We start from the raw sequence: 144,179 nt of genomic DNA on the forward strand, positions 1-144,179 counted from the left end.
TTACCGTCTGATCTAAAAAGTTCAGGAGGTTCTAGGTTGAACGGAATTAGAGCTGTTTCAATCAAGGCTCTTCATGATAAATCTGTCATTTCAAGACGACAATACAAGTACATCTTCCATTCATGTCTGCGAATGAATTACAAACTGAGAACATGTGGGGATTTATGTTGCAGCAGTCAAAACGATACCGCTGGCTTAGATAAATTCTTTTGGAAGGTTAAATTTGAATGCTACCATTGAATAGGAAAGAGAATAAATGCTATCAGTATATTGCAGGCTAGATAAGATAGTGTCATTTACCTTTGTTTATTGACCATTCTCACCCAACCCTTACTGAAATTATACATAATATTTTTGCATGTTTTTTAAAAAAATAAGATTTTAATAAAGTTCTTTATTATGTAATAATAAATAACTATTTTTAATTTTTTTTATATTGTATTAGAATAAATCCTCCAAATAACTTAATACTTTTAAAAATTATCAATTAATTATAAAATATAGAAAATATAAGTATATAATTAAAAACACTATATTTAAAAAAACACACACGCATAACATATATTAATGCTAAAAATAATCATCGTGTAGGATGAGATTATCCATCAAGCTAATTTAATAAGCTTGTGAATAGCTACGAGTCTTTGCTTCAAGAAGAAGCCTTCGCAAGGTTCATCCGTAAGTTTACGAATGTGAGTGCCAATCAGAGTTGTTAAAGTAGTGAGCTATCTTTTTTGGTACTTTTTTTGTAATTATTTAATTTTTTAGCCCGCTACTTAGCTACTTTCAAAAAATATAATGCAGGTAAGTATAGACATGAAAATTTAAACATAATATCAAAATTAATTATAATTTTTATGATTTATTATTTAATTTTGAAATTGAAATATATTTTCAATTTGTAATTTATATTTTCATTTGTATTATAAACCTAAATCACGTGTTAATAATTTAAAATGTCATCGTCTATGACTATCCAAATCGTTGAAAGTGATTCAGGCAATGATATTAATGAAATGAAAGATATCAGGGAAGACAAATTTTTCATTCCCTAGATTTGAAATTTTTTTTAAAATAAATATAAGAACGAAAAATGACTTCAAAAATATTTGTTTAAAATGTAAAAAAAATATTTTCCCAAATCAATCCAATTATAACCTAAAGAAACACCTAACGGTAAATTGTCATTTTTACATTCTAATAGTATTTATTTTATAAGACTGTTTATGCCAATAGTTTTAAGGAAATGGAGAAACATTAAATAATTTTGGTATAGGCAACTCTACAAAGACTAATTCAATTCAAACCAAATTAATTAATAATACAAATGCCAATATTTCAGAAATTGGCTGATACTTATTGTTGATTTTATAATTGATACAATTCAGCCAATGTCCTTGGTTGATAATCCATCATTTACCTTGATGATTAAAAATCTATCAACTGGTACAACATTTTTATGTCGCCAGACACTAATGAATAAAATAGAAGATAACTTTAAAGTGATGAAAGATGCTCTAATAGTAGAGTTATCAGAGATATCATATATATGATATGTACCAAGGTAGATAGTTAGACAATAACACAAGGTAAACACTTATAAAATGCAACAAATTACCATAAATATTTATTTTTATTAGATAAATTTTTTTTATAATCAAAATTAACTATATTTTAATATTTATAAATGTTGATTTTTATATATTTACTATACAATAACATTATAAGCAAAAAATAAAACAAATTTGTTTCTAAATTTTTTTTATAAAAAGTAGCTTAAAAAGTAGCTAAAGCTACATTAAAAAAATAGTAGCTAATAGCGCGCTAATATTTTTGATAAATAGAGATAGCGGTAGCGCGCTAGCAGCGATTAACAACTCTGGTGCCAATTTCCTTGAAAGGATATAGCGTGATTCCCAAAGATTTTTAAGGTAGTAAAAATTATGAGAATGAATATATATTCTTGTGTAATTTCAGAATATTTTGCAATCTTTAATTTCTCCCTTTTCTCATAAATGTTAAGGGTTTGATTGGAAGGAGCCAAATGATTAATGAACGAGTAATCCCAAACTTGAAATTGACTTCGCTACCAAGGAATTTGAGAAATAATATCAGGACGTTTCTCATTAGATCTGAAAAGACCAGAAGGTTTAAGAATAGATGGAATTTGAGATGATTTATCTTAAAGCTCTAAGTAAATCGAATTACATTAATTATGTCTAACAATTCGACCTTTACAAAGACGACAATGGAGATGACAATTATAGGCCCATCTCAGTCCTATTGCCTATTTGTTTCTGAAATTAGGGGATCAGCGATAATGTGATTTCCACTTGATAATATCACCATCATAGGAAGGGTCAGGTATTATCAAATGCGAATTTATAATATTTTTTTGTTAACAGGCAAATAGATATGAAAGCTGTTATGGCAAGATCAGAAGGAGATCTTGTACCTAGTCCATCCTTCTTGGTGGGTAAAGTGGGTTAAAGCTATTTCATTTAGTTTAAGGTTTAAAATATTTTCAATTTAAGAATTTGATCCCATTTCATAAACACCCAGAGGAAAATGGGAATTGAGATCCCTTAATTTTACCTGCACTTCTAGGTTTTTTTAAAAAAAAAAAATATTTGTTAAAATTACATGAACTTCGCCCATTATCGATTTATATTCATTCTGAAATCTTGCTAAATCTCGAAATTAACCTTAAAAATACTCAAATCTGTCATCATCACACAATTACTTGAATGCAAATTTCTATACCATCAATTTATTGATCTAGGCTATCGGTCACTCTTGGCATTTAGGTTTTCCTATTATCATCAGTCGCATAAGCTATAGATCACCCAATCGTTGACTTTCTCAGGTTTAAAGGATAGCTATCTTTCTTAATCTCCATGGACTTAGCTCTAACACCAAACTAGACTGGGATGATAATAATACCTTGAAATCATAATTTGCTTGTCTGTACACTTTCATTGTTCGTTGTAGATAATTTTTTAGCTCCATTCTAAAAACGGAAGATACACCAATAAATACAGCAATCTGATTACCCTTTTGTCCAGGTAGTTTTGACACTTGGCTCACTCGGCCCTTAAATCCTAAAAGTATTCAAAACTATAAGGTGGAAATTACGTTTAATTACAGTCACGATTTTAAACATCCTGTCCCCTCTTACAACTTTATTAAAAAAAGTAGTTTTTTATATTAGTTTATAATCATAATTTATATTTAAATTGAATACATAAATAATAAAAATTTTATAATAAAATATTTCTAATATTAGCATGCTTACCTACTATATAAAATTGATAAAATGACAGTTATATCTTACAGTAACTTTAACTACACTAATGACTTTAAATAAAATTTTCTAATATGAGATGCTTTAAAAACAAGCAAACCATCGAATTATATAATATGTACATAATATAAAGTTATGATCAATAAAACTCTTTTTGCATATATTGAATTATTTTTTTAAATATATATTTACATTATTTCAATACAATCAATAATTAAGCAAAGGGAAGAAAAATATGCATTCAGAACATTTTTTAAAATATAATTTAATAAACACAAAAAAATCGAATTATAAAACTTTAAACATTTTATCATTCATAAAATATCATATCATACCAATAAGCAAAAAGTAGCATAATACTTTCATAGTATAGCGCAATATTTTCTTAACGTTCTATTACTATCCAGATCGGGTACGTATGTCGTAGCACCAGGATCATAATTGGGATTATTAGGATCGCGTTGTTCCACAATAGCTTGAGCCACTCTATCATGAGCGGATAAAACTTTCCCTTGATTAATATTCTGCACTCCCTTTGCAGCGTAAATTTTACGAGCTAGCCCGGCTGCTACATCTGTTTCTTGGTTAATGTGGGCATTATTGATTTTATAGTTGTTATTATCGAGACTCATAATCAATCTTTAGTAGGTTTTATTGTTTGTTATAAATAATTTTGATCGAATTGATAAATCCAAAATAAAGATCACATTTAAAAAAGGAAAAATAATATTAGTTAGTAATAATAATATATGTTTGATGATTATATTACACGTCAATCAACGTTTAGAAGGAAAGAATAATTTACTTCTTTTTTTCCTTTAAATTTTGGTTGAACATAAAAATGTTTATTTTTTGATTGCGATCATCATGTCTGCGTTAAGTGAGATTTTATTTTCAGGGCTGTTTTCTTGGTACGTTTTCAGCAATCTTTAAAAATTTTCGAAAACAAAGTAATCTTAAATGGTGGCTATATTTTCCAGTGGGGAGTGGTGGGGGTGAACAGTTATTATTAATCTAAAAGGTGATTCGAGCTCGACATGAATAAAATAGACGAAATATATTGCAGCTTTGAAACGCGGGTTTTGATAGTCTTCCCTGCCCTAACAGAGGACATTTCCTATTTTCCCCTTACTCGTAAAAAACTGCAACACAAAGTGATCGCTATTCCTCATATTACTTTTTCCTTGAAAATATATATTTCAACACAAAGAATTTATCATCATCGCGAGAGAAATTTTCTGCAAATCACTATCGTTTGAAACTTTCTATTTTCTTTGAATTAATCGTATCAACCCGTTACATATTTTTTATTATTGATTTTGCTTTATTCACCAAATAAAGAGATATATAACTTATTTTATCTTAATATTTGTCTTAATCTGGGGATTAATATTACCACATGATATATTTATTTATCGTTGGAATTGAAGTTCTCCATGTGCAAAATTCTTGAAACTATAAAAAACTATTTTTAAGTTTAGATGCAAAAATGAGAAACACAAATTAATCAATTAAAGTTAAAAAAAAAATTAGAAGTTCCTAATTATTGCATAAAAAATTTTACTCAAAAAATTTATATGAGCCACGTAGAGATCGAATTTTTATTTGAGATCAAAAGATAAAAGAAATATTTGTGGTATAAGAGATCTTAAAACGAAGTTGATATAGTGACAAGCGACTAGGTAGAACAAGTGGTCTGCAATCGTTAATCGTTGACAAATTATCGCCATTGATTATCAAAACTTTAGTATAAGATACAATTGATGATCTAAAAAACAAAAATTCGTGAAAATGGCAGATCAAGTATCGCACATCTTTAATCGAGATAAAGCAATGATCATTAGTTACAAAAGAACGTTAGAAACAAGCAAAAGACCAAATTAATTTATCAGGAGAATTTAAGACGTAGTATAGATAATCGTTGACTAGCAATCGTGTATCGTTTAAAAGCATGCGTTAATCAAGTTGTCAGTGCTAAGAGATCATAGACAAGAAACAGAAATATTGGTGTTTCGCAGGATGTGAGATCTAATCTAAGTGTAAGGGTGTTGTAATATGTAAATTACTTTGAAATAAAATAGAGGAAAAAGAAGTAATATTCAAATCGAAGTAATATTCAAATCGATTGTTAAACAGAAAAACGTAACGAATTATTAGATTTTTTGAATAAAGACGATGTAAATGAAAAGAAAGTATATATAATCGGGAATATTTTACTTAAATAAAGAAAAAGGATTATGATTTTACGAACTTAATTTTTAATCTTTTAATTTTAATTTCTTATTTTAATTATGATTATGTAATTAGTATTTATATTAATTAATAAAGTATTAGTACTTAATTTTTTATACTATTTATTTTATTCTCTAAATTCTCTCAACTACTACATTTGTTGGCCGAAACATTATGATTCAGTCTACTTAAAATACTAAAATTTTACAATCGGCACCACTGTCACAATTGAGAGTTTTGATATTGGGAATCAGAACCTAATCAAATAGAAATAAAAATTTATATACTAAAATCTGATTATTAATCTTTATTAAATAAATAACTATAATCAAATAAAAAGTGACAAACATAATCAAAATAAAAGAAAAATAAAATTAATATAAGAAAAATAAAAGTAAAAAAGTAAAAATTAAAATCTAAGTTAAACAAAAAATAAACATTTTTCACATCATAATTTCTCCATTATATATCCTTTTTCTTTAATCAACATTTACATAGTCTCAATTTGCATCGAGATTTATTTCTTTTTTCTTGAGTAGATTTGAATATCTTTCGGCTTCGTAATTTTGTTTAAAAGTAATTTGCCTATCTTTCGTTTTTCTTAATCTATAAATTTGAATATTATCACAATTACAACACCCTTCCACTTAGATTAGTCCCACCATTCTGCGAATGATCTACCGATTTTGACTTTACTGATCTTGTATCTCCATCAAATCTAAGTTATTGTCTAGTATTCTTTACTTCTAAGGACTGTTTGTATCCTATTACAATCTAAAATTCTTGAATCCTTCTGTTTCTTGTCAACCCTTGGCAACCGATTATTTCTAATCTCTATAGGCAATTGACGAACTCGATTCACGCCTGTTATTATGATTCACGATAAATTCTTCTAGTCTCTTTTAATTATATTTCGTTTTAATCCCTTTGGTAAATTATCCTAATCTTTGCTTCTTTCTAACGGTTTCTGGTAACTATAAACGATTGACGATAATTTGTCGGCGATTAACAATTGTTTCCACGAATTCCTATTTCTATGATCGTCGACTTTCGTATCTTAGACTTGGCTATATTGGTGAGCGACTAACAATTGCAGCACGAACGTCTTGACCATTTATTCTATCTAGTCTCTTGTTTTTTTAACGTCCTCTTATTATTGATTAGTTTTTGGCATCTTCTCATTGATCTTTGTCTTAAGGTTTCGGGTAATCGCATCTAATACCTCTACCTAAAATAATCTATTTAACCCTAACTTCTGAAATATTTCATATGTCCACTCCTTCTTAAGGTTATCGCCTCTAATCTAATTCTTCCTTACCTAATCAATTTCTTAACTTTGCAATATTTGCTCACTTTTTCCTCTAAATTAGATCTTAAAATAATAATATAGTCAAAATATGCTAAATAATTATATATTTATATTAAATTCTACAACCCCTTTACCCTCAATGAAGCTCAGACCCATTTCTTTATTGAGTCATTTGCGGTGGTAGTCCTTTAAATCTAAAATTTCTCTTGATAATCTTGAATCTAAAAAAATTCTAAATATTTTTCCAAAATATAAATATATCTTTTTTTTTAAAAAAAATTGCAACTTTATTTCCTCCTACTTTATTTGGGCGCTCAAGTCTTTTATTTATTTTCTTCTCTATATCGTTTACATCCTTTGATAAAAAAACTGCTGAAATATATAATCTCTTTTCGCACACACGTTGTTGACAAACTAATAAAGTCTAATCATTATATTTTTCATATAAACGTTTGTTGAACAACCTCTGAACTTTATCATCATGGTTTTCACACCCATGTTTTTGAACAACAAATGAAACCTAATCATTAAAGTTTTCGACACATGTTGTTGAAAAGAAAGGAACATATATTTCTAAAGCATGTTTTTCTTTCTGCTAATAATGTTGCAAAATTGATCAACTCTTATTAATGATTCAAAAAAAATAAAAATCCGATCTCTAATTGAGCTCGATTGGGGCATAAATTTTCTAATGATGAATCCGTTTCTCTTTATGAAGATTTTTGGTAATCTACAACCTAATATTATACTACATTCACATATCAAATCCTTGAGGCTGTTTTATCTCTCGCAGCCCTTAAAATAAAAGTTAAACAAATCTTCAATAAGAATTTAATTACAACAAAAATAAATTTATATTCTAATCATATTCGCCGAATTTTTAAATTATTATATCTTAGCAAACTATTAGTTTAATTTTGATCTTCGAATTTATGTTTCTTCTTCTTTGTCATAGTTATTTCTAGTGATCTATCTATAATAATTCTAATATCTAAAATATCTTAGTCTCTATTAGTTTCAAAATTCAAATGGTATAATTAGTATAATTAATAAACAATTACGAAAAAAAAAATCATAATAACAAAAGGACAATATTGAGGCATAATACTAAATAAACAAATAAAAGTGAAAGCAGCAGAAATTATTCAAAACCTCCTTCAACTAATCATCAGGAGAGATCGAATTAATAAAACAAACATAATTAGCCTTAAGAATGGTTATTGCGATCCTCTGCTTTAAGTAAAAACCTTCGCGAGGCTCCCCAGAATTTTTTCTGATTAGGCGGCCAACGTCTTTAAAAAAGTTTTTAGCCAAATCACTATATGTAGTTAAGGTGAATCAAATGATGAGTATGAATATGTAATTTGAGGAATAAGCGCTGTATTTGCTGATCTTAGAATTTTGAGCTCTGTTCAGAGCGTCCTTGTTAAAATTAGAAGGGGAGTTAGTGTCCATACAAGAGAAATCCCAATATTAAAAACTTTCCTTGAGACCATGGAATACGTGTGACCCCATCAGGACGCCTACTATCGGAAAATAAGCCAGAAGGCTCCATTGAGGTAGGAGAACCAGCTGACCTAAGTGTAAGAGATATAATTTGATTGCATTTCAAATGTCGAGTTTCCCGGATGGGATTACGATTGAAATGTAAAGGATGAAGCGCCATATTGTTATCAACAGTATGACATTTGTGCATTTATATGGTAATGAAAAGGGAATGTTGAACCTGATACATAAAAGCATAACCGAGCTCATGGTTGTCCAATTCAAGTTTGAGATTGGTAGATGGAATATCATCTAAAAATTCATATCTCCGATCTTTGACAAGTTCAATAAATGTGGATCTAGCCAATAATGAGAGACTCGAAATAAGGTAATCAACGGAGTTTTTCACAAGTCTTTTTTTTTATTTGACTTACATAGGCATAAATAATTAATATAAAATAAATTTAAAAAAATTACAATTAAAAAATATTATGAAAGATTAATGAAAAATGAATCAGACTTTTAATAAGATAGTAAGTTATCCTTTCTTGTTGCCTCGAGCTCTTGCTTTTGAATATTTTTTTACTCAAAACTTGGTGGTATAACACTAATTCTACATAATTATATTCTTAAAATGTCTCAAAACATATAAATAAATTTCGGATCTAAATTGAACCTAAGCTAATTCCTGAGCCGGCAGTCTTAAACCAGCTAACTCATATATCTCAATGAGCTGGCTTGAACCTGAGTCAATTTTTCGACTCAAAAACTGGCTGAGTTTAGGGCTAAGCCGGGCTCAGCGGTTTAACAATACTAATAGCAAATAAATAAATTTCGGCTCAAAAGTCGGCTTAAGCTAATTCCTGAGCCGGCTTGAACCAACAGCTTGAGGTAACTCCTGAACCTGCTTATTAATTTCATGTTATCAAAATTTCCACCAACTTAAGTCCAAAATCCCTGAAGCCGAAATCGGGTCCAGAACTATTTATACATGCTAAAAAAATAAATATCATAAATTATAATTTACTTATAAATAAAAAAAACTAAAAAAATTGAGCCTAGGAATTAAAAAATAAATAAAACTAATTTTATAATACAATAAAATATATTTTTCTTTTTGTTGATATTTTTTAAGAAAAAATATAAAGTAACGAGTAACGTTTTGCGTTACAGTTACTCAAAAAATAGAAACGCGTTACTGTTACTCGTTATCTCAAGAGGAAGGTAACGAATGGCGTTCCTTTTCTTCAACAAAAGTAACGTCGTTAGTAACGACGTTATTTTTTGGGCGTTACTTCACAGCACATATTTAGAATTTATTGATGTTTCATGTAAGATGAAAATTCTTCAAATTCTTTTCGTTCATTCTTTATTATGAAAAAGGGGTATTATAATTTTATATGCAAATAAAAACGATTTAAATCTTAAACTAATAAATTATATTTAGAAAATTGATTTAATATATATTTTTCAATTGATGTCATAGCATGAGTTTCAGAAAGTGTTAATTTATATTTATAATTGATAACACTCAAGTACCTTAATTATTGTTCTGCTTCCGCTGTCTTTAAATTATTATTTTTTCCTACCGGTTTAAATTTAAAAAAGCTAATTTATTTAAATTCTTAGTTGTACTTCTTATTATGATTTCCTTTCAATGATATATTCCCCCTTTCCAGTATCATTTATTATTCAGCAAATTTATATAAAAATATATTATTTAAATCATTTTCTTGAGCATTTATTTTATCTATCGTGTTATCGTTATAATATGATGGTCTTAAATTTGTATAAAATTATGGCATTTTCGTGGGCTTTGGCACATATTAAAATTAGTTCTTTGATGGAATACGAGGTATAGCCTAAAGGCGAGATTGGTTTAGAGGTCTGAAATAGGAGAAAATCTGAATTTTTGTCCCCATCGTTTTATTTATAACCCCCCTGCCTTTTAAAAAAAATTACGTGACTGCCTGTCATTCATCTAAAGGTTTTGTTTAACCCACCCACCCAATGTTTTAAAATTATTTTATGATGAGTTTAGCTTTCTATTTATTTTATTTAAATGTGTTTTAATCTTGATAAAATATGAAATATTATGAAATAAGAAAAATAAAGTTTAACGTCCAAAGATTTTAAAAAATTTAACGTGGGCACAAGCGGTCGGGCTAAAAACACGCCTATTGATTTGAATTTCTTTAGCCCTAGTAGGTCAAGCGGGAATTTTAATTTTAGGCCCCAAACAGCTTGGAAACCTATGTATGTTTCTTTTCCAGCGGTTGTTTCCACCATCGGTGTCATGTCGGTCAAAAGATCTGCGGTATGAGTGTTGCGGCTGTCTTTAACATGAAAAGGGTTCATTAAGTTCCACTTCCTTTAGAGTTTTGTTATCTATAATAATCGGTTTTTGAATTAGTTCCTGCTCTAATGAATCTGCAGGTTTTGTTATCTCAGTTGATGTATCCATGTTGTTATCGACTCTGGTTTTTCAATGTTTGAATTTTTTATCCATAATTTATTTACCTCCGAAATATTACATCCGACCGATCTGTTTAACTATTTTAGCTTGAATACACTCTGGATCATAGTTTTCTTATATCTTAAACCTTTTTGTATTTACTACATAATCTTTTCCCTTTTCCTTCTCATTTCAATGTGGTTTAAGTTTATTTAAGAGGCCTTGTGGTATAATTTGTGAATTTATACGAGGCATATCTGTATTCAAATATAAATTTATTTCTTACATGCGTTTTCAAGAAATTTTCAAGCGTTTGTACAAATCTCTCCGCCTTCCCATTTAATCTTGCGTGATATGGCGATCTTAGAATATGTCTGATAAGTAAGTCTTTACTAAATTCTCATCTTTTTCTTTTAAATAGTGGTTCGTTATCGGTCACTGATTATCCTTATTTTTAGTCATTTGCTATAACTATCTATTATTATTAACCATAATTTTCCTTGAAAAGGACTACTGATCAAAATTAGCAAGTAATGACCATCTAAAGAGCCTGGGAGACATGCCACTCATATTTTTTATGGGATCAATTATGATACTAGTGCTTTGTGATCAGTTATAATTGAAAATTTATCATCTATTAATAATAATTTAAATTTTTGTAAGTCTAAAAATTATTGATAATGCTTCCCCCCCCCCCCCCCCCCCCGACTATATATTTTTCAGCAGCCGATAACATTTATGGCCCGAACGCAATAGGTTTATTACATCTGCACTGATTCTATAATTTGAAGCGTCATAGCTAGTGTGATGGACTCAGAGACACCCAAGCCCTAAGGGCATTACGGGCCTGAAATTATTTTTTAAAAAAATATGGGCTGCAACCAAATATTTGAAATCTGCATTATTAGCTATAAAAGTCAAAAATAAATATAATATATTTTAAAAAATCCGTGGCGGGCCTGAAAATTTTTTAAAAAAAAGCCGCGGGCAGTACAAATTTTACTTTTGCAGGTCTCTAAATGTACCATTTTGAACTATATTATCCTAATATCAGTGCCTGCATGATAGTGTTTTTTTTAAAATTTTATCGCTTTCTAGTGCTCTAATTCCCACACTCTTTATTTTTATGCAATAACTTATATAGTAGTGTTATAGTTAAAAAATTTGGTATATATTTATGAATGTAATATCTTAACCCTAAAATAAACTTCCTCCTTTTTTAAGCGTCGGTGCTTTCATTTACATCTAAATAATTTGTAGTTGGCGATATTACTTCTTTATTATTTTATGCCTTAAAAATTCCATCTCTTCTGCAAAAAATTTACATTTGTCTAAATTATAGTGTTGTCTCATGTTCCTTTATGGGTTAGCTTGCTTAGTATTATGTCCAAATTAACTGGTGTTTCTGGTAGACTTTTTAGTCGTGAATCAATAGCACGTTGAAATAACGCTGGAGATGAAGCATTAGTCGAATACATAGATATAATACATTTGTGGTGTTGATAACTATGTATCTCTTAGAGTCTTTGTCCAATTCGATTTGATGGTGCATTGTATAAATTGAGAGTTGTAAAATGTTCCCTCTACCAATGCTTGCTCATATTTTATAGATTCTCCACAGAGGATATTGTTCAGTTAAAGCTTCATTGTTCATCGTTTTTCGGAAATCTTCACAGATTCTATTAAGGACTATAGGTGTAGCTATACGAGAAAGTTATTTTTCTTTACTTAAAGTTTTATCAATTTTAATTTTCTACGTTAACGGTTCTGGAGGTGCCTTGAGGAATTATTCTCTTGCATTTTCCTTAAAGTCATTTTTGCTTTAAAATTAACCATAATGTCGTAAAGTATTTCTATCCATTATATTATTGCCATTATTTGCAATAAGAAAATTTAAATTCATTTCTTTAATTCAAAATTATTTTTCTTAATACAATAATATTAATATTTGTATATGATATTAAAATAATATTTGTTTTTTGTATGACTATTTATGGTAGTATATCAAATATTTTCTTATTTAGTAATGATACGACAGCTTCAACATCTACCAAAAATATAATAGGCAAATTATAGTATACAATTTTTAATTCAAAATTGTTTATATAAGGTCTTACTCCTATTTCTTTGGTCGTATGGGAGTATATCAAAAGTTTTCTTATATCAGCTCCAGAATATACCAAATATATAATAGTCAAATTTAATATAATTTTTTTGCTTCAATTACTGGGTCCTACTGACCTGAAGATCCTATATATTTAATTTATTTCTTAAATCGATTGATCCTAATAAATGTTTGCAACATACCCGTAAAATTTGGAATGGGCAGAAATAAATATTTAAAAATTTTTAGACTCGCCCCAGGTATATTTTAAAAAAAAATAAAATACCGGTTCAGGCGTAGGGCCGGGCTTGCAGGTCTCTGTTAATTACTGTATCCTTTTGATTTTATTTTTTTATATTTATATTATTTCCCTAATCTTCATTTTTTTATTAAATTTTTTTGCCCATTTCTGCCTCTCAAAAACTTTTACCTGAATATAATAGGTTAATGATGCTTATACTACCAAGTGAATGTATGGAAATATTCTAAATACCAACCTAATTTGCTAAATACCGACCAAAATAGACCCTTATTATTTAATATATTATAACGAAATCACGTGGTCGAATCTGGCCTCCTATATATCATCCCCCCAAGGATAGAACCACCAAGTTAGATTAAGAAAAAAAACATGACCATTCCAAGGATTCGAACCCCTAACCATGGGATAAGTAAGCGAAGCTCTTGCCTACTAGGCCATAGAGGCTTTCCAAAAATCACTATAGTGCATATCCAAATGAAAAATAAACAAAATTCAAATTTGATAGGTAGTAGGTAGTACCTTAAGGTAATAAGCATCATTAACCAATATCGATTATTATAAAATCTTCTACCCGCCTGATATATTCATGTATTCTTTCATATATTTTGGCGACATATGCAACTTTTTAACACGTTTTTAATTTTTCTAATTTATTCATCTCCTCGATCATTATAATATTTATTATGTATGCCAGACACTTATGGATATAAAGATTTACTACATATCTCTGTACGCGATACTGATACCATGTTTTTGGCATTATCGTGTGTAATAGACATAATTTTATCCTGAATCTGGAAGGCCTCAAGAGAGATTAGAATATCTTCGGTAATTTTTAGTCCCTTATTTGGATACGGTATCTCTATTAGATCTAGGAGGTGACTATCATTTTCCAATCCTGATCTATATAATGAATGTTTATTGTTTAATAAGATAATGAACTTAGCCCTGACCATATATCACTAGTTAAAAAAATCTTGCTATTAACCTTTTTAAGTTTTTTTAATAAGTTTACTTTTAGAACTATATTATAAATCGTAAACATATTTAGCTAATGTTTACCGGCACCATAATTTTTCATTTTTGCGAATAAGAGGAAAATAAAATAGGGTTATCCATTTTGTTGACAGGAATATTATTTTTAATTATTTATTTTATTATTAGTTTATTTGATGCTCATTTCAAGAGGTAATAATTTTCGTATTTACTAATTATTTTGATATCACTACTTTATTTTGAGGTGACAAGTTTGAATGCGATTTATTGAAATGCTTTTTAAATTTAAATATAGAAATATTGTATATTAAATAAATCATAGTAGCTCTATGGAAACTGTAGACTAATATTATATTGATATGCTTTGCTAACTTACTTACATTATAACAAATAACAGTTATCTGCCAATATTGGATGTAAAATAATCATTTTTATTGTATAGCTAGCAAATGGAATTATTTAAATAACTTTAAGCATACTTATCACTTTAAATAAAATTTTCTAATATTATGAGTTGCTTTCAAGACAAGAAAACACGTTGAATTATATTATATATAATATAAATAAAGTTGTAATCATGTAATAAAACTCTTTTTGCATATATTAAATCATTAAATAAATATTTACATTATCTCAACACATCAACAGTTTATCAAAGAAAAAAAATATACCATGCAGAGCATTATTTTTTTAAAATATAATTTAATAAGCACTACGAATTAAAAACGTTTTAAACATCTAAATCTTACCAATAAAATGGACAGTCACTGTATGAGGCAATATGTCTTTAGCGTTCTATATTTAAGTAGATCACCTACGTATGTCTTAGTATCAGGATCATAATTGGGAGTACTAGGATTGGGTTGCTCCATAATAGCCTGAGCCACTCTATCGTGCGCAGATAAAACTTTTCCCTGATTAATATTCTGCACTCCTTTTGCAGCGTAAATCTTATGAGATAGCCAGGCTACATCCGTTTCTTGGTTACCGTGGGCACTATTGATTTTATAGTTGTTATTATCGAGACTCATAATCAATTCTTAGTATGTTTTATTGTTTGTTATATATAATTTTGATCGAATTGATAAAATAAAAATAAAGATCACATTTAAAAAGGGAAAATTATTCATAATATCATTCCCATAATATTAGTTTGATTATTGTATTACATGTCGTCAATTAACGTATAATAGGAAACAATATAATTCACTTCTTTTTTACATAATTACTATTGAATATTTTATTTTTTACTCCACGCAACAAAATTCTAAGAAACGGTATTTTAAAAAATTATTTCTTGATAAGTAATAGAATTATAACTAAGCTAAACTTATTACTCCTAAGAATATATATGCAAAAAAATTAAATACACAAATTATTATCCTTTGAAAAAAAATTGAACATGCCGGAAACCACTTTGAAAAGATGACAGGTGCCTCGAAGTGTCATATGAGAATATTATATTTCCGTATTTTTTTAAAATGATTAAATCAGCGGTTACAAGAACAGTTTCACGTAATATAAACTAAATTATTTGTTTATTCTTTATACGCATTTGTAGATAAGGTGAGGGTCTATCATCAAATATAATTTAAAATAATTCTTTATTATTAATCCGTGACGAAGCTTAATAACTAAATAGATATGATATCAGTGACCTCTACAACGGGGGGGGGGTCCGAAGCAACTGCTTCTATAAATTTCTATGGGGGTACTTTTTTTTTTTAAAATCTTTTATTTTTTATTTTAAAATTTCAAAAAAAATTTTTTAATTTTTTATTTTAAAAATTTTTATGGTCGATGTTTAGCAAATTAGTTTGTTATCCGATATTTCTTATCATAAAATTATTTTTCCACTTTCAAGATTTGGCGCAAAATTAAAATTTTATCAAAGGGAATAGTAAAAATTTAAATATTAAATCTTATATATAATCATTTATAATTTTTAGATCATTGTCAAAATATGCCCAAAAATATTAACCAAAAAAAATATAAATGCTTGATTAAAAATTGTACATATCATAATATAAGAGATGATAAATGGACAGATCATATTAGAAAAAGACATGGTGGGCTTAATTTTCACGATATAAAGAAAAGCTTTGAAATAGTGGCTTTTAAGAATATTTCTCAAAATTGGACAAATAGCAAAATAATTTTTTTTATTAAATAAGAAGTGAGAAAAAAATTAAGGGATTAAAATCTAAATTATATTCAAATCTGTTATCATATAATAACATAAATATTCTTATTGAAACCATGAAAAATATGGTTATAAAAAAAATTCAAAAGGAGATTGAATTCAACAGGTGCTATTCAATTATAGTTGATGGCACATATGATGTATCGAAATCAGAAGCAATAGCTTTGATAGTGAGATATGTTGAAAATAGCGAGACACCTAAGCCCGTTGAAAGGCTGATAGACATTTATTGTACGGGAAATACAACGTGCCTCGATATTAAAGAGAATATAATATCCAAGCCTGGCTCCATGAATCTACCCCTCGAATTCCTAGTGGGGCAAAGCTATGATGGCGCCTCAAACATGAGTGGAAGAATTAATGGAGTGCAGGCTTTGATTAGAGCGGAGTCGCCAAAGGCAGCTTTTATTTGGTGCTATTGTCATCGATTAAATTTAATAGTTGTTCAATTATGCCAATCAGTAAAAGAGCTGCCAAATGTCTTGGGAATATTAGACGAAATTTACGTATATTTTAATGGTGTTAAAAGATATGAAGTGCTCAAAACATGTCAGAGTGATTTACTGACAAAATCACATAGATTTTTACGCATCAAGAATACCACTCGGTAATATTATCTTAATTGTTTCGATATATAAAATTTATTTTATATTTATAGAAGCTGGCTAACATCATATAAGGCGATTGTAAATTTTTTCCTACTTTATGATACTTTGAGGGCAGCTTTGGCAAATTTAAAGGTTTCTGAAGATCCTGCCACTTCCACTATGGCTAGTGCTATAGTCTATAGAATAGAAAAATTTGATTTTATTTTATCACTATGGGTTTTGGATAAAATATTGTTGATAACTAGCTTGGCTTGTACAAAATTGCAAACCATTTCGAAGGATATAGGGTTTGCAATAAATCAAATTCAATTGGCAAAAGATTGCCTGATTAATATGAGAAGTATAATTTAAATTATTATCTTTTATTATTTTATAATCCTAAAATAGATAATAACACTGAATTTTTGGATGTCTTTTCAAAGGCCCAAGATTTTATGAAGAAGATAAATTTACCTTTTGATTTAGTTCAAGACTTCAAACATTACAATCCAAAAAGGAGAGGTGTATATATACTTTCATCATTAAATATAATATTTTATTTTAGCTTTAAAATCAGTGTGTTTTATGCTGCACTTGATTTAATTATTATGCAGTTTAGTGAAAGATTTAACGATGAATCGATAAAATTTTTGAGTCAAACATCATTTTTTACCCCAAAGGGAATGGCGGAAAAGGCAATTGTTAAAGATGATATCAAGGATATCTGTGAATTTTATCAATTAAATACAAGTCAAGTTTTTGAGGAAATGTTGATGTTTAGAAATATTTATAAAATGGCTAAAACGGGGGACGTAATTATTACTAGTGACCTAGAGGTTAAAGAAGATTTGTCAGATTCTGAGAATTGTAAATTTATTTAATTAAAATATTTTTACTAATACATTATTTAGCTTCTTCTGATGATGATAATAATTTTGAGATGAATGATTAAGACTGGAGAAACTATTCATTTATTTTACCTTATCGTCTGCTTATAAATTTTTCTGCTTTCCCAAATTTAACAATTTTATATAAATATTTATTAACTATTCTTACTATCATGTACTGCCGAAAGGGTCATGAGTAAAATTAAACTAATTAAAACAAGACTTCGTAGTGTCATGAAAGATCCATTTCTTAATAATTTAACCATTTTATCAATGGAAAATAATTTATTTAAACAATTAAATATTGATGAAATTATAAATTCTTTTGCTTTCTCTTCCCCTAATTTATCTAAATTATTAATTTAAAAATAATATTTTTAAAGCATATATTTTTTACATTATATTTATATTATAATAAATATTGATGCAATAAAAATTATTTTTGAAATTTATTGGTGTCAAAAAATAATTTACAATGGGGGGGGGGGGGTACTTTAGGGGGGTATTCTGCTTCTATCCCTCAAAAAGTGTAGGGGTCACTGTATGATATATGACCATTTCTTTTTTTATCATTATATCCGACAATCTTTAAAAGCTGGTCGATTTATAAATTCTGTATATTGAGATATATTTATCTTTAAATTTTATTTGTGATTCTTAAAATTGCCAATTACACGGATCGGATCCCACTATGAATCCAGCCTTAGTCGTAACCCTAAAGTCATAATTTGCAAAATAACACGATTACCACATTGCTAATTCTTTTTTTAAATATAATTCAACATATAAATTTAACACCATTTTTAGTGAAATTATCTGCAAACTCCTATCTTTTAAACCATTAATTTCAGTTTTTTGATAGCTCCCCTCCCCCCCCCCCCTAAATTAATTGTATTACATTAACCAACCCATTTTATATATTTTATCTTCTAGATTTCACTTTACTCCTGCATATCCTCTCTGTCTTGAGAGCCCGTTATACACAACAAAACATCCTGACCCCTTGCTTCTGCAGTCAATAGATCAACTTCTCTCTAGTCGATCCTCCCTCATCGGCACTACAAAAGGATTAGGATAAACCTCTAGTTTACTACTCCGTTGCATACCTTAAATTGAGGAGCTAGCCCTAGGACCATCTTCTACTCTTCTCCATTTTCCAGAGAGCGGGTACGAATTTCTTGAAGCTTTCCAATCGCGAAATCTTGAACAGCTCCTAAACGATGAGCTACGTCATACCATTGGTCTTAGACTCAATTGTCATATGGTGATACCATATCACTGTATCCTCTGTCAAATATCGGTCAACTCCAAAGACCCTCATTCTTTGCACTGCAAGCGCTTTAGAGGCAGATTCATTAGGCATTCAAAATGCAATCACACTATAGGACCTTGAAACCTGCGGGCATCCTGTCAACCCTCGAGCCTAGTGGCCTTTACAATTCCGATAAGCGACCTGATGGTTCGGCCATAATCTCTTCGAAGAGGGAGGAATTCCTAACCTGGGATTTCTCATGCATTGATTCTGTTGCCCCTTCCAATATAAATAGTGATGCTCTAATAACACCGAGACGAATAAACTCGCTAAATATTCGCCATCGCTACGTGTCAACTATACGTTCCTACCACTTATCGCTACGAACCCTAACATCGTTCGGCTCTCCTGCCCTGGTCCTTTAAAGAGCTGAAAAAACTGATCTCTGACAGCAAAAATTAATGACTTTATATAATTGTGATTTATTAATATTATATTTTTTTTCCAATAGTTGTGAAATTATAACTTATCTTGTAATTTATAATCATTTTTTACTTTATACTAAGCTTTTCACATTTTTATTATAATTATCAATATTGATTTTTAGTTTTATTTAATTTCCAACCTAATAAAATAAATGTAACAAATTACTTCTATGTTTTAAATATATATATTTTAAAAAAAAATTAATAGATATATTATTAAATTTTAAAGGAAAAAAAAAATAATGATCACAATATAAATATTTAAAAATTAATTTTGGTTCAAATTTTTTTAAAATTATTTATAGTAAATTTGACAATAAACAACGAATTATTTATGACTAAATTTTAAATTTCTCCCATTTTAAATAAATATATTTTATGTAAAATTCTATAATTTATTTCGCAATTGTCTTGGTAGTTATTTTATTTCGCACGAAAGAACAATTTTATAATGTTTTTTACGTCTGGGTCAAAAAAGATGTTGATATAAACTTCGAGGAAAGGATAAATATATCTTAAAGTTAATAACATTAAATGAAGACCTCTTTCAGAAGGTTTCACGAGTTTAACAGGGAATGTATTTTTAGTGATAAGGACATAAATGATGAAGGGTAAATTCGAGGCAATTAGACTCATATTTTGGGCTATGATTAATTTGTAATATTTATTATTTTTGTTGTACCTTTGCGATATTTCTACCTTCATATTATTACTTTTTAAATGAGATTGGATGAGAAGATTTATTGTACTGCTTGGTTTTTTACTGATATTATTGTGTTTGCTGTTTAATTTATTTATATAAAGGGAGTTGACGGATCTCTGATTAATTTCTAATAAATTATTAGATTTTTCGAGACATCTGGGCTCATTTTGAATTTGGCATTGTGTAGTACCAACACGATTGATGAAGGCAAAAATATTCAGAATCTTCTTCTGATTTTCATTATTTTTCACGGTTTGGGATGTGATCTTATTTTTCTTCATTTTCCAAATCGCGCCATACAATTCGAAATTACCTATAATAGTTAACAATATTGGCGTAACGTACATAAGAAAATTATCGTAAGAGTGCAGCCAGGACTTATTAACCCCTTTGGCATAGTAGACTGTGACATTGTAAGAGGATACGTTAGGGTTGTTTCTATCTTCTCTCATGAAAATTTCTTTATTTATTTTTAACAAATCGGCCTTATATATAAGAGGTAAGGAGAAGATGAAATTTATAAAAGTAAAGACGCAAGCCATTGCTAAAACATTGCGTTTTGTAGTCAATTTCTTGTAAACCAATGGTTTTCTGAGAGCAACAATTCTATCGGCAACAATTATGACGTTTATCCAATTAATGTTAAATCTAAAAAATTCTTCCAAAGGAAATGTTAACTTAGCTATGAAGAAGCCAATATAATAATTGGTTATCATATCTAGTTTTAAGTATGTTGCGACAGGCCAAAATAAGTGGCATATACATGATAGCATATCGCTCAAAATTAGGTAATATATGTAGATGTAAAAATGACTATGCCTTTTGAGTTTGAAAGCGCAAAAAAAGTAAATAAAATTACCAATTATACCCAGAACGATTGCGAATAAATTAACACTAATAAATAGTTTAGAATATATTGATGTTTGCATGTAAGATGAATATTCTTCAAATTCTTTTAATTCGTTCATTCTTTATAGCTATGAAATAGGATTATTATAATTTTATATGCAAATAAAAACGATTGAAATCTTAAACTAATAAGTATTATATATAGAAAATTGATATATATTTTTTTAATTAACATCACAGCATGAGTTTTAGAAAGAGTTAATTTATAATTTTAAGAAATAACACTCAATAACTTTAATTATTGTCTGTTCCCCTATCTCTAAATTATTTTTTTTACAAAAAAACCTACAGGTATAAATTTTAAAAAATTAATTTATTTACAGTTATATTTCTATTTTAATTTCTTTTCATTGATATATTCCCCTTTTCAAGTGTTATTTATTATAGAGCAATTTTTATAAAAATATAGTATTTTAAACTTTTCTGGAAAGAGTATTTATTTCATCAATCGTGTTATCGTTATAATATGATGGTCTTAAATTTTCATATAATTAAGGCATTTTCGTGGGCTTTGGCACATATTAAAATTAGATAGATTGATGGAATACGAAGTATAGCCTAAAGGCGAGATTGGTTTAGAGGTCTGTAATGGGCGAAAACCCGAATGCCTGTCCTCATTGCTTTATTTTTAACCCACGTGCCCGCACATGGTTTTTAAAAAGAAATTACCCGCTTGCCTGCCCATTCATCTAAATAATTTACTTAACCCGCCTGCCCAATGTTTAAAAATTATTTTAGTGGTAAGTTTGGTTCTCTCTTTATTTTATTTATATGTAAGTTTAGATGACAAATATGCAATATTATGAAATAAGAAAAATAACTCTTAATAAATATAAGTTCTTTCACTCATTTCGTGAGAAAGATAAATCTAATTTACCTGCCCACCCATTGTTTAAAAATATTTTCAACCTGCCCGTTCACCTATCCAAAAATTTTAAAAAATTTAACGCGGGCATAATTGGGTTTCGTCTAAGTCTAGTCTAGTGGGAATTTCAATTTTAGACCCCAAACCGGCCTGAAAGCTTATGGATATAGCTTTTTCAGCTATTGTCTCCACCATCGGTGTCACGTCAGTTAAAAGTTCTGCAGTCATGAATGTGGCAGCTGTCATTAACATGAAGTGTTTATTAAGCCCAACTTCTTTTTGAGTTGTTTTATCTATAATAATAGGGTTTCTAAATTGCTTTACCGAATCAGCAGGTTTTGTTATCTCAGATGAAGTATCCATGTTGTTATCGACTCTGGTTTTTAAATGTCTGATGTGTACTTAATTGAGCTAAAATCTCGGGCACATATTTTTCTTGTTCAAACCTTTTATGTATTTTCCACATAATAATTTTCTTTCTCCTTCTCATCACATTGTGGTTTAAGTTAATTTAAACAGGCCTTGTTGTTAAAATTTTAACATATGTGATGTTAAAAGTATTTTGTGAATGTATGCGGCTTCTTTTCCCACCTGATATTTCAACAGCCGATAACGTTTTTGACGCAAATGCAATAGGTTTATCCCCGTATGAGATAATATTGCACTGATTTTATAATTTGATCCGTTACTAGCGCTGGGCTTGTTTTAATAATATATTTATTTATTTATTATTGTCTAAAGCGCAATGACATATAATAATACCTAGACTGACGATTCATTCATTAAAATGCATTTTTAAGCGTCGTTAAAAGCAAATCAGCTGGACCCGCCATTTTGGTAACCTTTATAATAATTATTTTCATGTTAAAAACTAATATTAAATTGATAACTTACTTTCTTATATCTCGATGATCAGGCAATTCTTTAATAAAGTTTGCATCAGATATAATATAAAATTAGGCTCTCGTTTAAAATTTTAATATTTATTACAGTAACCAAGATGGCGTCTCTATCTGATTTGTATTGATGTACACTTTTAATGAATGAATCGTCAGTCTAGGTATTATTATATGTCATTGCTAAAGCGTTAATTTCATTTTGACTTTACATGTCAATTTAAATGTTTTTTATTTTAATGCGTCAATTTATAATATTAACGATTAATTTAATTGACCAAGTTATATGACCGTATTTATGTATTAATATAAAAAGATACCGTAAATTTTATATTATCGACGATACTTATTATGATTAAAAAATGATATTCAAACAAATAAAATCTTTGTCTTAAAAAACCTTAATTTTTAATGAATATAAAAGAGTTCTGATTAGATAAATAGTTAACAATAAAATATAAATTCTCAATCATTACTACCGCCTACCAGACTAAAATATACATTGTCAATCAATACTACCGCTAACCAATTATATTATCAATCACTACTACCGACTACTAGACTAATATAATCAGTTAATATCAGTGCCTACATTTTATAAAACTAATCAACTTTCCTATAATTAGAATAAAATAAGAAAAACTTACTCTAAATTCTTAAAAAGATCTTTTCTTCATAAAATAATCATAAACATTTTCATTTTTCAAAATATATTTTCACAATTTAAATTCATAATACTCGAAAAATGAAAATTTACAAAAAAAAATTATAAGTAAAAAAAAAATATAATAATTATTATTTATTATTTTTTATAATTTGTTTAATCTCCGACCAATCAACAATAGGCAATATTGTTGATTTACATCTACATTTAAATTTCATATTGTAACTTAAAACTATTGTTGTTAAACGGTTCGTTTTGAGCCGATTTTCGGCTAATTAAGTATTTTAGCCAGTCGAGATTTCGCTAATTGATGTATAGACCTGGGCCATCTATGAACAAAATCTTCAGGCTTGCATAATATTATTCTGCATAAAATATTGAGCTAGCCGTTTAAAAAATCGGCTCAAATCGAGCCGATTGACAACACTACTTAAAACTAGGACATATATGATTGTGTTTTTTAGAAACTTTATTGCATCCTCTATCTCTAATTCCCATTTCAACTCTTTATTTTTATGCAATACTTTATATAGTAGTGTGGCTATTGTTGAAAATTTTGGTATATATTTATTAAAGTAATTTGTTAACCCTAAAAATAGTTCCTCCTTTTTTTTTGGCGCCGGAGTTTACGTTATTACATCTAAATGATTTATAGTTCGCGATATACGTTCTTTATTAAATTTGTGCCTTAAAAATTATATCTCTTCAGCAAAAAATTTATATTTGTCAAAATTTAATTGTTAACACCTTATACAAATTGTTTTCATGCTCCTCATTAATTAACCTGTTTACCATTTTGTCATCCAAATTAACTGCTGTTCTTGGTAGACCTTTTAGTAGTGAATTGATAGCACGTTGATATCGCTGGAGATGAAGCATTTCTAAATGGTAGTCGATTATATCGATATAATCTATTTGGGATGTTGATACCCTCGTATCTCTTTGAGTCGTTGTCCGATTCGATTTGATTGTAGGCATTGGATAAAGTACAAAATCAGGCGCGTAACCGGGGGGAATGTAAAACCAATGCATGCTAATATTTTATAGATTCTTGGTTGGGAACTTTGCTCAGTTAAATATGTACTGTTAATCGTTTTTCGGATATACCGACAGATTCTAATAGTTCCATTCTTTTTTAAGATATGGACTAGGTGCGGCTATACGAGAAAAGGTTATATTTCAATTATTTTTAATTTTACTAATTTAAAGTTTCATCAATTTTAACTTTCTACGCTAATGGTATCGGACGTGTCTTGAAGGATTATTCTCTTGCATTTTCCTTTAAAGTTATTTTGCTTTAAAAATTAATGTTTATAATTTTGGCTAAATAACTGAACGAATTTCACCTTATGATTTGTCTTACCTACCATTTTATTTAATGTATTTACATCATGGATTACTTGTTATAAATTTTGGGATAATATCTTAAAGTATCTCTATCAATTATATTCTTTCCATTATTTGTAATAATAAAATCTAAATTCATTTGTTTAATTTTCAAAATTATATTTCTAAATACAATAAATAATATTAATATTTGTATGTATATGTTTTTTTTTTGTATATTTATATATGGGTGTAAATCAAATGTTTTCTTATTTAGTAATGATACCGCAGTTCCATGATACAGCAGCTCCAGTTTCTAACAAAAATATAAGAGACAATTATAATATAAATTTTTTGCTTCCATTACTGGCCCCTAGTGACTTGGAGATTCTTATATATTTAATTTATTTCCTACATAGATTGATTCTAATAAGTGTTTGCTACATAGCCGGCGTGAAATTCGGAATGGGTAAAAAAGAAATAAATATTTGAAATTTTTTTTTTTTTTACAAAAAAATTCAAATAAAAGGGGGAATTAAAATTGGAAATTATACATAAATTAAAGAAGTATTAAAAATATATGTAGAAGAAAAAAAATTCCCATTCTGCCATAAATTTTTGATTTCTGATCTGGCTAGTTTCCTAACATTTATCTCCGAATATTGATTTTCCAAAATTACTCAATTAAATGTTTCTATTTTCTTTTGTCTTTATTAATAATTATCAGAGACCTGCAGAGGTACCATTTGCACTAACCGGCCAGGATTATCTTTTAAGAAAAAAGTCCGGACTTTATATTTTTAGGCCCTTATTTTTATTAAAAATATTTTTTTAACTTTCATATGCAATAATGTCAATCTAAAATATTTGGTTTTAAAATATATGGCCCGGTTTATTCCTTATACCCATTTGGAGATAAGGTAGGGTCTATCATCAAAAATAATTTTAAAATCATAAATCCAAAGTGATTGAAATATAAATATATAGATAAGATATAGGACAGTTTTTAAGTATACGAGGATTTTGATAGTCCTCTCCCTAATAAATGGAATTTCTTTCTTTTTTTATCATTCTATCCGACACCATTTAACAGCTGATCTATTTAAAGAAAGTGTTTATGAGTTGGATCTTTCTTTAAATTATATTTGCAATTCTTAATCACTCAACTACATGCCAGATCGGATCCCACTATAAATCTAGGCTTACTCGTAACCGTCAAGTTATAATTTGCAATATAAATTGATCAGAATCACCATATTGCTAATTCTTTTTAAAAATATAATTATAAAATTTAATCACCATTTTTAGTAAAATTTTCTGACCTTTTATTTTCAGTTCTTTGATAGCTTTTTTTCCCACCTTTAAATTATTTGTATTACATTAGCCCGTTTTATATATTTTTTCTTATAGATTTCACTTTACTTCCTGTATATATTATAACTTATTGTATTATGATTTTTGTATTCTGGGGATTAATATTATACCCCATAGTATTTATTATAAGAATTGGAGTGCTCCATGTGCAAAGTTAAAACTAGGGAAAAAATATTCGTTTATATTCTAATATGAGAAAAACAGCTAGATCAAGTAAAGTAAAAAATGAAAGATTTATACCTAATAAGAGCATAAAAAATTTTACTCAAAAAATTTATATGAGCGGTTATAGATAGCATTAAAACATTCTATGAATATTTTTTGCTCAAAATGCTCTATTTCAATATTATCTTTTAGAATTTAAAAAATAAATGCAAAAGTAATCTATATAACTTCTACATATAATCAAATTATATAATATAATCACAAATTTTTTTTTCTTTAATTCGAATTTATTCATAGAAATAATAATTTAGCTTAATAAACAATTATGCCTATGTTTATTTAACGCACAACACATGATTAGTGTCGTTAAAAGGCTCGTTTTGAACCGATTTTTACAAACGGCTAACTCAATATTTTAGCCAGAAAAATATTGCCTAAGCCCCGAGATTTCGATAATAGATGTCCAAACCTTTGTTCCTTCTACAAACAAAATCTTCAGGGTTCGCATAATATTATTCTAGATGAAATATTGAGTTAGCCGTTTTTAAAAACCGGCTCAAAACGAGCCGTTTAACAACAACACTACACATGATTATATAATATAATAATATGCAGAACCCTACCACAAAAAATGGCTAACACGGCACTTGTCACAGATCAACACTTTGAGGTCATATGTAAAAACCCTAACATATTACGATTATATTTTAGAAAATGTTATATAATTAAAAAATTTTTTTTAGAAGGTTATATTTAAAAAACAAATACATTTATATATGAAGTATTTTAACCCATTAATTCTATACTTTTATTAATCTAAACTCGAATATTTTTTTAGATGGAATTTCAGAATTTCAGAAAGAAACTCCGCCAAAAATAAAAAAGTAAAAAAGTAAAAATATAACAATATTATATAATCAAAATTTTTAACTCATATCGCTCTTCTTCATAATAATAATACAATTGATATAATAATGAATAAAAATTTATAATAGTACTCTGTTATAATGATAAATATGTTTAGTAAAAACTAATTAGGTTAAATGAAAGATATATTTTTTTCTTAAATGTAAAAAAAAAAAGAAAGAAAGTAAAAAGTATAAATTAGATTATACAAATGGCTTTGGTGTCTAATAAAATATAGCGGTTCTCATAATTTACTATAAAGCCTAACTTTTAACTTTGTAGCAAAGCCCTAGGCTAACTGCTACCCAGTCCACGAGCTATGTATCAAGCCTTTGTTTAAACTAATAGTTAGGTAAAAACTAACATACTTACTGACTTTCTGCATGCTACAGTTTTAAGTATCAAGATTTTCCCAATTATAGTGGACGGATCAAAAAACAAAAATTTCCACGGGGCGGTTTGAACCAAATTTTGCCGACCAGAAAAAACAAATAAAACTATTATATCACACCTTAAGCGTGAAGGTTAGCCAAACTTTTGGAAGCATCAATTCTAAAACTTATACATTAATTAGTGCTTATTTGGTATATTTTAAGGCTTCAACCTATATGGAAGATAGTTTAAAGGAAAAACGCATTATTATCAAAATAAGAAAAAATTGTCAAGATTTGTATCATACTAGAACAAAAATGATGAACATATCTGGCATTCTCACACACTTAGAAATGAATTAAATTTAAATATGTATAGCATTATATAGTCCTATATTATCCTTAAAAATTATGGTTAATATTATTTAATTTCATTTATATTACTTAATTCATATTGCTTATTCACCATAAAAATGATGAATCATCGAAATATGCAATTTCCATTAAAATCTAATCGATATGCAATTTTTGATTAAAAATACGCAAAACAAATTGCCCCCCCCCCTCACCTTAATTGGTTACGGTAAAATTTAAAACGATCAATTTAGTTACTTTCAAACAGTCGATTGTTTAGTAAAAGTATAGAGTTCTGATACTAAGCGCGCTTTCATATTTGGGGATTGAAAAGGTCAAACGATTCCATAGAAATTATTCTTTGGAGAGTGTCCCATTTTTAACATTTTACTTTTGAAAATGTGAAAATTAAAAAAATTAAATGTTCATAAAGAATTGCTTACTCACATTTTTAAAATTATTTTCCACCCAAGAAGAAGAAATTTCTGATCTGATTTTATTAAGAATAGAAGTAGAAAATTTAGGAGTGGGTTTTTATCAATTAAAAAAAACCAAAGTGATTTTTCAACAAGATTGATTAAAAATATAAAATTCTATCCAATCATATTTTATGTAAGGCGGGGGGTGTGGGGGGGGGGTACAAACCTTTCCTTGCCTATGCCATTGAACAATTGTCTTTATAAAATGTATCATCCAACTTCAATTGCTGATATTGTTCTCTGCTAAGTATATTTTATATCATAATAAATGTAAAAAAATCATCCATTATCATAATATTTTCTTTTTCCAATTCGCTTAAATTTTTATTGCAAAAAAAACATTCTCTCATTCTTTACCCCTATATACTTTGGTATTAATATGCGATTCTTTTTGTTCTGTGAGCTTTATTTGGTTCCAATCTGTTTTTCACCTTATTATATGCCATGTTTTCCCATTCTAATTTATTTTTAACAAATATACAAGGATATCGAGTGTAGTTTCATCCAGTTTTAACTAGAATTTCACAAATCTACAATTTCCACACGTTTACATTAGTGTCTAATCTCTTATCAGGATATATACATATACTATTATTTTAAGGCTTAATTTTTTTATATTTGTAAATTCATAATTTTCTATCCAAAAATTTTTTTTTCTAAATGGAATATTTCACAAATCTAACAATTATTTTATTATTCATATATGCCAATACTGAACTTTCCGATTATAAATAGAATATATACCGACTTAATTTTCCTCATAAAATAATTTTTTTTTATAAATTTGTATCTCAACAAATTATAATCTATTTTAAAAAAGTAAATTAATTTTTCACCTGCATTAATTTTTTTTCATCTTCAAAGAATATATTTTAGGTATGGACTATTAAAATTCATCAACTAGACCGGCTCCTGTTTTAAATGGAAATTAATCCCCTATCTTTTATGATATAATTTGTACATTCGAAAATAAATAATAATAATAAGTACTTAATGAAGATAAAATTTTTATTATTATATGTCGCAGTGATTATCCTCGTTATTATAAACACTGTTATCGAGATAATTTGTTATTGTGAGCCGAAATGAGAGGTCTGCATAATACGAACAAACTAGAAGACCGAACTCACAGGTTGGGTTCAGAAATTGTAATAATTTTTTATGTAAGGTTGGATATGAATTTTTTTTATTCCTGGTGGGTCGAGTTGGTTTGTTATAATTTTAAATCTAATTCAGTGATATCAATAAATCATTTTGATCGTTATATTATTATAATGACTTTTTAATTTTATAAATGCTATTTTAATATTTATTCATTTTAGATAATTTATTATAAGGACGAAAAAAATTTTAGGGTAAATTTTTCTTATATTTTAATTTTAGGATAGGGGTTGGGGATATAGATTTATTTTAATCATGGGTTGAGCCGGGCCGGAAAAATATTTCCTTGATTACTGTTCTGGTTAAAGAATTAAGCCAAATCTGCTTAAAATTTAATATTGTTACGCCCCGCCCTCAAAAAAATATAGTAAAATGATTGAATCCCACATTTTTCTACTTGTTTTATTTAAACTAAAAAACCCAATAAAAATTTGTGAATTTGATGAAAAATACGCTAAAAAAAATTGATAATAATTTATTGTTTTTTATGATGTGAGCCCTATATTACAGAGCGATCGGATATAGTGAATTTTAACGAGATGGTTATATATTTTTTTATTTTCATCGTTTTATCATTAGTTATATACATTTCAAGGTGAATTTTCCAAAATTTACTCTAAAAAATGGCTCTCTAGTTATGGGTCGATTCTTAGATCAAATAAAGTTACCATAAATTAAAAGATGTATTTATAGTATTATATATAAATATTATTGCTTAAAAGGTTTTTCCTATTTAGAAAATAGATATAAGGTTCCAGAAAACAAATTTTATCATTTATATACAATGATTCTCAATTTTAAGGTGTTTTTTCGCATTAAAATTTATATTCCCTAGAGGAAAAGTTATTAACGGATTATAATACTGTATTTTTAGTCAAAGTTATAATTATATTTGTGGATTAATTTCAGGATTAAAAATTAGATGGATTACTTGACCTACTACTTAGAGATTTTAAAAAATAAATTAAAATGTTTTATTTTTGAAAAAAAAAATAAAATTAATAAGATAATATTTTGTCATAGTCACGAAATTAGATATTGTTCAACCGTTGATATTAGTTATAATAAATATTAATGATTTATAAATAAATTAATATATATGTTTATTTTTTTTCCATAAATTAATGACCTTTGTTGATAATAAATCCCATTAATAATAAACTATTCCGCTTTTCTGCCACATATATATATTATATACCATTTTAATATTAAATTATACTATATATATTACCCCATCAGCAGGTGACATTTATTTCAAAATTATAAGTTGAATATTTTATGGACTACCATAATAATACATGCTTTTAAAACTATAAGTGATATTTATACAGAAATTGCATATATATAGGTTATTAAATTATTTTTAAAATTAAAGTATTAATTTTGGTTATTTAAAATGTTTGATTATAAAGAGGATTAATGAATACATGACCCATTAAAATCTTAAAATGTTTCCTGCAAACTTTATCACTAAAAATAACACTCATCCAAATATATTAAAGAGGCGCAAATCGAATATTCTGATAAATAAAAGGTTTGTTGAGTCAGAAAAGTACCACCTTCACTCAAAAGATGCTAATAATAACATTAAAAACTATAATGATGAGAATATCTACGAATCGTATCATTTCGATAATTCGATCAAAAGAGTCAAATTAAGTGAACATAATTATAAAAATGAGATAAATCAAAAAATTATTCAAAATAACGTTAATAAGGAATCGGTAGATTCTATTACCTTATTGATTGATATCGAAAAAGAATACAACAATGCAAATAATCCTTCTTCCTCAAGTTGTAATAATCTTTGCGATGTTGGTTTAGAATCCCCTCTGATACCGAAATTCTTTAGCCAAAGATCGTATAATAATAATATTTTAAATAACCGGGATACAAAACAAGTATTCAGTGACTTAGATACAATTAATTTAACAGCGACCGTTACTAAACCGCACTTCTCTCGGCAACGTTTATCATCCCCTATGAAAGATATCACCAATCAAATCGTCAGCTCCCTTTCATTTAATTATTCTATACAGGAAAATGATGCGTCCAGTTTGCTTGACACTGGAATGGATTTATTTTCCCAAGAAAACCACCAAAAAAATGATGTTATTACAAATAGCATCAGCTGGAGCGCTACTCCCGAAAAAGAGAAATCGTTTAAAAATAATGATAGCAACGATACTTTTAGTGCCTATAGCAGTTACTCACCATTAGAATCAGAAAATTATGTTACATATCCTACTGATTACAACAAAAATCGTATAGCTAATACCTCTACCACAATTTTCAGAAAAAGAAGGCGAAATTTGAGGGAAAGGAACCGAGTAAAACTGATCAACAAAGCCTTCCTGGGATTGAAACAAAAATTGCCTCTTCCTTTGATCAATAACGTTTTAATGACCCAAAAGAATAAAAGGTCTACATTTCGGAGGTATGAATCCACCCATAAAATTAATGCCACAAATCAAACGAAAGGCGTATGCGATGACTTAGGGTTGAATTCTGCCTCCAAAATCTCTAAAGTTGAAACTTTGAGGATAGCTATAGACTACATTCAACATCTAAAACATTTATTGGCTTAATATCAATGTATATAATGACGTTACGTTATTTCGAATTCGTTTAATATGCTATGCCCACTTTTCTTATAAGGATCCCCATTCAAGTGTTATCAATAATATTATAAATATAATTGATATAAAGGAAATGTATAATAATATTTAACAATTAATTGACTTTCTAAATGTATTTTTTTTTGATAAATGTTAAAATAAACTATTATTTATTACAAAATAAATTGAGCCCAAAGTTAAGTTATTCATAAGTATAATAATGTCACTTTTATTCAGAGTTTGAAAAAAAAGCTTCAAAAAATTTATGAGCAAAATTTTTCGAAGAAAAGAGATTTTTGATTAAATTTTACCTAAAAATGCCAAAATATTTTAAAATACCTTTTACAAGGATATCCAAAATATCAAAAAATAGGATTCCAACTTTTGAAATTTTATAGAAAAAATATAAACTTATATTTAAAAAATATCATGTCAAAAAATTTACTTTTTGTCTTTATTTATTTATATTAAACTATTTAAAATTATGTCTGAATATTTCTAATTAAATTGTTCGTTCGGATTAAAAGGGATTCCATAGCTTCGTTAATAAAATGTTTGATTTTGTAGCCTTTGTTTTTTCAAAATTTAAAGTTTTAGGTAAAAATGTTATATTTTTTAAAAAAAATTTCAAAGATTTTTTATATTTTTTCCAAATTCTGCCTTTATTTGACTCATCATTATCATTATTTTATATCAAATGGTTGATTAATACCAAAAAATTAATATATGATATTTAAACTCCAATATTATAATTTCAAATTAGATCATATATATTCATATATTTAAAAGTAGGTAGCACGTTACCGTGGAGCTACATTTCAAAAAAAAAATGGTACACCATAGCAATACTGGCTTTAAAAAAATATTATATCAAAAATTCATACTATGTTAGTGCAGTATTCTGGGGAAGAGTTTTGGGGGTGATATCAATACCTCCGCCATAAAAATTCATTTTTTATTTTTAAAATTAATATCTGGATAAATTGAATTTCTATATAACTTAAACTGAATAAATTAAATACACACTTTAAAAAAATTTTTTTAAATAAGAATTTAGAAAATTTGTTGGTAAACTTTACCTGTACACCGCAGCTCCTGGCCTACTCGTTAGTAGTTTTTGACAACATCAATCTACCAACGTGAAACTTAAACTTTTATCTAATATAATTTATTATTTATAAATTACAATTTAAAAAAAATATCTTTATAATTTTGACATTATTATGAAAAGCAAACAGGATTAAAACATTTATAATGGATACTGGACTTCTTTAACATTAAAAAGTTCCTTAAAATCACACCGGTAAAAGAATGACTGTTCATATAGAAAAAAATTTTCATAATTTAAGAATGCATAAGCATGAAAATGATATTCATTTATTTTTAGAATAAGTTATATTTTTTCCGTTAATTATTTCTTTTTTTTTGGAATGTATCTAATATGTTGCATATATAATAAAGGAATGAATATTGTATAATTATTTAAATTTTGTGATTATTTTATTTGCGATTTTTAAAGCAAAATGGTTTTAGATGAAAAAATAGAGATGTGCCGTCTTTTTTTGAAGCATTTTTTTAGTCAATTTTGATACTAATTTGCGAGAATTGTATTAGTTAATTTTGATTCTCAATCATTTACAAATTTTCCTAAAAAAAATATACCATGTTTTCATAAAAATAGATATATTGGTAAAGCATGATGCATCTGGTACAAGATTGGAATTTTAAATAACGATTATTCAAAAATAACTAGACTAGACCATCTCGAGTTCTTATCTATATCATTATTTGTATCAAAAAATATATATATAATCGTTGATATCGAATAATTTATTTCCATTTAAAATTTTTTTTTTTTTTAAATATATTTTGTACGTTCATTTATAATTCATATGATTTTTACAGGTGTCACGAATTATTTCTTTTTTCGTAAAATAAATCTCGATTTTATATCATATACTAAAAAATAATTTTTCGTGTAGCCTATTTGCTCTGACTTTTAAATTGGGTAATTTTTATGAATAGTATATAAACGGATAAATTTTTTGAACTTCGATAAAAGTAAATATTTTTAAAAAAAATTTAAAAATAAAGGTCGTTTAAAAATATATTTTTAGAAATGTTATTTAATAAATTTTTGTATTTTATCGATATTTGTCAGAATTCATCTCACAATTATATAAATATTAATTATCGACAGGTCACGAGAACCTGATGCAAGGTCGTAAAATTGCACGATATAAAGAAACGGGGATTAAAAAATAAATTTAAAATTCGGTCTAAAACTATATTCTTTTTTTTATAAATCCTTTGCCGGAATCTAGCTGAATTTTATTTTCCTTAAAATAAATTAAGATTATTGGTAAATCAAATATAAAATGAATTCGTTTTCGTTCAACATTTAATAGCTAGCTCGTTTTTTCAAAATTGTGCCCAAAATATAGATATAATAGAATAAAAGTTTGCGACGCAGTGTAATAAAGGTATTTTTATTGGAATAAACGAATGATAAAATAAAATAAAGCTAGTAAGTTTATTAATGCACTCAAAGAACGTGATCGCGAAATGAAGCAACTTCTCCAATGAAAACGACGAAGATATAATGACATAAAAAATACTCCTTGCTTTCAAACTAATAATTGTGCAAAAAAAAAGAGAGGCATGGTGTGCCTTTTATGAAAAATTGCATTTTTAATGGCAGTTACTTTTACCTTAGAATATTTTTGATGTATTTTTTTACTATCATAATTTTAATAATTAAGAGCATATGACTGATCAAGGATTTATATTTTCCTTTGCATGAGAAAGATATCTTCACAATCTAGAACTGATGATATCTATTAATTTAAAAGGGGGATAAAATATTATGCAATAATTTTATCAAAATGTAATTAATTATGCATATGCGATTTACATTTTTAAATTAAAATTTTTCTATAACAAATAACATATTTTGTTTTAGTATTTCCATGATGACACAGTGATTTTTTAGAAAAGAAAAATTCTTAACCTCTTTCATTAAAAAAAGTTGATTCTATATTACTCTACAAATCTTATAAGGCAAAATCCTCGTGGATAAAAAATAAGAATATTTGAGAATTCTTATCTATATAAAAAAATCACAACTTTTTTTTATTCAATAAGTTTAATAACGATTATTTTATGCAGATGCGCAAATTAAGCTACTAAATTTATTTTAAAATAATTTTATAGATATTTCGCTTATTTTTAATGCAAAAATTATAAATTTAGTGTAGTAGATAATTATCTTTTTTAAAAATGTTCATTTTAAATAAGAATTTGTTCGGAACAAGGATAGAGATAGTGGTATTCACATTTTTTTCTGATGTTCGAATTGAAGGATAACAAAATATATAAAATGTTGTTTACGTATTATGCTCTTATAATAAGAATTTCTGTGCGAAAACGGCAAACCCTGTAAGATATATTTATTCAAATAAAGAAACAATTGCGCAGTTAAAATAATTTTTTAATTTTGCAAAATCTTCGCTCTGTAAATGTATTCTGGATTAACTATAAATCCCTTTTACATGTACTTAAAAATTTAACTGGATATAAGGACCATTTAAAACTTATTTGTGAGTGTTATCATATCCAGTTTTGGCTATAAATTATCCAATCATTCTTTTACGTTTTCAGTCAAGAACGATCAGCTAGCCAATAGTTAAAATCAAACGTATTTTAAAGATTATCCTGAGAAGTTTTTAATTTTTCCATAATTTTGAATGAAATTTATTCAATATTTTAAACAGAACATTATAAAAGTAGCTCAAAACATTAGGTTAATAAAAATTTTGGATTAGGATATTGAGAGGCAACAGGCGATTAATTTGTATAAATTTACTTTATAGCCTTATAAGTTGTTCTGAAGCCCCGAAATTTTAAAATATTTGGACTGGGCCTATATTTTTTTAAAAAAATTGGATCAAACCTAAAAATATTATAGAAAATGATATTTTCTCTTGTTTTATCAAAATAAATGATTATTATCTATGATAAGTATGAACCCATGTGCTTGGAAAATTTATAACTAAATTAAAATGGGCTGAATTCTTTTTCAAAAAAAAATCAATATATAGCTAAGCTAATTAGACCTCAAAAATTTGATTTTTCATAAAATTTTAATATGCCAGTCTGGGAATTAAAATTTTGATAAATTTTTATGAATTTTAAGCTAATATTTTGATTAATACTATTTGGAAATAAACTTATATGCATATTTCTATGTATTTTAAGAGCAGTCTAAATAAAATACTAAATCCATAAATAATAAAGCAAATTAATAAAACCTATTTATATACAATTATAAAGATATTTTATAAAATGGTTGTTGTCAAGATAGATAGACATGAAGTGGAATAGTACCATTGGGAAAAATAGATACCTAAGATGTGATAGCCAGAAAATTTGTACAAAACATGCTTTATGGGCTAAGCCAGGCAATTTTTATGGAACAACTTGTAAAATTCTTAACAGGGCAGACCTTGCAACGTTCAAGAACAAAGTAATTAGTGATTATAAAAATTTTGTGCTGATAATAGCAATAAATAAAATATAAGTTTTATATATTGCTATTCTCATACTAGCTATTCAAGTTAGCATATACCAGTGTTCGAAATCATAGAATTTATAGATATTATATAAATTAACAGAAAAAAAATCTTTAAAATACATTAAATTATATATATCTCAGAAATTTTTTTAGATAATGGAAATTTGCTTATCTTTAGATAATTCTAATAAGCTTTTACACAAAAAGGTTTGAGGGTTGTATATTTGGCCAGTCAAATATGATTCAGCCAATTAACCAGTCAAATAAATATTTTTTAAATTCAGTGATTTCATATCCAATATATCATTTTCTTTTGTCATCTTCATTCTATTTCTCTTTTCATATGAATATTAAGCAAAATAGGACAATTTCTTTCTGAATCCAAACCTGAAATTGTTAGTAAAATGCTATTTTTCTTAATGGGCCCCTTCCAACAACATGGGGCCAAAATATGATTGTTTCTTATGGAAGTTACTGCTTTAGCATATTTAGCTTTTAATTACTCCACTTTTACTTCTAAAATACTTAGCAACAGCTTGAAATATCTAATTCTTTTATATCACACACATGCACCATTAAACTCGCTAAGATACTCTTATTATTGGAGATCTAATTATGTATTTATAATGTTTTTTCTTTTAAACATGTTTATTTTTTCTACAGATTTTTTAGAGTATTCGACTGTCAATTGACTAACTTGCCAACTCTTGTTTGAACTACCTTTTTAAGAGCCCATATTAATTAGTCTTTATTCCTACAACAAAAGGTTAAACTTATTTTATACATAAATTTTATAAATGAATTTAAAAAGGATCATTTAAGATTCTAGGAAAATCAAATTTACAAAAAGACTTTTTAAATAATTAAGTTACCTTTATAAGATAATTCATAATTGGAATATTTTATTTGCATAAATTTAGGTTTGGATTAGATTATTTTACTTCTAACCAGTTTATATAAAACTGAGCATGATATAATTTACAATAATTTTATGGTAAAATTATTATAATTTAATTCTTATTATAAACAAATTTAAAAGGTGTCAATAAAAAAAAAGAATTTCAAATATTTTAAAAAACAATTATAGAATGCTCATATTTTATAAAAATAGCTATTTGTATAATTTAAACAAGTTTATATAAATTTCAGTTAGAGGTTTATAATAAAACATTTCATAAGAATAGAAAAGTAAAGGAATAATATATTTTATCTAAATTAATTAGACAATCATATTTTATTTTGAAAATGAAAGTGTATTATATAATATTATTTCATTATATTCGTAAACAATTATTTTTTCATTTCCACTGATTTTTTATTCCGTTTATTATTATTTTTTTTGGCATATTTCTGATTAAGAACAAACTTGGGTTCTCGCTAAATAAAATGTAAGCAAATGACATATAATATGTATATTACTCCTTTCATCGACATATATCTGATTCTTTTAGGCTTCTTTATCTTATTTCTGTGTTGTTTCTTAGCTTAAATGGAAATAAATAAGGAATATATAATATATATTTACATTGATTATGATTAGTATGATTTTTTGATTTTGCCATTTTTAAAATTTAAGGAAAGGATGGTAACGATCTTAAAAGTGTTAAACAGAAAGAATTGGAAATATCAGGAAATTATTTATATAAAATATTAAAGAATTATATTAAAATAATATTACGAAATAAATAAATAATTGATTTTGTTCTATAAGTCATCATTTACCGCCTTGGTCTTGTTGATTTCTACAATCCTTCCAGCTTTTGTTTGTATAGATGGTTTTACAGCTCATAGATATAGTTAATATATGTAATAAATGGAATTAGAAAATAAAATAGACTACATTTTTATATTGGATAATAATTATTAATTAAAATGATGAGTTGTTACCTCTCTCGGGGTTCTTATTTCTTTATGTTATATTTTTCTGTTTATTTTTATATATTTATCAGAGAACTGCAGAAGTACAATTTGCACGGCTCGGATTTGTTTTTTCAAAATATGGCCCGGCCTGGCTTTTTTTTTAAAAAAAAAAATTTTCAGGCCCGGTGCGGATTTTTTCAAAATATATTATATTTATTTTTGATTTCTATAGCTAATAATGGCAATTTCAAATATTTGGTTTTAAAATATACGGCCCGGCCCTAGATCTGGGCCAGGCTTAGGGCCGGGCTTGAAGGTCTCTGATATTAGTAATAGATTAATTCTTTTTCTGCTTGGTTAATTTTTTATTTTATTTTAAATTAACTTATCTCTTTTTATTTAAAATAGGTTTTTCTAATATTTGTGCAAAGCATTTATATATGGGAGGGGGGGGGGGGGATGGGGATAGGAGAATTTTGCATACAAATTTAATCCTTAGTTCCGATTATTCTTACTTCCGATTATTCTTACTTCCGATTATTCTTACTTCCGATTATTATGTATATATAATATTATTCCTTCCAAACAAACTTAATATTATTTCCTATTTTTTTAAAAAATGAATATTTTTTTTTAATATTAATATATAACTTAATAAAAACTTTTAAAAAATAAATAAATAATATTCCGAGAGAGGCAACAACCAAATGATGTTCAAAATATTATAATATATGTTCTAATTTATATATTTTGTATACGCTATATTCCGATGTTTATTTGTAAAAATACATACTATACTATTATTAAAATCATAATGATATAATTGATTTGTATTTTTTTTTTAACAATAAAGTCATTAATTAAAAATAAATGTAAAATATGGCAATAATACTACTAACTCAAAATTTTATTGAATATTGTAAATATCAGAAAAAAGATGCAAAAGTATAGTAGTTCCATATTTTATTATGTATTTGTGACAATTTATATTAAAACTTTATTTCGCATGTTGAAATCACAAAATTACAATCAAAATAAAAATGTGTATATTTATATTTAAAAAAAGACAAGTATATATAGTTTTAAAGTAATTGAAAACATTTGCATAATAACATTAAAATAAAAAAAATTTAAACAAATTTAATTTAATCGCCTGTAACTATTTACACATCTTAACATCTCTCTCTCTGAGTAATTCTTTGCTATTCCAGTTTCTCTCTGTCCTATTCATCATCATCATCTCAACGTCTAATCATATGTCTTTTTGTTCATCTCTTTATTCATTTTTTGTTCGTCTCTTTGTTCGTTATCATTATCATTTGATGAATTATAGTAGAATAATTATAATAAGAATCAAATCGAATGGTCCATAGAATGATAATTGATTTTATTTGTTAATGCGAATTTTTATTAATATTATTTTTATAGCGTTTTTTTTAAATATTTTTTTTTATTTCTATTTTTTTAATGTTTATTATATCGCTTGTTGTTTATAATTTGTTTTTCCAAATAATTTTTGTATTCCTTGACATTCATTACATAGTCTTTGGTCTTTGAAATGACTCGGTAAACGTTTTGCTCTTACAGGTCTTTCATCTCTTTCCCCTCCAAAATTTCTTATCGGTTCGTTCACCGTTACTGTATCGCATGATCTTTTTTTTATTTGGTCTATATGTCTTCTTATTATTTTATAACCAGTGTCTATTCTGTATAATAATTCACTCTCTTTTTCAATGACAATGCCTTTGTCCCATTTGTTTTCGATAAATGTTTTATTTTACTAAGCAAGCCCTCCACAAGAACGCTAGATGGTTAAGGTCTGTTAGATTCAATAAATATTTTTTAAATTAACATTAGTATTAAAAATATTTATGTGAATCATCATTTGAATAAAAAAGTTATTAATAGAACGAGCATTTTGTAAAAAAAATTTCCAAAAAAGTATCTATTTCATCCATACATTTATTTGAAGCATCTGCATGTGGTTGATCGTGCATATTTTCCAAATGGGCAATTTTCTTTTACCAACAGATTTTGTGGCAGATTAATATAAGGCCAATTTAGCTTAAATTTTGGGTGAATTTTTGCTGCCAATATGTTACTGTCATCATACAGTTAAAGAAATCTATATTAAGAAATGATAATTTATTATTAAATAAGTATTCATTCATATAAATCAATCTGCAAAACTTAGCCCTTTCAAATTTAGCAGTCAGGCCTGGCCCATCATCTATATCGTATTTGTGGGCATATCATAAATATTGATAAAATTTAATATTATATTTAGACTTTGAAGTTTGAAATACTAATCCTTGAAGAAGATATTTTGTTCTTACATAAATAGCATTTTGCACTGATCATTGTATAGTTACTTCCATCCGTTTCACATAAAGTAATATACTTACGTAAATTATGAAATGGTAAAAGATTCTCATTTTCATTTATATATGCTGTCACATCAATATTAGATGGATTTTCTTCTAAATCTATAATGGAGGACATTATTAAAACCTAGAATTTATTTATATTATATATAATATAATTAAATAAATAAAACTTGTAGACTCTTAATCTCGTTCTAGATAAAATTTAGGAAATTGTTGAAATATAAAATATGGTGGAATGGAAGTTGATAAAATATAATGTAGATAGATATTTTTTTAAAAATAATATTTTAATTTAATTTTCATAATTTTTATTTTATTTATTGCTTTTTAAGTAAAAAATTAATTTTTAAAAGGATGGGGATCGAATGTTAAAAAAAATGATCTCGATCATGATCCTCAATTTAAGTCAGCATCATAAATCTGGGGAAATTGACAAATTTAGGATCGAATACAAGATCGGCGATCTTTTGATTTGATCCTTTAACAACTCTGATTACTACATAATTTATTTCATATCAAAAAAGCTTCTTTGTAACAATCGATTCATTTGAAAAAAAAAACTTAAAACAAACTTCCAACGATAACATGTTAAATCCCGATGTGGTTGTTGTGTGGTTTAAAAAATATTTAATTCGGTTTTACTCTATTTCAATGAAATTAAAAGAAAAAAAAACAATAATTTGAGATGTTATTTTTGTTACTATAATCAAATTGCTTTATTGACGTATATTCTTTCTTTTTGAAAAAAAATTAAACAAATTCATATGATCTCAGCTTTCGCATAAATATTCCTTATTTTTGTTTTGTCAATCAAAATTATTTACAACAATGATCCACAACGAAGATTCATGATGAGTGTCGATAGTGACGAATATAAACTCAATAACACTGACGTTTGTCAAAAAAAAGATATAGTAGGAGTAGCTTGTAAAAGTTATGCTTCGCAAGGAGTTCAGAATATTGATCAGTGGAAAATGTTATCTGCCGACGCTATGGCTCAAGCTCTTAAGAAGAAAAAACCTCAGGAGGACAAAAGAGAGCCCTTAGTTGAACCTAAAGACAAAAGTGAGACCTCACCTGAGCCTAGCGACAACCGAGAGCTCTCACCTGAGGCAATAGACAAAAGGCAGCTCTTGCCTGAGCCTAAAGACAAAAGAGAACCTTCAGATGAGCCCAAGTTCACAAGGGAGCCATTAGCTAAACCTAAGAAAAAATGGAATAGTTACTGCACAGTATTGTGATATTGTATATTACAAATTGAATGTACTTATTATAAATTTTTATAAGTGTTTTTATCATATTTTTTAGTCACATAAAATTAATGTTAAATAAAAATGTTTGGATAATAATGGCATTTTTTTAAGATATGATTTTGTTTAATTATTGAATTATGTAAATGTTATAAATATAAATTTTTTTAAATAATCAAAAATAGTGTGTTATAATAAGAATTTTATTTAAGGCGACTAGTTTTGTTGAAGATACATGTGTAACAATAAATAAGCTAGTTTCCAGGTACAAGTTACATTTTCCCGAATTAACTAGAGAATCTAAACTTTAAAACACTCAACTGCTATTTCTGATTGACACCTCATCTAAATTAAGGTGAAATGATCTGAATTATCTAATTAGGGGCAAATTATTCACCTGTTATTCTTCGATGGGTTAAATGCTAGTATATATGTTGTATTGGGATCTCTCAATTTTATACCATTTACTGAGGGCCATTTAAAAATCTGTTTCAACCGAATCCTACACTATAAATTTCAGATAATTTTCGCCATAATCTTTTGTGTAAATTTAATTTGCATTTAAAAAAAATCCATATAAAACGTATAAATAGTATTTCAATAGTTCTAAGCAAAATTGTCTGAAATTCATAGCTAAGAGTACTTTGTACCTGTTGGAATACATTTCTAATCATGCCAGATTTTTCAGATTTAAAATACGTTGTCAATAAATGATTTAAAATGGAGAGACCCCCAATACCAATGAATTTATATCCATCTTATGCTTATAATTCTTTTCAATAGAAATATAATATTTTATTATAAAATATTATAAATATGTGAATTAATCTGCAATATTTGTCGAGGATTTCAGGATGTCTCCCTCGACAAATAATGCAGATAGAAATCCTGGAGTTCTTTGTACCAATGTCTACTTTGCAAAAGCTAATTCCGGCTTACTACTGCAATATGATACAATTTTTTATATTTTAACAGGATTTTTATGTAGTTTTACAATTTATATACATCATATAGATTATTATGCGATTAGAAATTGTTAATATTTTATTTAGAAGTCCTGATAAATTTAGGAAATCTTAGACTTTTTTCAAAAAACTTTAAGATTTATTTAAGAAAAATATATATATTTTATTTATCAATATAATCATTTCTTCATTTATATGAATATATTTTAATATGCTATAGTAAAATGTAGGAAGAATGTATATATTTTTTTTAATACATAAATAAAGGGAACAATAAATAAATAAATAGAAGAAGTTTAAATCGAGAAGGTACTCTAGGAAAAATAAAATATAATGTTGGAAGAAAAGCTTAGATAGTTAGAGCGAATAATGGCGGTAGCAAGCTTTTGTCGGACCCTCTCCCTAATTATCGATATAAATATCCTTTAAATTATGATCCTGTTATTAGCATATGAGAAAAAAGATTACAGAAAGGCGATTTCATTAAAAGTTTAAAAATAAAAGATATCGTTTATATTTGAATCATTTTTTTAACTGCATGTTCATATTTGCTTATATTTAAGCTTCAAATTTGGGGGCGGGGGAGGGGATGTTTGAGGGTCATAGCTTAACCCTAACCTTATTTTAATAATAATTATCATATCAAAAATAAATTTTTATAAAAGTATACTAACCCCTCAATTTTATACAAAAACACTTCAAAAAAATTTAAAACTAGATTTTTAAAATTTGGTTCAAAACTCTATGCGGAATGTATATCATAATGCGATTAGCTAAACTAGGTCCCATCCGTTATTGAAAAATTTTTTACAATTTTATTAATAATGATATAAAAATATTGTAGATCGTTAAATACGTATATATAATTCAAAAGATATATGAAATAAAAAAAAAAATATAAATATAATACATTGTAAATATGGATACTTTTTTAACAATAAAAACACTAATATGCTCTGCATTTTCATTTTTTTTTCTGATTGTTGTTCGATTTATGTTCCAAGTCTTGCAGGCAAGGCCCATATTTTATTTTATAATTATTACCTAATTCTTCTCCTTGTTTGTTCGTGATATTTAATTTTATAAAATAATTCCTTAAGACAAAGTTATTTTAGCTTACAAATGATATAAATTATGAAGATTTGATTTAAATAAGATAAATAAATATAAATCTCAGAGATTTGCAGGCCCAGCCCTAATCCCGGTTTGGGTCATGGGCCGGGCCGAATATTTTCAAAATAAATATTTTAATTTTCCATTATTAATATAATATATTTTTAAAAAAATCCGGGCCGGAAAATATTTTAAAAATGGGAAATATCAAGATATTACTATAAAAAATTTTAAAAAGGCTATAACACACTATAATAGTTAAATATAAATAAATAATAAAACTTTAAGATGAAATGATCCACAAGGTATTTTCAGAAACATTATTCATAATCGAATTATTCTTGACCCTTAATAATGCATTTAAAATAAGCAGACCAGGCAATTCATTTTTAGCTAAACCTTTAAAAAATAAATCATTAATATTATTATAAGTTAATATTTTTATACTGATGTTCCTGTGTTTCGGTCGCATTTTTCATATCACCATTTATTTTTAAATTTTTGAAGGTAGCATCCTCCCTAAATGGGATGCAAATATTATCATTGTTAAAAAAATTTATAATATAAATATTAAATATTATAAATCGCTCTGATGGTCTATCCTTATATCAGCTGCTTGATTAATTATTATTCTATCAATTTATGACAGAGAGATGTCTGTCTCCAATAAAAATATAATATGAAAAAAATAATGGTTTTAAATTCTAGAACATTTTAATATACACATCGGTTTATAAATAATAATAATCAATATTCTATAAATGCAGAGAATTAAATATCTACTGCCACTACAGGAGATATTCTAGTTAAATGACAGATTATAATGTGCCGTGAAATATTTATAAAAAGTTTAGTATGATTCTCTGGTTGTTATGATAAAATGTTATAATGTATAAATCATTAATATACCTCAACCGACAAACATCAAAATGGCGAAAGAACCCATATGTTAAAATCATTATTTAATACGTAGTCTTTATTCATTCTATCGTATACGCGAGTTTCATGGATAACGCATTTTTGATACCTTTATTCAAGGATGGTAAAGGGTTGATATTAAACAATCAAACAGATGTATAATGATAAAAATATGAGCACCATTTATTTTTTTTAACTATTTTTTATAGATAATAATTGGAGAATCAATTTCTGATACATATTCTACCCGAGAAAATATAATTCATATTAGTTTAGATAATAATGGCGACAATAACAAATGGCTATTAAATTTAAATTTTGAAGTAATAATATATATATATATATATATTGTAATAGTTTGGTTTATTTTAAATACAAAATATTGTATTCTATGAATAGTCATGAATAACTATCCTAAGGCTGAATTTATCGTTTGGCAGAGTTTTTTTTTAAAGCTAAAAAGATAGTCTCCGTCTCCTCCGAAGTGGAAAACCTAAAAATTTGTAAAGTATTCTCGGAGCTAGACAAATATTGGCCAAGAGTGAGTTAGCTAATCAAGAGCTAAGAGAATAATATTAAATCAAGAAAGGCATGAAGAATAGAGAAATATGTTAAGTTAAGTTCCTTAACAACAAGAATTCAACTCTACCCCTTTATATTTTTAATGAAAAAAATTCCGGCAATGTGTTATTTCTTTAAAATTAAAATTTGATCTTACCGGTGTTGTATTCCTGCATGTTTGTAATGACTATCTTATGAATTGTAGATAATCTTGCCATTAAAACCTTAAGATTTATAATTCATATAGGAAATTTATGGAAAAACGAATATAAATTATATTAGGTTCAAAATTTCGTGGTGAAATTGTCTGAAATGTATAGGGTAGGTATTTCAAACAAGATAGAATACATTTCCTGTAAAATCAAATTTTTAAATTTAAAAAAAAAATAGCGCTCAAAAAAATAATTTAAAGTGGGAAAAATAACACATCGCCGGAAAAAACATATTGAGGAGACTGGAGTAAGGTAAACCTTGGCAACTCGCTTTATCTCATTTTAAAATTAAATAGACTAGAATGTTTAAATTTTATCATAATATAACTTTTATTAGTATGCATCTACATGCTATAAAATTTGAAATAATTATTAAAATCTTATTTAAGAAATAAAATTTTGATGTCAAATTCAAATTTTTTTCAGAGTTTTCATTTTTAATAAATCATTAATATTTAAATTAAATTTTATAGCAAGGTTTTAGCCCTCTCTTATACCTTGATAAAGTTTTATGAATATTTATCTTGTTTGATTATTTCAATCATTAAGTAGCTGGGCTTTATTAAACCTTACACATCAACTATGACAGTTAATATGAAAAAATATATTTCAAAATCTTAGAAAGAAATTTTATGGCTGTGTATGATTGGTATTTAGGATATATACTAAGATATCCTAATATTTCCTTAAGATCCTATTTTTATATGTATAAAATGTTTATTAAATTAACCAAAATTAAGCTTCAATTTTTATATATAAGCTTCAATTTAAAAGTATCATGATATTTTGAACAATAAAATAATAAAATTATTCTACGTTCATTATTAAAAAAAAGCATTTTAATTCATTATGTCCTAAAAAACATATGGCTTAGGAAAGTGGTTTGCCTACTCCGTTATTGGAGCTTGTTAGGCAAAATTTCAACTTTTACAAAAAATAAAATTTTAAAAATATGATTATATTCTCAAAAGTATTTTCAAGGCATCTTTATAGAGTATTGATATTAGCCGAATTTGCAAAAAATCGGCTTGACTAGCGTCGTCTCCCCTACACTTAAAATATATTTTTTTTGAATTAAAATAATATAAAATAAAAATAATTTTTCAATTGTATTAATTATTATTTATTTTACTAGGGCATAAATGGTGTATATTTAAATAAATTGAAAATTACGCCTTTTCAATCTTATGAATTAAAGAATAGAGACTTAATTTATTTCTCTAAGCCCTTCCTTTACAGGTAAATTTTATCTCATTGTGATGCTGGTGACAACTTGCTTATTTTATTATTTTTTAAAATATAGATTTACCACTGATCCGTTCAAATTTGCATTAGCTTTAGAAGGATCCCTCGATGAATCTTCCCCTAAATTTGACATGGATGATTATATAAAAAATATAAAGTCTGATGAAATACAAGTACAAGAGCAAGCAAAATCGATGTCAACATCGTCAAAATCAGAGAAACATTTACTCAATGAATCAAATGCCGATGAAAATTTCCCGGTAACCAAAAAAATTAAGTTAATGAAAGATCCCCAAGTATCCATAAATGACTCCCAATCTGGTAAAAATTGTCAAGAATCTAGCACTGAAGACAGCAAATTCGATAAAATAACCATAATCCCTGACGATTGTTTGAAAAGATACATTAAATCTCATCCTATTCTGATACGTTCGGATCAAGCTCAAACAGTAATCAAAAGTCTGACCGATTCTGCCCAAAATATTCAACCTAAGTCAATTTTATTAGAAAAGCTTTCCTGCTGCGTCCAAGCTCGCCTTAAATTTTGTAATTAATTTTCAGAAATGCAGCTGAGGTATTTTAGTATTTTTTTAAATGATAGATTTTGAATGGAATAATCAAGTGTATATTCATTCTTTTGGTTTAAAAATGACATTCTTTTCAGACAGTTAGTAAAAATTCTAAAAAAGAAAAAGATTAAGGTCGAACTTGGACACATTTTTCATTTTTATAACTTAATCATTTGTCTTGAAGAATATAATTAGTTTTCATTTACCCAATTAAGCTCACCAGCCAATTTAGTCGGTCTATTGAAATCTGAACTATTGGCCAAGGATGAGCTGATAACTATCATGGCAAAGACATTTAATCTCAGAAAAGTTATATTATTTTTTGAAATAATAAATTATTTGATATTTTATAAGCAAACTGAATTGTATACTAAAGAATAGGATTAATTATATTTCAAATATACATTTTAACAGTTTAAGACTAAACAATCTACTTTTTAAAAGAACTTTAGGAATCGAGTTATAATGTCAAATTAAAATATATAACAAAAATTGAATGAATGACTACTATAATAGATATAGTATATTAATGCTATCGGCAAAGTGTTTAACAAGACAATCCATGTATTGCCCTGATTATTATTTTTAGTGTACAAATTTAAAATTACTTCAAAGCCAAGTTGCCTTAAATTTATAGGATAACTCGATTATTACCACATATACTAGAACACATTTCCGAGAAAATCGAATTTTAAAATTATAAAAAAACGCTCCCAACTAATTATTTTTGGCCATTTTTCAAATTTAAAATATTTAGGTTTAGCGCCCTTTTTTTATATTCAAAAAATCTGATATGGCCAGAAATGTTTTTCAACATGTGTAAAGGGAAATACTTACCCTATAAATTTCAGACAATTTTAGAGATATATTACACATATTGTCTGGTTACTCACATTACTGCTAACATAAATATGCCAATTTTAAAAATAAAATTGAACACGTATTAGGAAATAATGGAGAAGGAAAAGTTAGAATGGGAAATGAAAAATAAAAAGAACTACGAAATGCTTCTTGAAGCCAAGGAGATCCAAATTACCAATCTAACTACAAAATTGACGATGAATCAGAAGGATGAAATTGTGACGAAAGGAGAATTGGGTGGGATAACCGAGATGTTGCCCCAATCAAAGAATTTAGGTTTGAAAATTAAAGAACATTTTTTATAATTCATCGGGGAAATAAGGGAATTTCATTTTAGAAGGGATTATATTTTGAAGGAGCGCCATTCATTACCTTCTTCTAAAGATAAAGAATAAGGGTAACGCATTTGTTTTTTTTTAAGTTTAGGCGAAAAACGTTATACTCGTTACTTTATATTTTTTCTTAAAAAATATCAACAAAAAGAAAATATTTTATTGTACTATAAAATTACTTTATTTATTTTTTAATTCTCAATATAAATAATTTAAGTCGAGTTTTAATTCATATCAACTTCATTTTTATTTTGAATTCTCGTTGTTAAATTTACAGTTAAATTAATATTTAATCAAAATTCAAAGTAAATGTTAATAATTATATTATGATTCTATTTTTTATTTTAAGAATATTACGTCCATATTACATACTTCTTCAGCTTAAGAAGATTTAACCCTACCCTTGCCCCAATTTGAAACATATTTTACACCAATAAAGAAAATTAAGGGTACCAAGTCTATACTTTGTAAAGTAAATTATGTCAACGCAAATATTTCAGCCTCAATGTCCAACAGTTCAAACTTAAAAAAGCATTTGAAGGTAAAAAGATGAATATATCATTATTTTAAATATGACTTTAAGAATAGAATAATATTCTTTCATAATATTTTGAAAAGCATAATCATGAAATTAAAATATAAGCAATTAAATTATACTATAGTATAAAGTTGGGAACCTATTAATTTGTGTCTCACTCTCACGATAACTATCAAAATAAAGATAATTCTTTAAATATTTTTATCCCGAAAATTTTATTTATTAAATATAATACAACTCTCCTATCCTCTTCGCCAATTGAACGTGTGTTTAAAACGGCGAAAGCTGTGTTGAGCACTAAGAGCTCTTTCTTATTTGTCTGATCAAAATTTTGAAAATCAACTGTTGCTAAAAAAATAAATAAAAAATTGTTACATAAAGATGTTATATTACATTATATTATTTTTGTATAATTTTATTTATATTATAATAATATATATGAAAATATTTTTTTTTTATAAATAGATCTTATCTTATTGTATAGTTATTTTCTTATATATAATATATTGTTGGAAAAAAACAAATATTTTATATAATATTTAATCTTTTTAAGTAACAAATAGCCCGTTACTTTATTGATTAGTCGGTAACGCGCGTTTTTTTTGGAAAAGGTCGAGTAACGGTAACGCGTTCCTTTTTTCAGATGTAACGAGTAAAGGTAATGCGTTTCTTTCTCGTAACGTTAACAGCACTATTTATATGTGTATTTTTTTAAATTTTTTATTATCGCACTATTTTTTCTGGAACCTTGTTTGGTTGGCCATTTTGGTCATATACCAAACAGAGACCGATTTATGAGCAGCCATTCAACCAGGAGTAATATGGATCCGGGGCTGGTTCGGACCTAGTTTAAAAAATTGTTTTGATTAAGTTCCTGATATCCAAATTTCCTCTAAATAGAGTTTAAAATGCCTGAACCCGAATTTTTATGTCAGTCAAATCTCGTATCACTGGTATATTTATTAAGAACTCAAAGGTTCGTGGTCAGTTTGATAAAATCAGAATATTAAAATGGAAAAAAATGAGGGAAATATGTCTCTAAGGTCCCAGCTCCTACAGAGAATATTGATGTCTTTTCCCCCAATGTTCCCTTTTTTTGCCCGAAGGGTTTTTCTGGGGGTATTTTTACTAATTTTATATTTTCTGAGGTTATTTTTATTCTTTGAATATTTTTTTCCGATTTTTTTCCCCAAGTATTTATCATCCTATTACTGAAGAGAATCATTTTATCACTTCAATTTAATTCCGAAAGTCCTCAAATCTATTTTTGATCATTTTATATGAAATAAAAATGTCCAAATTAAATTGTATACTTTTTTTAAAAAATAATTGCTAAACATGTATTTATATATATTTTTTTACTAAACTAAACAAGAGAGCCAAAAAATGGAAGAGCTTGTAGGCAACAAGATTCAGCTCGAGATAGACCCGGAAGAAAGGGAAGAATATCTTAAAAATTTTGAAACATCGATGAATGCCGAGGCGGTAGTTCAAAAGGAGGAGATGCGCGAAAAAATTAGGAATGTGATTGAAAACGATTTTCAATGCGTAATCTGCAAAGAAACTATAATCATGGTAGAAATAAAATATATAAACATCAATTTTTTTATCTAACAAATAGGTTTTATGAAGGTGTAAAAATAATAATAAATATATATTTTGAAATTCTTTACCTTAAACTATATTTTCAATTATAATGGTAAAATATATTTTTTTTAAAAAAGGCAACAGCGATGAATTGTTCTCATACATTCTGCAATGTATGCCTAGATACCTGGCTTAGAACCAAAAAAGAATGCCCAGTGTGCAGAGAAGGTTTCTCTTACAAATGCAGTGTCCTGGTATTAGATAATTTCCTGGATAACTTGGGGGAAGATATGTTTGGGGAAGGATGGAAGGATAAAAGAAATTCACTCAAAATATTGCATGAACAGAAGGCAATGGATATCAATGACACCGGATCTGTCATGAGAGGTAAAAAAATTTTTTAATGGTTATAATATTCAATTTATAATATGTCAATTTGCTATAAAATATGAAATATATACTAACTCTACTCAAAATACGACGACCTTAATTTTTTGGGGCATCTTGGTTGAAATTTAAACAAAATATATAAATTCACAAATTTTTTCCCAAATTATATTTAATTCATATATACCATAGTCCGCATTCTTTATCTTTATCTCACCAATTAGAAAAGTTTTATAGTACATAGTGCAGTAATTTTATTACAAGGTTATGAACCACATTTAATCGGGTGGCCTTTCCCAATTGTTATTTTATTTTCCGAATCCTTTGAAATTACACTATTATGGGTAATTGAGACGAAGATAGTTAGCCGCTCTACACTGGTTCCTTGCTAAGTATTCTACATCTCCGATATAATCTGACATTGGAGCATTCTTACCATGTTTCATTTTTTTAAAGCCAACTTCCGCGTCAATAAAACTAGGCAGGCTTTCCACATTTACATTTAATAAGTCATTCATGTAGTTTTGCCATAATAATTTTATCTTACTTTCATCGATCTCTATATTTTTCATAAAAAAATAGACTCATGTTACTTATTTTTTTACCTGCTTAAAGGCCTTTAAAAATGTACCATCTGATATTCGAAGCTCACATTCTCCTGCCATTTTAGTCTTTTCATAATTATGCCTTTAATTGGTTTTGTCTTTTAGTTTAGTAGATTCGACCTATATATCATAGAAGCATTTTATTCTCCCTGTAGAACCCCTAATAACTTAGCCCTATTTCTCTCTAAATTGTAAACAATCATTAAAAGTATTATTTCTCATATTTACTTAATTTTTTACAATTGTTAGCTAATTCATAAAAACTTTTCTCTTCCCATGTAAACTATTGTAAAACTACGATTTGTATTGTTCGCCACCCTTCTTATTCTCCATATTTTTATACCAGATTTAAAATAAGATAGTGTGCGACTAATAATGCAGAGGCTTAATTTATGCTGGGAAATGCTACCCTCATCAGAAAATATTTTATTATTTTTGACACATTTCTAAGCCTACCAGAATGGAATCAACTGCACTTGACAAACCTTCCTAATTTTAAAAGTTATTAAGTGTTCTTTACTTTTCTTAGATATTGTATTGCATAGTATGAATTTTACCAAGTTTTAAATTCTAATATTCACATTTCCCCTCTTACGAAGGCTTAAGCGATATCCTATATGAATACATTGACACCTTTCAGCTATCTAATGCGTGACGCGTTAACTCCTTTTCTAAGAAAGTTTATTAGGTGGAATTACATTTACTTCGGAAAGCTGATATCAAAGGGTTTTCCTATTTCTACCTATTTGTGGAGATAGGTCATACTAAGATTAGAGATCTATAAATTTTGGCCTGGCCTTACCCTACCTAAACGGGCTCGGCCTATTTTAAAAATTAATTTCGGACTAAACTGGATTGGGCCTAATATTTTTTTTAAATAATTCTGGTCGGACACCGGTCTTAAATTTTTAAATATGATATTATTCAATTTTGTGAAATATAAAAATATTTTAAAATTATAGAGTCCAACTCCAGACTCCCTGATTCGACTCTTGCTAAAATAATTAATATAGTTCCATGCTATTCTTATCATTTTTTGTACCAGACCCGTTTTATCGTGCTTCCTTGGATACCAACATATATCAAGTTCAAGCTTGATTAAAATCTTATATTCCTGGTACCCTTTCGGAAAATTAAATTTTGAGCTATTTTTTCCCTTTCTTTTTAAATAATCTATTCAACGCCTGCTCTTTCCTCTTTATTTCTTGTCTTATTTCTTTTTACCACTCTATCAATATTATAATACATATAATAATTAGAAGCCTATCACCGTTTTTCTAAACAAAATATGAAAATAATGAAATATGAATTATACAAAATAGTTAATTCTTTTATAAAAGAGTAGAATAAAAAATATGAATATGTATGTTGAGGAAGGGGGGGGGGGTGTTAAACTAATCTTAAATTATAAAATCATAAAGAATGCCTTTTTAATTTTCTTGTAAGGGTTCATCATGCCGGACCATATTTTAGTATGGAATACTTACTCTGTGAATATTAGACAATATTGAGCCGTGAACTTTAAAACCAGGATAAATTTATGTAAATTTATATGTAAATTTTTTTGTAAAAATTAAAAAGAAATTAACTAACACACGTTATAAATGTTTATGCCATAACCTCTGTTTATAAAGCATAGCTATGAATTTTGTAAACCTCGACTACATATACAAAACCTTTCGCAAAATAAATATTTATATGTATTAGAAAGAGAAGTGTGCCTTAGATTAGCGAATTTTTAATTGTTCGATATTTTATAAAAATAATGATAGGTGGGTGGGGGGGGGCGTGGATTTTTTTAGAAAAAAAAATTTCTAACTTATTAAGTTCTTTGAATTTAAAAATTTAATAAAATTAATGAAATTTCAGGTAAATTTGCAAATTTTAGTAAAATTCAAGAAATTTTAGAAAAATAAACAAAATTCACCCATTCACTATTTTTATGAATCATATTCGTAACTTAAGATTTATTGTGTAGTAATTATTATATATGAATATGAAGATTTTATTTTATGACATATGATTCTCTTGCGCTGATTTATTTATATATTTTTTAGAGAGGAAATCGTCACTATTTCCTGAACCTTAACTGAATTTAAACCGTCTAAATAATTATCATCCTAACTTTAAGAGAAACTGTTGGTATATCGGTTTGAGCTTTTCGATATTTTTTTAAAAGATTATTTATCCTTCAATTTTGTTTGGTCAGTATGAGCAATCATTTAAGTATTTTATTCTCCTTATATATTTAATTTGACAGAAATAATGAATCCTGGAATACTTCACATTAATATTTATTACGAAGCGTATTTGACAAATATCCAAAATTGTATATTTAGACGCCATAATTTATTTTTATTAAAAATATATTTTACAATAAAAAGATTATTTCTATTATCATTATTTTCTGAATTAGAACACATTGCTCTTAAAATTACTAATGAATAGTCAAAACGTAGGTAATTTTTTATCACTTTGAGACCACCCATACGGTCATATGAGAGATATTCCAGGGAATAACCCATCGGAGAAAAGAAAATTGCCGAATATGACAAAATGGCCTGAAAAAAATATCATTTCATAAGAAAATGTCTTATTAAGTTCGATACCTTTGCATTTAAATAAAATACAAAAATAATATGGTCAGAACCGCTGTTAAAATGTTCACATTTTTTCCGAACCTATAAATCCCTTAAAAAAATTATATTATATATTTTTAAGAATACTATATTATTCGGTTATAATAATTAATATAGATTGATTATATTTTGTGACACTTGATACTCATGTGACTACTATATTTACTTATTAAAGAGGTAAACTAAAGAATCTAATCGAATAGTTAAACTAATTTTAACCTATAATTATTTAACCGAAAACAGAACTGTTTTAATAAATGTTATCCAAACTTGAGGCCCTATAAAAAAAGTCGGCTTATCAGTTTGCAAATTATAATATTTTTTAAAAGATTATTATAAATCAATTATGATTTGTCAGCTTGTGTCATCATTCTAACTATTTCTAAATTTAGCATTTTAAGGGTGCCAGCTTTTCTAGTCACCGTATAGTATTTTCAACATAAAAATTTTCTTTCCCCTTATACCTACAATTTTTACTGAATACAATCGTGAAAATAAATATGACGTCAATATTTTTTGGAAAATAATTATTATGTAAGATTTAATTTTTTTGGAGAAAGACACCAATATTTTTGTTATCTCAATAATTAAATTTCCCAGTTAAATAAGGATTTAATTGGCAATATTCTAAAATTTAAAGGAAACCAAGATTCTTTTTTTCAAGGTAATAAAATAGTATTTCTCAAATTAAATCTATATTTTACCATAATTTAAATTATACAAAATAAAAAATTATAAAATATGTTGTGGAAACCTTCGGCAAACATTCCCAATTTAAATGATTTAATTAGCTATCTGAACAAATAATTGTTAATTGCGCCATGTTGAAAAATTTGACTCCTACCGATACGCGTCTTAAACTCATTTTTCAATCCGTATCTCTAATCCTACTGATTATAAGCATAATAGGTAATGGGACAGGATTATATGTTGCCATGAAAGACAAACATTTATACATTACAGTGCAATTAAGCTGAGCATTTTATGCAGTTAATATCGTAAATGGCTTCTTTATGCTTCTCTATCCTATCTTGGATATCATGGCAGAATATCATATGACTAATTTTTGGTTAAGGAGACCTTGGAATGAATATCTGTCAAGTTATCATCTTCCTTTGGCTAAAACATTTGTCAATTTTTCTTTCATGATATACCTTTTGTTTGCTTTATCGCAGATGATTGCCACAGTGCATCCTCATTTATATAGGAAATATATTACTGTATTTAGAATGAGAATATTTTTGTGCGTAAGTTTTTTTTATATCATGCGGTGGTTCATACCTTCGGGATGGTGGTTTGATAATATTAAACTCAATTATATATGCGAGCCCGATAATTTTACAATCTATAATAGGCAATTTGCATTTTACTCCCCCGTCGCTAAAAAGCGCTGGATTATATATGGATTTTTTCGGGAGTTTTTCACAAAATTTTTGCCCGTTTGCACTATATTAATTTTTAACTATTATTCCCTCAAAGGTCAAAAGTCTTTATTAAATTGGAGAATGAAACACATGACTAAACAGGTTTATCTTCCTATCGCATCAAATGCATCCAGAGGGGTAGCAAATAACGGGATAAAAAATGATAATATTATTCAAAAAGAGGAACCATCAAAGGTTTCTGAAATTATGGAATCAGTAGCCGATTCTAGTAACATTAAAGGTAATAAGATGATTACTATAAACAGTCTAATCAATACACATTTGGTTTACAATCTAAACATGAAAGCAAATATGCAGAGCAAACCTACCAACAGTTTGGATAAGAGACGCAAGGAATACAACATAGGCCTTAGCATGCTATTTATCTTGTTGGTAGAATTTATAATTTTTTTGCTACCCGTTTCGATCTATATCATGACCGTAGACTTTTACGATCATTTTCTATCAACCATCGATTTTGATATCGCTTTCGCTACCTGCACACTCCTAGAGTATATGTACATAACTTTAACCTTCTACCTCAATGTAATTATAAATCCGAATTATAGAAAAAAAGTGTCTAAAGTTATCAAACTTTCTATATTGTATAAATATTCTCGTAAACTTATTGACAATGTGTTAAAAAACATCAAAAAATTTATCCCCAATAATAAGATTTTGCCATGAACTTACTCCTTATTTATACATCATATTACCATTATATCAAAATTGTTAAAATTATTATTATAGATAATACATTTAATGTTGTATTAATATGAAATTATTGTCTAATGTGATTGTTAATGTCTATAATTAAAATAAATAGCTTATGACATAATATTAATTGATTTAAAAAAAAAATAAGATTAACAAGTATCAATGATAAATAATACAGGATGGGGGTTACAGATATTTTTTAAAAAGCTATAAGATATTGTAAATAAAAAAAATAGTTATTAAATTCATCTTTCTAAAATCAAGGGATTATGTTAAAAATTACCTTTCCCAAAACATAGCTAGTTCACATTATTTTTATGACGATTTTAAAAAAGGAAATTATCAATGAAGTGAGGCTTTAATTTAGAAAATTAAATATATAAAATTACCTATACTTTGAATCTACTCTTTAATTAATAATTTACCATATACTATATATTTTTGCGCATATTTAAAATAATTTAATACGTTCTAATTCTACATTTTTATAAAGTATTATTAATTTATAGAATTTTTAAGAAACTGAATAAAATGGTCATCCTCAACATAAGAGAAGGAATATTTGCCAGGTCCTTATCTCATTTTATTTTTGAGTTAAGTGGGTTTCATCTAAAGGTATACGATGCTAATATATTTTTTTCCTTCATCTATTTATAAAATAAGGGTTTGAATAAAATTCTAAAAAGGCTTTCTTATGCTTTTTATCTAATTGAACATGAAGAGGGGATGGACGTAGTTAGAGTTACAGAGTTTCTGTAAAAAAAATTCCTATTAATAAAAAATCTTAGTAGAACTGGAATTTAGAACTTCTTCTAGTTCTACATCATTATCTTATTTAAACAATTACATATTTTTCACTTTGGTAAAATGATCGTTTTAAAAAATCAATTGGAATTAAACGGACAATATGTTAACTTTTTCTCTAACCCGGGCTACATTTAATATTTAAATAAATAAATTATGGATTTAATTTGACATTATATGATATTTAATTTTTTGGGGGAACCACATCAATATAATTGTCGTCAAAATAATTAAATTTTCTCTTTTGAATGAAAATTTGATTGGCAATATGTTAAAACTTAAAAGAAACTAAGATTTTTTTTCAAGGTAATAATTATTTCAAATTAGACTTATATTTTACCATAATTTTAATTATATAAAATAAATAATACCAAAAAAAACAATTAAACAATATGTTGTGGATTATTCCAACAAGCATGCCCAACCTGAATGATTTAATTAGCTATCAGAACAAATTTTATAATGCGTTGAAAAAGGAGAATAGCGTAATTAATTACGGCACCTGGAAAAATTTGACTCTACCTATGCGCGTTTTAAATTTATTGTTCAATACATTATAATCATAATAGGTAATAGGACAAGACTATATAATGCTTGCGATGAAAGACAAACCTTCATTTAATTCTGTACAATTGAGTCGAGCATTCTATGCAGTTAACATGGTAAATTGTTTCTTTATGTTTTTATATCCTATATTGGATACCGTGTCATCATGTGGCTACTTTTTGGTTATAGAGACCTATGAAGGAAATCTATCAAGTTATCATTTTCCTTTGGCCAAAACTTTGTCAATCTATATTTTATGATATGCCTTTTATTAACTTTATCGCAGATGGCAATCTTGCATTCACATTTATACAACCGTCATCACTGGTTTATTCCTCTTTTTACGTTAAAGTTAATAAATTTAATGAATTATATTTTTGATATTTAAGTCACAACCTTAATGAAACATCTAAAACTTCGTATTTATAAGTTGCAAAAGTATACTCTATTTATAAAGTAGTCTATTGTGAGATAAATTGAGAGACCAACTTCTTGGGGTCGATAGATAGGATAAATTAATATTTGAAAAAAGTTATCAAATTGGTCGTTGTTTAATAAATGGCTCAAGTATATCGTAATTAACCTGGGTTTTACTGATCTATTACTGATAAGCCAGCGGGTGATTTGATGTCAAAAATGACCGAATCTTAAATGAGTAAGTGATATCTGATATATAATACCTATCAACAACTGATGTATCTAATATTCCCTTACTATTATTAAAAATGAGGCCAAAGATTCACATTATTTACTAATAAGGTAGATAGATTTCTTATATTTGAATCTAAACTTTAAAATCGTTTTTTTAATTAAGGTATTCAACAATAAAAACTTCCGTTCTCCTTATAAATGTAATTTGGCCCAAGACAATCTTGAAAATAAATATGACATTCAACAGCATTTTTTTTGTAAAATTATTTATTATACGGAAATTTAATTTTTTGGAACGACACCAATATATTATTGTTATCTCAAAAAATTTTCCATTTTGAATGAGATTTTAATTTAAATATAAAATGTAAAGGAACTAAGATTTTTTTTTCAAGGGAATAACCGATTCAAATTAAATTAATATTTTATTTTACTATAATTTAATTATATATATAATACCAAAATACAATTAAACAATATATTATGGAAATTTCCAGCAAAAATGATTTAATTATCTAGAACAAATTTCACAATGACGAAAAAAAGAAAATATTATTAATTGTGTCATGGTGGGGAAATTTTTAACTCATATTGACATGCATCTAAATTATTTTTCAATATATATCCCCTATCTTGCTTATAATAAGCAAAATAGAAAATGGGACAGGAAATATATTGCGGATACACCTTTATACTTTAAAATGATACAATTGAATAGCATTCTATGTAACTAACAGTGTTAATTGCATCTTTTGCTCCTCTATACCTATCTTGGATATCGTGACAGTAATATTTAATCAGTATTCACATTTTTCGAATCTTTAATCTTAGAAACCCTAGGTGGCAGAATATCAATTAGGTACTTTTGATTGAATAGACCTTGGAAAGAATCCTTTATCCAAAACTTTTGCAAATGATTTTTTTATACCATTCACTTTATTGTAGATGATGAACACTATGCACCCACATTTATAATAGTCGCTATACTATGAGCAGAAATCTGCAAAGTGTGTTAATTTTATAAAAAATTTCGCCGATTTGGCCGGGCAATCCGTACATGAACAATTTTTTGATTTGGATGAAAATAAATTAAAATATGCCTATTTTTTTTCTATTGTAAAAACTGTCTAACCTAAAATACTGAATTTATATATGATATTAAATAGAGATAAGGCCTTAATAGACATTGGGAAAAAATATAGTTATAGATTAATTAAAAATTTGATGGCCGAAAATTTGTACAACAGGATTTAACAGACCAATAGTAATTTTTCGTAAAATTTTAACGGGTCGGGAAATTAGGAAAAGTAATTTTGGGATTTTAACCGGCGGTCTATGGAAACGAGCTGGGCTTTGCAGATCTCTAAGTGAGAATATTGTAATGCTTAAGCATATTTCTTGCCTCATGATGTAGTTTATGTCTTCGGGATATTTATCATATTAAGCTCAACTCGATTATATAGGCGAACTCGATAATTTCCGAATCTATATTTGGTAATTCGCTATTTACCCTATCACCAAAAAGTTCTTGATTATATATGGATAGAATGCCATAACTAAATCTTAAAGTTTGTGGAAGTTTTAAATGTATAAATTAATGTGATAATCGTTTTTAACTAAAACATGCTCCACACCTTTTAATTTTAAGATTATTTTGCTATTGTGAAGAATGATAAAGGTTTGTATGTTTTTTATATGCTAAAAGAATTGTAGGTAGAGAACGGAGAGCATGCGAGCCTTAAAAACAAACATCAATAAAATAAAAACTACTTGAATAAAATCTCATTTTATTCCATATTAATTTTTGCAAAAATAAATTTTGGGAAAGTAGGGCTACACCCTGGGAGAGATGAGCTTCCCATGAGGAGCTTTTGAGCTGCAAAAATATTATGTATATTATTGCAACTACTTTATTGATAAAAATGAACCATAAGGGAAAATAATCATAAAAAATCAGTGAAATTTGTTGACAATTTAAACAAATATAGGATCCATGTGCTCAAAATGAGCACTTACGTGAGACAAAGACCCACAAAATTTTAGAGGCATTTATTAGATAGTGGTATAATTTAGCTTCTTGTTCTTTCTTGAATATTTATCTTGATCAAAATCTTGTTTCATATCTTGATTTATATTTATTTTTTTACTGTTGCATAACCTACGTTTGTTTTCTTCATAAAGGCTAGCAAGAATGAATTTTTATTAAATATATTAATAATTTCACCATTTTTATTTTTTTTCTAATATAATTACTTATTCAAAAATTATGTGTCATTAGAAATGAAAGGTTTTCTTTTATTGAGATTTAGTAATATAATATTATATATAATATAATCTACACTTAATAATATAGCAGAAAGAAATGACGATGTAATAACTATAGACGATTTAGAGAACGATAGCTATATATTTAATCCCGAAATTGACAATGGCAGTCCTAGTACATCTCAATGGGCATCCAGTGACATGGAAGGTTTGAAAAATAAAAGTTTATTTTGGTTAGTTAAGTTGTGCAAAAAGATTAGAACAAACATTTTCAAAATTTATTTATTTAATAGAATGCCTCCTGAATGATAATATATAATGGTATCTAATCTAAGTCAATTGTATATCTTACCAATGTTAAAGTATTAATTCAATTAATTCGTTGCGCAAAAATGGATATATAAACTTGTTTACTTGTTCACTCAATAAATAGGAAAAATTACCTGTATGTCCCTTATTATGGTTTAGGCAGAAGGCGTTTCTAAGAAATTGGGAGGGATATATATCCCTCAATAATAAAACACACAATAAAATGATTCATTATTGGTTGTTAAATAATGTTTTTTTAATGTAGGGGAGATCAGGACTAGTTGGCATAAATGTCTTGTTAAATTGTCGGATTTTATTTTACAACAAATAATGATTAGAAGTTCAAATTTAGTTCTATAATAGAATTCTATAATATGGAATATTGAGGCATTAAATATTTTATATTCCTGAGCTATTTATTAAAAAAAATTTTCATAAAATATGTATTTGGGTCAAAAGGAAAAGATTTATACATAACGATATTAAAGATTGTATTAAAATATGGGAATTTTAAAAATAATAAAATTGACATTATTGGGAAAGTTTTAATCATCATATCATGTTTAAATATATTTTTAGAAGTGGTATTATTAAAGGGCTAAGAGAATCAGTACGATCAATTAAATTGTGTGATTTATAAATTATAATATATTTATTTAGATAATTTAGAATTAATATTTATTTGTTACTTATATTAAATTAATTATTATGATGATGCAATAGATTTAGGATTGAGTAAAAGTTATTTTTAATTTTGCACATTTTTTAAATAATTCAAATAAATTTCATATTTTATCATTTTTATATTAATTATTTATATATGTATATATGTGATATAAAATTATGTCAATAAAATATTGAGCGCGAATAAAAATATTAGCCATTTTCTAGGAGACCTAATAAATCACTTGATTATACGAGCCCCTGGTTTGAGGCTTGTTGGAAAAAAATCTAAAATATTTTAAAAAATTTATCAAAAAATTATATATAATGTTAGGTAGGTACAATAATTTGACTTGTCTTAGTACTTAGATTATTTTTTAAATATAATAAGACAATTGAAAAAGTTGATTTCCCTGGACTTTACATTAAAGTTGGGTTTGTAAAAGTCCATTTAATGAATTTTTATAAAACTAATTATGATAAATTGAACCACTCAATAGTATTTTTTATTGTAATCTATATGTTAGATATATGTATATATATGTTTTTGCAATAATATTAAAATAAATGTGCTTCTATGTACATGATTCTAATAAATTGCATGCAGAAGGGTTTGAAACTGTTATAAAATATTCAACCCGAACCCATTTTTTTTGCAACCTCAACTATAAACTCGATTTTTATCTCAAGCCCAAAAATTCGCTACTCTGTTAGCTTTTTGGGAAGAACCAGCCCTGTCTTACGACATAGAAAGTCCATGAAAATAAATATAATCATTTCAAAATTTAGATATACATCCTTTCTTTGCTACCAATTTCTCAGATTTCGGCACTCGAACTTCTATATCATCCACTCCATCGGTCACATCGCTTACATTCACCCCATCAGTCCCATCTATTGCAGCGGCTTCATCAATAATATCTACATCAATATCATCAATGACATCGAACATATCTATAGCATGGACTTCATCTATTCAATCTTCATCAATCCCAGTGTGTATAAGATTTAATCTATTTTCTTCGGATAGCGATAGTGATACTTAAATAACAATTTTTAAATCTTTTTTTTCAAAACTACAGCCAATTAAATCAACACCTTGAAAAATTTAACGTTATATTTTAATGTTCATATTATATTTATTATGTATAAAAATGTTAAATATTTTCGTATAATTTTAATGTTTTTTATTTATTATTTTACAAGAATTAGAAATTTTTTTCCCCCTTTTTATACAATTAAATAAATCTTTGAATTTTTAATTATTTAAGAACAGTGTTGCATACTTTGATAGAGTTAAGTCAATTAATATGCTATTAAAAAATGCAACGAATAACGGTACCACTTTAATATTATAATTAATTCTTCTACTGAAACAAATGTTATAAGGAAGTTAAATTGCTCAAATTTCAGTATAAAATTGGAAGCAATATATTTCTTAATCTTAATATTGTAATATAATTAAATATGAAATTTAATGATAAAAAAACCAAATAATTTAAAAATTTTATATATCATTCACATGGGGTTAGAGATTCAATAATTTTTATTTAGAAACTATAAAATATTTAATAAAGATTTTAGAGAATATAAAATAAAATAATAAAAATTATTACTTATCAAAATTGATAATAATTTTGTTCATTATAAAATATCATGTAAGCTTTATTCAATATATTAATATAACAACATTTTAATATCATTTAGAGTGCACATTCTTTAAGAATAATAGGGATTTCAATAAGTTGTATGTTATTTTGTTTTTGAAAAGTAACGGGAATAAGTTACTTTTTGCAAATAACGAGTAATAATAAGACATATAAAAATATTGGAAATTAAATAGGGCATCAGATTGTAGAGCAATATGATGACCTATAGATCTCACGTCGAACTTTTATTTTGGAAAACACATCAGAGGATCACTGGATACAATAGATTGTTTACAGTGGAGACTTTTTATGAACTCCAAGCTCTCAGGTCCCAAAGATTAATTAACAATATGTTTGATTTTTTTATTTATTAATTCATAATCCACGTTAGGACCCGAAATAAAAAACAGAGAAAAACGATTTAAACTGGATTTAACCAAAAAATCTTATGACTTTAAGAATTAATATTCTTTCCTTCCATTATTCAAAATTTGAAGAGACACCACTAATCATAGAGTTAGCTGTGGGCAGAGGTCATAAGCCTAGAGAAATGGTAATTATAAGGATGAGGACCATCGATACTGTGGACTTTTAATAAACATTAAAAGTATATGCATAAATGGAGAGGGGGGGGGTTGGAGAGATTACGTCTCTATTTTCCAGGAAGCAAGGTTAGGTTACTGAGGAGAGTAGAAGTAGAGAATAAAAAAATATTTTCTAGATCTGGGCCGTGGCTTAAAGATTACTTTATCTCAAAAAGACGTTGATTGAATACAAGTTGGTAAATAAATAATAATGTCGCATTCAACGATGTCATTTGTAGGACTAATCATTTCCAAAGTTATAAGAAGCTCTAAGTTAGAATTTAAAATTGCTTAGAGTCATTCACTTATAATCTAATTTAAAATGACGAACCTATACATGGGAAAATTGGGTGAGGAAGTTTGGATTTGTGCAGCTTAGGTTTTGTAGAATATTTGAATGTGTAAAATGTGGAGGAAGAGTAAATGAGAATTAAATTTCACAATTTATAGTAAACATCTTTTTATATAAATGCCTAAATTTATGATAATTTTAACTACATTCGAATTCGCTGAATACAATCTTTGTGATATTTCTAAATTTTAGATAAATTGTGCAAGAAATTAATATTTTGAACATTTTGAATTGCAAATCTTTACGTGCCATCTGGACAATCGTTGAGGATGCAAAATTCTGAGTAGTCGCGTTAAAAAAAGATCGAGTGAGAAGTACTTTCTGGAATATTGGGTATCTTATCATATTAACTATATTTGTGTTTGAATTTTTCAGTCCCATCAGGCTTATTAATCTCCTTTTATAAGGATCGAATCACAATCACAATTTTTTCAAAAACTATAGATCGAAATCAAAGATTAAATTTTTTTTTTTAAAAAAAAGGATCGCGATCACCATTCTTATATGGATTATATGTAAAGTAACGTCAAAAAGTAACATCGTTACTACCGTCGTTACTTTTTTTGAAGAAAACGTCATTCGTTACCTTTTTCTAGAAGTAACGAGTAACGTAACACGTTTCTTTTTTTGAGTAACCGTAACGCAAAACGTTACTTGTTATTTTGTATTTTTTCTTAAAAAATATCAACAAAAAGAAAAACATATTTTATGTATAAAAAATTATTTTTATTTATTTTTTAATTATTAATATAAATAATTTAAGCCGAGTTTTAATTCATTTCAACCACTTCTTTCATTTTTATTTTAATTTCTCGTTGTTAAATTTTCTGTCGAAATTAATATTCAATCAAAATTTTAAGTAAATGTTAATAATGATATTATTATTCTTATAATTTATTTTAAGAATATTATGTAGGTCCATAGTACTTACTTCTTCAGATGAAAATGATTTAACCTTTCTTTGACCCCAATTTGAAATATATTTTAAACCAATAAAGAAAATTAATGATACCAAGTCTACACTATGTAAATGTAAATTATATCCCAACACATATATTTTAACCTCAATGTCCAGCAGTCTAAACTTAAAAAAGCATCAAGGTAAAAAGATGAATTTTACTTTAATAATAAAATAATATTCTTTCATAATAATTTGAAAAGCTTAATCATGGAATTAAAATATAAGTAGGGTTGTGCCGATATTAAATATCGGATCAAATCAGCTCCGATATTTAGCGTTTACCAAAAATATAGGATCGAGCACATACCTGTAAAAACCGATCCGGTCTTTTTACTTTTTTTCTTTTTTTTTGTTATTTTATGTTATATATATTTATTTTACATTATTATAATATTTTCTAAATAATTTTTTTTAAGCAATGCAAATGCAAAACACCCTTTAAATTTTATTTTAAAATAGATTTATAGTATATTAAAAGTTTTTTTCAAAAAAAATAGAAAAGAACACCCAAAGTTTTAATTATTTTAAATTTTTTTTAATAATAACGCCAATTTTATTGTTTATACTTTAAATAAAAGAATTTTTTAAAATATGGTATCTAAATTATGGAAATATTTTACAAAAGACAAAGATAATTTTGCAAAATGCGTTATCTGCGGAATCATCTGAGTTTATCTTCAGTAAGGCAGGGGATATAGATACTCCATATCGCAGAAGCTTATTGCCAGAAATTCTAGAGGCTCTCGTATTTATTTTAAAAAATCTAATATTATAATTTTATATATTAAATACAATTTTATAATTCATATCAACATAAAATGGATATATTATAAAATATATGTTTTTTTAATTATAGTCTTAATTGTAGAAATAAAAAAATTAAATTAAATGCATATTTTGATTTTTTGCAAAAAAATATTGATTTCTTAATTACATTTGGTTCAAAGGAGGGTGGTGAAAAATCAAAATAAATATCAAATCGGTATTAGTAGCGGATCGGTTTTCAATATCGGATGAGATCGGTGAAAAATATGTGAATCGGCACAGCCCTAAAGCAATTTTATACTACAGTATTGGGCTGGGAACCAACATTAAAAACCCAAGATTAATAAAATATTAGTATTGGTTCAAAGTATTATATTGAGTTTTTTATATCTTCTATTTCTTGTTTTAGTATTGCTATTGGTTTGACTATAATTGTTAATAAATTTAAAGAATAAAAAATAGTGATTTTAAAAAACTTTTTTAAAATATGAAATAGTGGCGTAGCCAGGATTTATCCAATAACAAAATTTTACAAAGAATTTAATTATAGATTTTATTTATTATTAAAATCCCATTATTTAACCAGCTGTTTTGAGCACTAAGGGCTTGTTTGTCTGATCAAAATTTTGAAATTAATTGTTGCTAAAAATAAATAAAAAATTGTTACATAAAGATGTTATCTTATAATATATTATTGTTGTATAATTCTATTTATATTATAATTAAATATATTAATATTTTTTTTTACAAAACGATCTTATATATTTTGTATTCCATATTAAATCAACCAAAAAATGTCGATTCTCAACCAGACCCCCTTCGATTTTTTTAAAATTTGTATGTTGGTAGTATATACACTAACTAATAAAAATGTAAAATTTTACTTTTCAAATCGGCTTACTTCATGAGATATGACGTGAAAATTCCAAAATACAGTATATTTAATTTTAAATATCTCAAAAAGTAATTAAGCTGATGGCATGATTTAAATTTTATTAAATAGCTCTAAAATAGCCCTTTAATATTATATAAAAATTATTTTATTAATAAAAAGTCTATTACCAAAAACAGTAAATAGAACCGGAAATAGCTATAAAATAAAAATTGCTCTTTTTTTTTCTTTCAATTTTTTTTACAAATAGACATTATACTTCTTAATATTTGTACAAAATTTTAGATTGGGACCATTACTGGGCCAATAGTTATTACGCTTTAAATATAAATAGTATGGCTTAAATCCTAAATTATACCAAATATATAGTAATTTACGAAACAAATAAAAAGAAAATTCCTTTATGATCGGGCAGATTATATTTTTTTATAAATGTTTGGGCTGTGAGCCCACTAGTAGACATTATGTTATATTTAACATATAAGTTTAGCGATTTTATTTTAGAGAGAAAATAATTGTAAAAATATTTATAACTTTATTTAGCTAATTATTTATATTACATGAATATAAAATGGAAAATTATTAATTTAAATAATATCATACATTAAATTATCTAATGAATTAGAATAACGTTTGACTTTCATTTTTTCCATTAACTTTCATTGATATAAAATTATTCATACCTGGCATAAGTCTGCTGTTTTCGTCAGAATTATAAAATTCTATTACTTTATTTGCAATGTCATCCGGAATTATTCTACTTGGCTTTATGATATTTGGGTTTGACAAAACACCCTTTTCTTCAACTAATTGTTTAGCTGTCCGGGCCATAAAATTTGTGGTTGAAAATTCCTTTTCAATTTTATCAAGAGTCCAAGATTTTGGTAAAACTGTTAAAATTTGTATTTTTTCATTGCGAGAACTTGTAGCAAATTTTTCTTTCAGTTGATTTATGATTTCGGCTTCATCTTTTTTTGCTTGATCCTCTAGATTTATTTTAAAAACTTTTTTAATTTTTCCCTGAATTTTCAAAAATTTATTTACAGGATATTTTTTTCATTTAACCTTTTCTTTTTAATAGGTGTCTCCCCTAAAAATGGCAAAGTTTCATTTAAAGTTGAAATTGAAGTATTAAAATCTGTATAAGAGTCGGGATTATTGCATGGTTGATCAGGTTCAGAATCGCTAAATGTTTCATTAATAGTTGAGGTAGAAGGTAAGTTAGAAATAGAAGGTAATGTGATAGGGATCGTAGAAGTAAAAGGTGAGATCAGATTTGTTGGATATTTTTTTATTTTTTTCCGGCACTACAAATTTTTTGATTAATTGATAAGCTAGAATTCACTTCTATCATCCATTGTAAAACATTTCTAAGATCGTAGCGTACTGAATGAGATTTTATTCTAAAGGGATTACAGCACTTTACTGGAATATAAATATCTTTTCTAGACATTTAAATTTTTTTGGTAAGGAATAAAAGATAGCTATTAATTTTATATAATTATTTTAAATTAAAAATAAATTGGATAATGAATACCGATAATTTAATTTTCTTAGAAAAATGGCTTTATAAAATATCAATATAAATGACGGCTGTTGCTGTTGGAATTATTTTATTTGGTAATTAATTATAAGTAGAAAATAATCTTTATGAAAATATATTTCTGACGACACAAAGATAATTTTTTATTAGGCAAAGAAAATAATCTACATAATTCACTCATAGAATTGCCAGGTCAAAAATCTCGAATTTAAGAAGAAAATTTTTTTTTTGGGGGGGGGGGGGCGAATATAAATCTTAAGATGGGGTTCGGATTTCAGTTTTAATACTATTATTCACAAATATTATCACTTTTGTTAAAAAAATAATTACTCATTTCGTATAATATAGAATCTAAGCCATACTATTTATATTTAAAGCGTAATAACTATTGGCCCAGTAATGGTCTCAATCTAGGATTTTGTACAAATATTAAGATATTTGTTAAAAAAATTTGAAAGAAAAAAAAAGGGCAATTTTTATTTTATAACTATTTCCGGTTTTCTATTTCCGGTTTTTGGTAATAAAATTATTTTCAATATAATAAATTTTATATCATATTAAAGGGCTATTCTAGAGTTATTTAATAAAGTTTAAATTATACCTTTAGCTTAATTACTTTTTGAGATATTTAAAATTAAATTTGGTGTGTTATAAACTTTTCGCGTTTCTAAAGATGACCATATCTCATGAAGTAAGCTGAGTTGAGAAATAAAATTTTATATTATTGCTAGTTAGTGTATATCAGTGGCGTAGCTAGGAATTTTCCTTAGAGGGGGTCCATACATATAAAAGCCTGGGGGCTTCGCCCCCAGACCCCTTTAACGGGCCTTCGGCCGGGTTTATCTTACAAATCATAACCATATCTTCGATAATATATAATAAATATATTTTTTAAATGCATCAATAATCTGTTTTATAATTTAGTAGCTTATTCTCAATGACTTTATAATAATACTATCAAGATAATTTCAATAGTAATAAAATATCCTTCCACAAACATCAAAACCAGAAAAATTTAAATATTATTGGTATTTATTTGATATAAAGTCACCACTTATAAGTCTTTTGAACGTATAATCTAAAAATAAATTTTTGTTCTGGGAGGGGTCCAAACCCGAAAACCACCCCCGTAGCTACGCCACTGGTGTATATACTACCATCATGCAAATTTTAAAAAAAATCGAAGAGGGTCGGGTTGAATTTTCAGTTGATTTGATATGGAATACAACATATTCTTTTTGTATAGTTTTATTTTATTATATATTGTCGGGAAAAAATAAATATTATTTTTGTAATAAATATTATTGTATATATTTAATTTTTTTAAGTAACGAGTAGCCCGTTACTTTTCTGAAAAGTCAGTAACGCGCGTTCCTTTTTTGAAAAGGTAACGAGTAACGGTAACGCGTTGTAGTAACGTTTACAGCACTAGATTATACAAATATTTTTTTTGATGAAAAGCCCGATGAAAAATTAAATGAATAAAAATATTAATTATATGTTATTTTTTGTAAATAATATTTTATTATTATATAACATATATACCAATAATTTTGTAATTAAATACAAAGATGTAGCGGAATTTATCTAAGAAATAAAAGGGAGGGGAGAAGGGGGGGGGGTTTATATTTTATTATTTAGTTGCACTTCATAGATTTGGGTGCTTTAAATGGTTTGGCAGTTAGTTCAAAATAAAACTAATTATATAACTAAATAATAAAAAATTTCCAAAATTGGCATCATGCTAGAACAAAAATTATTGAATATATGAGTGGGTCAATATGTAATGTCTGATTATTACTTACTAATTTATCAAACAGTTCCAATTAAATAAAAAACCAGTTATTAACAAAAAACTATAATGGTATTGACACGCCTTAGCCTGAATCTTATCGGAATTAGTCTAAATGCCAAATTTCTTTTTCGCATTTAATTGATATTGTTTATTTAATGGTTTATTTAATCGATAAAGAAGTAAAATAGTAAATCTTATTTTATTTTGAATCGAATTATGCTTTTAAAAATTAATTGTAATTCTAGTATTAAGACGCAGTCTTCTATTCAACTTTTAAAGGCTCTAATTTTAAGACTACTTAATTAATATACATTTTAGTTTTATTCTTCAATCTGTTTGCTAAAAAGTATAAATAAAAATGTTATTAAAAAATAACTCTATAAAATTATTCTCGCAAGGTAAAATGGGAAGTACTAAAAATATCATAATAAAAAAAACGCTAAATAAATGAAATATAATAATTTTAATCATAATTTCTAAGTGTAAGACTCAGCTATAGCCTCAATATATAATAATGTAATAGTAGTAGCATAAGAAAAATTAGTCAAATAGACTTGTGACCTTTTTTGAAAAAAGGATCAAAAGGATTGTTTAACAAATTGATCTCTATTCGGATTTCGAAAATCATTGATAGAGGCAATTAATTGATAGAATCCAGATGGGTTAATGTCTGTATTTTCTTACTTTCTTAAATATCTTTTTAAATAAGGGCATTTCTGCCCATGTGATTATTCTATTTTTTCAGAATCTGTTTTTACCATTTCAAAATTTATTTAGGAGCTCTTAGAGCTGTAAACTAAAAAATCTGGGGTATAAATTTTTATTTTAATCAAGAATTGCATATTCAGCATGTACCAAGAGGAAATGGACATATTTCATTATTTATTATGTTTTAATAATATGAATTAGGTAATATATCAAAATAATCGGTATATTATATCAAAATTTAAATAAATGATAAATACTATTTAATAATATTAAGTACAATTATAATCAAAATGATAATTAAGCAATGTTATGGTCAAATTATTAGTATTACTTTTTAATACTATTCACTTCTAAGTGTATTAAATGGAATAAAAAATGAAATCAAGAAATTTAGCTGGGAACAACAGGAAGGATTGGGTTCCAAATTATGACCGATCTGTGCCTGTGGTTACCAGCAGAGCAGTGGCGACATTAACGGAAGTTAGCTGAAAAAAGATAATTTTGGATAATGTTAGCTAAAAAAAATAAAGTAGGTAATTATGAAAATAATTTTAAAAAAATTACTTATGATATGATGTTAAATCAAATGATTTTTATATCTTTTTGAATCTGTCACAATCTTGGATAACTTACATGACAGCTTTTGTCGTTAATCAAAATAACACCTGAATTCTTAGGTTATTATGAAATTGAAAGTTTCATATTTTTTTATTTTAAGTTATATAATATGTTTACATTTGATATTTATTATATTAATATATAATTTAAAATTTGATAAGCCAATATTTATAAATCCTTTAAATGTCAAAAAAAAATATTCAATTATTGTTGCAATAATGACTGCCCCTTTAAATATATATCAGAGAAATATTATTAGAAAAACATGGTTACAACTTGATTCTCAAAATTCGATACACTATTTTTTTATAGGGGTCAGAAATATGAAAAAATCAATATTGAGTAGTCTTATAAATGAAAATGCTATGTATGGAGATCTTGTACTGTTACCAGACATTTCAGATGCTTACAATATAATTAGCCAGAAACTACTTGATATGATTAAATGGTCCTATGATAATATTGAATTTAATTATTTTATTAAAGTTGATGATGATTCATTTGTTAAATTAGATATTTTAGCTAATGATTTGATCTCAAAATATCATAATAAAAATATATATATGGGATATTTTGTTGGCAATGCAAAAGTCTATAAATCAGGTAAATGGGCTGAAAATTCTTGGTTTCTTTGTGATAGATATTTACCTTATGCTAGAGGAGGTGGTTATGTTATATCATTTTTTATTGCTCAATATTTAGCAAATAATTATCACTTATTAAAAGTATATAATAATGAAGATACTAGTCTTGGGGTATGGACAGCCCCTTTAGATATTATTAGAATTCATGATACTCGATTTAACACAGAATACATATCTCGCGGATGTTATGAAGATTATGTTATTATGCATAAGCAAAATGTTGAAGATATGCAAAAAATGTATGATATGTATAAGAGTTCAGGCAATATATGCGAGAAGGAATCAGCCACTATGGATATATATGAATATAATTGGACAGTTTTGCCATTTAATTGTTGTAAAAAGAAACCAAAATCAATTCTTTTATAAAATTTTATATATAAAATTATATTTTGGTAATATAAAACATACAATCATGGTATTATACTTTATTTGCAATCATTTCTAATGTGATCTCTAAATTTTAAATGTAAAATAAAAAATTTTTTATCCGAATAATTTATTAAGAATAATCACATATCAGATCACCAAAAGTAAATAATTCTTAAGTATAACCCTCTATAAATCTGACTTGAATTATGATTAAATAGTATATTTAAACATAAGCATTAAATTACAACATAGATAAATATTCAAGGTGTCTTTAACATATTTTTTTATTTTTACTAATACACTTCTATTTTACAAAATTGGCATATTAAAATAAATTACAATTATCTCATGTTATTTGTAATTCATCTGGAAACATGAATTCACATTTTTCTGCCATCTCTGATAGGATGCCTAAATTTTTGCTAATTCTGATATAACTAATTCCAATAGTGCAGATACTTTACTTTTTAAAATTCATTTTTTATATAAAAAGTATGACAGGGAGGAGGGGGTGGGGGGTGCTTATGAAAATTATAATTAAAGTTTAAAGAAAGATATTGGGACAATTTTATTTATGATAAAATTATTTTGGTCGGGGGGTGAGGGATGTTTTAAAGATAGATGCTAAGTTGTAATCATTTCCAGTAAATCCATCAAAATAAGCAATCATTTCATAATAATTTATTTTAAAGATATTCAATAAGATCAAATTTTTTGCTATCAATCTGTTTAATTTTTGATGATTTTTTGAATCAGATTATATTTTGATATAAGATTCATCGCAAATATCTATTAAATGAAAATTTTTCTCTGAGTATGTTGCACTGAAAGGTGACCTAACAACATCTCAGTTATTTAATTATACAAGAATGAAGAGAACAATATTCAATCATATTCTTAACTTGATATTTAATGACATCAATCCTAAAGATACTAACTGCAATAAGCAAGTGGATGCAGAGGATAGGCTATTGCTCTCCTTAAGGTAATATTTATTTAATTATCCTATATTTATAAAAGATATTTAATAACTGGTATGTCGTTTTCACAATTAACATACAGTTCAAGGATATCAAAATCATGTGTTGCATATATAGCTAATCAGAGGGCAATTTGGAATGCAGCTAGATATTTACATGCCAAAACCTTCAAGAAAGGATTGGGAAAGAGTACATTAAATTTATATATTCTAATAATTTAATATATAATTATTTAGATTTCACAAGAGTTCCTGCTTCATTCAGGGTTCCCTAATTGTTTTGGTGCCTTGTATGGAAAACATATCTATATAATGTCCTCCCAATAGTGGATCTCAATTTTTTTGTTACAAACATAGATTTACTTTAGTTTTGTTAGCCTTAACAGACATAAATAAAAAATTCATATTTATTGATGTTGTGGCTTATGGAAAGCAGAGTGATAGGGGAGTATTTATAAATAGCTCCTTGTATAGAGGTTAAATTAAAGTTATTTTTAACTAATTAAATCAATTATATTTAAAAATAAAGTGCAGAAATTGTTAACCAGATTCTTGATCTACCAATCTCATATTATATTCTCATTCCTCTATAGATAGACCTTTTTTAGGATAGGATTTCATCAAATAAGTTGTCAGTGGAAATGCATCGCCACCATTACATAAGGCATATTTTCACTAAGGCCAGGAAATGGATTGGCCGGTGGTAGATCAAGAGTCTGGTTAACAATTTCTGCTATTTATTTTTAAATATAAATGATTTAATGAGTTAAAAATAATTTTAATTTAACCTCTATACAAGGAGCTATTTTTTAAATACTCCCCCATCACTCTGCTTTCCATAAGCCCCAACATTAATAAATAGGAATTTTCTATTTATGTCTGTTAAGACTAACAAAACTAAATAAACCTATGTTTGTAACAAAAAAATTGAGATCCACTATTGGGAGGACATTTTATATAGATATGTTTTCCATCCAAGGCATCAAAACAATTGGGGAACATGAATGAAGCAGGAACTCTTGTGAGATCTGAATAATTATATATTAAATTATTAGAATATATAAATTTAATGTACTCTTTCCCAATCCTTTCTTGAAGGTTTTGGCATGTAAATATCTTTAGCTACATTCCAAATTGCCTTGCATACTGATTTAACTATATATACAACACATGATTTTGATATCCTTGAATTGTACGATAATTGTGAAAACGACATACCAGTTATTAAATATCTTTTATGAATAAATATAGGATAATTAAATAATTATTACCTTAAGGTAAAGAATAGCCTATCCTCTGCATCTACTTGCTTATTGCAGTTAGTAGCTTTAGGATTGATGTCATTAAATATCAAGTTAAGAATATGATTGAATGTTGTTGTTATATAACAATAACGATGGTAAGAAAAACAGTTTTAAGTTATAGTTATTTTATTCTAAAACTAAAAAATGATACTAAAAATAAATATAAAATAAGGTATATATATATATATTATAAAAAAAACAATTTAAACGAAATATATATTTTAAGGCTAAACAATTTAAGTTAAATAAAAAATCAATCAATCAACATTCCCCTTCTTCTGAAAAGTCTTCCCATAATCCATCTGAGCTGTCGTCGAAAATTTGTCGTTCAAATGGTGGTTCATTTTGATTGTTCAAGTCATTCATAGTCGTTGTAACGCTGGCTTGATTATATCGTTCCGAGTACGTAGGCTTGTCGTCATTTATTGTTATTATCACCAGTTGTAAAATTATCATTATTAAATAGAATTTCGGAATATATGAATAATTAGAGAATCGATCAAATTTGGATGTTAGAATAATAAAAGGATGATAAATCAACAAGATTATGTTATTACAATGAAACCTTATTCCGGTTCATCTTTTGGAAGAATATAACCTAACAAATGAAATTGAATTTTGATGTCTATGGATTCAAATATTCTTAACTCACTCCTTATCATGAATATAATTATTCAAGACTAAAAAACAGATAAGATATATTTATTTATTTATAATATTAATTAATAAATTACTATTATAATATCGGAAAGGGTAAGTTCCACTCATTTAGTTAAACTACAACTGGGTACAAGGTTTGTTGGTATCCTTGAGAAAAAAAATCGGCATAATTTTATGAAATTCACGTTCGCTCATTTTGTGCAGGTCTATGACCAACGTGCTAGATAAGAAAAGATAATATTTTTAACCTTTTTTTTTGCTTTTTAGTCTTTAATTTATTTTTACATGTTTTAATATATTAAGTTATATAATCTTTTAGATATACAGAAAAGAATCAATAATATATGTATTGTTTTTATAAAAGATATGTACATCTGTACACCCATCTCTCTCTTCAGAAATTTAAACTTTATGCCCTTATTAATTTAAAAAGTATTTTGAAATAATAATAATTCATAAGATTGTTTTTAGTAAAAAATAATTTTTTGAGTCTCAAATTTTTAGAAAAAGATCTCTTCATCACATCCTTAAGTATTCTTCTAGGATGAAGACGTTTAGTTTTTATATGACTTCTCTTAGTGATACTTTTAATTGTCTTCAAATGTATAAGTCTCAATTTTTTTTTATCGCATTTAGTAAGAGTTTTTTTAATTTTATTATTTTCTTTAATCTTTGTTTCATTGTTTTCTTTAATGTTTATTTCCTTTTTTATAATCTCGAATATTACAAATTTTACTATATAATTTATCTCTATTAGTTTATAAGAATCTCTTTCATTTTGAATATTTGGTTCTAATTCAATATTTTTCAATTTTTTGTTACTAAGAGATTTACCATTACAATGATAATTTCTTTTATTATAATGTGTTTCTTTATCATATTTATTGTCTAATTTATTTTTCTTATAATGGGATTCACAGTTATGACATCTAAAGTTAAATTTCTGTAGTATCTACAATTACAATTTTCATAATATATAAAATTATTATTGTTGCAATTTTTATTAAAATTAATATCATATATTTTAATAAAGTTTCGTCCAAAGTTGTTTTTAAAATGCTGAATAGATTGTTATAATTAATACTTCTATTATTATTATAATAACCTATGTCACTAGTATTATAATTTTTTTTAGACTGAATTTTGTCAATATGAAATCTATAATGATCTGGGAATTGAATTAAATACGGCCTATTTACGTAATATTTTTTAATTGTAGCTAAGAATTTATCTTTAGGCAATTTAGTTAATTCCCATTTTTGGTCATTATCTTAGAAATCAAATACGAAAAATATCAATGGGTAGGTCATCGAGAAATTTAACTGTTAATTCATTATAATATTTTCTAAGGTTATCTAAGTATTCATATATGTCCATTATGACTGATTTATATTCAAATTTTTTATTAAATTATTTTATTAAGTTATATTGGAATTTTATAATAACTTTCCTTTTTTTTTTACTTGGATTTAGAATAAATCGTCATTGGTGAATTCATAACCTATTGTCTAACTATCATTTTGGTTCTTGTAAGTTCATATACCCAATTTTAGTAATCATTTCCATTTATAACAACTCATATCCATAATAGATTCGTCTAGTTTGATATTAAGTTTAGTAATTCTCCTTCCCAGTTAAATCATCCATGTCATAATTTTGTTGTATCATTTATCGGCATATGCACAATATATATGAGATTTTTTTATATATCATTGTGAGTTATCATTCCGGGGCACCATGTTATATAACAATAAGATGGTAAGAAAAACGGTTTTAAAAACTAAAAAATGATACTAAAAATAAATATAAAATAAGGTATACATATGTATTATAAAAAAACAATTTAAACCAAATATATATTTTAAGGCTATAATAACAATTTAAGTTAAAAAAAAAATCAATCAACAGTTGTTCTCTTCACTCTTGTATAATTAAAGAAGGGAGATATTGTTAGGTCACCTTTCAGTGTAACATACTCAACTAATTGTCTTTTATTAAATATTTGCGATTTTTTTCCTCATTTTTTTATGTTTTAACAATAAATATAATGCTACCTTATTTTCCTGATCTGTGTTATTAAATTCCATTTTTTAATAAATAATTTAAAAATGCCGCCTCAATTTAAACAGAGCAAGTATTACGTTTTTTTTATTAAAAAAGTACGGCAAAACGCAAACGCTCAATTTGTGCACACTATTATTCTATTCTTTATAGTCATGAATCTTCACATTTCGTAAATATCAATATCCAATATAATTCATGCATTGAGACAAGACCTATTAATTGACCATTTTTATTTAATGTATCAATTGTTTCATAAATTTAATATAATTTATGTATTGAGACAAAAGATCGGCTCATTCATTACTCTTCCCATCTTATTCCTTCGCTTCCCTCAGTTTTATTTCCATCCCCATTTCTTCTAACCCATCCTTTATTGTCATTCTAAAATCTAAATAGCTTCATTTTTTAACTCTTTAGAGGAAAATATATAATGGCTAAAGAAATGGCACTTTTGAAAAGATGAACCAGAACACCGCCTAAGAGCTATAAAAGGCAGAAAGTTAAGAGCAAAAAAATAGGTAATTTAGAGCCTGAAAGATACAAAGCATTTAAAGCTAAAGATAAAAAAAAAGGAGGATGTCTTAGAGTTGTAAATAGATAGGTCATTTGGAACTCAAAAAGGTAGGGTAGGTTATTTAAGGCAAAAAAATCCAGGCAATTTACCGCTACGAAAGGCAGATAATTTAGAGGCAAAAGTTAAAAAAGGCAAGGCAGGAGCTAAAAAAAGGCAGAAATTTAAAAATAAACTTCCCTAAAATCTATTAATACTAATCTTATCTTCGAACTTTTCTACATAAAGAAATATTAACAAGTTTATTACTTTTTTTTTGAATTTCGCGTTAACGACCTCATATAACCCTCATAATAGCGGAAATTTTAAAATTTGGATTTTTTCCAAAAAAATATATTCACCATTCATTTTATTTATTTTTTAATTAAATTTTGAATCATTTTTTTTACACACAAAAAAAATAAAGAATATGAAGAAGTTTTATTCTTCCTATTATTTTATATATAAACTTTATATTTTAAAACAATTTTTATTATGCATAATTGTCACGTATATTTTTATAACATTTGTAATTAAAAGATCCAGGTAAACTGTCAAATATATTTTTATAACATCTATAATTACAGTCAAATATATTTTCTTAACATTAATAAACTCCATTTTTAATATTCTTTATTCAATTAAAAAAAATTCACATAATTCAAAAAAAAAACCATTAATTGTAATGTAATATCATATTTTCTCAAAAATATATTGAAAAACGTCCATATCTATCATTACAAATCGACAGATATAACAAATACATATTTCATTCTGCATTTAAAATTAAATTGGGAGGAACGAATTAAAAGAGTTCAATTGATTATTTTCTTATGGAAACAAATTCCAAACACACAAAATGCCTTCCAATGATTTAGAAAGATTATTTTTTGTATGTATTTTGTAATTATAAAATCTAATCAAATATCACGGAGTTGAATAATTATTTATCAAATTATCGCATAACAATTATAAAAACTTAAATTAATTTTGAAAAAATAAATAGTTTAAAATCTAAACTTTATTCAATATTTTTTAAAGTAATATTATTTCACCTTAAAAATCTATTTTTTTTTATATATATTGAAAAATATTATCTTTTTATCTCTATTATGTATACACACATAATCAGTGAAATAAATATTTATTATCTTAAGCCCGGAGAGTGTTTAATTAAAAATCTCACCCTCAACTTACATTTTATATAGCATATGAAAGTTTTATCACAGGTTTGAAAACCTTGATGGTAAAGTATTAAGCACACCTATAATCAATATTTCTAAAAACAATATAGGATTTTTGGCAGTATATATTTTATCTTTAGTAAAATTGAAAGTTATTTAAAATATTAGATATGGAATAATTAAAAAGAGAGGAGTGGATTTGTTATATTCTATATCTTTTTTTCAAAGTATTTAAAATAAGTTGTATTGTTTCTTTCTTTCTTTCAAGTTATATTATGTTGAGTTTAAATATCATATACTTACCCATTCTGTTACTTTCCCCTTTCACAAACACCATTATCAAATTGTGATTAATTAATCAAAATCCACCTTGTTGAATATTTAAGTATATTTTAAATAATTCAGCACAACAAAATATATGATTAAATGTTTTGTCTAAAAAATAAATAATACAAACAAAAAATTATTATTTTCATAAAGGCCTTAGGGCTATTAGTTCGACCTTATTTATGAAACTTATTTCTGTTTAGCCTTCCCTCGACAAATACTGCAGATAAAAATTCTGAAATCCCTATTTCCCAATCTCAAAGGATTTTTTATCCTAAGCTAAAAAGCTTTCAAATTAGGCTCTATTTTGGTTTAAGTATTAGGCGGCCTTGTTAATTTTCGTATTTTTATTTCACTTTTTTTTGATTTTTTTTCTTCTTTCATTTTATTTTTATTTTAGTCGAAGTAATATAGCCGATTAAACAGTCAGCTGTTTAGTAATAAGTCGAATGAGGATACGGCCTTAAAGTTATTAAATCTTTAAAAAAATATAAAAATTATCAAAAAAAGACAAATAATAATAAATGTCCTTAAAAATAGAAAAATATTTTTTTTGTAGGGGAAAATGTCAATAAACATCAATCTCAAACTGCTAATTACAAACAGGGCCTGATCATATCAGTTTATCTAGATATCAAGAGCCAAATATGCTTAACAGTTAATCTGGTATTATTTATGGAATAAAATATGGGCTGCTAGGGAATATGTGGATTACAGAAATGAAATTTATCCATTGGAGATTGATTGAAATAAATCTTAGGAAGGGGCATTTAAGAAATGGAGAATTTGTGAAAAATCGTAAATGAGGCGATAAATGGCACAAGTGGGTGACAAAATAAAAAAATTTTAGGAATGAGATAGTTAAAAAAAAACTTACGAAGTAAAAGGTTGAGAGCGAGGTGACCTTAATTATTATTAGATAAAATATAAATGGTAATATAATATATGATAGAACATCACAATGATTATTATTGCTAATAATAATTTATAATTGCTTCACAATGATTATTATTGCTAATAATAATTTATAATTGCTTCACAATGATTATTATTGCTAATAATAATTTATAATTGCTTAGAGTATAATGTTTTGGCTTTTGGTTTATTATGCGACGTGCGGGGATTGCTATTGTTATAGATATTCTCGAATTCCTCAATACAAACTTAGACCCGGAGCCAGAGAAAAAACTTTTAATCACTTGGTAAGGGTCCAATCTTTATATTTCTTTGCTAAATAGTCTATTTTCTTCTTTTGGTTAACTGTTAAATATAGATATAGCCTATGATCTAAGTAAAATGTACATTTACGGTATAAAAATTAAAATGACTTTATAAAATTTATAACTTAAAAGAATGAATTGTATTGTAAGAGATAGATAAAGTTTGGCATTTTATGACCATTTTAGAACAATGCCCAAAACAAGATATCATTTAATTATTTTCCCTATATAAATTGCCCTAACTTCGAAATTAGTTATCTAAAATAATTGAATCAATCATTGGAAATCTTAAAAACTAATTATAAATTACTAAATTAGAATCATTTTTTCAAAATATAACTATAAATACAAATATTTAGCGTGCGAATATTGGTAAAAGAGACAAAAATACAAAACCGGCCTTATTTTTGGTTTTGGGGTAGTAGTTTATGTGAACATTATTGGCTGTCATATTAACTGTTTCTCTTTTCTAACATTTTTAGAATAATGTATTTTATATTATATATAATATATAATTGAGCTATATATTATATGATAATAATTATAATAATATTTTACATCATTTATATAAAAATAAACATTGTATATTAGGTAAATATGATTAATAAAATGTTGCTGAAATATATTATAAATTATCATATGTTAAAACTTCAAAAAACTTCTTTCAGCACTTGTCACGATTGCTAATATTTTTAGTAGAATTCGAGAGATGTTGTTGTATTTGGTCAAAAAGTATACCATAAATAATTTAATAACAACTTTGATCTGCTATCTGATTCAGAAAGTCTAATAAGCAATTTAAGGAAGATCCAACACACGATTTATCATTAGAATATGTGAGAAACGTTGCTAGTGTTCTGTATATCAAGAAAGGGGCAACTGTTCAAAAAATGTGAAATGCAGACAAACAAAAAACTTAGGAAATATTTCTTATATATTATAGAAAAAAATATTGCTAAAGGTAATACTTTTAAATGAGTTATTTTTAGAAGATCGCAAAATAAGACATATCTTAGAGATTCCTATAAACTTCCTAAATATTTCTTTCCCTAATATTTATCAATATTTATCCTCGGGAATTTATAGAATATAGTAAAAATATTGCAAATTTATTTTGTTTTTTTTGAATTTTTCACGTTTTTAGATCTCACTCATAATGGCACAGATTTTAATTTTCTCTTCAAAATATTCTCTCGTTTCTAAAATGTATACACATTTATTTAAATATTCATATTAATTTGCTTGGATTTATTTTAAATCCCATCTTTTTATACTAAAATGAAAAATATCTAAGAAGTTCATCTCAAAATTTCGTCAGTCTAGGTATTATATTTATAAGATTAGACAAAACGTAGTATAAATTAGAGGTCTGCAATGGGCGGGTTTTTAGCCAAAATGTCCGCCCATTCGTTGTTTTAAAAATCATTTAACCTGCTCACCCGCTCTTATAAATTTACCCGCCCGCCCGCCCGCCTAATGTTTAGAAATTATTTATATGGTCGGTTTGGTTTTTTATTTATTTATTTAAATGTATTTTTAATTAAACGTATATAATATCTAATATTATAAAATAAAACTATTATTTTTAATAAATTGAAGTCTGTTCTGCTCATTTCGCCTGAAAAATATCAAAAATTCACCCGCCCACTACTTTAAATATTTTTTTAATCCCCCCGCCACACGCCCAATGTAAAAAATATTTTAAAAAACCCGACCATGCCCATTCAAAGTATGAGGGTGGGCGGGGTGGGCTGGCAAAAACCCAGCTAGTGTTGTTAAACGGCTAAGCCGAGTCGACTTAACTGCGACTCTAGTCGATAAAACTACTTTGACTCGAGTCGACTCGCTTAGTCGGCTTGTGTAGTCGGCTCGTGTATTCGACTCGTTGGGTCTGCTCAATTTTTTTGTTTTTTTATAAAATCTGGTAAATTGCTAAATTTTGGGAAAATGATTAATGTGAACAAAATTATAATAAGAATATGTTGTTTTCGTTTTTTGGCATAAATGGGCTAAAAAAGTATTGCTAACATGTTTAAATAAAATTTTAGTGAAGATGTACCCTAGATAAGTGACAATTGTCATATTCGTTGTTTTTAAAGTTTTTCGAATTTTTTTGACGTAAATGGGCTAAAATAAGCATTGCTAACATGTTTAAATAAAAATTTAGTGAAGATGTACAGTAGAAAAGTGACAATTGTCATAATCGTTGTTTTTAAAGTTTTTCAAATTTTTTTGACGTAAATGGGCTAAAATAAGCATTGCTAACATGTTTAAATAAAATTTTAGTGAAGATGTACCCTAGTTTCCCATTCAAAATAAAAAAATCATAATATTTTTTTAAGTTTTTGTCAATTTTTCTTAAACTTTTATTTATTTTAGTTATTCCTTTTTAATTTATTTCTAAATTTTTGCGATTTCTTTACCTTTTTTTTCTTACTGTATCTTTTCTCAATTTATTTCTAATCTTTTGCGATTTTCTTTACTTTTATTTTTCTTACTATATCTTCTCTCAATTTATTTTTCTTCAATTTATAAATTTAGGTCCATTTTTTTAACAATTTACGTTTTTTTCATACATACAGATATAATATTCTTTTTATGATTTATACATTTTAATCTTTTGCATACATTTTTAACCTTTTCAATCTGGTCATTTTTAATCTTTATTTTTTTGAGCCTTTATCTATTTTTTCTTCTCATCTTTGATAATTATTTTTGCTAGTTTAGTTCATTACAAAATCCTAGTACATATAATTTTGTTTATTAAAGACTATTTAGTTAAAACATCTATATAAATTTTTAAAAAAAAATAAATAAGGATGCATTTTTTTTTGCTATCTATAATCTTTATTTGTAAAATAACCTACGCTTTAAATTATAATAATCTTTAAATAAAATATGCTAAAAAATTATTTCCAAAGGTCTTCCTTTAAATTTAATATATTTATGTACCATGAATTTAGCGAGAGGCATTGTTTAAGAGTTGAAGAGGACATTCTATTTCGTTTATTCGTCAAGGTATTGGCAGCTCTAAAAAATACTCTTTCGCTGGCAATAGATGTTGTTTGTTGCCATAAATAATCTCTTGCCATATTCGATAATTTTGGAAATCTCTTGGCATTTCCTGACCACCAGCTAAGAACATCCACTGTTGTCTTTGCCACTGTATCCGCCAAATAATCCTCAATCTCTTCTAAAGCAGGATCAGGCACAATATAGGCATCTCTAAATTAAAATATGAATGTTTGTATATAAATAATTAGGATTAATTTCTATATTTACCTTCTCAACTCATTCAAAATATTTACCGACATCAAATTAGATTCGGTCTCCTCGAAATGGTATTGCTGAGAAAAAGATGCTTGATACGTACTAAATAAATTCTTCAATCTTTCATAGTATCCAATTGTATTAATGAAACTCGGTAGAAAAATCTTCTTGATCCAATTAACTCGAATTAAAATCCATGGAAATATACTTAAAAAAAATTAATTTTATTTAGTCTGTCTTCCCTATTGTTTTAATTAAGAAAAATTTTCTAATGCGTTTTAAAAATAAGAATTTAAAAATGATTATATTTTATTAATTTAAATATCGTTTGGTATTACAGTTAAGTTAAACCAAACGATTAATTTATAATTTAGCAATTGTAATTATATTGTCTGCCATAAACAATAAATATAATTTTAAAAAATATTAATCAAAAATGAGAAGAAAAAATTGATAAATGCTCAAAAAAATAAAGATTAAAAATAACCAGATTGAAAAGTTAAAAATGTATGCAAAAGATTAAAATGTATAAATCATAAAAAGAATATTATATCTGTATGTATGATGAAAAAAAACGTAAATTGTTAAAAAAATGGACCTAAATTTATAAATTGAAGAAAAATAAATTGAGAGAAGATATAGTAAGAAAAATAAAAGTAAAGAAAATCGCAAAAGGTTAGAAATAAATTGAGAAAAGATACAGTAAGAAAAAAAAGGTAAAGAAATAGCAAAAATTTAGAAATAAATTAAAAAGGAATAACTTAAATAAATATAAGTTTATAAAAAGTGTACAAAAAATTAAAAAAATATTATGATTTTCTTATTTTGAATGGAAAACCCTGTATCTAGGGTACATCTTAACTAAAATTTTATTTAAACATGTTAACAATGCTTATTTTAGCCCATTTACGTTAAAAAAACTTTAAAAACAACGATTATGACAATTGTAACTTATCTAGGGTACATCTTCACTAAAATTTTATTTAAACATGTTAGCAATGCTTATTTTAGCCCATTTACGTCAAAAAAAATTTGAAAAACTTACTTATCTAGGGTACATCTTCACTAAAATTTTATTTAAACATGTTAGCAATACTTATTTTAGCCCATTTATGCCAAAAAAATACGAAAACTAAAACAACATATTCTTATTAAAATTTTGTTCACATTAATCATTTTCCCAAAATTTAGCAATTTACCTGATTTTATTAAAAAAACAAAAAAATTGAGCAGACCCAACGAGTCGAATACACGAGCCGACTAAATGCGCCGATTAAGTGAGTGGGCTCATTCGGCTCCTTGATCGGGTTGAGTCGGAGCCGTTTTTTACGACTACGACTCGAGTCGCAAGTCGTAAGAACTCGACTTTTTAACAACACTAAACCCTGCCCAATAGAGACCTCTAGGATGAAACTACCCCCCCCCCCCAAATCCATAGTCCCTTGATTAGTTTTTATGTAAACTGTATTGATTATTAATTATAACGATCAAGTTAATTTTTGATAATCTTTTATCTAAAATATTGAATTATTGTCTTTTATCAAAATTATCTTACCATATTATTTATTATTTAGGTGCACCTTTTGGCACTGTAAAAAAACGTGTTGGAGCAAACGTTGGAACGAGCAGAATTTTGTTATTGAAGTTTAAATTATATTGTAAATTTTTCTCAAAATACTTGCATTTAATAAATTAACTTAAATTATAAATATGTTTGCTTTACAATAAAATATGTTGTTTAAAAGTATAGCCAAATAATTTCGGGGATCGAAGTACTTATTAATATGTATTATACAAAAATAGAAAAAAATAAAATACCCTTTATAAACAACTTTTGTATCAAAATCTAAATTCTTAGACTATAAATAATCACATTTTTAAAATTAATTAAATATCATTTAAGCAATTTTCAGCCCGGGTTCGAAGTACTTATTATAATATATTATACTAAACAGAAAAAATAAAATACCCTTTAAACAACTTTTTTATCAAAATCGAAGGGTTAGTTTAATAAGTAAATATATTATAAAAATAATTTAATATTGCTGACTTAAGCAATTGCCCCTTATTATGTGAAGAACAAACAATTGATTATAAAATCTAAATAATTTTTATAAAAAATTAAAATTTACGTTTTAGCTTTTTTTCATTTTAAAAAAAAATCTTAATTTTAGAAAAAATGTTGATAAATATTTCTATATGTCTATGAAGTACATTCCGATTGGGTAAAATTATTTATTTAATAATTATATGCATATTCAAATTTATGATCCGACCGAATTCAAAACATTTGTAACCGGGTTGAGTCAAATACATTTAAAAAAAACTCCCGGTAACAGTTTTTCTAACTAATGTATAAAGAATTTAATTTATAATTAACTTAGGATAAGTGGTGCCGTTTGCTTTGTATAGAATGAGGCAATTCATGTGTACTCACATGGATAGGGCTTCCTTTCAATATTACTGATGATTTTGTTGGTTCAGGCGAGAACCTCAAGAATAAATAAATAATCTTAATTTTTGTTTAATATAGATTCATATTCAGACCCCCCAATTTTATATTCATTTTTTGGATACTTTGGTTCCAAATTTAAAATCAATATGTATAAAAATGAGGCAAGGCTTCAAAAATATCTTATTTTGTAAAAAATTTTGATATATATATATTTTTGAATTTCCAGCAATTTTTTTACTTTTTTGTCAAATACTAATTGAAAATAAATTATGAGACTCTTTTTTCTATGTATTTTAAGTAGACCTGTTGCGCCGAAGCCTCAATTGACGGTTGTGGTTTTTTAAATTTTTTTATTATCGGCGTTCTGCGGCCTGCTATTTATTAAAAAAATTTAAAATGAATTTAATATATATAATATAATGTATTACCATTTTTTCCCCATAATTTCTTTGGGAGTTCTAAGTTCTAACATTTTTAATATAGTTTAATTATTTTCTGTTCTCACTCCTAAATTTATGTATTTTCCTCATTCTTAGAAATAGACGAAGGAATTGCATTCTTTTTTACTCCTCAACCCTTACCCTATCAAAACATATTAATATATAAATTTGGAATGCAAACAAAATATAAAGTGAGAAATGTAATAAATTAGAAAATCAGATTTAGTAAAATTATAATTGTTTGTCATAAATAAATAGGCAAAAATTTAAGTAACTGATTTAGGCCGATTCAAAAAAGTTCCAATAATTTTAATTAAATAAATTATTCGTTTTATCCGAATACGAACGAATTATTCGGAATATTTAATAAATTGCTTTTAATAAATCTAACGTTTGCCAGTTTTATTTGATTCCTTCCAAAGACAATTTGAAAAAGTCTCTGAAGTGAAAATTAAAGCAATATTTAAATTTTTATTTGCCGTTTTTGAATCTCACGAGAAGTTTATTTTTTGAATCTCATGACAAATTATATTAAAAAATTACACAAACCAAAGGTATATAAAAATATAGTACATCTCTACAATAAATTATTGTTAGCTAGTCTAATTATGTTATAGGAGAATGCTACTGATGAAATCGTTATGCTTGATGTTGAAGTTGACAAGATTTCCTACAAAAAGAGCGATTATATGAGATCAATATCAAATCAATAAAGACGGTGAAAAGGCTGCTTGCAATCATTGCAAAAGCATTAAGGCAAAACATCCCCTCTTATTAATCATAATAGATTTCATACGCACCTAGGGATTACCTATCTATAAAAGAAACATAAAGGCTTTTCTTGGTTGGAACTAATTTGTTGTCAAAATATGGGATGTCTTATAAGGAAGAAAAAATAAGAAAAAACTCTTTGTTGGCTTAGAATTATGAATTAAATTAATAATTTACATTTTAATTTTGTTTATAAATTGATTACATATTTTTTATTATCAGATTATTATAATAATTTTTTCTGTTTAATATCAATAGTGTTGTAAACGAAGGCGTTCAAAATGAACGCGTTCGTGAACGAAGTTCGTTTTTTTTTAAAAATGGGATTAATAAAAGGTATTAAACCTATCACTCTCAATTAATTACATATATTATATTTTTTTAAAGATTTGAACATATATATAAGGATCAATATGTTCTTACTGTAATTATACGTCCAGCATTCAAACTTCAATGGCCATGGATAAAACTTCCACAGAACGAACATATTAAAAATAAACTTATAGAGTTTTATTGGAAAAAATGCCCTAGAAAACTGTTAATTTCGAGATATCCTTTTTTTTGTCAAGAGTCGAGAATGGATTGGAGGAGGATAACTTATCTCAATTTTTTGTAAATAACAAAACAATATGTTTTTAATTAATTCTCCACGTTAAAAGAGCTGTTTATTAAGTATAATACCGCAATCCCCTCATCTGCCCCTGTAGAGCGCGTTTTTAGTTTAGCTAATGCCGTATTAACTGCCAAGTGTTCCTGTCTATCAGATAAATATTTTGAAACAATTGTTATTAAAATTTAATAAGAAAATTTTTTTATAAATGAAAATATCTTTTTATTCGCTATATTATATTATATTATCAAAATAAAACTATATTATTTTTTAACATGGCTAAAATATATTGTATTAAAAAATATAAGTTTATTTATATTAAATTTAATTTAATCATAAAATTTTGAATGGTTTTATGAACGTGAACGACGTGAACGCGTTCCTTTTTTTTGAACATGAACTTGAACGTGAACGCGTTCGATTTTTGTCAATTAACGTTGAACGCATACGCGTTCAATTTTTTTAGAAATGTTTACAGCACTACAAATTTGCAATAAATAAATTTGTCAATATATTTGAGCATGATATATTTTATTAAGAAAATTCATTTCAATTATTTGAATCGAATACAAATAGTAGGTTTTATTATTCGTACGAATACCGAATCGAATATGAATAATGCACTATTCGATTCGAATTCGTTTTTGAATGGCTTAAATCTGATTTATTATCAAATGAAGGATAAATATCTGGTTGGTCCGTCATTTCTAACGGATTAGCTGCCAGTTAAATAATTATCTCGTATATTCAGGTTATAATGTTTTGCTTCCATTTATCAACTGATTATCATGCTTTTTCTATTTGGTAGGCATACCATAAATCTTTTAATTAAGTATGTATAATAAAAGGTTCCTATCGTTATTCAACACGAAAATTAAATGTTTAAAACCTTCATTATTATATTTTCCTATTATTCCCACAAAATTTATTATCAATTTTCCCTTTATTTTCTCATAAAATTTTTATACAAATTTTTATGACAACATTTACATCTATCTCTACTAGTAATATTGTTAAAAGTCCCGATTAAGATTATAACCAAAATAACATTATGTAAGCCTAAAGATTTTACACATAACTGGCAGAAATGCATTTACATCTATTTGCCAAATCTCGAACATAATATTATTTTAGCTAAAATCCTAATCGAGCCCTTTTGAAAAATCAACCCAAATCTGAAGATTAATTACTTGTCCTAGATTCTGAAAAATAACATATAATAAAGATTTTTCAATTTTATATAATCCCATTTCTGTAGATTAATTTTTATTATCAATCTTAAATCTTTTATATCCATATTTATTAGTGGTTACAGACAGTTGGTGAGGCAAAGAATGAATGTCCATCAGGTAAATACGAATCCAATTGTACTGCAGGTTAAAAATAACTTTAATTATATTGAATAGTAATATTTAAATTGTCAAAATTGACCAAGGTCGTGAAAAGATTTAAAAGTCAAAAGCTAATTATAACCCCCCCCCCCCCCATCCTCTCTAGAATATTTACTATTGACTTAAAATTAAAAATAAATAAGGAGATGTTTTTTTTTATAAGAATTATTTAAAAATTATTGCAATATTATACCCCAGCTCTTTTTTAATGAATAGTATGATTTTGTGTTTGCTATGGCATAATATTCTAAATTATGAACATTATTACGCTAAAACTAAGATTGCCAGTGTAATCATGGGCAGCTGGAAATTGCTCTTTTTTCGGGGGTTGTTATTGTCTCGATGGTTACTGGAGATTCAGATGCCAAAAAAGTAAATACAATATAGAATAGAGGTTTGCAATGGACGGGTTTTTAGCCAAAATGCCCGCCCACTCGTTGTTTTGAAATTTAATTAACCCACCCACCTCCGCTCACTTATAATTTTTTTTTTTTAAATTTCCCGTCCGCCCATTTATTTATAAATTTTGTTCAACTCGCTTGCCTAATGATTAAAAATTATTTTAATGGCTAATTTGGCTCTTTGTTTATTCAAATGTATTTTTAATTAAACATATTTTATGAAATAAAACTATTATTTTTAATAAATTAAATTCTGTTCTGCTCATTTGGCCCTGACAAAAATTTACCCGCCCAAGCCCGCCCATTATTTTTAAAAATTTTTTAACAACCCCCGCCACCCGCACAATGTTAAAATTTTTATAAAAATATCCGACCATGCCCATTCAAAGTATGGCAGGTCGTGAGCCGGTTGGCAAAAAATCTGCCCAGAAGACTGTTAATATAAAGTATATAATTATAAACCTATATATTTTTATGCCTTATATTTGAAAATTATGATTGAAAAGATTGCAGTAATGATTACCGTTTAAATAAGTGCCATCATTATACTGGAATGTGTATATGTGAAGATTTCAAGTATGGAAGACAAAGGTAGTAAATTCAAAATATTATTATATATTAAACCATGTTTAAAAAATAGCTGTTAATTATAAAATAAATTTACCCAAAGATCTAAAAAGGCATACCTGATTTAATGTATTCATAAATTAGAATTCAACAAATATTTTGTAAATGTCTGGTATAACGGGATATTTTAACTTAAATTTAAATTAACTCCCTTTAGTAATACTGACATTTATGATTGACGTTATAATATATTTTAATAAAATATCATTATAAAATTTCGTAATACTGACTTTCATGACTGCCATATAATGTTAAAAGTTTCTAATATTTAGTAATACTGGCATTAATCACTGACATGCAATGTTTATATTTTATTAGTAATACTGACATTAATGACTGACATATAATGTTAAAAGTTTATATTATTTAGTAATACTGACATTAATGACTGACATGTAATGTTAAAAGTTTATATATATCAATATTGACATGACAGGTGATGCTTAAAGTTATATGTTTAGCTATATTGACGTTTATGAGTGACAGATAATTAAAATTTTCTAATATTGATATAACATCTAATTTTATTTTCAACCTTTTCGGATAACATCCTCAGGCGCATATGTAGCGGCGGTGGGCAGGTGGACAAATCCCCCCCCCCCACCCCAAAGCCAAAAGATGCAGATGCCGGATTATATTTTTCAAAAATAATATTGTTAATATTTGTTAATATTTATTCCTATCTCATATATATATATTTAATTACATTTATTTATCACATTCATCTACTAAGGTATTTTATCAATTAATTTCGATTTCAAGTTTTCCTTGGCGTAATTTACCTATTATTTTCAAATTTTAATGGTGTATTATTTATCTAAATTTCTAGTCAAATAATAATTATCACTGAAACTCCTTGTCCAACAGGAAGAAAGAAATTGCAAGCTTATCCAACGAGATCGAGTCTTCGCCATCAAGCATAACAGCTTTTATAGAGTTAGAAGAGCCGATTATTAATGCTAATACTGAAATATCACAATGACTTGAAAGAAATATTTCCTCAGAAGCAAGAAAACTATTGGATTCAATACTTATTTCAAATTTTTTTTCTCATTAGAATGTATTATTTAATTATACAACTATTTTATGTAATACTTTTCAAAAACATGACATTGACTTGATTAAGAAGATGAAAATAGCGGAGAGCAATTTATTAGAACTTATGAAAATTAGAGCTAATGTTGATGAAGAACATATTTTATATGTTATTGTTGAGTTAAAAGCTGAGCTATACATGTTTAAAATGTGCCCCCCTCGACTTGCAGCAAGCAAGCTCATCGTAAAACCATTAATATAGGATCAGTAGAAGAGTATTATAAAACAAATGTCCCCTCTTTTAGATATATTTATAACCCAAATAAATAAATGCTTTTTAATTCATCAAGCAGCACTTACAAATCCGCAGATATTACTTCCACAAAAGCCTTTCCAACCTTTTTTAGATGGTTAAAGAAAAAAAAATATTCGTTAGATTTTTATCATGAAGATGTTAACGTATCTTATAATGCCTTATTAGCTGAATAACTATGATTAAAAGATTAACTATGGTTGATAGAGACCCAAAAATGCTATAGATGCTTTGCATTATTTCAAACACATTTTAGATTATATTCCCAATGTATTAAAATCGTTATATATATTAGCAACTCTTCCCATAAACACTCTCTTTATGAAGAATAATAGAGCCCTGTAGAGGTACCATTTTCAGGGCACGACCCGGATTTTTTTTTAAAATTTTTTTAAGCCAAAGTTTTTTTTAAAAAAATTTTCTGGCCCGGTTTTTTTGAAAATAAAATTTTCAGGCCGCCCGAATTTTTTTAAAATAAATTATATTTATTATTGTATAGCTAATAATGGCGATTTAAAATATTTAGTTTTAAAATATACAACTCGGCCCGGATATTTTTTTTAAAAATTTATTTAGGCCCAGCCCGGGTGTTTTTTTAAAAAAAATACGGGCCCGGCCCGGGCATGTTTAAAAAAATTATAATACGGTCTGGCCCGGGGAGGGGGTTTGCAAGTCTCTGAAAAACATACCTATGAAATACAACTTCTAAAATTAGATTGAATGATTTGGATCTTTTGAATATTCATAGACATTTAACGCCAAGTAAGGATAGAAAATTAAAAAATTAGCTCAAAACATACAAATTACAATTATTCCTAAGAAACTTTTTGTGTATTAATTTATATTTCCAACATTTAAATTTTTTATACTTTATATATAAATTTTAAAGGTTCAGAAAATTCAAATTTCTACTTTGGTATTTAAGGATTCATATGGTGGTTATATTCACTTTATATTTTATAATTAACATTTATTTTATAGTTTTTCAATGCCGGTTTATATATATAATTTTTTTTGTAATTCACATTTATTTAAAATTGTGTATTAGAAAAGTTATTAGTCCTAATAAATTTATGCTTAATATTTTTAAATAACAATAATATTTCTTAAAAAATTTTATTACCCCCCCCCCCCCCCAGACCAAATTCCTGCGTACGCGCCTGACCATCCTAATACAAACTAGATTAATAAAATTAAAATCCGATTCAAAATTTAATTTCTAAAATCAAAATTTAATTTCTAAAATCGAATTTAATATCAAAAATTAAATTTACAAGAATTTCAGTAAATAAAAAAAAACTGCATGATCATATAACTCTCCCTATCAATTTACATTGTATTAAGATCATTGTTATTAATCATTCCTTCATTACCCATTATCAAAGTGGGGAGTTAATCTAACATAGTGATAGCATAACTCAGAGGTATGTGTTAATGGGAGTTAATATATCACGCTACACATGTAATAATTGTGAATCTTATGAATAGAAATATTTTATTTATATAAAATTATTGATGGAAAACACTAGTGATGTTAAAAGTTACTTTTGAAACATAACTAGTTACAGTTACTAGTTACATTGGCAAAAACATAACTAGTTACAGTTACTAGTTACATTTTTACAAAAGTAACTAGTTATTAGTTACAGTTATTTTCAAAAGTAACTAGTTACTTACTTTATACATCATTCATATGCGCATTATTTATTTATTGACATTTATTTAATATAAAAAAAACAAAGTATAATCAGTTATTAAATAATATACAATTTATTTATATAAAAAATATCGCAAAATTGAATATTTACATCGAATACAAAAATATATATTTGCATTGAAAAAAAAACATTTATTTTTCATAAAAATTAGAATCTAATAAATGTTTATTTGCTTTTAACAACAAATTAATTTCAAAGTTATTATCTAGAAGACGTGCTCGTTTATCTCCAAATATGAGCTTACCTAGACTGAACAAGCGCTCTACGGGAGCACTTGATGTTAGAACAACATTATATTTAATAAAGAGTAATTTTAACTTTGGAAAATCGTTATATAAAGAAAACGTGTTGTTATTAGATTTGATAAAGTTTTCTATAAGTTCATTATCCAGAATATTTTGGCGCTTTAGGTCAAAAAATCCAACTACATCAAGTGATGTTGGTTTTGAGCATGATTCATTCGTCTGGGATTCACTCTGAGGTATTAAGGTATTTATTAAATTTAAAATTTCCTCCTTTTTTGCTTTATTCCTTTCTTGCCTAATCCAAGGCCAGTCAGTTTTAAATAAAGGGTGAAGAATTGAAGCAATGATGTTGTCATTATCATAAAGATTATTAAACCTATAACATGATATTATTAATTTATAAATAATTATTTGATTTAAGTTACCTTTTTTCAATACTAGCTAATATAGTATCCTTTAGAGGTTGACAATATTTTAATACCTGCACATCTGCCATACATATAATTATTTGTGTTATTGTTGGGGTATAATAACCCAGATACATGTACTTTTCACCTTCAAGAATATCAATGGCTTTGGACACTGGTCGCATAATCTAATTTTTAAATTGTAAATTTTTATAAGACTTTAATTTAAATTTACACTACAATATTCTTTTATAAAATCACGATCATCTGATGTGAATCTACACAATTTTAATTCATCACATAATGAATCAAATTCCACAGGCACTTGATTTAAGAACGATAATATTTTGGCCAGGGATTTATAAAAGGAACCCCACCTTGTTATAACGGGATATGGGAGTTGAGAATGTAATTTTTTTAAAATAAGTTCGGCAGATGGCCCAGATTTATTTTGGAGGTTCCACAAACGTTGGCATTTAGATATAGCTAAGTTATAAACTTTCCTATACCCCTCATTGTTTAAAAGTAACTTGTTGGCATCTTGTGTTGCCACTAAGTTTAATGTATGGCAAGAACATCTTCGATGCTTGGGAAGGTAGTCGAAGTCATTAATATCATAACTGGAGAGCCCAGAAGAAGACATTATATCTTCTATTGAGATATATTCAATATCAGAAACAGAATCTTCCTCCATTATAATAGATGGGCAGCTAAATACTCTAAGAGAAATAATTTATAAAGTAAATTAGTTAGGCATACCTAAACGCCTTTGAAAAGTTGCTAGCATTATCCGTTATTGTGCAGATATTTTTATTTTGGATATGGAACTCCTTAAAAACAGCAGTTAAGGCTTTGCTGATCACATCATATGTATGCCTACCTTGTAGTCTTTGGCAGGCTAGAATAGCTGAACGCCTTTCCAATTTCTCCACATCAATCCAATGCACTGTTATACCAATATAGGAGCTATTATTAATATAACAAAAGATAACCAAATGTATTGTGCACTTTAGTAAAAAATTATATTTACCGATTAACTGCTGTCCAGCAGTCAGCTGTTGTACAAACATAATTAGGCTCTAACAATTTTTCTATTAGAATATCTTTCATTTGAACAAAATATTTTGATATTCTTGAGATTAAGGTTTGTCTGCATATAATCTTCATATTAGGTTGCAGGGTGTTTATCAGCTCAACAAAATCTTCATCATCACAGGTTGTATATGGGTGATTTCCATTTATTATATATTTAATAATTTGTGAATCAAATTTATCTTTGCTGATACCTTTAAAATTTGATTTTCCACCAAAGTCAAGTTTAGTTTGTTTTAACTTACTTGATGTGGCTGAATTGTTTTTTTTATTATCTATGGTTTGTTTTATATTTACGGATTGGTTAGGATGCTTTCTCTATAGATATATGTTTTATATATATAAATATTTAATTAATATTAATTATTGTTATAAAGTTAATTCATTTAATTATTCTATATAATATTAATACAATTTATATAAACTTACAGAGATATGTTTCCATAAATTAGCTGTGGATGACTTAGATGCTGCAATATACTTTTTATATGGTAGGCATAAGAGGCATTTGACAATAATATTAGTATTATTACCAGCCTTGTGGTATTCAAAATATTTTTCAAAACTTGGCCAAGGAAGGTCATTTTTTTTTGCAATTATTGTAGGAGAAAGTATAATTTCTTCATCTGACTCAGAATCCATATCCATATTGTATTCTGTTTCTTCCATCTAGGAGATAAATATAAATAGCACTATCTAAATTAGGAATAGAATAATCAATTAGAGTGAAACATACAGTTCTAAAATGTGTCTATTTTATATATAATTTGAATATAAATAAAATTCAGGCTAGACCAAAAAATAAATTTCAGAAAGCAATCATTTTTTTAAATTTGAGTCATGTTCTTATGCTTTTGTTAGACATGGTTCTTGTAAGTAATGATTAATAATTTAATATTAAATTCTAAAATAATCTGTCTTTGTTTTTCCTTATACTAAAAAATTTTTTTTATTACGTATGATATGAAGTTCCAATGCTTGTTACTTGACGGAAAAAAATATATTGTGCTACATTTGTAAATAAATATAATATTAAAATTTATTAAATTACTTGAATTTCCTTACAAAATTATGAAGCCCAGCAGCAATGTAACAATTTAAGAAAAGAAAATCAATTTGAACGGGAAATTATAACAATCAGACATTTTCACAAAATATTAAATTAATAAATTTAATTTAAAATTAATTTATCACAAATATTAAAAATAAAATTAATTATTTGAATATATCGTTAAAAGTAACTAGTTACTTTAGGCAGTTACATTTCAAAAATTATAACTAGTTACAGTTACTAGTTACAATTTTAAAAATATAACTTGTTACAGTTATTTTTTAGCCAAAATGTAACTAGTTACAGGTAACTAGTTTTGTAACTAGTTACCTTAACATCACTAGAAAACACGCAAAGAAAAATAAATCTTAAATTTGTTCCGATTGATAAAAATGTTATCTTTATGGGGAAAAGAATTTAGAAATAAAAAGGAAAAGTCACATTCCAAAATTAAAAGCAGTAAAATAAAAATGATAAAAAATAGTTAGGTTGAAAATAAAAGATTTCTTCATTCTCTGTGTTCTGATTTTAGGGATTAAATTTAGCATTGATACCGAGACAAATTCCCAGGAAAAATATTTTTTATTCGAATTCGCTATATTTAAATTTAAATGATATAGAATTCCAAAATTTATCATAATATTACTTGTTGAACTAGAGTAAAACCTCTTCCACTATAAACCTACTACACATAAATTAAACATAATCATCTTCCTGGCAAACAAAGGCTAGTGTTTGATTATTTTAAACACTAGCCTTTTTAGCCCCATCTAAAATTACCCGACCAAATTAAATATACTATACTGAAGCTAATACTTATTACTCTGCCTAGTTATTTAATAGTGGAATATCATCACCATCCTTTATCCATAAATAGCATGTATCGAGTATCCTATAAAATTTTGATCTCCGATATCTAATGTATCTGTTAACCGATATCGTTACTTTTTAAAACAATTGACAAATTTGTATCTTAAACAAAGCGATTCTTATTATTATGAATCATTCAGAAAAAGTGGAGGAATTTAGGATATTGAGTAATGTTAAAAATTTAACTGATTATATTTTTATTATTACCTTCTAAAATTATGGCATCTTTTTATCATAGATTACTACTTGCCTTACTTTAGTTATTAATTATACAAAAATATATGGAATATAGATTTAATTTGGAAAAAAAAAATTTTAGTCAGGGTAAGTGTAATATACATGCAAAATTACGATTCGGCCTAAATCAATTCTTTGAAAATTAAAAAAAATTGCGATATAATTATTTTGATAAAGATCTATCCATACCCCAGTGCAATGAGGATCAACGGAATTTATTGTTATTCTATGCCATATATTCTGTAAATTTGTTTTTGAGTTCTTCCATATCATTTTTTCTTTTTTAGATCTGATTAGTGCTTAAGAAAATAATTAACAATTTTCATTCAAAGATGTAAATTTGTATATATTTTATGATACTGGCAATGCATGATGTAATTAGTTCATACCTGTAATATCTTATATGTCCCGAACTTTATAAGGATGAGTATTTTTCATACTCATTTTGAATCCTTTTCGGAAAAATCCTAACAAATTTAAAAAAAAGGATTTAATAAAACAGATAGAATTTATGATTATAAAAAATACGAAATAAAATTTGTTGATGCAGTTTTTTTAAAAAATTTAAAGATTTGATTATGCTGAAATTTTATGTCAATATGTGAAAGAATAGATATATACTTATACATCTCATGAACTTTAGAACGATTTTCAATCTATATAATAAAATAGATGGATTGGCAGAAATATCAATCATATGCACATTGTCATCAATATAATATTATTAAGTGAAATCAATGTACTCAATTTTTATCTTTGATAATTTAACCAATTAAATTCGATACACTATATATCCTCCATTTTTTGCATTCCTAAATCGTAGTGGGATTTAAATCCTTTGATCATGTGATCCTAGGATATATTCTGGATGTAGTCGTATGGGTACATGTTTGTGCAAAATTAACTCGGATAACATAACTCTAAGTATTTAAGTTGTTTATTACATGATTTGATATAAAAAAAAATTACAGAAAGAACTAGAATTTTTATATTATTGTTTTTGTTGTTTTCTTAATCAGATTTTCCTCATCTTTTACCCTTCCATAGCTCAAATAATTAATTATAACTTTATATTATCTATGTATAACTAATTTGTATGGCAATTTCATATCAAAAAAAAATGTTTTAATTTCCCATTTCTTATTTGGGGTGTTTTTTAACTTATATAAATATAGGATAAAAAATATATAGAATTCAGTATTTCAGGATATTTATTTTGTGTCAATAATGTTTAAGATATCAAAATCAATTAATAAGAGAACTTAAAATCTATGAACTCATCAAAATATCAGTTATTTAATAAATTTAAACAAATAAAACATTTTTTGCTTTAAATTTCGTTAAGTTATTAATCAATTTATACATTAGAATTAAAATAATTTTATGTAATTTTTAAAAAAAAATAATATATAATTATTTGAAATCGTACCCGATAATATCTACCTATAAATATATACTGTTATATTTCTTAAATATTTAATTTTTTTTTTCTAAAAAGGTTTTAGTAAAAGTCATTTTTTGAACCTAGTAGTTCCGAACCCGTGGTTAGTCGGATCATCGATGAGGCTAGTCGAATCAAGTGGTTTATTAGGTTTCTATTGAGACAAAAATTTTTTTTTTCCAGATTTTGATATATACTATGATGCTAATTTATATAATATTCTATTTACAATTATAACAAATAAAAAAATTTTGGCACAGGACCCATACGCCTAACCTTTATATACTCTACATTGAAAATCCTGTTTACATATAATATACACACTCTTTTATTAATTTTTTAACAATGTTTTTTTTTCCTTGTTCCTTTAATTTGCAAATTACGATATGAAATTGGGACCGGGATGAATGATGGGCCTGAGAGATTAATGTTTGAAGGGATAAGAATAACATTAATTGAGGTGTTGGTAATAAAACTAAATGAGGGGCTAGGAATAGAAGGAAAATTTTAGGGAAGAGAATTAATCGATGAGCTATGAATAGATATAATTGAGGAATTTAGAAGAGAATATCCAGGACTTTCTCCTATAATATAAACGATTTATCAGATTTGATGAGGGAATAAATTCCTCCTCCCGTAAAATATTTTCATTATAAGGGTATATTCCACACGGTTCAAATCCTTTTCGAATATTTTTTAAGGAGGTTGCTAAAGGTAAAATATTCTTTATAATAGAGGGGATGTCATGATTTCGCATCCAAGAATCTATACCAATATTATAAATAATTTTTAAAGGCCCATTTCCTATCTAAGAGTTGCAATTAATAAGTACAGTGTGGAGGAAGAGATAAAAGTATTATAAGATTATTTATACAATATTGAATAGCTGATAAGATTGATGGGATATGTTATTATTATCCAAAATTTTTATATTGGCTGCATCTAGTATTAGAAACTACGTGATTTAAAAACGTAATAAATTCATGATCTTGCATCCACCTAGATCCAATACATAGGCGTAGCCAGGATTTAAAGGGGGGGGGGAATTAAAAAATTACTCCCGGGCTTCGGCCGGGTTACTTTAGTCTATATATAGTCATAAAATATTTTTACAAATTTTAATAAAAAAAATAATCCTGGAACAAATATGAAATATATTTTTATTAGTTTATATAAAATAAAATTATAATAAATTACTTGTATTGTATATACCTTAATATAAGAGCATGGTAATAATTTATTCCAAACAATTAAGAAATTTATTTATAAAAAGTAAGTAGACATATAGTTGATTTTACTCTATTATATAGAATTAGTTATAAAATACTAGGTAAAATTCCACTTTTACAGACATATTTGACAGTTAGAGAATATATTACAGTTAATAATTTAACAAATTTTACTAATCAATGCTCTTGATATTAAATATAGCAACAATTTGCATTCAAATATTTAACGCCATCTATTTATTTTAAGTTATAATGATATTAAAATTTAATCTTCATATTATTCATCCCACAATGTCTTAAGATATTCCCTATCAATATTTTATAGTTTTCTGTAAAATATATAATTCGCTATATTGGTAAAAATTACTTGATTGTCATTTGATAATTAGATATACTGTAAATCTACGACATATAATATTCCACTCTTTGTATTGTGCTTTAATATTTTTTTAATTTATGATTTAATTTTATCAATAGTTTTATAATTATATTTTACTTTTATTAAGATAAATAAATTAAAATTACTCACTTTATAAAAAATTATATTTAATATATTATATTATTTAGTAATTTTATGGATCTATTATTAATAATTATAATACATTTCACTTCTGTCTAAGACTTATCTTTGGCTTATATTCCATTTATTAAAAAACATTTTTGGTTCATTTTATATATTTATAAATTTATTTTCCCAAAAATCTATAAATTATGATGAATAGTTTTATAAAAAAAATATCAACTTTTACATTCTTTCTTTCAAATTATTATTTAAGATATATGCATACATATTTGAGGGTCAGGGAGTGGGTGGAGGACTAAGGGGGATATTTTTTATTAGCTAAAAATGATATTTACAAAAAGTGATAAATTTCTGAAGGGTGGGGGGGAATTTCCCCTTGCCCCCCCCCCTGGCTACGCCTATGATCCAATACATCCCCAGGACCGTCTCTAATAAAATGATTATAAAATCTTTTGCGTGGAAAAGTAAACATGGGAGGAATATAGTTCCCTAAAACGTTAACAGAGTGCCATTGTTACTAGAGTGCCTAGCTCTGTGGAAGTGATGGCTTCGACTTGTTTCTGACCCTTCTGCGCAACAATTTTTGATAGGGTTTGCATAGTTGTCAAGCCTGTTGGTCTTAATATATTTTGATCTAGTATTCCCTTATATAGATTAAAAAAGATATAGAACGGCCTCTTGATTAAAACCAGCAGCTCGAGCTAAGCAGGAGATCTAGTGATAATCTTGGATTTCTTCTCATAGATGAAGAAAACCATTCTTCACCGGCCATTTTATTAATTGTCCATGATTTGGGTATTTTTTTTTATTTAATTGAATAGCATGATAATATGCTTGAATCTTTATCTAATACATAAATAATAATATTATAATTTTTTAAATACCTTTTTAACAGATAAACCATGAAACTTTTACTACATGAAATAAAATATTTAACAATTTTATTTTCTTCATCAAAATTTTTTTGTTTATTATCTTGGTCTATCTTGAGCATAGTGTCTTTATATTTTTTATAATTTATTGTAATACCTAATAAAATATATATAAATTTACTCAAAATTTATCTAATTCTATATTTAAATATATAACATCATTTGATCTTATTATCAGGCCAAAATTATATCCTGATAACTAAAGTGTTCATATCCAATAAAATGTATTAATTTGAATCATATTATATTGTCAATTATAATAGATACTAAAAATATTTGTTTGCTAGATATAATTCATTTTAAATAATTGATCTTATTATCAGGCTAAAATTTATATATGCAATATATTATATCTATGAAAATATAAATTATATTATCACAATATATTATATTATCACACTTAAATCTTATATATGTTTGCTTTACATTAAAATATTTAAAAGTATAGCCAAATAATTTTGGGTTCGAAGTACTATTATAATATATTATGCTAAATAGAAAAAATATAATACCCTTATAAAATAATTTTATATCAAAATCTAGGGCTTAGATTATAAGTAAACATCTTATTTGATTATAAAAACTAAATAATTTTATAAAAAATCCTGATCTTAATTAAAATTTATGTTTTAGCTTTTATTCATATTTTTTTTAAATAATAATTATTATAACTTTTAAAAATTAAAATCTTAATCTTATAAAAAAATGTTGAAAAATATCTCTATATGTCTAATAAGTACATTCATATTCGGTAAAATTATTTATTTAATAATTATTGCATTTTCAAATTTAAAAACCGACTTCAAAACATCCGAAACCGGTTTGAGTCGAATATAAAAATCTATTCTTAAAATATCTACAAAACTAAACCAGGTATCGAAATGGAAAACAATTTTCTAACAAATGTATAAAGAATTAAATTTATAATAACGATCGAAGACCATAGGGTCGAAGTCCCTCTTTATTGCCGATATATTCGCTATGCCATCTACTTCGTCGGTTGTGTATAACGGCCTAAAAGCTCATCCATGTGGTCATTTCGTCTATCTGGGGAGGCCTCCAAGATCCATATCGTTGAGTGTAGCGTGCGCTTCTTCACTTGGAATCCAAGTCCTGTTTGAGGTCCAGATTTTGTTCGGACGCTATCCACGTGAGGTTGGGCGCTAAGTGAGCGAAATTATGAATGCCAATCGGCAACATTTCTTGAACCCTCTTTTCGATTATTGTGTAAGCTACTTGGCTGTCGGTTACTATGACAGGAACCTTTTTGTATTTATTCAAGGCGTATTTGTAACCGACACATATTGCCAGCTCCTTTTGGTTAATGTTAGACGTGAAGAGCTCCGGCACTCCTAAAGCATGCTTGCCCTCGTCAAGCGTGAATATCGGCAATGGAAAGGAACCTCGACCCTATGGCCTTCGATCGAACATTAGATCCCTCGTTTAATTAAAATATCCCTACCCCCGAGGGACAATACCCCCCCCCCCCCCCTCGTTTTCGTTTATATATACAGTGTAATAATAGTTTAGCTTTGAAATAAATATGATATTAACACCTTTCCATTAATAATTATATATATATAAACTTATTACCCTTAGTTATATAGCACTCACTACTTTGGGGAATCGAAAACTTTGGGCTAATAGGGCCGAAAAACAAAGTCCCGTACCTATATAAAGGGCGCGTTCGAGATAAACAATTATTTTTTTATTATTTTATTTTATCCTGAAAGATGGGCCTTCTTACCCAAAAATTTCCGATCCATATATATGTATATTATTTCGCACAAATAAACAATTCCAGGTTTATCATATCAAATTTTTAAAGCCTTTTTGACTTATTCTCTCTATCTGACTCCCTTTTTAACTGATTTAATTTATTTAAAAATTTCCTTTTAATGGCGCCTCTCAAAATTTGAGTTTTTAGCCTAGAAAGTTCTTCAAGGGTCGGCTCTCAGATATTCTTTTCATAACATTAATAGATGTATTATCACAGTCTATACCGCAAACAGTCCCGTGGAATATGATTTTTGCAGATGATATTGTGATACTTACCGAATCCGAAATGAGAAAGATTAGTGAGTTCGATAAATATCCTAAGCACGGACTAAAAGTAAACAGAGATAAGACGAAATTTGGTGATAGAAGGAGAGAGCATTGATATAAATGAATGGCAGATATCGGCAATTAAAAGCTGCAAATATTTGGGCTCCACTATACAAACAAACAACACAATAGAGAATTAGATAAGTAAAATTAATCAAAGGTGGTTAAAGTGGAGATCTTTATCTAGAGTGCTCTCTGACAAAAGAATCCCACACAAATAGGGAAAAATTTAGTGTTCCATATCTATATAGTTCGGAAACATGGCCAACCAAAGAAACAGACGAGAGAAGACTACAAACTATGATACTATGGAGATGATAATGCTGAAAAGGGTAAGGTGCGAAGTACAAGAATACTAGGAAGTTTAAAGGTAGTGCCTATTAAGACTAATATAATGGTGAACAGATTTAGGTGGCATGGGCCCACAATGAGAAGGCCTATAAACTATATAGGAAATAAGGTTAAGAGTTTGGAAGTGATGGGCAAATGCAAAAGAGGAAGGCCAAAACTTCAATGAGGCCATAAAGGTAGTGCCAAAATATAAATTAGATAAAAGAGATAGCATGAATAACATAAAGTGGAGAGATATATTAAAAGAGCTTATTACCAGAAAAAGGTAAAAGCTCAAAGGAAAAAAAAACTACTATTAAATTGATAACTTCTCTTCCTTATTATCTCGATGATCAGGCAATTCTTTAATAAAGTTTGCGTCAGACAGGAATAAATTTTTGATGCACACTTATAATGAATGCATCGTCAGTCTAGGTAATATCACTGACAAAACGTAGGATGAACATTACCAGCCTAAATCACTATTCTCCTCGACTAATTTTTATGGAAACGGTACCGATTAGAAATATTGATGATAGCTATCAAGTTAATTTTTGAAAGTCATTTTTTGTCAAGATTATATTATTATATTTATTATTAGGTGCACCTTAACTTGGCAATGTAAAAAGGCAAAGTTGGAACGAGCAGAATTTTGTTATTGAAGTTTAAATTATATTGTAAATTTCTAAGTAAACATCTCAGTTAAGAATTTAATTAAATATCGCTGATTTAAGCAATTTCTAATATTATATGATGGCAATTGATTTTAAAAACTAAATAATTTTTATAAATAAATTAAAATTTATGTCTTAGCCTTTTATTTATATATTAGCTGGTCAAGAATGACTGGGAATCAGAATTTTTTCCTTATGGATAAATAATAAATTTTATTTTCATTTAACAATGGATGGATCAGAATAATCAAATGGAAGGAATAGATTATCCGTATTTATTCTTCCAAAATTTCTATATATTTTGAGAGAAAAGGCCAAATATATTATGGAAAATATGGAATAAAATATGATTTGTGAATTATGATATTTATCAATTCTTTTAACAAATTTTCCATATTCAGACCCAATGGTTTTTACACTCTCACTTTGTATAAAATCTACACTCATATCAAAGAATCATTTAAATGCTTTTAAAACCTTCCTAAATACTCTTTTTTTCAAAAAGACCTGCAGTCATAGATTCGAATCAATTATGGGGGCAAACCTGATTATCTCACAAACACTGCATGGTGGTATCCACCCCATAGCAATGGGCTATTTAGAAATTATTAAAAAAATAATTGCCACGGGTCAATGTATCATATAGGATTTGGTGTTATAGGAGAAGGCAAAATAGCTTCACATACCATTTGTATTATATCCAGAATCCTCCTCCGGCTTATTTCTGATTTATCCAAAATCAAATTAAGGAGAATATAATTCCTTGTCATTCTTGTGGGACATCAGCTAGGAATAATATAAACGCAAATATTATTAGATTGTAGGAATGGATCCCTCCTTAAGGGTTTTTTTTATTAACAATGGAAGCCACAAAGCACTCCTTGGTAAATTATTATCCACAGAGTTTTGAATAAGTTTGCATCTTCTCATAATATGGATTCATTCTTCTAGATGATCTTTATTATAAGAATATATATTTTGAAATAGGTACAAAGGGTTAGGCCATATTTTAATTTTTTGCCTAAAAATTTTCAAGATACCCAGGTCGGTCGGGTTGTATATTTTACATAGCCATTATTAACTATAAAAATTTTAAAAAAATCCAGACCGGGCCATGTCAAAAATTTTTTCAAAACAAAATCCAGGGCAGGCTGTACAAATGGTACCTACAGGTCTCTGATATATTTATCACCTTTAATATAAATATATAATCTGAAAATTATATTATATCTAAACATTACATTTTTGTGTCAATAAAAAAATATTCATAAATGAATTTTTTTACATTCATTTGCAATTTAAAACCTAAATAATTTATTCTAGCTATAAAGGTTTTTTATCTAACTTAAACCCGCCTATTTTATGGATAAAGTGAAAGATATTGGGTTGGTAGTGGGAGGGTTAAAAAATATTTTTAAAACAATGGGTAGGTAAATTTGAAATATATTTCAGGCAAAATGAGCAACTGACTTCTATTTATTATTAGATATATTTTTTTTATTCAAAAATAATACATAAAGGGCCAAATCAACCAATATAATAATTTTTATACATTGGACAGACAAGTTAAACAAAATTTTTAAATAAATGAGCAGGTAGGTGCACCAAAACTTGCCCATTGCAGACCTCTAGTCAGGATGATATCGGAAACAGCAGATCTTAATGGATTTTCTCTCTGCCAAAGAATCTATTTATAAATGATATGCGATTGCCACTTTATTTTCCCATGCATTTACCACCAGGGATTTGCAAATGATAACCTTTTCAGGTCCAATGGGAATTTAGTTAGTGCCCATCCCAAAGGACGGAACCACCAAGTTAGATTAAGAAAAAAATATCTTTGCTAGGATTCGAACTTAAGTCCATCAGATGTGTAATCGAGGTTCTTGCCGATTAGGTCATAAACGCTTTCCAAAATTAACGATTTTTTAAATATATATTATAAATTGTGGCACTGTGACTGTCACAGTGTGACAAAGCTTTTATCTATATTATAGAAGATAGATATTTTTTTTAAATAAAATTATTATAAATATTTTAAAAATTTAAATCTTAATTTTATAAAAAATGTTGAAAAATATCTCTATATGTCTATTAAGTATACATTCCTATTAGGTAAAATTATTTATTTAATAATTGCGCATTTTGAAATTTAAGAACCGACTGGATTCAAAACATCGGAAACGGGGTTCAGTCGAATAAATGTAAAAAAAACTATTCTTAAAAATATCTACAAAATGGAAATCTTATTTAAAATTGTCCCCGGTGCCGAAATGGGAACAGTTTTCTAACAAATGTATAAATAATTCAAATAGTATTCATAAAAAATGGAAAAATTGCTGGAAATTCAAAACAAAATTTTAATACCCTAGCTGATCTATTAAAATTTTACGAAAAAATAAGATATTTTTTGAGACCTTGACTCATTTTTAGATATGTACTTTTTGACATATTGATTTTTAAAAGCATTTAAATTTGGGACCAAAGTATCCAAATGAATATAGAATTGTGGGATCTGAATATGAAACTATATTAAACAAAATTAAGATAATTAATTAATCTTGAGGTTCTCGCCTGAATCAACAAAATAATCATATAATTGAAAGAAACAGGATACGTAAGAGTAATCCCAAATGAATTGCCTCACCCTATATCAAGAAACTATGGCTAAATTCTTTATACAGTTAGATAACTGTTCCCATTTCGACACCGGGGGCAATTTTAAATAAGATATATATTTTGTAGATATTTTTAAGAATTTTATTTTTACATTTATTCGACTCAACCCGGTTTCAGCTGTTTTGAATCCAATCGGTTTTTAAATTTTAAAATGCATAATTATTAAATAAATAATTTTATCCAAAAGGAATGTACTTGACTTAAAGAAATTTTTTCAACTAAAATTAAGATTTTAATTTTTAAAATGTTTATAATAACTAATTATTTTAAAACAATATTTATGAATAAATTTTCAACTTGGGTTCGAAGTACTATTATAATATATTATACTAAATAGAAAAAAATAAAATACCCTTTATAAACAACTTTTATATCAAAATCTAAGACTTATTTTATAAGTAAACATCTCAGTTAATAAATAATTAAATATCTCTGATTTAAGCAATTTCCAATATTATATGATGGCAATTGATTATAAAAACTAAATAATTTTTATAAAAAATATTAATCTTAAATTAGAATTTATGTTTTAGCTTTTTATTCATATATATTTTTTTAGAATAATTAGTTATTATAAATATAAATTAAAATCTTAGTTTTATAAAAAAATGTTGAAAAATATCTCGTTATGTATAGTACATTTCTATTGGGTAAAATTATTTATTTAATAATTATGCATTTTCAAATTTAAGAACAGGCTGGATTCAAAACAGCTGAAATCGGGTTGAGTCGATAAATGTTTAATATGCATTTTGAATCCTTTACCGGAAAAATCCTATCAAATTTAAAAAAGGATTTAACTAAAAATGATAGAATTTTTGGTTAGTAACATACGAAATAAAATTTGTTGATGCAGTTTTATTTTTAAAGATCTGATTGTGCTGAAATTATATGTCAATATGTGAAAGAATAGATATATACTTATACATCTCATGAACTTTAGAACGATTTTCAATCTATAAAATAAAATAGATGGATTGGCGGAATTATCAATCATATGCACATTGTCCAGAGAACTGCACGGGCTGTCCGTAGCCCGACCCGGCCCGAGCCTCGAGCTCGAGTCGGGTTTGGACATCAAAAAAAAATTCTCGGGTTCGGGCTCGGGTCGGTTGTAAAAGCTGTCCGACCTGAAAACCCGACCCGACCCGACCCGAAAATAAATAATAATATTAATATCTTAAATAGTCAGTATAATTTATAATATTAATTATAAAATCATATTATTTAATATTTATCACATTTTAGGATTAAAATGTCAATCATATTAACATGTCATGTCATTATTAATTATTATTTTATAAACCTAACAACCGGATACCAAACTATTTTATCACTAAATTGTGTGTTTCCCGTGAATTACAAGATAAGACATATTTTATGTACTAAAGATAAGTTTTATTCATTATTTATTATTTATCTAGCCTATACATTGTCTTTTATAACATTTGTTTTAAAAAATTTCCATATAAAATTTAAGATTGGGATTTGATTCAGGGGAACTTATTTCTATAATTTAAATTTCACTGCCATAAATGTTAATCATCCCATCCTAGAAATTAAAAAATATTATATAAAATTGGTAAGTTACATTTATATATAAAATATAATCTTTACTTATTTCGTTTTGGTATTATTATTTTTTTATCTATCTACCTTAATATTAGTTATAACCAGATAATTTTGGTTGTCAATATTTTAAAATATGGCAGAAAAAAATTAGGAAATTAATACAAGATTCTCAAAGAAAATAAGATGTATACTGTGATATGTAAAATTTAAAACATGAATATTAAAAAGAATCTGTATCTGTATCTTTTGTCAAGAAAATGAAAAAGATACAAGATTCTTTTCAGAATTAAGGATCTTAGATACAGATATTAGTATCTTATTAAAAATGTCAAAATATACTGAGTACAAGATATAAAGGGATCTTGTATCATGTATCTTAGATACAAGTATTAGCAGTACTGCCCAACTCTGTTTATTTCAATCTAATTGATTAAAGTCATTTTAAATATTTTTTTTAACACAGCCATATTAAAAAAATTATCTTAATGGATGCAAAATTAAAAAGAATTGGTGAAAAGATTAAGACAAAGGAATATGAAGTAAGGAAGAATCTTAATGGAAAATCCGATGTATGGAAGAAATTTTCATTTATATATGATGAAAATTAAGAAAAGCTTAATTATGTCATTTCTATTATATGCAAATTTATTTATGTATATAATTCAATAACAACAGGTATATGAACTTATTAAATTATTTTAAGAACAAATCAACTTAAAAGACATAAATTTGTATATACAAATACAAGTACAACAGCAGAGAGTAAAAAGACACAATTAACAATTGATAGTCTTTTTGGTACTGATCCGAAAAAACTCAAAAGTTGTACAAAATTGAAAAAAGAGTGCACAACGGTGCTTACTATGTTTTGTGGACGTGATTTGAGATCATTTGATACAATTCAAGGGGAAGGCTTTGTTGATTGTTGCCAATATTTTGCCAAAATTGGTTCAATATATGGAAATATTGATGTTAAAAGCATCATTCCAAATCCTACGACAATTTCTAGAAATTCAGTAGATACTGCTGATGGTATCCGCAATAAATTATTTTCTATATTAAACTCATATATGAAAAAGGGTCGATGTGCTGGTAACAAATTTATGAAAATATGGTTAAATTATTAATAAAATTATTTATTAAAAAATAATAAAATAAATATATATCTTAACATTATTAATGAATATTTTTTTCTTAAGAAACTACAGAGGTGGTAGATACGTTTTTGGACTTCTCTCTATGGGAGGCTGACAATGCGTATTCTGATGCTAGCGCCGAAGTTGACGAGCTAAAAAAATACCTAGATCCGAAATTATGTATTGATGACGATAATATTTTAAAATGGTGGAAAACAAACCATTATGAGTTTCCAAATTTAAGTATTTTAGCTCTTAAATTTCTGGCTATCCCTGCTTCGTCGGCTAGCAGTGAAAGGGCGTTTTCCAGGTAGGGCCTTTGAGGATAGAAGGACTCGTTTAAAGCCAGATTAACTCGACGCCTCTTTATTTATATATCATAATTATTCACTTTGTGATAATTTTGATAATGATATTGATGAGGTCAATATAATATAATATGTTCATTATATTTTTTATATATTTATTAACTTTTATATCATATCTATATTCGCATAAATGATGCTTATTGTATTATATAATCGTTATAATTTTTAAATTCGCTTGTATATTAATCATTTTATAATATTTTTTACAAATTTAATAAAATGCAACTTAATATATATCTTGAATAGATTATGGCCGTCAAATAAACTTATATTTAAGGTGGCTGAACTGAATAAATACACATAAATTTTTTTTTGGTTATTATAATATTAAAACTTAAATTGCACAATTTTATTCGGGTCGGGCTCGGGTCGGGTCGGACTAAAAAATGTGTGCTCGGGCTCGGGTCGGGCTCGGACAAAAAAATTTTTTTAATTCGGGCTCGGGTCGGGCTTGGGTTGAGAAAAAATTACTTTGCAGTTCTCTAACATTGTCATCAATATATTAAGTCAAATTGATGTACTCAATTTTTATCTTTAATAATTTAACCAATTAAATTCTGGATACACTATATGTTCTCCATTTTTTTGCATTTCTAAATCGTAGTGGGATTTAAATCCTTTGATTTTAAAAGAAAAAAGTCCCATAAAGCATAAATAATTTAAAAAATATTTACCATTTAAAAGATTGCCCATGTGATCCAAGGGTATATTCTTAATGTAATCGTATTGGTATGTTTGTGTAAAATTAACTCGGATAACTTAACTCTAAGTAATTAAGTGTTCTTACATGATTTGAAAAAAAAATTGAGTTAACTTTATCATTCCAAAACAGAAAGAACTAAAATATATTATTGGATTTTGTCTTAATCAGATTCTTATTTCCTCACCCTTCCATAGCTCAAATAATAATTATAACTTCATATTATCTATGTATAACTAATTTATCTGCCAATGCCCAATCAAAAAAAAATATTTTAACGTTACATTTCTTTTTGTTGAGGTTTTTTTAAACTTATATAAATATAGAAAAAAAATATAGAATTTAGTATTACAAGACTTATTTTGTATGAATAATGTTAAAGATATTAAATGAATTAATAAGAAAATTTTAAAAATCTACGAGCTTATCAAATATCAGTATTTAAATAGATTGTAAAACAAATAAAGCATTTTTGTTTGAAATTTCTAAGTTATTGAAAAAAATATATAATTTTTAAAATCGAACCCAGATAATTTAGTTATTTCAGATAATATCGCTAAACCACTCGAAAGAGCCAATTTTAAAATTAAGATTTTAGCCCAAATAATATTATTTCAAGCCTTGAGATTTCCTCAATAGATGTCCAAACCTTTCTGTCATCTGTCAGCAAGATCTCAAGGCTCGCGTAATATTTTTTTTGGCAAAATATTGAATTTAGCTGTTCAACAACACTAATCAGATATATCTTAGATATACTTTTATAAAAATAACAAAATAATATTTTGTAAGTATGTTTTTCTTGAAGATCATTAGTATTTATATATTTTATGAATTCTGCCACAATAAAGATAGACAATGCGTTTGCAAGGGGGTTGTAACTGTAAATTGGGTTATTATGGTAGGAATTATATTCCAGTATTTCTATATATTTCATAATAAATTTTTTGGAAAATCTTGATTTAAAAGATTCCAGTTTTTTAGGTATCTAAGGCCCTTATCTTGGTTCATTTTATTTTTAAAAAACTATTTCTGTTTAGCCCAGACTAAAGATATTTTTTGAATTTTGGGAACGTCCTATTTTTTGGTTTACTTTAAGTTTTGTATATTATAAATAAATATTATATATATTTTATCGGTTAGGTTAAATATAAATAGCCCCTTTCATTTTAGCCCAGCTTAGAAGATCCTCTATAGGCAGCTAAACAAGCGATCGTTTAGAATTAAGACAAGCTAGGACATATCCTACATGATTTATTGCGAAAAACATTAATTCGAAAATTTTTTTTCATCATAAAATTATTTAATAAAAATATTTGAATGCAAAATTCATTTTATTAGGAGCATAAAATAATATTAAGCAACATAATAAAAAATATATATATATAAATATTTTAAACTTATATATTAATATTCATTAAATATTATTCTTTTCACCAATTTAAATCTATAGAAGTTGATGAATGTTAAAAAAATTTTTATCATGTAAAGGAATACATATAAATCCTTGCTTATAAATCATAAGTTTAATGTAAAAAAAATTTTTTTTTTATTGTGCTCTCATAATAAGTCTCTGTTAGAGAACAACGTCCAACCTTATATATAAGAATGAGAAAAACAGTACACAGATACATTTATTAAATTGTGTTCTGTTAGATACATTTTTAAAACGATATATCTGTATCTAGATCCATTTTAAAAAAGTATCTTATACAACTCTGATATTCATTGGATTTTTTTTTCGCAATTTTTTTTTCGCATACCAAAAATAATAATATTTATTTTCGAATTTAAAGAATGTCGGACTGATTGCAGAAATTCCTTTTCTCACAATCTATGCACGATGAATGGTTATTGTTGGTGTTTAGATGATTATTACGGATCGAATTACGAAAACAGTTAAAAACAAATTTAAATATATTATTATTTGAAAATTTTTTTGATAAACTTGTAAACAATTTCTTGAATATATTATGCCCCTTTTAAATACTCTATTTTATAAGACATGTTATTATTTTCTGCATACTTCTAGAATGTGTTATAATTATTTGGTGAAATTTGGTGAAAATATATTAATCTCTAAAGATCCAGAGAGAACCTCAGGCCCTAAGGTTTAATTAATTTTTTGATTATTGATCTAGTCAGGAGGTATATTGAAAAAAAAATTGGATAATATTGCTAAATTTTTAAAGACATTTCTTTCAAAAATATTTTAGTGAAAGTTTTTAAACCTAACGCTTGAAATTAATATATCAATATCAGAACTTATATATAAAATATTAAAACTTACATATAATATATTAAAATTTATGTATAAAATATTAAAACTAATATAAATATTCATTAATATTATTTTTTCCTACATTTAAATGTGTAGATAATGCAAGATTGTGGAGGATATTTTTTTAATGTAAAGGAATATAAATTTTTGTTTAGCCATGACGACGCCCATTGATTATTAGAAACAATACCATTTATGCACGAAATTATTTAGAGTTTTTTAATCATAAATTAATGTAAAAATATTTTCAAATGAATGCTTTTTTTAAATGAGAATTTGATGGGTGACATTTTTTTATTATTATTTTATTTGGTGTTTGAATTAAATGAGAACAAAAGTGTATAAGTATGATAAGAATTGTGTTTAAATTTAGATACGTTTCTAAATAATGTATCTGTATCTAGATCCATTCTTAAGCTATGTATTTGTATCTATATTCATTCTTAAGCTATGTATTTGTATCTATATTCATTTAAAAATTATCTTTTAACAACTTTGATTATTAGATATATTTTATAATCTATTACTGACCAACCTTGACTTATATATTCTACGTAAATTTATAATCAAAATTCGTCCCTATTTATTCATAAAATAAAATATAATTATTATAAATTTAAATTTTCTTTACTTAACCTAAATTATAATGTCATGAGCCAAATATTTACTTGTACATTTGTATTAATAATTTTAAGGTTAAATAAATATAAAAAAATTCGAAAGAATTATGATAATATCTTGAAAATTTATCTTGTTTATTTATATAGTAAGAACAGAGTATCAGATTTAGTTTGATAAAAACAATTACGTTAGCCCCATAGAACAAAAGAATATTTGAAATTCATCAAAAATGGAATATCTTTATCGGAATATAATTCTGATCGTTCTTCTGTTCTTTAAATTCTATATCATCAATGGTATAACTCACAATTATTTTTTAATTAACTTTTTTCTTTATATATAAAATAACCAAAACTCAACAGATTTTTTTAGAAAAAACTTCAATTTAATCTTTTATATTATGTTATGTAGGTAAAGTGAAAAATCCTCAGAATATAATTACTTTAAGGCATCTTTCGATTTTGCCTATCAATGGACTTATATCTTTAGACATGAGTAAACCTTTAGAAAAAAATGAATTTTCCAATCTGAATCACCAAGTAAAAATTTGATTTGACTTTGAAACTAAATTATTTTGTTAAAGGTCAGGGAATTACTGGAGGTAGCTTCTGACAAAACAAAAATAGATTATAAAGCCACAAAGATTAGCATTAAAGTTTGAATTTATACTTAATAATTTTAAGTTTTAAATGAGGCTAAAATATTGTAAAACATATCAAAACATTTATTTAAAAATCATAAACTCAATTCATCAAAAAGTTAATCGAATATTGAGCAAGCTATAGAAAAAAAAATTACAGACTTGAATAAATTATTTTAGCGCGCTCATCCTAATACCATTTTGTATTATTTCTCAAACATATTTTCCCCATATTTTATTGATAAAAGAACGCGAGAAAGAATAATATGGCAGAAACTTTAAATAGATTCTGTGAACTCAGTCAAGAAGCAAGGCGTCAACAAGACAATGCCATATCTATATTGATAACGGAGTAATCCATTATATACTATCTATATTTCAATTTATATAATTTATAATATATTATACCTTATTTTGAATTATTTCCATTCTCTACAGTAAATTTTTAGCCGATACGCCAGAGTTAAGAGGTAAAAAGAAAAACTTTTACATTTATTAAAATAGTAATATATTTTTTGAATAAAATGGCATAATCAATTAAAGATTTTGAAATTACTCATATAGATAAACTTTAAAATAATTCAATTACATTTTATAAAAAAAATAATATTTTTATTATAACATTTTAGTTTGAAAATATTCCTTATATAATTTCAATATTAAAATTTAAACCTCGAACATTAAAGAATAAAACTTATTGATTTTGACAGGATTTTCGATTAGAAACAACTTTTACACCAAAAATTCGAGTTGCATAATCATACATTTAAATGAATCAACACTTAGCAGAGCCAGTATACCAATTGTTTTGCAGATACTGAATTTGTAAGTCCACAAAAAAGGAATATTTTTGAATAATTTTTGCTATTACTCTTCTATAAAGGTTAGGAATAAATATCGTAAATGAGAATCTTTTTGACATCCTTCAGCAACGAATTCCTGGCAAGTTATTGCCATTAAGATCCAAAATCGAAGAAGTCATAAAGTATTTACCATAATACATTTATTAGAAATTTTCAAAATGAATAAAAATGAAATTTAAGATTTTGTTTCTCAATATTAAAAACTTTATAGTTCCATATCTTCTGTCAATTTTGTTTAAATAAATAATTAATAAATTTTGTAACAAATCTTTCGATTGTAATATATAGAAATTTAAATGTAGTTAGTTAATAGAAAAATTTACAATTTGCATATCTATTCCAAAATTTTTTATTTTCATATTAACAAATTGTGTATATTATCTTATTTTATATTTATATAATTTAAGTCAACAAATAGAGTCTGGAAATTTGCATACACCGATAACCTATGACTCTTGCCTTCAAGTAAAAAATTTTTATTAATCTCTAAATATTTCAAATGTTAATTATTAAACACATTTAATTTGTATAATTATAAAATAATTTTAATAAATTCCGTTTATATGAAAATAGTGATAGATTGTCCTATATGATATGTCTTGCAGTTACTATTATAAAAAAAATTTTTTTTAACATGCCACAGATTAGTGTTGTTAAACAGATCGTTTTGAGCCGATTTTTAAAAACGGCTAGCTCAATATTTTATCAAGAAAAATATAACGCAAGCCTGAGGATTTTAATCATAGATGGCTCAGGTTTGGAAATCTATTAACAGAATCTCGAGGCTTAGGCAATATTTTTCTGACTAAAATATTGAGTTAACCGTTTTTAAAAACGTTTAACAACACTACCACAAATACATTTCTATCTTTTACGTTTTCCTCGAAATCACCAAAAATTCTTAATTTTAATCGTAAACGTGAATATATGAAAATTAAAGAAACTTTTTTTAATCGCATTTGTACAAAAATTCTTAAAAATTATAGCAAAACTTGAAGGGTAAATCTATAAAAAAGAATTATTCTTGTTTATGGGACCGTTGGTCGGAATGTCTTGGAAGTGGTAATGTAAAATACAAGTTTAGAAATCGATATTTTCAGAAAAATAGGTTTATAATTTTTTGATGAAATCTTTATAATTATTTTTTTAAGATTATCAAATAATATTATTTTCAAAGGCCCACTGCAATACGCTCTATGTCCGTATACCACGGTAACTTCTTTTTTTAAATTCCAAATCAATATTTTAAAGCAAAACTATTTTTATATTTTCATTAATCTTGTTCATCTTATACATAATATAGAACAATAGTGTTTAAAACATAATATAATATGGTGTGCGAAAAAGTTGTATACAAAGCATTAATATCTTCAAATGTATATTATCCAACTTAGTTAAAATTATCAGGTTTGTAAACAAATTACAATTTATAAAGAGTTATTTGGGAAACATAATTTGTTATCGGAGTACTATATAAAAAGTTTATAATTATTTTATTTTTAATTTTCATCAATGGATAAAAAAAATAAATAAAAACCTTTGCTTTTCCCCCTGAACATTTTTATGGAAATTTAATGAATTATATTTCATTTTGGAAATTCTATTAATTACGATATTTGACATAAAATAATCACATGCAGGGTAATGCCAATTATCACAAAAGGATGATAGCTGAAAATCATTTTCCATATGGTAATTTTAACTTTTGATTTGCAGTTTTACATGATTATTTGTCGTCTTTATTATTAATATATATTTTTTTTAATTTCAAATGGCCCTACTAGAACAGTTTAATATTTAAATTTTCTTGTCCATTTATATTATACAATATACCAATAATCTTGTTAAGAATTTTTATATGATTGACCAAAAAATAGAATTATGAGAGAGAGTATAACTATAACAACAATATCTATACTATTGTTATTTGTATAAAATATTTCTTGTTCAATGCTCTTTATATTGGTATGTTTAGGAGACGCAGGACAATATCTATACTATTATTATTTGTATAAAATATTTCTTGTTCAATGCTCTCTATATTGGTATGTTTAGGAGACGCAGGCTAGCCTGTAAACTTTTGGGCAAAATTATTCCTAAAATAATTATCGTATAGAATTTTAAAAATAAAATGCCACTAGGTATTCTCAAAATTGATCGTAATAAAAATAAAGATGGTTTAAAATTGCAAACTCCGAATCCCTTGTCAAATTAATTTCTGTAATAATCTATACTTTTTTTTTTATTTTGATGCACAATGTATTTTAATATTATAAATTATTTATAAACTATTGTTGTTAAAGTAACTAGATTTTGGATTGTAATGAGAAAAGTAACTAAAATTACTTTTTAAAATTTAATTATTTATTATTTTATTAATTGTTTTTATTTGTTTTTCCCCAAATGCAAAATTACTATTTATTGAATATAATGTCTTATTTACATTTAATCTTCGGTAGAAAGCTTATTAATTTGAAGGAAACATTTTTTGAAGAAGGACGAGCCAGCCTTTTGGATACCAATTTTGAAAATACATTAAAGCCTTAAAATGTGACCCTATCTTTATTTTGCCCATCTGTGACTTTTTTACTTTGAGGCCTTTTTGAAATAGTATTCATTTTAATTTTTTTTTATAATTTAACTAGCTAACGAACCGCCCGCCAGTAGTTACTATATAGAGGTACTGTAGTTTTTGTCAATAAAATTATATACAAATTTATTAAGTAAACTTATAAATTTTTCTTTAAGACAATCTAATATTGTGATACCTACTGTTTAAAATTATATTTAAAAAATAGGTAAAATTCTGTTTTGAAACAAAACTTTAACAACAAGGCATCATTAGTTTTAAAATAAATTCAAATAAACCAATTGGCTCTCCTTTAAATTTCAATATTATCTCAGAAATATGCTAAAATTAAAAGTTTATTCTTGGTTATGATTTTTTATAAAGAGTATGAAATGTTGCAAGTACCAATATTTATCTTCTGCCATATGATGAGGAGCTGTGGGTTACTAAATGGTTTGGATTAAGTGACGACCTATGTCTATCTCATAAATGTAAAGGGTATAGAATTCGATCCTAAGGGCAGACATGAATTAACTTGTTTATATTCTCGCCAAAGAGCTCTAATTTTATAATCTAGATTAAATTCGATTTGGCTAACTATCCAAATTTCATGGAATCCGTTGACTTATTCCCGTCTGGTTGGAAAAGACCAGATGGCCTTACAAATATTCCATGGTTTAGAAGAAAACACCTTATTTAGAATTTCGCATTTCCAAGTTCTCCTTTGAACTAAACATTGATCTGATTATAACAACCAGTAGGTCAAAAATTGGAAGGTGTTATGTAATATTTTTATTTTATATAAAAGTTATTTATACCAATTAGTCCTTAGACCCAAATATTAAACGACCAAGTTATTAAGAAAATTAATATTATATATAGTGAAAGATATAATAAAATCGTATGTATTTTAAATAGTTTACAAGTTTTTTTATATTTTATTTTAATATATATCATATAAGTTATTTTTAATACATTTATTAAAATAAATAAAAGCTATTATCATATTAAATTATATTTAGATAAGAACGCTAAGCATGCTTGTCAGAATGAAGTAGATGGTCGAAATTTCGATAATGAAACCCACCAGGCTATATGTCTAAATCGTCAACTAATGGTATCCGAATTCTATTTCTATATTTATTTATGTCTAATCATCTAAGGTTCCAATGTTCTCAAATCAATCAATCTAATCCTATTATTTCTTTGAATGTCTCCCTCTCCTTCACTTACCTATGCTTACTTAAATCGGCTCCCCTTGCCTGCATCTTTATTATATGGGACTGCGATAGATAAATTTCTTATTTAATCACCCAGATTGCGATTATTCTTAAGATTACCTTAAATTTAATTAAGCACTCTCATTTTTGTTATCCACAATTTATTTTTCAACTTTTTTTTATAGCACATTACTCTGAACAACCAACATGCTTGTCTTACAATCATTCTGTAGACCTTCGATTTTAATTTTAAAAACATAATTATACACCAACCAACAGCCCTCTTTATTTTTTTCCCCTATTCTTTCTAATTTATCCAAGTGATTCTTTCATTCCACACTGATTTAGCAGCAGGCTGCAGCACCAAGCTCAAATATTCATAATTTTACCTTCGAAATATTTTGGTTTCATAGCTGCAAGTTTTCCTATTATATTCTTCCGTCGAATTCAGTTATAGGTTAACATTATAATCCTTTCCATCTCAAACATTTCCCTACTACTTTGATTACGTCATCTAGAAATTTTATTCACCCCAATGTTTCGAGCCTTAGTATTACATAACTCAGTTAAACGTTACACGGTTCTACATGGTTCTGAAACTTCATGGAAGGAAGAGAATAATGTTACGATAATGGAATTATGAATGTTGCATTGTACGAAAGGTGTGAATAGAAACAAAATATAAAGAAAATAAACTCATATATTTTGTGGAGTGAAGGGTTTAAATACAATACTATTTTTGAATTAAATTAAGTTGTTCACAGGAAAAGGTTATAAATTAACTAAATAGATTGATTTCTTTCTTCCTGTTAAAAGTGTAGAGGTGGTGTTTGCCTTTATAAATTGTTTTATGAATTTTTTTTGTCATCAGAAATCGACATAAAACCAGAGGCCGTGCTAGCCAATATCTCCTTCCTGTTTTACAAGCATTATAGTAATTGGCCAATACTTGCTTGCTTGCTTAAATCTCATCCATCTTTCTTAACAAATTTCCCCTTTCCTTGCTTGCATTTTATTTTACAATATATTTTACAAAAATTAAAGAATGTAAAAAAAATTATCCATTAAAATAATAAATTTATCATTTTTGAATTTAATACTATTTATGTTTTTTTGTAGTATTACGGATGTGATCTGAAATTCTTTTCAAATTCCAAATTTGACTCGTGCGGTGTTTGTAACGGTAAAGATAATCTTAAGGAAACTTATAAAAAGATCGTATTTAATGACACAAATCGAAGTTTAGTTATATAATAATACCATATTATGTATTTGATTTATCTATTTCCATTTAAATCTTAATAATACTATTGTACACAATTTTGGATATAATTTTTTTTTAAACTAATCTTAAGAAAGTATATTTTAAAAAATTTTTATTTATGCATCTCTAATTTTAATCAAACCTTCTAAGATTAATAAAAAATATATATAATTAATTTATGCACCTAAAAACAAGAGTTAATTCCGATAATTCGATTAGAAAGTAATGATTCAAGCATTTTTTATCAACATTCTAACGGTATAACTAAAGATGAATACAGAAATAAGAAACCCAATAATTATTTAGGTATGTAAATTATGTACAAATAAAATAGCTTTAAAAAAATTATATGTATTATATTTGCATTTTATTTTTAATTTACCCAATTGGCCAAAATAAATTAAATTTCGGGCTCAGCATTACAACTGATCCTTATCAATATTATAGAGAAAAATAAATATATGTATCATATATTTTTTGATACTCCTAAAATATAAATATAGAAAATAAAATGTAAGTTAAGCTAAATAAATTTAAAAATTTTCTCTCAAATTTATCACTAAAGATTAATAAAATATTTTTAACGTATCATCTATCTTTCGCTTTAAAATTTCTGATATAAAATATTGTAACAAGACATATCAATTTTTCAATCTTGGTATATAGAAACAGGTGGTAATGTCATGGTCAGATAGATGGCTAGTTTATGTTTAAAACAAATGGCCTAAATAATTTTTTCTAATTCGTCGATGTTTTGTGTTTCTTAAAATTTTTACGAATTGTGAATTTTGGCGTCGTTTAGTAGGTTACTACATGTTGTTGATATCCCTAAACTGGTCAATAGCCTTAAATTTATCATTAGTCTAAAATTCCAAAAGGAAGAATTTTTTTAAAAAAAACCTAAGATAAATAATATATAAATTATTTTAAAAAATATTTTGAAAGAAATTTTAAGAAAATTTAATAATATTATGTTTCCAATATAGTCTTTTCATTTATAACTCAAAGATAAAATACAGAACTAGGGTCATTTTGAAAGTATTCGTTAGGATTACTGTTCTACCCGAATATTTTAAAAAACATGTTGTGCTTGGGTGGATCTCATACAAACCGACGAATAAAACCTATGAATTATTCTAGAAAATGAACTTTAAACATAAAATAACTTAAGAGAGTTATAAACGACTAATATTTATAGCGGGATTATTCATTTGACCGGCATGAATATAAATTGCTCTATAAAAATATATACCATGATATTTTAATTTATAAATAAAAGTTTTAAGAAGAAATAATGAAACGATCACTCCCTTCAATACACCTGTTTTCCCGGATTCATTTTCGGATGTTGCACCTTATTATCTTTACGATATTGGAGTCGAACAACTCGTCGATATTCCGAACCTGAAAGAATCGCTCGAACTATTAGTTAATATATATATAACACATAAAATTAATTTTTATATGAAAAAATGACAAAAAAAATTTATAATGGAATATTTTCAATTTTTATGTAGAAAATTTGAGGAAAAAAAGGGGGGTGGGGGAAATGGACATTTAGATTTTTAAATTATAGTATTTTTTTCATGAATTTATATGCATTTTTATATTGACTTTCGGAACTTTTTGTTTTAAATACAGATACAATTCGAGCCATACTCCGATGAAACACAAGAGGTTGATGTATTTCTAGACTACACGACTTGTTCAACCAAATCATAGATTTACGATGAGAATATTCTTTGGGAGAAAAAAAAAATAATTAGCACACAAATTTTATTTAAACCATTATTAAAATATTACAAGTTAACAAAATAGATGTAAACCTTCTTACAAAATTTGTAAGGGGATATTTACTAGAAAAATTATTGGATATAATGGGAAATTTGGTAATTTTTTAAAAAAATTGGGGAAATAACAATGGGAAATTTGGAAAAATTGAAAAAATAAAGACAAAAAATTACACCTTAAAAACGTTTTAATATTTTATTTATTTATTATTGATTTAAAATTAAATTCTATCGGTTGATATTATAATTCACCCGAAATATTAGAATCATCGTTACTTGATGTAATAAATCTGAAACAACCGTTTTTTTTTGATAAACTGAACATGATAGTTCTAAGATTAGTATGATATTCTAAATATTTCTTCAGTTATTCTATTTATACTTCTAGAATGTACAGTTCTAAATGCCGATGTCCTTTCTGGTGAGGCACTGGATGATAAACTCCTGCAGATTCTATTCTTTAGATCTGAACCAGACCCGAAACATTTAATTAAAAAATAATTAAACATATATTTTTTATAAAATTATATAGATAAAAATAATTCCCTTACATTTTAATATATAAAAAAGAGACAAAATAAAATAAAATTTCAATTTTTTATTTATTTTGTTCTGACTTTCAAGGCTCTGTTGGAGAGTGTAGTAGTGTTGTTAAAAGGCCACATTAGTGTCTATTTTTAAAAAGGGTCTGATTAAAATTTTAGACATAATAATATTAATTAAGTCTTGAGATTTCCTTTCTGGCCACATATGAGCAAAATCTTCAGGCTTACATAATATTATTTTGACTAGAATTTTAATCGGGCCGTTTAAAAATCGACCCAAATTAGTCATTTCGAAAATAATCAGGCCTTCACTCCATCTTAAAAAAATACTAACTCCGCCACCTCCGACAAATCCTTCGCCTATATTTAATATTATTTATAGTAAACGCGTTGTGTTCAAGCTTTGCGTAATTTAACTATATCGAAATCACCGCTGATTCTTCATAACGTTAATCATTTTTGAAATCCATGTTGTCGCAACTTATGTTTTTCAAATTTATCATATAGTGTATCATCATAAAGCTCCATATTTATAAATTATACCTTTAGCTTGATTATGTTAAATAACCCAAAACTAAAGCAAAAAGCGTTCAATTTAAATGAGGTCCAACACCTTTTTTTAATATTAAGTACAACAAATAATTTTTTTTTCTTATTATGATACAAAATAAAAATATATTATATTACTTTGTAGTATAATAAGAAGTGTTGTAATCGTGGTGGGATTCTATCATGGAAAAGAAAACTATAGGTATACAATTATGATATAGTATCATTTTCCTTTAACTAAGGAAAATTTTAAAATGGGGGTTTCCCCATATAGTAATTTAGAGTTTCATGTGATATATATATATTATTATTAGAATTTTGATAACTCTTAAAATTGTATCTAAATAATTTTTATATTTATGTCTTCAGCTAACAATGGGTATATAGAGGTAAAATCGCAATGCCCTTTAAAATGCAATAGATAGTGTGATAATAGCAATTTAGGACGAAAATATGTGAAGCATACAATTTTTCTATTATATTCAGGCATTAGTCATAGTTTGTTAAGTAATAAAATATTAAAACTTATACAAATATTCATTAAATATTATTTTTTTCCCCCATTTTAAATGGGTATGCAAAATGAAGATGGATATTTTTATCATGTAATGGAATATATAAATCCTTGCTTAGCCATGACGACTCCCATTAATTATTAAAAACAATACCATTTATGCACAAAATTAACTTAAGCAAATAAATTTAGAGTTTTTTTAAAATAATTTTACAGATATTCCCCTGACTTTTAATGAATAAATCATATATTTAATGCAAATGATTTTTTTTACGGTGCTCGAATTGAATGAGAACAAAATATTTTTACATATTTTATAGTGCGTACAAATTGTGCGTTGCAACGCAGCGTTTTAAAAACGCATATAAAAAAACGTAAACGCAGCCATGTATAAATTGATGCGTTAACTTTTATTTTTTCAATATGAAACATTTAAATTTAAAACAAAAAAAATTACTTGCTTTGTATTTACTACAAAGAAATAAAGGAAGGAAGAAGAGCAAGACGTCCAAAATATTTGTTAAAAGAAATCTTTTTTCGGAATATATTAATATTATAGGCGATTTAACAAATTCGCAATTTTATAATTATACAAGAATGAGAAGAGCGACATTTTCTTATATACTGGAGCTCATATATGAGGAAATTAATCCAAAAGTTACTAACTGTGCTCTCATAATAAGAGTTTCTGTTCGAGAACAACGGCGAAGTTGTATATAAGTATGATAAAAATTGTATCTATATTTAAATACGTCTTTAGATAATGTATCTCTATTTAAACCCATTAGACTATGTATCTGTATCTAGATCAATTTATAAAGCATCTTTTTAAAACTCTAATTATTAGATATATTTTTTAATCGATTACTGACCAACCTTGACCTAAATATTCTAGGTAAATATGCAATCAATATACGTCTATTTTTATTCGTAAAATTAAATTATTATAAATTTAAATTTTCTTTACTTAACCTAAATTAAAATGTCATTTAGTGAGCCAAATATTTACTTGTACACAAATTTTATTCGTATTCATATGAATAAATATAAAATAATTCTAAAGAATTATAAAATCTCAAAAATTCATCTTATTTATTTATTTATATATAGTTATTTAGAACTGCTAATAAAAAATTTACATATATCAGATTTAGTTTGATAAAAACAATTACGTTAGCCTCATAGAACAAAATTATATTTGAAATACATCAAAAATGGAATATCTTTATCGGAATATAATTGTGATCGTTCTTCTGTTCTTTAAATTCAATATCATCAATGGTATAACCTACAATTATTTCTGGATTAATTTTCTTTTTTTTATAAATAAAAATATAATCAAAACTCAACAGATTTTTTAAAAATAAACTTCAATTTAATCATCTATGATATGTTATGTAGGTAAAGTGAAAAATCCTCAAAATATAATTACTTTAAGAGATCTTTCAATTTTGCCTATCAATGGACTCATATCTTTAGACATGAGTAAACCTTTAGAAAAAAATGAATTTTCCAATATGAATCACCAAGTAAAAATTTGATTTGACATTGAAACTATTTTAATTATTTTTTAAAGGTCAGGGAATTGCTGGAGGTAGCTTCAGACAAAACAAAAATAGATTATAAAGCCACCAAGATCGGCATTAAAGTTTGAATTTATACATAATAATTTTAAGTTTCAGATGAGGCTAAAATTATTGTAAAAAACATCAAAACACTTATTTAAAATCGTAAACTCATTCATCAAAAAAAAGTTACTCGAATATTGAGCAATTATAGAAAAATATAGACTTATTTAGAATGAATTATTTTAGTGCGCGCTCATCCTAATATCATTTCTGTTATTTTTCAAACATTTTTCCCCATTATTTTATTGATAAAAGAACCCGAGAAAGAATAATATGGTAGAAACTTTAAATCGATTCTGTGAACTCACTCAGGATGCAAGGCGTCAACAAGACAATGCCATATCTATATTGATAACGGAGTAATCCTTTAAATACTATCTATATTTAAATTTATAATTTATTGTATCTCATTTTGAATTATTTATATTCTCTACAGTAAATTTTTAGCCCATACGTATGGGTTAAGAGGTAAAAAATAAAATACTTTTATACATTTATTCTAATTGTAATATATTTTTTAAATAAAATGGGCAATAATTAATTAAGGATTTAAAATTACTCATATAGATAAACTTTAAAATAATTCCTTAAACTTAAATAATTACATTTTATAAAATGAAATATATTTTTTTTAGTATAAAATTTGAAAATATTCCCTATATAATTTCAATTATATAAAAATTTAAGCCTCGGACATTAAATAATAAAACTTATTGATTTTGACAGGATTTTCGATTAGAAACAACTTTTACAACAAAAATTCGAGTTGCGCGCTCATTCTTTTGGAAGAATCAACACTTAGCAGGGCCAGTATACAAATCGTTTTCCAGATATTAAATATGTATGTCTATAAAAAAGGAATATTTTTGAATAATTTTTGCTATTACTCTACTATAAAGGTTAGGAATTGATATCGTAAATAGTAATCTTTTCGATGCCCTACAACGACGAATTCCTGGTAAATTATTGCCATCCTGGTTAAGATCCAGCTTTGAAGAAGTCATAAAGTATTTATTATAAAACATGTATTAGAAATTATCAATGAATAAAATGAAAGTTTTTAAAAAGAGATTTTTTTTTCTCAATATTTGAAACTTTAAAGTCCCTTATCTTTTCTCAATTTTGTTTAAATAATTAAGAAACAAATTCTTTAACAAATCTCAATTGTGGGATATAAAATATAAAAATGTAATGGGTTCGTTGATAGAAAAATTTACAATAATTGTATTCAAAATTTTTAATTTCCATATTAACAAGTTGAGTACTTTATCTTATTTATACTTTATATAATAAGTCAACAAATAGCGTCTGGAAATTTGCAAATACCACATGACTCTTGCCTTAAAGTAAGAAAAAAAATTTCATCTCTTAATATTTCAGAAGTTAATTATTAAACACATTTAATTTGTATAATTATAAATTTTCTTGCATATTATTTTAACTTAATAATATAAATTCCATATGAAAATAGAAAGAGATTGGTATATAACAATTATAAGAATTGCAAAAGTCTTGTGGATACTATTTTAAAAAAATAATAGGCGATTTTTAAAAATTACTGACTCAATATTTGATCCAGAAAATATTCCGCAAGTCTGAAGATTTTACTAATAGATGGCCCTAAGGTTTGAATATATTAGCAAAATATCTAGGTTTAGAAAATATTTTTCTGGCTAAAATATTGAATTAGCCGTTTTTAAAAATCAGCTCAAATCGAGCCGTTTAAAACAACACCACAGATACATTTTTATCTTTTACAATTTCCTCGAAATCACCAAAATTTTAATTTTAATATGGGAAAATTCAGCAAATATATGAATTCCAATAAAGCATAATTAAAGAAGCTACCCACATTTATATAAAAATTCTTAAAAATTATAGCAAAGATTGAAGGGTGATTCTATAGAAAATAATTATTCTTGTGTATGGAACCGTTGGTCAAAATGCCTTGGAAGTGGTAATGTAAAATACAAGTTTAGAAAACGAAATTTTCTGGAAAATAGGTTTATAATTTTTTTATGACATCCTAATAATAATTTTATTTTTTAAGATTCTCAAATAATATTATTTTCCAAGGCCCATTGCAATACTCTCTATGCCCATATTCCGTGGTAACTATTTTTAAACTAATTCTGGTTTTATCGCAAAATTATATCATATCATATAATTGTGCCAAAGCCAATAAGTATTTAAAACATGAACACAATAATCAAATTCGAAAAATTTTTAGGTGTAAAAGTACTAATATCTTCAAATGTGTCCATCTAGGTATTTTGTTTAATAACTTATCATTACTAAAGGGTTATTTGAGTAGCATAATTTATTATCGGAATTACAACGTAAAATATTTCGGGTAATTTTTTCATATTATTATGAATTTAGTAAAATGGCTAATAATATAGATCCCCTTCCCCCCCCCCCTTTAAATATTCTCATATAAATATAATGAATTATTTTATTCATTCTGAAAAATCAATTATCATATTTGAAATATAATCCCATCCAGAAAAATACCAATTATCTCAAAAGGATGATAGCGGAAAATCATTTTCCATCGGGTAATTTTATAATAATTATTACTTTTTACTGTCTTATTTTACTAATATATATTTTCTAAATTCACATTGAGGGCCTGCTGGAACAGTTTAATGTTTTAAAAATTTTCTTGTACATTTATATACCTACGAATAATTTTGTTAAGTATTTTTATAAAGTTGACCAAAAATAATAATTATGAGAAATAATAAAACTTTCTCAGTATCTATATTCTATACTTTGTAATAAAATATTATTTGTTTAACACTTCTTATATTGGTATGTTTGAGAGATGCGAGCTGGTATATTTTTGTCAAAATTATATATCCTTAAATAATTATCGTATCAAATTAACAACATAAAATACCATAAGGTATCCTCTAAATTGATCGTAATAGAAGTATAAATTTTTGAATTATCAAGCCCAGAACCCCTTAATTAGATAATTTCTAGGGTTTAACGAATCAAATGTATATCAATGATCAATTTATCTGCTTATCTTTTTAAATTTTGATTCACAATATTTTTAAATATTATAAATTACTTATAAGTATATACCTAGTGTTGTTAAAGAACCTAGATACATATTTGCGAAAGTCACCTTTTTTTGGAATGTAATAAGAAAAGTAATTAGTAATTATTTGTTAATATTTCATTCATTATATTTATATATGATTTCCCAAATGTAAAATCACTATATCGTTGCCTGAGGCTTTTTGTCAAAAATGACTTTTTTTACATAAATCAATTTTTTATAATTATAAAATTCTATTTACACAAAAAATTCCATAATATTTAGAAATTAATTCCAAATTATAGCCAATGTAAGGTTAAAAATCCTATTGAGACAAAAACTTAATCATTAAAATTGACCTCCTGTAAATTTACAAAAGGTGGAGATGGAATAATCTAATTCTCAGGCGACGATTTATTAAATAATGTCTCTATATGAAGCGTTATTGTAGCGAATTTGTTCTTTCTATGGAAACTTATTTTTTTCAGAAAAACGATCGCACTCTTGCGATCTGCCAAAAAAATAATTCTATAATTTAAGACCACCCATTGAACCGCCCTTTCGTGGTATAGAGGTTTTACTCTAATTTTTTTGCTTGTTAATAAAATAAGAAATTATTAAACCCAAATCTTTATGATAAATAAATTATTAGGGAAAATGTGTCCTGTATTTACTTTTACTACAACCTAGTATCGTGATATTAACTTTTTTACAATAATTTAAAATTGTATAATGCTACTTTGGAACAAAATTTTATCAACCAAGTATTACTGGTTTAAACTAAAATCTAACGAATTTACAAGCCCCTTGAAGAAACTGGCGGATTTTCTCTAAATTCCAATATTATATCTCACGAGTTTGTTAAAAATATTATTCATATTTAAAATTATTTATAAAAATGTATAAAATCACCTCTCTAGATATAAAAAACGCTTGTCAAGACGAAGTAGATGGTCGAAACTTTGATGATGAAATGCACCACGCAATTTGTTTAAATGGTCAACTAAAGGTTTGGTCCTTTTTTAATATTCACTAATGATTTAGTCTAACCAATAATTATTCTGAATTAACTTCTTTTTTTACCTTCTACCTAAATAGATTAAAATCTGTTTTCAAAGCTCGAATTTTCATTCTTGCATTTGTTATTAAACCATACCATCTTCGGCTCCAAACCTTTCAAATAATTTAATCAAATCTCACTATTTCTTCAAATATTCTCCCTTCCTCGCCAAACCTTCCACCGTTAATCCATTTACTTTTTCCATGTTATAAAGCTCCCTTTATTCCAGATATTTAATCGCCAAAATCGCCTCTCCTATGGTGTATCTTTATTATCTGCAACTGGTGATCCACAATTTTATTTTATCAATCTCAATGTGATAATTCTTGGGATTGTCTTAAATTTATTTAAGAATTGTCATTTCTCACATCCTCAGCATGTAATACTAGCTCTTCTTTATCGCACAACTCTTTGAACAACGAATAGGCGTGTCTTTCGGCCCTTTTTATTTTAAATTTTAGAATAGCAGACGCTCCCTCTGTTCACTCTTCATTTTATCTTTTCTCATGGATTTAGCATCACGCTGCAACACTAAGCTCAAATATTTACAACTTTTTCGCCGAATTTAATTAAATATTTATAATTTTTCGGCATATCTAAGTCCTATACCTCTTTACTCATCAAATGTTACAAAATCTTTTCTACTTCTAACATTCTCCTTTTCACTTGGATGACGTCTTCTGAAAATGGCCCCAACATTTCTATAAGTCTTATACATCCAGAGCTTCTGTATGGTTCTAAAATTTAGGATATATGATAAAAGAAAGAGAATAATCTTGTAGCAATTGAACTAAGAGTGTTGAAATGTTTACCCGGGTATGAGTAAAAAAGCAGAATATAAAAAAAGGAACATATAAGAATCGGAGAAGTTAAGAGTTACAAAACGAGTTATAAATTAATCAAAATAGTTTGGTCACAGGAAAAGATGACAAATTATTGAAAAAGATTGGTAAATGGGGTGATTATAGACGGGAAAAAAAGAAGAGAGGAAAACCTAGATTAATATTGGAACATCCAATAAAGAACGACTAATAGTTTAATTGTTATTTGATATAGAAAGAAAGAAAGAAAGAAAGAAAGAAAGAAAGAAAGAAAGAAAGAAAGAAAGAAAGAAAGAAAGAAAGAAAGAAAGAAAGAAAGAAAGAAAGAAAGAAAGAAAGAAAGAAAGAAAGAAAGAAAGAAAGAAAGAAAGAAAGAAAGAAAGAAAGAAAGAAAGAAAGAAAGAAAGAAAGAAAGAAAGAAAGAAAGAAAGAAAGAAAGAAAGAAAGAAAGAAAGAAGAAGAAAGAAAGAAAGAAAGAAAGAAATAAATAAAGAAAGAAAGAAAGAAAGAAAGTGTTTAGTTAGAAGGGAGTGGAGTTAAATCTTTGTTGCCTTTGTAAATTGTAAATATAAAACTTTTTCTCCACTCTTTAGATATCACATTACGGCTTTTCAATTAAGCTTTCTAAGTAGGGTGTTATTTTCTTAACGATCTGATAATTAATTCTACCTCATCTAAATCCTAATTATCATCCTCCTCATTTAAAACGCTACAAAACCGGGCAAACCAATATTTCCGTTTTGCTCAAACCTTCCATTATAATTATTTACAAATATTAGCTATGTTAAAGACCTAATCCTTCTTTCTAGAGCTTTATATTTACTATTTCTCTATTTCTTTTCTTCCTTCATTCTTTAGTCCATAAATGAATGTTCTATAAAAAAAATTAATCGATGTAAAAAAAATCATCCAAAAAATAATATATTTATCCTTCTTAAATCTAAAATATTATTATGCCTTTTTTAGTATTACGGGTGTGATCTAAAATTCTTTTCCAACTCCAAATTCGACTCATGCGGTGTTTGCAATGGTATGGATTCCCGCTCGTTTGTGGATATTGAAAAAAGGATTGTATTTAATGAAATTAATGGAAGTTTAGTTATATAAATAACATATTATGTAATTCATTTTTTTTATTGCTTTTTACATAGTCAATTCCTAACATTTGGAAAGTAATTATTTTGTTAATCTTAAAAAAGTATTATATATAGTATACAATATAATACAATATTTCAATCAATTTACTTTGGTAAAATTCTATCATTTATACCAAAAATATGATCTAATAAAATTTATATGAAAAAAAAAACCCCATGCACTTAAAAAAAAGAGTTAATCCAGATAGCTTTATTAGAAAGTAGTGATACAATGATTTATTATCAACAATATAGGAACGTAACCCTAGAGGATCTCAATAGGAATAGGAAGCCAAATAATTATTTAGGTATAAATTTTTTACAAATATATAGTTTAAAATAAATTCTATATTTATAATTAATAAATCTCAAAATTTTTAGGCTCATTTTTAAAAGGAACTAGCTCTCTCTCCTACCATTCCAAAAGAGCAGGCTTTCACTCCCTTTCCAAATAAATAAAAAGTAGCGCCTCTTCTTGGGACTTCCCTTAGACTCCCATTTGATTTAAAAATTATTTTTGATATAAAAATCATATAATCTTTATCTATATTTATATTATATTTTACCGTCGTCACCACTGAAAGACCTCGTAAGTAGCATTATTTTCAAAATACCATTTTTGGATAAATGGATTCATCTATAAGTCAGCTATCATCTCTCAAAAAATTGTGTCTCGATAACCAATTTTTAAAAAAAATCAAATAACATTAAAACATAATAAAATAACACCAAAACCTCGTAACTGATATTTTTTGCATTTTATGAAAAAAGAATTTTAAATCAAATTTTAGCCTTATCAAAATCTCTTAACTGATCAAAAAAGCAAAAAACAAACACTCGTAAATAGCTTAAGGGTCGCATATGAGAATATTTTTTAAAAAAGATCATTGGAATGAGAAAGTATTAGGATTAAAAGTTAAAATTCATTGAACCAAATGGTTACACTTTTTCCAGCCGATGAAAATTCTTGATTTTTTCAAATTTTTTTTATTTTAGTCTAAATAGGAAATCTTAAAAAAAAATCGGCACGAAAATATTATCTGAAATAGGAAATCTAAACCGTTCCATATCTGTAACGTTCATTAGGGGAGTATAAGATAAAATTATATTATTTCTAAAAATCGAAATAGGATAGATAATTTCAAAATTTATTTACATTTATAAGATACAGTTTTGTAATTTTCATATTTTATGAAATTTATTTAAACAATCAATAATATATAATGGTATTTGACACATGGTACATATAATATTTCCCCCTTAAATTAATCACTAAAGATTAATTAGATATTTTTCACGTACTCTATGACTTCCGCATAAAAACTTCTCATACTGCGAAAAAAGGCAAACAAAAATATCAGAACAATTTTTAAGCTTGGCAAGGAACGAGAATATATGATGAGATCATGGTTAGATAGATATGGGTAAGGGTTGGGATTATAAAAAAAATGAGTGAATTTAAACCGGTAATAGCTTTAAATTGCAACAATGGCAATTTTTTTTTAAAAAAAAGCCAAATTATTATTTAATCTTTTATAAGATAAATAATATATACGTAATATTTTACAAAATATAAAATCTAGGAAATTAGTAAAATGCCATACTTATTTTTATATGAGGAGTTTATTTTTATGTGTTACCCCAAACATTTTAAACAATGTAAAAGTAAAACCATTTTGCATAGCAAAAAAAATTAAAACTTTAATGTTACACTTGAGATGCTAAAATATACATTTTTTTATTAAACAATAACCAATGAGGGTGAAGGAACTAACCCCCCCCCCACTATTTTAGCCCCCCTTCCTCCTTCCACAAAATATAAAAAATATATTAAGGCCTTGAGAAACTCTAACCACAAAGATTTCCCCTTTCTTTTAGCAAAATCCTGGTTACGTCTATAGTAAATATATAAATTTATCAAAATAAAGCAACAAAAAATCGATTTTATTTTAGCAAAACTTATTTATTTATTTACATCTAAAAATAGGATTTTTCAGACAAAGCACAGATATACTTAGTATATTTTGTCATTTGTAAAGATAAAAAAAAATTTAAATGTTGATTAGAGTACATCTAATACTCATGCAAACATATATTATTTTTTAATATAAGTGTGTACGTTCAGACATATTTATTGATAGGTAGAATAAAGGATAATGAAAAAAATTTATAAAGTTTCTAAAACATATATTTTATAATTATTTCAATAATTCCTTAATGTGTCTTGGAATTAACAAGTCAAAAAATATAAAATTTATTGTTCGATAGGATAAAGAAAAATTTATCATTGTTTGTAGATATGTAAAATGAGTAGAAAAATAAATGGTTTTATCAATTTACAACTTTTTTTTGATATTCCATGCATTATTGGGGAGAATTTTGAAACAATTATTCCTATAATTGACAAATTTTAAAGAAAATTTAATAATATTAAGTTTTCTACATATTCTTACTATTTAAAACTTAATAAAATACTGAACTAGTATCATTTAAAAAATTTTTAATAGGATTATCGCTCAGATTAAATATAACACCTTTGCCTAGGTAACTAATCAAACCAATAAATTATTCTATAAAATTATATTTAAACAAAACCAAAGTTAATAGAGTTTATTAACTATTAATATTTGTTGGATACATAACAAAAACAGAATATAGAATAAAAATAGAAATTAAAACTAAAGGCTTTAATAAAATATTAAACCATTTTAAGTTATTTCAGAGTTTGAAAAAATAAGGTATTTTTTTTTAAATTATTTTTTCGCCCAAAATTTATAGCAAAAAATCTTTGAGGTTCTCAGAATTGAAATTTTTTTTATTGATAAAGTCACATAAAAGATTTGGAATTTTAGGTAACATTATTCTGCTTGACATTCTATAAATAATATTAGAAAAGCCTTTTAAATTTAAACTCCGCATTTTTTTAAATAAAGTTTAAATCAAGCTAGTCTATTTTAAAAATGGCACTCACGAATATACAATTTTATAAGAAAAATATATTTTCATATTTAATTTATGAATAAAAGTATTGAAAAGAGGTGATATAACGATCACTCCCTTCAATACAACTACTTGGCCAAATTTATTTTCGGATATAGCGCCTTATTATGTATACGATATTGGTAACGAAGAACTCTCTGTTATTCCAGATCTTAAACAATCCTTGGAATTATTAGTTAATTAATATAATACATAAAATAAATTTTGATATGAAAATATGACAAGAATAATTTAATATAAATATATTATTTTTTAAATTTTATTGAAGTACTTTAAATTTTTTTGTAGGAAATTAAGAAAAAAAAATATTTTGGTATTTGAAGGAATGTATTTTATATAAATTAAATACTTTGCTATTTATTCGCACTTTTAGCACTTTATCTTAAATTTAGATCCAATTCGATCCACGCTCCGACAATAAGGCACAAGAGGTTGGTATATATCTAGACTATAAGTCTTGTTCGCTCAATCCTAATTTATGAATAGAATATTCTGAAAAAATTGGGAAAATAATTATGAACATAAATTATATACCATTATTAAAATTTAACAAAATTATTATATTTAAATATAGATGGAAATTTTGTTACGATATTTGGTAAAGGTATATTTACCAGATATATTATTGATAATGGAAAATTTGGGAAAATATTTTTAAATAAATTGGGGAAATAACGGGTCATTTAAAAAAAATTGAAAAAAAAATATAGACAAAATTACACCCTTTTATTTTATTTAGTTAACTTTATTGATTAAAATTAAATGATATCTGTTGATTATATTATATATATAATTCGCATGAAATATTGAAATCATTGTTACTTGATAGTAATTAATCGGAAGCAAAACATTTTTTGATATCCTGAACATGATGGTTCTTATATATATATATTATTAGTATAATATTCTAAATGTAGATTGTTTGATCGATTTCAATTTTTCCATTTATTCTATTTGTAGTATTAGTTAGATTGAACTCTTCCAAAATGCCTATCATACCATTTCTAATGAGGCACCAGATGGAAATCCCTCCAAATTCTATTTTTTTTATGGGCCAACCCAGGCTTAAATATTTAATTGCAAAATTACAAGATCCATTTATATTTTAGGTTCTACCCCGGCACAATTTTAATTATTATATTTCCCAAGCTTAACCTTGATCTTTTATTTCTTTTCAGATCAATTCAGATTGACTTGCAAGGGCTCTATTAGAGAGTGGTAACGAAAATAAAGCTTTCAACAGTGGCGTCTCAAATATAATTTTTTTTTAAAAATTTAGTTAATATTTTTAAAAGATGACCTTTCTTAGATAATTATTCTAAAATGACCTTTATTATTAGCTAACAATTTCAAAATGACCTTTTCTAATAATTCTAAAATGACCTTTTTTTAAAAATGATAACAGATAAGGCAAGAAATATGAAATTAACACATATTGATATAAAAAACTAAATAAGGAATATTTTCAGGGAAAATAATTAGGTATTTATCTGGTAATTCCTGAGTATTTACCCTATGCTTACATTATTAGTTCAAATCATAAAATGTGTTACAGCTGACACTTATATAAGCGCACTTTTAAACGCATTTAATACATGAAAAGCTAATCTAGGAATATATATTAGTGATCTGCATAGGACCTAATTCTACAAGCCCCTCTTGATTCCAAACGATTCTTTTATTCTTCCTGAAAGACCCGATCATTTGGGCTAAATTTATCTAAATATAGAAAAAAAAAAATTCCAATATATTTTTACATTTTTACACTTAAAATAATGATCATTTTATAGAAAAAATAAAAAATATTAGCGCCTTATTTTTTGCAAAAATTTTAAAATTAATTTTATTTCAAACCCGGCCCAGCCAATTTTAAGATATTAGTTCGATCTAATGAGAAATTTCGGGCAGTGTACTGGCCAGAATACTTTTACAGATCTCTAATTTACATATGATTGGTACCCCAAGAATGAATATAAAATTACCAAGTTTAATATTAAACCTCTGAACTAACCTTTTTTGGATAATTCTTGTTAGTACTGATTAGTAGGGAACCGAACCTTTATTTATAACAGTTCAGTTTGGTTACGGTTCTTTAAAAAATTTTATGAGGTTTTCAGCTATTTATAAAGGATAATTATTATTAGAAATTTTTTTCTAAACTAGTTTTATTGAAGCACCATCGTATAATGATTTTTATAATAAATATTATTTATTAAAATTTTTGCCAATTAATAAAATAGATTATTTATTTATTTTTATAATAAGTATCTATGAATAATAGATAAAAAAAATATATAAGAATTTATAACTCATTTCTAAATATATTATTTGAACGTATAAGTAATATATTTTCTAATATAAATGAATTCATATTTGTTTGTTGGCGATAACACAAATTTTAGCCCCGAAAATGCCCTTTTAACAGAAACTTGTGTTGCGTATTTTACTCAATGACATAATATATGTCATTGATTTTACTACAATTATTTTTAAACAAGATGACAGGATAGCTGTCATTTTTATGGCAATCACTTTTTTCTTAAAGTAATTTATTCATTCTAAAATATTTGATGATATTGTTAAAATGTTAAAATAATAAAATATAATTATATTATATTATATTGATAAATTTTTATAAACACTCTCTTATTAGCATATTTATTTATATTGATAGAATATTGTTTATTATTATTTTTTCTTTTTATTATTAAAATCATTTTTTGCGATTTAAATTCAATTTATTTGTGTATCTATCTAATATTTGTAATTATAAATAGAAACTTCCATATCAAAAGTTTGCAAATATATATATATTAAATAATTACACACTAGCTATAATGGTAGCGTGGCCGAGCGGTCTAAGGCGCTGGTTTAAGGCACCAGTCTCCTCGGAGGCGTGGGTTCGAATCCCACCGCTGCCACATTTTTTTTAAAATTATTAAACAATATTTATCTGCATAGCTATTCAATATTTGGTTCTAATAACACTTTTTCATGAATTGCTAATATTTATATATAGATTCTGATTATTTTCTATTAAGTACCTATCTCTTCGCTAATTATTTTATTTTTTAATGGGATAAAACATTTTTAAGGGATATGCCCGCCAATTCTTTATTCATAACCATGATAGATAAATAAATCTATTTTCAGGGATACCTATTTACGAGGTGTTTTTTTAATTAAATTTGATCAAGCGCGGATATTTCATTTTTGAACATTTTATGGTCCGGCTGGGAATTTTTAAAAATTTGTTATTTTAAATTGTTTTACCTGTAAATAGTTTCAAAGGCAATTTGAAAATATGAGTAAAATTGAAAATATGAGTAGTAACTGAATATTAAATGCCCCATTTATATGATTTTTCAATATTTTCTGACTGATTAATCAATTATTCACTTTTTCATATTTATTTTTTTAAAACGGCTGCCTATAAAAGTTCACAAATAAGTGACCAAACTAACTTCCTTTTTTGTCACCCTTTATCAACATAAATTTTGACCACAAACTGCAGTTTGCGTCTATCACTCGCTTTTTTTTTAAATTCAAGATACAAGCACTTGAATTCTTATTTCTTTTTAAATTTAAATATTGTTCCTCTTTAGGCAATAATTATGGTTTTCTTTAAAAAAAATTTAATACTATTTTGATTCGTAAAATATTTTCTATTCTATTTTTTGTAGAAATCCAAATTTTTTACCAATTAGAATATTATCTAAATAAAGATAAAATTAAGCAAGTAAGATTTTGCCCATAGATGGCACAAAGGTTTGGACAGCCCAAAATATTTTTGAGTTTTTATGGGTCAGGCCGAAGTTTTGAAAATGTTTTTTAAGCTGTTAACAAATTTATAGCGTTTCCTTCATATACACTTATTTTGGGGAGGGCCAAAACCCCTGTAGAAAATTTACACTGGCCGGTTTGGACCGTGTAAACCAACCTAAATAAGCACTCGGAAAATTATTTTTCGCGCTCAGTCGAAGCTCAGACCTTGGGCTAAAAAAAATAAAATCATGTTATTTTCCTAATACTTTAAAAAATCTTTTTCGCTTTCAATTTTATTCATTATAAATGGTGCAATAACTCAATAGCGAGCTATAGCTACTATTTAATATATCGTCCCTACTTAACTACTTTATAAAATCATATCTAAAAGAAATTCTTCCTAAGACCTATATTATATATATTTTAGCTTCTTATTTTTTTAACTTTAAATCTTTTGAACGCGTTTTTTTTAAATTTAAAAATCTGATTTTCCGGATGTTTCCAATTCTGTTTGGAATACCTATTCTATGAATTTCAAGACATTTTTTTTAATGAACTTTTAAACTTAATTTAATTTATATTAGATTTTCCATATATTTTTTATATAATTTATAAATGACTCAAAGGTTAACAGCAAAATTCTAGAATTCATAGGGTGGATATTCCAAACATGATATTAAAAAAGTAGTTATTACATATTTGTCTTCATAATATTAATGCGTGATTGAATTAAAATTTTCATTAATATAGCCTGTGGTTTTAGTTTATAATATGCAGTCATATGTAAATTTTATTTGTTAAAATTAAAATATTTATATTGAAAATGTTAATATTGAAGAAAAAGAATGAATTAGTATGTTATAATTAAATTTTGTATTAAAGAGTTTAACTTTTATTTTAAGGAAAAAAACAGCCTCAATGATCTTGTAGATGGCGAATAAAATTAGAGACGGTTTGAGAGAAGTCCCCCCTGCAGGTTTATTTTGTTATTTTTATTTAATATTTTATATTTACCCAGTTACCTCCAAATGATATTTCTATCACCGCTAACACAATCTACCGTGCATATTTTGACATATATTTGTTGACCACCACTCACCTATGTTAGATATCGGCAACATGACAGACATATGCGCCTTATGCAATGCTAAAATGTGGAAGGGTGAAAAATTATCTAAAAGCTCAAATGAAAAAATTCAATTTTCTACATGTTGCATATATGGGAACGAAATTTTGCCTTTTTCCGCAAAATTTAATAAGTTTATATAATGGGGAGCATTGTTTATCATCCTACTTTTTAATAAATATAAGAGCATTTAATTCTGCACTATTAATCATTTCCTAGGAGTTAAATATCACTTCATCCAATTCTCGCTCCGTTAATCATACCTTTCAAATTAATGGACAGGCTCACCATCGCATTGGGTCCCCTTAACCAACATTAAGGAAATTTGTCCAATTATATATATTATATATATATATAAGATAGTAAAAATGAGCTACAAATCAGAAATTATTCACAGCTATAACCCCTTTGTTTCTCAATTTATGAGAGTAGCTTCTATGATCACTAATAACTTTTCTAACATATCTTTAAACCTAAAATCTATTCCAAATTTTGACATACGTTATCGCAATAATCCTACCTCATCTGAAATAGAAGTATTATTGCTTGGAGATGGCAGTGATCATATAGCCCATATATATTATCCTAACAACTATAGCTGGTCTTTTAAGACGTATTAACGAGAGCTCCTCTCTTCATACGATCCCTTGCAATATATCATTCTTTTTCCCAGAGGAGATTTTGTATACCAAAAACTCAAATAATAAATATGTTACCTGCAGAGAGTACTATCCTATCGCTTTATGAACAGACAGGATGTTGAGAATATTATTCTAAGATCCAAACATCTTTTGCACCAATTTATAGAGGATTGCCAAACAGGAAACGCTTCGATTAAATTTTATGAGTAATAATCAGGCCAAATTACGCTCAGGACTCTATCAAGGCATTCATGATGCTATTTTAGAGAGGATATAAATGCTGACATTATTGGTAGAAGAATCATTTTGCCTTCTTTTTTTATCGGTGGCACAAGGTATATGCAACAGCTTTATCTAGATGCAATGACAATTGTACGCTGCTTCATTCATTATTTATTAATTTTCACCAGCAATAAATGGGATGAAATTATTTCCTTATGACTGCAAACGACCGCCCAGATTTAGTTTATCGCTTTTTCAGTAAAAATTAAAATGTAAAAAGGGTTTGCGCTAAATTTTAACAGATATACAAAATAATAATTAATCCTTTTCATTTTTAAAAAAAATTAACCTAAATTTATATGGATTGACAAGAAAAACAAATTTCTTAAAAAATATAAATGTAAATTTATTTTTTTTAAGGGTAATTATTTTATTTTATTAATTATATGTAAACATTAATTAAATATTCAATTATATTTTCTAAATTATAATTATATATTTAAAAATAAAATTCTATAATTGAGTCCCCAAAAAGGAACCATAATTGTGTCTAAAAATTTCTATTTGAATTTTTTGTCGAATAAAAAGGAATTCTCTTGGTTCATTTGTGAAAAGTCGTATTTTATTAGCAAGATTTTTTAAAAACAAAAATGTTGAAGGCGAAAATGCCCGTTAGTAGAAGTCACAACTGGAGTGAATAAAAAGTTTTTAAAATTTTTGTATTTGTTTATCTTTTTAATTTCAGCCTGTGTTATTAAATTGAAATTTATGTTTGAAGGGAATGATGAAACACACGTGTAGTCCCATATGAGTGATTTGCCGAGGGCCCAAGGTATGGTTGTCATACCATCAGGTCTTAAACCATCTACTTGAGATAAATTTGATGGTTCGAGATTGTTAGGAATGTGTGCAGCTGTTAAGCTTCTATTTATTATATGGTTTACAGCTGAGGGGCGTTGATGTCGCCCTTGACTAAAAATGCAATTTAAGCCATGTCTACCCTTTGAATCAACGTGTGATTTTCATTTGACGCAGGCATGAGGTTTTGTAATTATCATTAATATTGAATGGCATTTTTGTAATTTAAATAAATACCATTTTTTGTTTCTTAACAGAAAGATATGGCCCTTATTAAATCATTTGATAAATAATTTCGGAACGGCAAAATATACACTCAATTCATCTGAAAAACAAAAATAAGACAATGTAATAAGCAACAATTTATTTTCTAGATATAATTTTGTTGATCATAGTTCAAAAAAAGTATAAGAATCATCTTTTTATATATAAAAACATGAATAAAATCCATATATCGACTAGATATTAAATACGGCTAGAAATCAACATCAATTTTTTTTACAGGATAAAATATTATTATTTTTATTTCATGATAACAAATAATGATGCAAACATTAATCATTCAGCATTATAAATAACAATTTTGTCTGTAGAATTAATCCAGTAGATTTTGTGTTATCTCCAATAATACGAGATAAGATTTGTTATTTCTTCTAAAAAATATTAAAACAGACCTGATTTTGTCATGATTATCTATTAAGGGGTTTGCACGGGGTTTCCCAGTTTTCCTTATTACCTATTCAGGTGTTTTGTATACTAAGAGCTAACCCGTAGAATAACTGGTGAATGAGAACCCTTCATTTGATGTTAAATTAATTGGAAATTTAACTATTTCCGGACTTGAGAAAAAATTTTCAGAATTATTATGGGTTGAGCTGGACTTATAAAATATTCCTCAAAATTAATGTGGACTTAGACCTAGCTTGGGAAAATCTTTCATAAATTATGGGACGGGCTTGGGAAATATCTTTTAAAATTATTATGGGTTGGACCAGGGTTGAGAAAATTTTTTTAAGATTATTAAGGTCTTGAACACTGGGTTTTTTAATACTATGGGCCAGACATTGGCCTAAAAAAAAATTTTTTGCAGGCCGGACCTGATTAAAAAACTAAGTACCATTAGGATCTCTGATTCTGATTGCACTTTTAAATGCATTGATTTTTAAAAATTTTAGTTCCGAACTACCAAAGTTATTATAGTCTTAGACCGGGCTTAGGGAAATATTTTCGAAATTATTGTGAACTTGGACCTGGCTTGGGATTTTTCAAATTAAATATTAGCCATAGGTAATCAATAATATTTTAACAAAGAATTTTGATTTAGGTCTCAAGTAAAAGCTAATTTAAATATATTTTAATAGTATCTTAGCCTTATTGGGTTGGACTAGGCCTGAAAGGGAGGGCGGAGCTGGGTAATAAGAATAAACATTAGATATGGTTTTTAAACAAAAGGTAACATCTATCGTAAAAAAACTAAGAAAATTCTCAATCGCCGTCATTTTTGACAGGTTATCTACTAGTTAAATATAAATTTCCTTAAGTTGGATCTCCCACCTGACCATGTTTTTTGCTATTTGGCAAATGTTAAGTTTTTAATAGAATATTAACCAATAGATTTTTTCAAACATTGATTACAAAAGTATAAAATAAAAACCCATATTATAAATTTAGTTTGTTTTGAAATTTTGCGGACAAATAAATTTAATAAAATAGTAAACTACTATCTTAACCTTTTTGGTGATCGTCATAATATTTAATAAAATTTTGAATAATTAGTAGTATTACTACCATATTTTATATTTATCTTTAACTAATTATTTTATTGAAAGTGATGTAGCAGAAAATAAACTAAATGCATTATGGTTGTAATTTAATGATGGTATTATTACAAAA

General features: G+C 26.2%; 3 protein-coding genes and 1 non-coding gene across 4 annotated transcripts; 3 read left to right on the plus strand and 1 right to left on the minus strand.

Annotated features, from left to right (window-relative positions):
• The first annotated feature begins 42,023 nt into the window (after positions 1–42,023).
• Positions 42,024–63,379, plus strand: LOC135924047 (E3 ubiquitin-protein ligase rnf8-B-like). Its single transcript, XM_065459094.1, has 8 exons — positions 42,024–42,349; positions 47,495–47,929; positions 48,221–48,314; positions 48,953–49,142; positions 51,112–51,311; positions 51,461–51,710; positions 61,450–61,569; positions 63,156–63,379. The coding sequence occupies exons 1-8, from the start codon at positions 42,024–42,026 to the stop codon at positions 63,377–63,379; spliced, it is 1,839 nt and encodes a 612-aa protein (XP_065315166.1).
• A 9,040-nt stretch (positions 63,380–72,419) lies between these two features.
• On the plus strand, positions 72,420–73,290 carry LOC135924704 (beta-1,3-galactosyltransferase 6-like). The gene is made up of 2 exons (XM_065459808.1): positions 72,420–72,468; positions 72,513–73,290. The coding sequence occupies exon 2, from the start codon at positions 72,524–72,526 to the stop codon at positions 73,211–73,213; it is 690 nt and encodes a 229-aa protein (XP_065315880.1). The 5' UTR covers positions 72,420–72,468; positions 72,513–72,523; the 3' UTR covers positions 73,214–73,290.
• Positions 73,291–94,631: 21,341 nt separating this feature from the next.
• Positions 94,632–96,948, minus strand: LOC135924048 (uncharacterized). The gene is made up of 6 exons (XM_065459095.1): positions 96,709–96,948; positions 96,218–96,597; positions 95,947–96,153; positions 95,423–95,906; positions 95,206–95,375; positions 94,632–95,156 (listed from the first exon to the last, which is right to left on the minus strand). The coding sequence occupies exons 1-6, from the start codon at positions 96,946–96,948 to the stop codon at positions 94,667–94,669; spliced, it is 1,971 nt and encodes a 656-aa protein (XP_065315167.1). The 3' UTR covers positions 94,632–94,666.
• A 41,565-nt stretch (positions 96,949–138,513) lies between these two features.
• Trnal-aag (transfer RNA leucine (anticodon AAG)) lies at positions 138,514–138,595 on the plus strand. The gene has a single exon. It is a non-coding gene; the product is annotated as a tRNA-Leu (tRNA).
• The last annotated feature ends 5,584 nt before the right edge of the window (positions 138,596–144,179 follow it).

The sequence above is a fragment of the Gordionus sp. m RMFG-2023 genome, chromosome 2 (genome assembly GCF_954871325.1).
Source record: "Gordionus sp. m RMFG-2023 chromosome 2, tfGorSpeb1-WG-v2, whole genome shotgun sequence".
Classification (NCBI taxonomy): domain Eukaryota; kingdom Metazoa; phylum Nematomorpha; class Gordioida; order Chordodea; family Parachordodidae; genus Gordionus; species Gordionus sp. m RMFG-2023.

Coding starts and splice junctions, on each gene's coding strand:
- LOC135924704 (XM_065459808.1), top strand. CDS start 72,524: ATGAAAAAATCAATATTGAGTAGTCTTATAAATGAAAATGCTATGTAT.
- LOC135924047 (XM_065459094.1), top strand. CDS start 42,024: ATGAGTGTCGATAGTGACGAATATAAACTCAATAACACTGACGTTTGT. Junction 42,350..47,494: donor GAACCTTCAGATGAGCCCAA/GTTCACAAGGGA, acceptor TTTAAAATATAG/ATTTACCACTGATCCGTTCA. Junction 61,570..63,155: donor GGCATCCAGTGACATGGAAG/GTTTGAAAAATA, acceptor CCAATTTCTCAG/ATTTCGGCACTCGAACTTCT.
- LOC135924048 (XM_065459095.1), bottom strand. CDS start 96,948: ATGGAAGAAACAGAATACAATATGGATATGGATTCTGAGTCAGATGAA. Junction 96,598..96,708: donor ATTTATGGAAACATATCTCT/GTAAGTTTATAT, acceptor ATATATCTATAG/AGAAAGCATCCTAACCAATC. Junction 96,154..96,217: donor TGCTGGACAGCAGTTAATCG/GTAAATATAATT, acceptor TATTAATAATAG/CTCCTATATTGGTATAACAG.